This window comes from Sceloporus occidentalis, unplaced genomic scaffold, assembly GCF_023333645.1.
Source record: "Sceloporus occidentalis isolate IW3139 unplaced genomic scaffold, rSceOcc1.0.p SCAF_3, whole genome shotgun sequence".
Classification (NCBI taxonomy): Eukaryota; Metazoa; Chordata; class Lepidosauria; order Squamata; family Phrynosomatidae; genus Sceloporus; species Sceloporus occidentalis.
This window is the reverse complement of record NW_028316983.1, coordinates 160,304,668-160,448,846: the sequence shown is the minus strand read 5'-3', so window position 1 is coordinate 160,448,846 and position 144,179 is coordinate 160,304,668. Positions and strand designations below refer to the sequence as shown.

The 144,179-nt window shown below is 41.3% G+C and overlaps 1 protein-coding gene across 1 annotated transcript; it reads left to right on the top strand.

The window, feature by feature from the left end:
• The first annotated feature begins 64,342 nt into the window (after positions 1-64,342).
• On the top strand, positions 64,343-110,063 carry PXDC1 (PX domain containing 1). Its single transcript, XM_089516652.1, has 5 exons — positions 64,343-64,686; positions 89,696-89,787; positions 93,576-93,693; positions 97,993-98,104; positions 106,780-110,063. The coding sequence occupies exons 1-5, from the start codon at positions 64,380-64,382 to the stop codon at positions 106,895-106,897; spliced, it is 747 nt and encodes a 248-aa protein (XP_089372778.1). The 5' UTR covers positions 64,343-64,379; the 3' UTR covers positions 106,898-110,063.
• The last annotated feature ends 34,116 nt before the right edge of the window (positions 110,064-144,179 follow it).

The window sequence follows — 144,179 nt, the reverse complement described above, 5'->3', positions numbered from 1 at the left end:
CAATATTATAAGTCAATAGAGAAGAAAAATAGCTGGGGATAGGACAGTTCCCTTTAATCTTGGGCTTATGGAAGCTATATAATCCCCATTTGTGTGCTCATTTTTAGGGTTATCAGGTGTCCCTTTAATGGCTGTATGAAAGAGAGAATTTCCTTCTCCTTTTCCTCCTCCTCTTCCTCTTCCTCCTCCACCTCTTTCCTCTGCCACCCCCGCAAGCTGGCTTGCTGTCCACGGATGCTGGGATCCGCAGGTGGCAAGTCCATGGATACCAAAGGCCTACTGTATGAGTGGAAACAATGATTAGGAAAATATTACATTAGGGGAAATGCTGGGGAAATCCTGTAGTTTGGGCAAAATTGCTTACTAAAATGCATATATTTTAGAAGATTTAAATGGCAGCTATGGAGAAATCTGATCAGTCTCAAACTGTGGGTCATAAGGAGGGGGAAATGTTAACTTCCATGCCAACAAATACTACCTCTCCAAAGCTGTTATTTTCATTTCAAAATAAATGTACACTGGGGCAGGTAGAGCTCTCTTGAGATGCAAATGGAACCTTCAAAGAAGCTGTAGGTCCCAGTGGAAAGCCATGGTCCCTCAAAAACTCATCCCATTTTTGTCATCCAGCCAGGCCTTCATATTCATGGATTCTTTATCCATGGATTCAAGTGTCCATGGCTTCAAAATATATTTTAAAAAGTATAAATTCCAAATAGCTTACCATGATTTTGCCATTTTACATAAGGGACACCATTTTACTATGCCATTGGATTTAATGGGACTTGAGCATCCATGGATTTGGGTATCCATGGGGAGTCCTGGAATCAAATATCAGTGGATAACAAGGGCTCACTGTACAGTAGGCATTCCACATTTGCTAGGGTTATGGGCACAGGACTCTTCTGAAAGTGAAAAAAATTGCAAATAAAAACCCACTATTTTTTAAAAATAGCCTCCAGTGCAACTCTATGAGTTGACCATAAAATTATGCTGGAGGCCCTCCAAATGCCTAGAGAAGTGTTTTCTCTAGTAATCTCTAGATCCTCCTGTGCAACTCTATGGTCAATTTCCAGCAGAATTTCTCTGGAGGACCTTGGGTTTCCTAGAGAGAACATACTAATCAAATCCACAAATAATCAAAACCACAAAAGTCAAAACCAGAAATGTGAAGGGCTGACTGTATAATTAAAAACCCCACATGATGCATCAAACTGGAAGTCAGTGACTATGGATCAACAGATGATGTCGCTATAGCATCACAGGGCAAATAGTAATTCTGCTTTAAGGCATGTGATGAGGTAAATGCAAGACCAGCCCTGAGTCTTTGCTCTGGTATGCATGCCTGAATGCATTCACAATGAAACAAAGATCTACTTTCAGTTCTGTCTGTATTCTCCATGGGTTGTTTACATAATATGAACACAGAAGCACATTTGTTTCCTTTCTTACTGTTTGCTCAGAAGTTGTGTATATGCATGTGTCTTTTCATGTATACAGCCAAGAAGCGTGGCAAGAAATACGTCTTGCATTGCTGACATTCCCATGGGACTGTAGCTGTGGAGGAAAGATATGAAAAAGCAAGATCTTAACAGCTAGATTATATTGTTAGCAACGTCAAGTGATAAAACCATCCACCCTGGGTTGCACCACTCCTGCAAAGGACAAAACTCCCTGCACATACAGAACTAGCAGGTCAAGGTCAAGTATTCTGCTTAGCCAGTTTTGGGTATGCAGATGGCCACATCATCATGCAGAGTGAAACATTCAGACGTGTGATCTCTCATCCCCAGCCTCAAATGCTATGCATTTCCTTGCAAATAACTGCTCAGATACTTTTAGGTACTCAGTCAACAATTAACAATCGACATAAATTCGTTGAACACTCTACAATTCTGTAAACTAAATTTTAGTTCCCTGTCTCATGATTTAATGAGAGATGTGTGTACATACTCAAGACTAGAGGTGTATTTATGACATATGCAGAACCTGATGAAGTATTTTCGGACTACAAATCCCATAATCCCCCAACTACATAGCCAAAAATGTAATTTCTTCAAGCATTGGAATTCAATTAGTTTGCTTTAGAAGGGGGCAGACAAAATCCACCTAATTTCTATTCAGTTTATAGATGGAAAAAAGATTATATTCTTTTTCAATAGTCACTTTTGATGTATGATGATCCTCTGAATGAGAGATCTCCAATACACCCTGTTATTAACAGCCCTGCTACAGTCTTGCAAACTCACAGCTGTGACTTCCATGGTGGTGTGAGAGGGGTCAGGGTCAGTGGGAGGAGAGAGAGGCCTCCATGGGTTTTTAAAAATTAAATTAATTTTAAATTTTAAAAATTCTTTTAAATTTTATTTAAAAGCATAATATCTTACCATATCTTCCACCTTAACCACATGAAACTATGTGCATGTAAACACATGTAGCCAGTGCACATGATACTGTAATTTAAAGGTATAATTTTAATTTTGTTAGTTGTTTATGTCACAACTATTGCAATTACATTCAGTGATATATGGTAATTATGATTTATGTGTAAGATTAATACAAAAACATTACAAAGGTTTCTGTATGGTGTGATATGGGAGGAGGTCAATGGGGTGCTGACGACATCATTACACTGGGTGACACCAACCTTAGTGATGCCACTGCTCTTGACAGCTTACTTCCAAGAGAACACAACCCTTAACAAGACGGGGAAATGGTTGCCTACTCCTGGTTTAGTCATTTAGCTCTCCCTCCCCTGCACTACTCCAAAGCAGTGCATTATCTTTGTGTCCTGCTCACAAGTTGACATGTGTACTTTGCTACTACTGTTTGTTGCAGCTAATCTCCCACTCTGCATATCTATGATTTTTTTTAACTAATAGGTTTTCCCTGTCATTGTTAGTGGAGATTCCATATCAGGGGGATGATGAATCCACTCCAGGTTTCATCCAATATGCTAAACCTTCTCACCAAAATTGGTTTTGTGCCTCTGATCACACCTTTAAAATTTAAACTTTAAAATTTAAACTAAAACTTTGGCCAGATTCACCATGTAGTAGATAGAGGAGCCACCAGCTGCCACTGGGCTTAATCCTTTTTTGCATCCCTTTCTCACTCAGCATAGATCCCTTATTATTCTCCTCCCACTACAGAGGGCTAGCACATCTTTGCAAAGATAAATAGGCACTGGAATACTGCAAGGAGGAAAGCAGCTCCATCATGGGGGCAGGAAGAGACCTGAGCAGAAAAACATCAAAGAAATTGTTAAGTAACCCCTTTCACCCATCAATGCTTTCTGAAAATCCCAAAGCTGCATTTCACATATGTGTGTGTGCTTGTATGTATTGGTTTGAGCATTGGAGATGCTCTGGAGACCAGGGCCCAAATCCCAGCTCAGATATGTAAACTCACTGGGTGACCTTGGGCAAGTCACACTCTCTCAGCCTCAGATACAATGCCCCCCCCAAGAAATTTGCCAAGAAAACCTCATGATAGGTTTGCCTTAGGATCACCATAAATTGGAAACGGCTTGAAGGCACATAACAAGAACACACACACACACACACACACACACATGTAAAGGTAGTCCCTTGACATGAATGTCTAACTGACTGTAGGGGGTGGTGTTCATCTCCATTACTAAGCCAAAGAGCCAGCATGACTGCACTGAACGCTGTTACCTTCCCACTGAAGTGGTACCTATTTATCTACTTGTATTTGCATGCTTTCCAACTGCTAGGTTAGCAGACGCTGGGACTAGTGACAGGAGCTCACCCCATTATGTAGCATTCGGGCTTCAAACTGCCAATCTTTCAGTCTTCCAATCATCAGAATTGGCATCTTGACCACTAAACCACCAGACCCCCCCCCCTATATATATATATATATATATATATATATATATATAGAGAGAGAGAGAGAGAGAGAGAGGGGGGGGAGGGAGGGGGGATATATTTGCAAGTGACATGCACCTTTATTCATTGATTTTAAATGATTTTATGGAGTGACGGTTATACAATGCTGTGCAATGTATTTTGTCTTCCATTTGAGCACCAGTTCATTGACATCCAGTGGATTATTCTTTAAAATAGGGAGACCAAAAAGCAAATAAGATTTTGGCAGAACTTGGTGTAGAAATCTTTTAAAAATTGACAATTTTTCTCATCCTTGACAAAAACGGGTGTGTCAGCTTCTTGAGAAATTCCATCTAGAAACTGTCATCTGCCAAAAGAACAGTAAGGGGTTTTCTTTCCACATAGGAACCTGCCAGGGTCTTAAGATCTACAGCAGAAGACTTTCTCTTGGTCCTGCCACCATCACAGGCTTGCTTGGTAAAGACATGAGAGAGAGCCTTCTTGGTGGCTGCTCCCACCCTCTGGAACTCCCTTCCATGGGAGGCTAGGCTGGCCCCCTTCCTGCTCTCCTTTCACTGACAGTGCAAAGGCATTTTTCTTTAGGGAGGCTTTTCATGTGTATAAGGGGGAGCTTCTGACTGTATATTAGTTATATTTTAAGTTTGTATGTTTTTAAAACAAAATTGCTTTCTTTGGAAGCCACCTTGGGTACCATGCTGGAAGAAAGGTGGCAGACAAAATAATAAATAAATAAATAAATAAATAAATAAATAAATAAATAAATAAGGTAGTTCCCCCCCCCCCAGCAAAGGGCCCCCAAATGTGAAAAATGCATGAAAATTCTCATAATCTTGTCAAGAGGAGGGACCCCCCCTTTCATGCAAGGATGAAAATAGGCAAAGATTTATTCTTTCAGCGTTGGTTCAGAGTACCCAAACCTCTTCAGCCAGCCTGTCACCATCCTGCTTGGGAGATGTCCAAATATTAAATTATTAAAAATAGGTGGAGCTTCAGGTAGCCCAAGATAAGTTAACAGAGATGTAGCTGAGATATCTGGGTCACCTGGGCCACAGTAATGTTTGTGTTTTGTGCCTCTCTGCAAAACTGCAATATAGGTTCAATAGCTAAGCTATTTTTATTTTGCATTTGTCTGAAATAAAAGATTGATTATATACAATCAAAAAGGCACAATTCACTACAAAAGCCACATAGGTGACCACTCTGTGCAGTTCAATAGCAGTGTGGTTTTCTCTTCTTGACTTGAAACCCATTTAAATTTTTAGTGACACCTCCTTTGCATCTACAGCAGATGTCAGAACTTTGCTTGTCAGAGACAGGATGCTATCACAGTTCTGCCATGCAGGCTGTAAAAGAATGGGGACAAAGGAAGGATGCATCTGTCACACAACAATGAACATCTGTCTTCAGCCCAAATGGCTTTTGCCATGACTTTGTAAAACACAAGACCAACAGGAGCTAGTCACTCCATAAAACAAGGTGCTGCTTTTAGACTGCCAGCTGAAGTAAAGTTTGCATTCTTCAGCATAACAACAGGAGGATATGGAAGGGATAGGGAACAACATGGTATACAAGCTTCAGCCGTGCATCTGTTGCTTGTGTTTTTATGGCCTCCCTTTGTGCACACAATGGAAGAAACTAAATCACGGACTTATTGTGTATACTGATGCCATTACCAAGTGGCAGACAGTGACCAGAGACATAAGGAGTCTGAACCACATGGCTTCAAGGGTTGACATTCCCTAACATAACTTCCACCAATGAGTTTATTCAGTGATTACTGGCATTTGATTTTTTAAAAAAATCCCATATGACCCAAATTAACTGACTGGACCATTAAAAGACATAGGAGTTTATCACACAGGTGAAATCCCATGAAAAACCGGGGGTTTAAATTGGAAAAAATCTGTAAAAGCGGGTTAATTTTCACATGACGTCATTGTTAAACTAATGTTAACCCAAAAGGAAAGTGGAGGGAAAGTAGACAAAAGTCGCTCCTTTTTACTTTCGGAAAATCCTGAAAGTAAAAAGGTGTGGCTTTTGTTTATTTCCTGTTCGGGTTAACACAAGTTGAACAATGACATGTGTGAAAATCAATCTGCTTTTACAGGTTTTTTCTGACTTTTAAATCCCATTTTTGCACGGGATTTCCTCCATGTGATAAACTCCATACACCTCTCGGCCATGCTCTTCCCATCCCTTTTTAACATAGTTTTCTCTTAATTCTCAATATTTGGTTGAAAATCAAACAAGGTATTGCCAAGTACTAGACAGACTGAAGCAACTGTCTCATGTAGCAGGTCCTGCTAGAGCAACACTGGCAGACCCATCCAGAGATATCTCATTATGTATATGCAAATATTCCAAAATCTGAAAACCCCCAAAATTCAAAACAATTCTAGTCCCAATAGCATTTCAAATAAGGGAGACTGAACCTGTAATGTTGATGTGGCTTTAGTTCAGCTTCACTTTCTTTTCTGTTTGGTAATGATTGCTAGTTATGCCTATGGAGGGACAAATAAGATGCCCTTTGGTCTTGGCTCTACTATGGTTCTCAATTTTTGGATGTTTGGGAAATTATCACACAAGAACTGGCCCTACCATTAGGCAAGCTATACATCATACAATGCAGAACATTGGGTAGCTATTAATTAGTTGCATTAATAATGAAAAAATAAACAGTAAGTAAGTAATTATTTAATTATTATATACAACCAGAGAGCTGTGCATTGTACAGACCTTGGACACATATCTTTTTGGACCACAGACGATGCTGTCTGAGAGCTTCAGGAAACTGTAGTAACTTTGTCAACCACTGGAGGTGTGTACATTGCATTTTCTGCCTCAGAACAACTTGGAGCTTTGAGTTCTATACCCCATGGCTTTGTTGGGGGGTGGGGATCATTTGTTACTGTGCCTAAGACACAGATCACTGTCAGACAATGAAATAAATCTGCTATGCATGTGTCTTCCATTCATTCATCTTTGTGATGCCACAAAGAACAAATTTTACTTTGTACTACAGTGGAACCTCGGGATACGAAATACCCGGGTTACGAATTTTTCGGGACCCGAAAAAATCCAATTGGAAATTATTGATCCGGGTTACGAAATTTTTTTCGGGTCCCGAAAAAACTTTTGGTGCTTTTTGCCGCGATTTTACACCAAATCGCGGCTTTTCCCCATTAGCGGCTATGGGGATTCGGCTTGCGAAAGCCGTTCGGGTTACGAAAGCGGCCGCGGAACGGATTACTTTCGTAACCCGAGGCTCCACTGTATGTTTTATGTAGCTAGTGGACTCCTGGACCAAACCTATCCCTTACAAGGTATTGTCATCCTGTTCCTAAGTAGGGTTGCCAGATCTTGTAGTCTGGTGCTTAATCTCCAGTTCTCATCTCCACGTGAGAGATGAAGGTACAAATTCCGCAGTTTTGGAGGAATCATCTCCAGGCAAAAGGAAAGGGCTCAACTATTACAAGAGTGGCTTGATACAGTTTTTAAGGCTTAATTGAATTGTTGCTACAACACATATTGAGTCTCCAGGAGGTCTATTAGTTCTCTTCCTCTTTCCTTTCCAGTATTTGTGGTGCCATGGCTATTCTATTCTGTTGTGCATCCACCTCATGGCTAAAAGAAAGCAAACTAGATTAAATGCTCCTTATCCTTTGCTTCCTAAGTAGATGAGAAAAAATCCATTCATCTCACTGTGATCTGAGAACAGTCTCTTTAATTAAGATTTCTGTCTTAATTTCCAAAGAGACATCTCTCTGTTTCTGCATCTGTCTGTCTCTCTCTCTCTGGGTGTATGACTGAATGACAGGGTTGGTTAGTAATTAATGCACAGGTCTTAATGACATAATCAGGAGTCATCCCTAGGTCACAGATTTTGGCCCAGAAACCACAGGGCCTAGAGCAATCATGAACTGACAGCCCTATTCCCAGTCTTATAACTCAGTCTTATAACTCAGAATGGGGAAGACACAATCATTAGATGTTGTTGGACTGCATCTCCATTGCAGCCCTAGTCAGTGTGGCTGATGATGAAGCATGGTGAGAGTTGCAGTCCAACAACGTCTGCAGGGCTGTCTGATTCTGACTCCTGCTGTAGCTAAACATTTTGGATGAAGAATTAAATATTCCACATGATGAACTGCATGTTGGCTAATATGTGTGAATTTCCAGCATTATCCTTGATGTTGGTATACTTACCTTAAAAACTGAATCTGGAAAGAGACAGAAACTTTGGGCCTTTTCTCAGCACATTCTTCTTAAAAAGTAGAAAAATCAAATTGTAAAAGAACAGTTTGGCTGTTAAAGGGATTGCCTTTGGTTGCCAAGAAACTATAATTAAATATAGAAGTATTTCTATATAGAATCTATTATTGTTGTTTTAGAATTTGATGTTTCTGTTTTAGCCTTATAGTTATTTTAGATCATAAATAAATTTAAAATAAAATAGAAGATAGCGGGAAAGGAGGAACCATTGTGTAGACAGCAAACTGCTATGGAAAGCAGTGATCTTGACTGGGCCTGTCATCCATGCCTATTTCCTCAAACGTCCTTGGCTGTAAATCAAATTGGAACAAGGTATCTTCAAAGGTACAGCTATCTGCTTCTTCATGTGTGACTTTAACCTTATTGCATTTGATTATAAAGATATGTATGCAATTCCTGGAATGACTGGTCCAAGACATCTTGCTTCCTAAGCTAAAGCAGCAAATGGTGCTAACTTCATCAAAGAATATAGTACTAGACATCAGTCAAGATATTTGGGAACATGAAGCAGAAAATCTTAAAATCAGTCCATCTCACCCCTGGCAGAAAAAACCAAACCAATAATAACAAACAAATCAACCCACAATTTGCTGTCCTTTTATGACATTCAGAGTTTGCTGCCTGAGGTGTTCATCACATTCTGCAATAGAAGAATTGGTCTTGATTCTGGGTATCATCACACATGGTTTATTGTCCTTTAGCTCATTAGCCAAATGCCAGTACCTGTAAACAATGCCTGATCTTGTGAAATTGTCTGACTACATTTAAAGGCAGAGCATGATGTTACATGGGCCTGTGGTATGATCTACAAGAGCAGTTGTTATATCCTCAAATGGAAGATGTGAGTTACACCACAATTTGGCGAAATTTTCAGACTTCCCAGTTTTGACATGTCCTGTGGTATCAAGGGAAATCTGATGCATACCACTTTAGAAGAGCTGCCCTGTGGAACCCCTTATTATAGCCTTCCTGTGGCAGAAGCAACATGTACACTGGCCCCTAAACCTTATCTCAGCTTTGGAAGCTTACCAACCAAAATACAAGGGGCAGTTGTTTATTTCAGAAGAACTAGTCTATGATTTCATGCACACCCTCCAGGTAAAAACCGTCTCACCGAAGCATGTTGCTGATTTTCCAAAATATTTTTTTACAAGGCACAGATTAGCACTTTGCGCTAACCTGAAGCAATGTTTAATCATACACACATAAACACACACACATCCCCCAAAATCTTTGAAGTGATTTTTAGTCATTCTTTCCAAGCATTTATCTCCTGCCAAGTTCCCTGCACACTGTCAGGGCAAGATTAGCATGCTGCAAACTTTATAGAAAAATTGTAATAGAGTCTCACCAGTAAAATGAATGTATGTCTGAACATTTTGGTTTTCTCGTCAAGACACCTGAATTTCATATCATGAACATAAAATAGGATTAAAAAAGAAATGCATGTGTTTGCAGCAGTGTTAGTCATGTTGCTTCTGAAATTCTTCCAAATTAAAACAGTAGGGATCTAATTTAATTTGAGCTTTCACGTTTGACAGTGGAAAAACAACATATGCTGAGGGGCAAATGTATAGCTTAGTGATTCTTCTTCTCATATTCCTGTAGTTGGGTTTTTGTTTTGTTTTTTACCACCACCTCCCCATTCCCATCATTGTAGACATTTTGGAGCACTCTATATCTTAAATCAGTGGAAACAGTGGTTACATTATATGTAATCTTGTGGGAGCACTTCAGGAGAATGATTTATCAAAAATCAGACTCAAGTGCTTGTGGATGGTTGAGTGAGCTGGAATGGGCACATGGGTGAGCCTACAAGGGGTGGGAATGAGAGCATTGACTCCCAAATAAGAATTCATCTCTTCAATACAATTTTCATTCAGTCCTCAAATTTTAGCATTGCAGTTGCTTAAAATTTCAGGGGAGCATTTAGAAATATAGTTTAGGCATTCAGCAAAAAGGCTCCGGCTCAGCAAAGGTATCAAGAGAATGCACACATTCACCCTCTACTGTCAGAGATTGTGATGGATTTGCATCGGACACAGCCTGCATGCCCATCATATACATATGATATAAAAGTTCTAGGTGTGAACAATTTCCAGTGCCTCATTCTCTGCAATACTAGAAATCTGGGAATGAAGGGAAATTTAATTTGAAAGGAAAGAACTCTTTTTACTGGGTGATGATGGTTAATGCCCTTAACCCTCTCCCTTAGCAATACTCTTGGTCCACAGTTGGATAGGCAGGTAGCCTTTTCATGAAATGAGGAAAGGCAAGTCATTGGGAAAATATGCTTAGGTGATTTGCAATCTCAATCCCATAGCTTGACAAGTGTTCTCATTCAAAGGATCAGTCTATAGGTTTTGTGGGTTTTGTGGGTTATGAGGCCATGTTCTAGAAGAATTTATTCCTGATGTTTTGCCAGCATCTGTGGCTGGCATTTTCAGAGAATGTCTATTTTTTTTAAAATGTTATTCAAATAAAACACAAAAATGGCTTTTTACCACTTTTCCATGTTTGTAGTATGTTATCTATGTAGTGAGAAAATGCGAAAAAATATTCTGGGTACAGTCCCAGTCCCTGTTGTGGAAATCTGGTGTTCAAGTTAGTTCTGTTCATTTGATGGGATGGGATGGATGAGATGAGGGATGTAGGTTCACGCTTCTTACACTGGCTTGCTTCAAAGCACTTCTTTGTTTCAAGGCAGTCTTCATTTCTTGTCGACCCTGCATCCTTTCTGTTCCTAGAGTATTCAGCCGTGTTGTTCTGCACTGTCCACAAGTCAGTTCTGCAGCCCCTTGAACTTGGTTTGCCTTCCCTCCTTAATATTACACACCTCCTTTCTCCCTTCCCAGATGCCTTCCAGTTTTACATTGATGGCTCTGTCTCTTCTCCCCAATTCACAAATGGTTTTATTTTATGCCTTTGAAATTCATGAGAGGCTTTCTCTTAAAAATAAAAAATGTATCTGAATTTCTTTGCCCTCTCCCTCATATTTTTTTTATTGCAGGCAAAGCTTAGTATAGTTTTACTTTTTCTTTTTAAAAGTATTTTTAAGATACTGCAATAAGCATTAGTGAATCTCTCTCTCTCTGGAAAAAGAAATAGGAGTTAACAATGCAGAGGTGAATAAAAAGAAGCCTTATTTGGCTTTAGACAGCATAGGAAACAGAGTCCTTTATGAGTGTGAATGCTGTTTATATGACATGCTGGGGTATCATCTTGAAATTACCTAGGGGACAAGTGGGAAATTTGCATCACCGTATCCAGATCTGCAGCAGCATAGATCTCTTGCCTATTATTTGAACTGTGACATAAGGCATAAATAAAACAGAAATGTACATTTAGTAGTGGGCTATTTGAAGGACTGTATCTTCCCATATCAGCCAGTCCAAGCTCTAAGAACCTTAGGAGAGGCACTTCTCTCAATCCCACCATCTTCACAGGCACATTTGGTGGGCATGTGGGAAAGGGCCTTGTCTGTGGCTGCTAGGAAAGTTAGGATGACTCCTTTCTTTTCAATAGCATGTTAAGACCTTTCTAATCCAGCAAGCCAGGAGCTTCACTGCAGGGGTGTGAGGGGTGCATGGGGTGTGGTCCGCATTGGGTGAAAGTCCAGAGGAACTGCGACCATCAGGTGTGCAGTTGCTTTTGTCTGTCTCAACCCCCCCAGCACTGGCCACCAAGGCTCCTCTGCTAAAGTGGGGAGGATGCTCCCACTGCATTAACCTTCCCTCCCAGGAAGGGAAGGTGGGGCAGTCCAATGGCTCACCTTCCCACCAACCTGTCCAGCGTCCTGGGTCCTTCTGGGTTTGGCTGGGTGGACAGGCAAGGCAGTGGAAAGGAAGAGAGGTAGAGTTGTCTATGGACTCACCCACATGTTCATCTATCTGTCCAGCCTTCCAGGTCTGGATGGACAGGTTGGTGAAGGTGTGCCTTCAGGTCATTTCTGACTTATGATGACTCTAAGGTGAGCATATCATGGTTTTTCCTTGGCAAGATTTGTTCAGAGGAGGTTTGCCATTGTCTTCCCCAGAGGCAGAGAGAGTGAAATTTGTCCAAGGTCAAAATCTGATATTTTATTGAAGGTGAGGGGGGAAAATAAATCAACCATTCTACATTACCCAACCCACACAAGAAGTTCACCACCTTGACTAGTGGTGGATTCATCACTCCACTGACACAAGAAGCACAATTTACCACTGTTTTTGTGTGCACATCTTATCCGTGTGAAGGAAGAATCCATGTCAGCCAGTATTCCTCTCCTCAGTATAGAGGAGCACTGTGAAAGTATCCTTCTCACATATATGAAATTTGAAATATGTGCTTTTATTTCACAAGGAGGTTCATCTGACATACACCCTACATAGACTGGTGTGTGAGAGGCATCAGTACAATACTCCTGAGTGTACAACACTCCTGAATGTGCCACACTCCTCTCTTGTTTCATACATCATATCTCTCTTGTCTCATAAATGAGTTTATGCTTGAGCTGAATTAATGTTTTCCCAGTATTTCTAGGTATCTGGAAAAAAATACAAGTCAGTTGAAACTTCCCCCTTGTGAATGGGAAAGCTGTGGATTATGCAGAGTGCATACACAATCTCCATATGTACACATGTCCATATATGGACAACAATATAGCTATTTTAAAACTTTGCAATACATGTCAAAGAAAACTTAGGGAGAGTGCAAAATAAGTTCCAGTGTATGTAAATCTAAGTTCTTGGGCATACTTTTCCGAGCCCAATGCTAAGTCTGTCTGTCTTTTTATAAAGACATTTTTTCTGGCTTCAGTGTGGTTGCTTTCACTAGAAGCAAAATGATTGACCTTTGTCACACTGATGTCACAAGACCATGAGATGACAGCCAGGGAATTAGGCATATTTAGCATTCCTGTGAGTCATGCCTTCATTTCAAAATGTGCTGTTGTGCTGCACATTGAACCCTCTGGTCATAATGTAGGACTTATTTGTGAGATGTTGTAATGCACAGAGCTGAAGTAACAGCATCTTCATTAAATCTTTAAAAGAAGAGATTCCCCCCCCCCCCCCGACATACTTTGGGGTCCATTTTGCAGTTTACAGTAGGGATCGGGGGAAACACCATTTTCTGCACAGCTGGCATTTTCTTTCCAGGCTCCAGCACAATTTTGTGGACTCTGTGCAACAACCAGAAAGGCAATCAAACAGAACGGGTGTGATTGTTTGGTGGCAGGCCTTCCCAGGCAGACTTGTAGGTTTCACTCAAGTCTGCCTAGGAAGCTTAAAACCACTATCCTGGTCACCACATATTCAGTCTGGCTTTGACCTTTGTACCACCTTCCTTCTCTTGCTTCATTTGATTCTTTCAACAGTTATTTCCTTCCCTCTACTGTCACACCTTTTGGTGGTTTTGCATCAGACACAGCCTGCATGCCCATCTTACCCATGCCCATCTTACATCTTTCTGGAACTTTAGAGGAGAAGACAACATGGGCTATGCCCACCTAGGAGGCAGCCTCACCCCAAGGAGGCAAGGAATCCACATAGCAGCTTTTGTCCAAATGGCATCCCACTTTCATCACTCCAGAGGGTTCCTAAAATGTGGCTGTAGTTTCTGATTGTAGGCTGGTTGTCCAGTGCTTGGATTCAGTCATATGCAGGTTAAACCTTCTATAGCTAAAACCAATAAAAGATGTGACCTTTAAAAAAAAATCTCAAATCATTGCTGTGTGCGTGTTTGCCAACCCCTCACTTACATGCCACTGGGCACCACAAAACAGTCTGTCTTTAGAGAATATTTATTTATTGAAGGTAGTGGACAATAGACCAATATCTCTGCATTTATGTACCCAAAAGCATTTTCAGCTTCATCTGCCTCGTTTTAGCAGTAATCTTAATTGTGCTGTGATCAGTTCTATATCACTCAACAATTGGCTCTTCCTCAAAGGGTTATTTGGATTGACTCTTGCTACACTAGTTGAATAGACATCATTTTTTAAAAGTTACTTTTCTTGAGAAACAAAACAATCAGAAAATGAGGTGAATAAGCCCTCAAAAGTTCACAGTTATTGTTACATTTTCATCTTGGGAAGACAAGTGCTAACAATCACTCACAAAGAGTCACCAACACAGCTACACAAACTATTATGTCCAATAGATCCTCTGTCTTGCTAACATTGCTGAAAAGAGCATATTTTAAAACTAGAAAGAATGGAGTCATCATGACTGTACTTCACAAACCAGCTAAGCAGGTGTGCTCAGAAATAAAATCATTGAGTTTCTTGACTTTATTAATACCTAGCATTATTTTAAATCCAGGCACTCTATTTTGTTGGTTTGGATGTTAATGATGAACTAGGCACAATGCATGCTAGGCATCTGCAAAACAAACACTGTTATCAAAGATAAACACAACTGGTTCCCCCTCCCCACAAGAGAATGTTTCTTAATAGAGATCTAATACAGATGAGGTCAGGGATCATTGCAACAAGTGAAAAGCAAAACCTAAGAGAAGTGCAGAGTCCAGTTGTAGGCTTCTTCTAATAGTTAATCCTGAATAGTATTGAATCCTGTCATATTTCAGTGTCCCACATTTCACCCTGAATGCTAGTTTGAGGTAAAACTACCCTATCTTTCCTGCTGATGTTGTCCAGTGGCTATGCTAATATGTGGTGACGGTGGCATTTGGTCCTGCTTGTAGACAGCTGTATGCATAGTAAAGGTTTCCTTTGCCATCAAAAAGTTGGGCAAATCCAGATTCCCCCCCCCCTCTCTCATTCTCTATATATAGCTGTCCCTTCCTCCGCTGAAATGAACATCAAAATTCTTGTGGGAGTAATCCATTATCAGCTAGGACTGAGGTGTCCATTTGTACAGTCTCTTTGAAATAGGTTCTATAGAAAGTAATGATTCAAACAGAAAATCCCAGGTAGTCTAAGTCTATTGAAAACAGGAGGTGCTTTACAGATTTGCAGAATCTCTTGTAGTAGTTTGTAACAATAAGAGGCATCCATTATGTTCAGCAATAGACTGTCCTGGAACAAGAAGTGCATGTTTGAACAAAGGAATCCAAAGTCCAGGGCAGAGGTAACCTTAACTACAAAACACTACAGGGGCCCATTTTCTTCCTTGCTTTGGGATGTATCCCAAACAATTTTAAACCTCACAAAATGTTCAGTAATGGACATGCATAAAAGGAAAAGAAAGATACAGGCTTGGCACCAAGATCAGTTTGTTCACTCTGATGCCAAGGACCAGACCCTCATCTGGTAGATGTTGCTATACACAGATTGCTTGATTTCCCCCCCTTACCATGCCAATAGTACAGCAGCTTCTGCCTTGGAGAGCTGAGGTGGGGATGGAGAGAGACAGGCTTACATTCATTTTAAGATTTTTGTTTTGCTTTGTCGGGAGAGTGGTTTCATCAAGTATTTATGGAAAATGCCAAAAGTCATGTGAGGAAGCTGGAATGATTTCAGAAAAGATGCAGGGGCAGAAAGACCTAACTGTTTAAGGCAAGGGTGACCTCATCCCATGAGTATCTAATCTCAGGCTGGGAAAGATGTAGGATTCTCTGTTGGAAAGGAATGAAGAGCTAAAACTAAAGCATGGCAGAAAATATTGGGGGGTGGGATATACCACACACTGATATGTGAAGGAAAACAAAGATGACTATTTTTAACTGCAAGTTTGAGGGGAGGCCATGCATATTCCATTCCATGTAACATTCCAAAATGCTGTCATGTGTTAAGTGATTTCTGATGTGTTTTGTAGACCTAGCCCTAGATACAGGTGTCTTTCATTTACCTACAACTTTCAAAGAACTTGTTATATGCTGGGGTTTGTTTCCAAGATTATCACTTTTTGATTATTATTTTTCTGCTTCTTCCATGAGCCACTGGCAGTGATGACTTCCATGTCAGGGGGGTGGTGAATCTGGAACGGGTTTTAATCTGAACTTTCAAAGAACTATCAAAGAGGCCAAGCCTATTTGGGAGAGAGGGTTCAGCATCTTGGACAGCTCCTTTAAACTTCAGATTATAACCAAGAGCAGATTCACTACACTACTGACACAGCAGCCACTGCTGTGGATGTCGTGTTTCAATGGCTACAAGGCAGAGAGCAGTAAACATTCTTGTCCTTGCCAGGTTGAAGAAGCTTTGCATTGTGTGGGTTCTCTTTCACTGGGAGTAGCAAAAGTGTGAAGGCTGCAAAGTTGTCTTTAGCTGTTTTAGCTACTGTGGCCTTCCATCATCACAAGAAACCAAAAGAAACCAAGAGAGAGGACCTATCAGTCTTGGTGACACACCAGTAAACGTGGATAGGAGAAAGAGGAAGACAAGGCAGGCAGTTTAATGGGGAAGGAGGCAAGAACAGGAAGAAACAAGCACTATTTGTTTGCTAGCCTTTGGGAATTATGAGACCTGAAGGCCCAAACATCTGTAAAATCAAAGTTTGGGAACCACTGCTGTTGATGATTCTGAGTTTTAAAAATGGCATCTGTAGTTGCTGTCACTCTGGAACAGCAGGTATTTTTGAACTACAAAAAAGAAGTAGCAAGCTGCCTCAGCAAACACCATTTCTTAAAAATTAGTGTGTTTTGTTTTTTAAAAAGGTCCATAACTACTACCATTTTGAGATGCTGTTCCTCATTCTGAATTCCTGAAACATTCCACAGGTATTCACACCAAAATTACATAAAACATTTCAGGGAGGGCCAAACTGCCCCACCTCAGTTTGAGAGAAACCACAAATTTGTGGGAGTTCATTTCAGTCCAGCCTCCAGATGGATCGTTCTCTTGTTTGTACATAGGTGGTAGAACATAAGGTGAATTCTGGCCTTGATCGTGGTTCAGACTCCTTCTGTTTTGATACTGCTTAAAAATCAATTGTAGCCATCAGATGAATATATTCCCAGATAGAAGAACAGAGCTGGGACAGTTACTTTTTAAAAATAAGGCATTCCCATTACTTGTTACAGGATCAAGATAGTCATTGTAGATGCTTCCTACAGTATTTTAAAAATAATGTGCTGCATTATATTTTGGATTGCTTGTTACATTTACTTTACTTTTTGTTATGTTCTTTGGGAGGAAAGCCTTATGACTTATGCAAGAATAGTACCAAATGTGAAAAATTCCAGTCAAATGCTCTTTCAAAGCAACTTTTAAAATCAGAAAAGGTTACTCATTACACCAAAAAAGTAACTTTGGGCCCAAACAGATAGGCCAAAATAAAGCTGCTTTAGGTCATTTTGGAGGAATGCTGTTTAAATAATGCACATACCCTAAGAGGATGGAAGCCACGCCAAAGCCACACTCCAGTCCTAAGGCCTGGAACACAGCTTTGGCACAGCTCTTAAGATACATGTGTCATTTAAACAGCATACCTCCAAAGTGACCCAAAGCAACTTTATTTTGGCCTGTGTGTTTGGGCCCTTTGTTTACATTTTTATGATCCTTTTGAAATGTATCTTCATTACAAAAATATAATTAATTATAGCTAGAGATATTACTTATAACTCATTATGTCCCATCTTTCTTTAGGAAATAGGAGACTGTCTTTTATAATATTAGCCTATTTGTTCATGTCTTTAACTCCAGCATTAATTGGGGAATCAAGAAATATAGGTGAAATCCCTTGGGGGGGGGGGAAGTAAATAGCTTAATGAGTTAATTGACAAATGAATTCCAAGCACTGTGTATTTCATTTATTTATCACAACTTGAGCAGTGTGGCATGGGATCAGAGCCGGGTGTGTGTGTGTGTTAGAGATTTCATTAAGGGATCTGGGGATATGAGCCACCAGGTTCATGGCCAACTTGGGGTGTGTTGGACCTGCCTCATTCCAAGGTAATGAGGAAACCATGTAGCTGTTTTGTGCCCATGTGAATTCTACAGCTGTTACTCCTTGGATGCCCCATGGCAGATTGGCTAAGAGAAGGCTGGTAGCCACTGAGCTATCCAATTCCTGGATCTGTGCTTCAACCCAGGCCAACATTGTTACTACACCTGTGCATAATAAAGTTGTGGCCTTTTGTTTCCAGCTGTATCAAGCATGTTCATACTTAGGTTTCCTTTTATTGCCAGACCCACACATTCATGAAAGCAGGGGTGCTGACTGAAAGACAGCCCATCAGAGTATAGGAGGTGCAATATTTGATTGGATCAGACAAGAGATAGGAAATCTGTCAGTTTTGTTTTCCTCCATATTCTTTTTTTTTTTAAATCAAAATACTTCTATCCTATTAGGGAGAAATTTGTAAATTTTGGTGAGTTCTTACCAAAAGAAGGCCAAACTAACCCTAACACACTGCATTTGAATTCACAATGGACTGCTAGACTGAAAATTGAACAGGGCTCTTGTATGTTTAATGGTTATGTAGAATAGGGGATTTCAGCAGTTGTTGCTTGTTACCTGGTTACCTGAGGAGCCTTTTTCAGTTTTCAGCCTGGCAACCCTGCCATAGATACAGTTATATCCAGCATGCGGAGGACCATGTCATTGTAGCTGCTAGCAAAGCATCTGCGAAAGAAGAGGAACCTATCAGAGAAAAAGAAACCTAATTCAGCACTATAAACATGGATAGACATATAGGGATTCAACCCAAGATTTTTAAGATCCAGGCACTGAAAGTTCTCTGAATGGATGGACAAATCTGTCAGTTTTGGTTCCCTTATCAGTCCCCCCCCCTCTGTGTTCGTCAAAGTTATAAATAAATGTGTGAGACTGAGAAAATATTTATCAAAAAGAACCGAGAATTTATTTGAGAACTCAGAATTTGATTTGGTTCATTTTTTCTAATAATTTAGTGACATTCTGAATATTGTTCAGAAATTTGGTGAAAAGAACTTGAACTGTAAAAGAATTCAAAAGTAGGATAAAGGAAAGATGAAGATTGCAATGCCCCTAAAGACACTAGTTCCAGAATAAAATATGGCAGACCATGGATAATTTTGATTGGAGCATCAGGCCCAGCAAAACAGAGGAGTCTAAACCAGTACAGTGTGCTACTTTGACGGTTTATTTTATGAAGGATGACTTCTACGTTTTATACTTCAGAAACCAGGCTAGTACTAAACAGGGATGCATTTTTAGCCACTACAAAGGAAGTGAAACCAGGGAAGGGGCAGGGGAGAGGGAAGAAAGAGCAAAAAATTGCAAATCAGGACCACAAGTGCAAACAGTGGTATATATTTATTATCGTGCCAATTTATATGGACAGGAACAGAAGCAAAAGTTTCACACGTCCCCATTTGTGCATGGAGGAGACAGAGTGGTGTAGTGGTTTGACCATTAGACTATGACTCTGGAGACCAGGGTTTGAATCCCTGCTTGGCCATGGAAGCCCACTGAGTGATCTTGGGCAAGTCACAGCCTCAGAAACCCCCATGACAGGTTTGTCCTAAGGTCACCATAAATCAGAAATAACTTCAGCCACAACAACAACAATGTTCTGTAAACAGGTGTTCCTTTTCACTTTCACCCTTGTCTCTTCTTCTAGGGAGGCATGATCTCTGCTTCATCTCCTAAGTATCTATACTGACTATATTCCTATGGGAAAGGATGCCCTTTACCAAGTGTATTTGCATCCAGTTATATGCACTGCAATGGTGGCAAAATAATGATGATAATAATAATTGCCTGTGCTAAAAGCTTTTGTCCAGTATAGTTATTAGAAGCAGAGCAGCCCTGTGTCCTATGCAATTGTGAAACAGAGCAGCAATGGCTCTATTGTTAGGCAGAATGCAAAAAGGATATGACTAGAGGCTCCATGCTACTTTCCCCTTTATTTGTCTCTCACAGATGTAGCAGACCTAGGGAAATAACATTTTTGAGAATCTCTGTTCCCAGCATGCTAACGGAGTACCCCATCAGTGATTGTCATTATCTGTTTGTTGTTGTTGTTGTTGTTAACAGCCTTTGAGCCAACTTTGATTCATGGTGACCCTGTGAGTGAGACATCTCCAAGACCCCCTGTCTTCAACTGCTCTGCTCAGGTCTTGCAGGTTCAGGGCTGTGGTCTCCTTTGTTGAATCTATCTAGTATGAGGCCTTCCTCTCTTTCTACTGCCCTCTACCTTTGCTAGCATTACTGTCTTTTCTAGTGAGTCTTGGTTCAGTTCCAGTTTTGGAGTAAATGCTAAATGTTGCCTAAGGCTACATCTATACTGCAGAATTAATGCAGTTTGACACCACTTTATCTGCCATGGCTCAGTCTTAGTTCGTCAAATTCAGGCCGTGGCAAAGTTGTGTCATTTCTTTCTTTATAACCTAGCAAGAATCAGGCCTTTTCTTTCAATTTTTACTGCTAAGACTTTGGTTCATGTACTGGTCATTTCTCACCTGGATTACTGTAATTCTTTGCTAATTGGGCTTCCTCTTTCCTGTCTTGCCCCCTTGATTTCTGTGCAACACTCTGCCGCTAGGATAACTTTTTCTACCCATCGTTATGATCATGTCACTCCATTGTTGTCATCCCCTCGCTGGCTCCCAATCCCATTTAGAATCCACTATAAGCTCTTATTACTAACTTTCAAAGCCCTTCATGGTTTGGCTCCCAACTACTTGACTGCACTTGTTTTCCCCTATCTTCCTGTTCATGCTCTGATCTCTAGTGATTCAGGGCTGCTGATTCAGCCAAGGATATTCTCTGCCCCTACTTGGAGATGCCCCTTCTCCCATGCTGCCCCCTAATTTTGGAATCTCCTTCCCATGAAGTTGCCACCTATTTAGACTACTTTAAGTCCAAATTAAAGACTATTCTATTCAGGGAAGCCTTCCAGCTTTCATCGTGATTGTATGACCGCATATTTCATGACATATTATTTGTATTAATTTACACTTTTATAGTATTGTTTTAACTTTGTTATTGTAACATTTTATTAATTTTATAATCTTGTTTGTGATTTTAGATTGAGTGTCATAGGCAGGCTTTTGTTCTTATTTTGGATTGTTGTTTTCTCTCCTTTGTAAAGCACTATGTAAAGCCTATGGCACTATACAAATAATAATAATAACAATAATAATGATAATAATAATAATGCTAGGGAATTTTGGGATTTTTAGTTTCCCAAGATATTTAGCCTTCTCTGTGTGCCTCAATGAAGTTCAAATCCAGGGATTCCATGGGATGGAGCCATGACAGTTAAAGTGATGTCAAACTGCATTAATTCTGCAGTGTGGTACCAGCCTAAGAGGAGTAAAGAAATAAAAGGAAAAAAGGAAGTACATAGTGGAATCAAAGTGTGGATTGACACAAGCTTCCCTTCAGTCTAAATCAACTTCACTTCACTTTAGTGTTCAGGAAAATTTGATTTCATGTGAGTGGGTACAAATGTTAAGACATATTAATACTACATAAAGTTAAGACATTAAATACTGCAAAGTGAATGTTTGGGATGCGTAGTGAATGGGACTTATGTATGCAGCCTTTTGAGAGCTGAGCAAATAAATTTCTTAGTTAGTGAGGCTGAAAAGGTTACAGCGAGAGATCGGTTTTAATAGCAAGTGGAATACAAAGCTGCCACAGAGAGCCAGTTACCAATGCCCCTGCAACCTCATTGCTATTTTTAATTAGCAATGTCAGGGAGGAAAAATTCCTCCCAGTTCAACATATTAATTAATGTTACTGTGCAACTGTGCGATGGATGGAACTGGAATCCAGGAGTTTACAGATTAGGCAAATCTTGTATAGTAATTAATTTGTGGCATGAATGCATTCATGATTATATTTGCCTCCCCCCCCCCCCATCCTTTATGGCTATAACTTCAATTATAGCTTCAATTTGTTCTGTTAGTGCAATGGGGCACTCATAATTGCCCTGGAAAACTGTCAGTGGTGTAATTCTCTTTCTATGGCAGACCACAGATGTTCCAAGGCCATAAAATTATGACATGTGCTGTTCTACACTAAGGCAGTGTTAGCCAACCGACATATTTTCCTAAGGCTTGTGTAAACCAATTGGCTCTTAGTTTGGTTTTATTGTGCTAGTATTTTATACCAAGGTTGGGAGTATTCCAGATGTTTTGGATTTCAACTCCCAACAGTCGGATCCTGCATAACCAATGATAAGGGATAATGGGTGTTGAAGTCCAAAGCCAAAGGTTCTCCCTGGTTTAACATTTTTAATGTATTTATACTATTTTAAAATGTGTTCTTTTTTGTGAACTACCCAAAGAACTTTGAGTATTTGGACAGATGTGTAATTAGTAAAGTCAGTTAGAGAGTTTGTTCTCCAAGCATTGTATGAAGGCATGATTAGCTACTAAATATTATAGCTTGATTTTTTAAAAATGTTGCTCTTTAAAAATGTTGCACAGCAGCAGCCCTTAGATCCAATCTTAGAGACAAAGTAGATGACCCTACTTTTAAGATGGGGATGTTTTCTGGAATAGTGGTATTGGGAAGAGAATGTTGAATCCCTTATGCTGTTCCACTTTCCCAACCTAAACTACTTATACCAAACTGCTATTAGCAGATTCACTGGTGAAAATATACAGGCACTACATAGACAGCTGATTCCCACCCCCATAGGTCTAATAGACAGGCATCACCAGATTATGATGACAATTTATATTTTTACCTAAAAGCAATTAAATAGCAAAGTCCTTATAATCTACATGATGATGATGATGATGATGGTAATAATAATAAAGTTTAAAAGGCCAGATTGAAAAGATATATCTTCATACACTTCTATAAAAGCGCAAAGAGTGAAAACCACAAGGGGAGTTCATTCCACAGTGTGGAAAGAGCGCATGCAGAAGTCCTCTTCCAACTGGGGCTCCACATGATGGCATTCTGAAGGTATCTGCATCTGGGCAGGTTCATAATGAGATAGGTGGTCTTTTAAAGAGCCAGGCTCTAAGTCATTCAAACAGTTTGAATGTGAGCCCAGAACACAACTGACAACCACTCTTGGAGTACTGGGGGTGCCTATATTAGGCACCAATTAGCAGCCTGGCTGCCTCATTTTGCACTGGCTAAAATGTCTGGATGATCTTCAATGCCACTCCTGAAAGATATTGTTGAATGGTTGCAAAAGCCTATCGCTACCTAGCTTCTCCTGTACTGTACAGTCACTGTCGACAATTGTGTATGTTCTAGACCACCCTCTCTTTTCACAAGAGTGATCCTTCAGAGCTGGCCAAACATTTTATCGATTAAAAAAATGCATTTCAATGGTAGATCATTAGTTTTGTGTGTAGAAAGTCCCAGGTTGCCTGCCTCTAGGGTAGAGTAGACAATACTGGGACAGATGAACAAACTGTCCCTGACAAGGTAGGAAGCAGCCACTGTGCTCTCACAAAATGGCTAAGAAAAGCCTTTCCTCAACATGACCTCTTCCAGATGTGTACAGCCACATCACTCACTAGCCTCAGCATCCATATTGAGTATGGCTCATTAGACTGGCTGAGACTGATGGGAGTTTAGGGAGTTTAAGGCTAACACAACTAAAGACAAGAAGCCTGGAGACACTGATTTAGAAAATGCCCCAGAACTTCTGCAGTATGTGTGGGTAGAAAAATCACTGGTGTGAAAACTGGGGAAACATTGTGTGTGTGTATGTATATGATTCCAAGTCGTCTGAAAAACTTATGGTGACACCATGAATTTCCTAGGGATTTCTTAGGCAAATAATACTCAGAGGTGGCTTTGCTAGCTCTTTCCTCTGAAATATGGCATACAGCACCTGGTATGCATTGGCAGTCTCTCATCTAAATCCTAATCAGGACTGACCCTGCATGGCTTCCATGATCAGACATGGTCTGGTGCTTTTAGGATATTTAGGCCCTTTCATACCACACAATTACAGCACCATAGTTACACTTTAGCTGCCATGGCAGTATCCTATGAAATCCTGGGGTTTGCAGTTTGGGAGGCACTGGAGATGTATCAGGCTGAGAATTTTAAATGCATCTTCCCAAACCACCAATTCCAGGATTCCATAGGACGTTGCAGAACAGTTAAAGTGGAATCATGGTGCTATAACAGTGTAGTTGAAAGGGCTATGAACAAAGGTGGGAAATCCTATGTGTTTCTAACCTTCCTTCATCCAGGGTTTATTTATAGAACATCTAATTTCTGCCAACTAGAAAAAGGAACTGGAGCATTCCTGGGCATGGTAGGTAATTCAGCTCAAGCCAGGGTTGCTTGCCAGATAAACTTGGCTTACTTTTCTTCCCAGGACCAGACGTGCATTGCTGTTGGCGCAACATTCCACATCAAATTGTTTTTAGTGGTTCAAAGGTGATCTTGACTGGAATATTATGTAATGCTTGGAGGGAAGTACTGGACAAAAGTGACAATTAGCTGAAGAAGCAAACACTCAATGATAATAGTGGTTTTCCTCTATATATTTGGCCAAGATCACTGTTTGTGTTGCATTGACAGAAACATGCAAGGAACAAATTCATGGGTATGCATCTAGATAGAGTCTGACAGAGGACTTTATCACAAGGGAGGCAAGTATTCTCCTCCCATCATTAAATAATCATTAAATCATGTTAATCATGCGATCGGGGGGAAGATTATCACACCCCACACGCTTATCTTGTTCTTGTCCCGTTTGTATAAACAGTAATGGACACATCATTTGGTATTAACAGAAACTTTATACTAAATGACAGGTCTATTACTGTTTACAGATGGGACAAGAACAGGATAAGCATGTGGGGTGTGATAACCTTCCCCCCCCCCCAATCACATGATTAACACAATTTAATGACAATTTAATGATGGGAGGAGGACGTTTGCCTCCTCCGTGTGATAATCTCCAGTCTCTTCTCTTCATACTGAAATCTTTATTTTATTCATATTTATGTTCTAAACTGTCAAAGATATAATAAGAAGAAATAGGTGTTATTCCCAGTTTATTAATCTGGTAGATAATATCAAGTAAGGGAGCAAGTCCTACATTATTTATTTTATGCATACATTAGTGGGGATGAATCAGTGTGACATAGTGGTTTGAGCACTGGGGACTAGGGTTTGAATCCCTGCTCAGCCATGGAAATCTACTGAGTGACCTTGGGTGAGTCACATGCTCTCAGCCTCAGAAAATCCTGTGACAGGTTCACCTCAGGCATCATAAATCAGAAATGACTTGAAGGAACACAGCACCAAATGTATTAGTCACATTGCAATCCCCTGAACCCTCCTCTGTCAGGCAGGGGACTGGAAAGATGACCTAATTTCTTATTCTAGATTTACATTCTGTGTTAACTTCTGACCTTACCCGGTTCACTTAATTTGGATTGTAAAGAAAAAGAGGTCGAATGTCTCAATCATGCTTCCATTAAAAGTATTTGGCTGAACTCCCACTGACATCATTTAAAGAGGGACTACAGCCAGAACACATTCAAATATCTTGTTTGTTCATTGTCTCAAGAGCCTTTCCACATTTAGGAAATTAATGCATCATCTGCTTCCACAGGCTTTTTATTTTGAACATGCTTGTGAGGACAATCTATAGCCTAAATGCCTTACAGTTAAATATCTTTCAGTGTTTGGTACATTAAAATTTATTTGTTATCAATTTGTTGTCCCATTATAATGTTGAGATTGGACATCACCCCTCCATCACTGGAAAGCTGCATTTTCACAGGAATGGATTTGCTATATTTTATACCCAGAGTACTGTAACTAGTACTGCAGCAGTGGGGGATTTTTTGGCCTGGGATTCAAGTTCCAATTTGCAAAGGCCACGTTCTAGCAGTGAAAGGGAGGAACAAGGCCAAAGGGAAGTGTATGAGGCCAGAAATAATTCCTACCCATTTGGACATTTTCCCTCCAAGCACACCTCATTTCTCTGCACATCTGCTCAGGACTAAGCCCAAAGTAACAACTTTCAAAAATAGAAAGCATAGCTTAACAATATGCATGTCTGCTCAGAAGTAAGCCCCTCTGCTACAGCCTCCCAGGTTGCAAAGCACAACTAATTTCTGTGCAGCAGTCTCTCAAGCTCCAAAGCACAACTTCCCAGAATTCAAAGTATAACTTGGGATGCATCTGCAGGGGCCAAATAAAACAGTCTCATTTAGTTTTTACACTGAGCTGATCAAAAGGCGTATGGAAGGATTGTATGTGTTGGATTATGACTCCATTCCTCCAGCAGAATCACCATGTTGATTTGGGATGATGAGGATTGTAGTTTAACACAAATGGAGGGTGTGTGCTTTGGAAAGGCAAGACTATTAAGTATGTGAATATATGAGACCAAATATATGAGACACTGTAATTAATTCTTTTGTGATGTCTCTAAAGAAGAAAGTGGGCCAGTAAATTTAATAATTTCAAGGTCATCATTTAATTATTTAAAGGCCATCATTAACATTCACCACAATTTAAGATGATTTCCAGTTGCATGCAGGACTGATAGCCAAAGGAGGCCTTACCATGCGTCACATCAAGAGAAGAGGCATTAAATCAGCTTTCTATGATAACTCCTGCTATCCCTGAACACTGGCAATAGTGTTTGGGACTGATGGGTGTTGCAGCCCAAAACATTTGGTGAAACCCAGTTTGGGGAAAGTTGCAGCAAATGAACACCAGACACTGAGGAAAAAGAATAGAATGAAGATGTTGCCTTCATACTATGCTTGCAAGTTACCTTAAAACACGTGGTTAGTCACTCTTGGAAGCCAATCAATGGACTAGATGGGATTTTGATGTGATCCAGATGACATTTCTTCATGACAGTCAATCTGTTTTTGGCACACCTACTGCAGCACATAGTTCTGTTTGTATATGGCTACTGATATAGGTTCACATTTCCTTTGCCTGATTCAATCAATAACACAATTAGTAATAGTGAGAACTTCACAGAGCACCCCTAAGGAATGATTAAGATGCACCAAATTAAATGGAAGAGCTAAATTGGTAAAAGGAAGAAACTAATGAAAAAATTGACTTCTGTTTAAGATTAGCTGGCTTCAGCACTCAAATGGTACAAGAGTGGGGAAGCAGATGTATGAAAAAACTTAACTGACAATGCACATCAGGACATCAGCAAGAGTGACCAGTGCTACTAGTTTGAATGAAATTTGTGGCCAGGATTGGCTCAAGAAATTGTGGTGCTTGAGGCAGCTCAGAAAATATTGTCCCTTGCATTAAAGTCAAGGTATGTGGCAATCAAATCCAGGCATAGTTTTTGACACCTGAATCAGGAAGGCCCATATCTTTATTTGTCAGTAAAACCAAATAAGAAATTAAACAACTAATAATTTGCTGCCTTTTTGTGGCACCCAAAATCTGATTGCTGAGGAGACTGCCTCACTCAGCCTAACTGTAGGATTGATCCTGTCTCTGGTCCAAGGCCTTTTCATTCCAAGTACAAACAGTTGTTCTTCGCTTGCTCCTTCTCATTTCCTGTACAGTCTAGACCACTATCCCCATCAACATCTCTGCACCATGCCTAGAATAATGTGCTTTCGATAAGCAGGTACCATCCTGGTAAAGTAGAAGCGACAATAACAATACAATCACAGAAACCCTATCAAAAGTTGCCTTGTAGTAAAATGCTGAGTAGCCAAGCAAAACAGCTATTTGTGTACTATTTTCTTCTGTAACAAGATTTTGGTCTGTTTTGCTAGTGATAATCACTCTCTATCTACTGCCCAGATGAATTGTTTGGATAGCTTGTAGCTTTCCTCCTACTGAAACACAGGAGTCTTATTATGTGTCTTGTGTACAGATCTGTGAATCATACCAAGTAATTTCTCAATCTGTCTCCTCATGGGATAGCTGTAAACACAGCAGAAGAGGTTTTTGTTCTGTTTTTACCAAAAGTCACTTCCCCACTGCTCTTCCAAGAATCTATGTTGTATTAGTGATGAAGACAAATTGTTACCAAAAATGGACCATTTTAGTTTCATTGCTTCCTAGTAATGAGAAATTATATGGCTATATTATCTGACAATTATTGGTGGAACCCATGCATAACTCACTTGGCACTGGCTGGGTGGGGGAGGGAAGTGATATGCCCCTCCAGATGGTATCAGACTATAACTTTCATAAGTCATAACCAATATAGCCAGTGGTGAGGGATGATTGGATTTGCAATCTAATGATTTCTGGAAGGCCATCTATTTCCCATCTTTGGTGTTTCATATCTCATAGCCAGAAGACAAGCAGGCAGAGGAACTATTTTTATGTAACACCAGCTTTCCCCTCTCTTCTACAGTGGCTATTCAATTCAGAAAGTTCCTATGGTCTGTGAGATTGTAAAGGACCACTTTTTGAACCTCTGAGATCATATAAAACATGGGATCTATGCAGAGCTTTGAACAATTCTATTTTGGATGTCAGCCCCAGGTAAGTGACTAAGTTCAACAAGAACACAAGCTGTTCGTGAAATGCAGCCTCTGTGTGAGTACCTCCTGGCTCCATGCAAATTGTAAAAAGTTGCAAAGACTCTCTGAGGCGGGATACAGACGGGCAAAAAGGGGTGTATTCATGACGTCATGAAGGTAGAGCCTTCAGACGGCCCTTACCTGAATGCCGTCATGAACGCGTCCCCCGCACGCCCCAAGCGGGAAGAGGCGGCATTAAAAAGGTGCTGCTTTTTTCCGCTTCTTTTTGATTTGCGGCGTACGTGCGCAGCTCCGTCTGTAAGCTGCTGCACCGGTACGCCCGAATTGCTACGCCGCAAATATAAGTTGCCCGTTTAAAAGCTCCGTGTCAGCTGCGTCGCATAATGGGTCGGGGTCCGGGACATGCATGGTTTGCAGTCAGGCTTTAATTGCAACGTCCGCTGCCATGCAGCTGTGGAAGCTGCGGCACAGCTGCGGCGCATTTTAAGTCTCGTAACCCTAACCCTAGGGCTCCATGTGCGCATGCGTTGCTGGAATCGCGGGAAGTTGTAAGTTTTGCCGGCGGATGTTTTGGTTGTAGAAAGTGATAAGGGAAAGTTTGGAATTTAAAGTGACCCCCTACACACATTCCTGCGCCATTTTCACCTGGGAACGGGCACAGTTCTGCTGCTCCTGGCACAGCTGTGTGGCGGCTCCCCTTTGGCACCAGGCAGGATGGCTCAGCCATCCACCAGCACCCCGAAAAAAGGCAGGGGGACGTCTTGGTCTCATGCAGAGACAGCTGACCTCATAGCTATATGGTCCCAGCCAAACATTTTGCAGAAACTGGAGCAGTCCTACCTGAATGCTGACACATATCGAGAAGTGGAAGAAGCCATGAGAGCTGCTGCACCGGTACACCAGAATTGCTACGCCGCTAATTTAAGTTGCCCATTTAAAAGCTCCGTGTCTGCTGCGTCGCATAATGAGTTGGGGTCTTGGAACATGCGCAGTTTGCAGTCAGGCTTTAATTGCAGCGTCCGCTGCCATGCAGGTGTGGAAGCTGCAGCACAGCTGCAGCGCATTTTAAGACTCCTAACCCTAACCCTAACCCTAACCCTAACCCTAGAGCAACATGTACGCATGCGCTGCTTGGAAAGTTTGGACTTTAAAGTGCACCCCTACACACATTCCTGTGCCATTTTCACCTAACAATAAAAAAACCCCTAAAACTGTAAATATTTACATATATACAAGGGAGGTAATGGGGGATGGCAGGGGGACAGCGGTGGCAGTGGAGACAGCTGTGGCTGTGCATTGCAGATTCAGCAGGAGCGCGGGGACCAAAGGAGAGGAGGCATCTGTGATGCTGGTGACACTGGCAAAGTGCAAGCGGACAAGGATGCCAACACCAGCTGATCACCAGCTGGCAGGAGACCACCTTTGTTGTTGGGCAGAGCGGGGGGGAAAGTTTTAAAGGGGCTTGGGCACTTTAAATGTGCCCATAGGCTTTCTGCCGCCGCTGCTTAGCGCTGCAGCTGCGTAGCTGCGCACCCGCCAGCCGGCAAAGGAAAAAAAAAAGCTCCGTTTTTGGCCGCCCGTGAGGAGGGGCAGACAGTCCCGCAGGGAGCTCATGGAAAGGGCACTGGGATTTCAAGAGACGGCACTAGGATTTCAAGAGAGGACACTGGGAGTTCAAGAGAGGAACCTAGAAGTTAATGTGAGGGCACTGGGATTTCAAGAGAGGAACCTAGAAGTGCAAGTGAGGGCAGTGGAAGTTCAAGAGAGGGCCGTTCAGAACCAGGAGAGATCAATAGACAGGTCAGACCAGGAGCAGAGGCGACTCAACACCACCTTGGAAGCCCAGACTGTTCTGATGGGGCAAATGCTGGAGATCATGAGGGGAGGGCAGGCTGGCCCGAGACGCAGAAGGGTACGTAGGGAGCAGGGTGGAAGAGGCAGGGCTGTCCTCAGGGTCATGGAGGAAGGAGTAGGGCAGCAGGAGCCCCCAGCAAGAGCAATCCTTCCAGCTGAGGAGCAGGGAGTTGCCATGGAGGTGGAGTTGTCTCAGCAGCCTCTTGCTGGGCCATCCTCCAGCCTCTTCAGTGACTCTGTGGCAGTCCCACTGCCCACAACTCGCCCCCAAAGGCAAAGGGCAACTAGAGGGGGCCTGGGATCAAGGGGCAGGGAGCACTGACAAGGCACTAGGTCCCATGACGTCCCATAAAGACATCATTTCGCCTCCCAGGGCATGTGTTCCCTCCCAGCCCTATCTACTCTAGTCTACCCTTCCTGTTCTGTCCTCCCACCATGCCTGGCTCACTGGTCCCCAAACCAGCAATGTCCAAACTCTGTCCTTCCAGGCGTTTGGACTTCATCTCCCAGAATCCCAGACCACAGGGCAAGGTGGCTGGGGATTCTGGGAGATGAAGTCCAAACGCCTGGAAGGACAGAGTTTGGACATTGCTACCTCCCAGCACTCCTGCCTAGCTTTAGACTGCACAGTTGCGCCTAAGCTGTCACATTCACACTCACAGCCACACTGCCGCAGTTGCGCATAATGGACCACACAATTTTTTTTAAAAAATAAACTTTTTTATTAATACATCAATAAAAAAATTTGACTATATACAATATTTACAAAGGGAAGGGGGAGGGTGAAGGGTGGTGGTGAAGGGGGGATGGCAGAGGGGGCAGGGGAGGGAAGCTGCTTCAGGGAGGGGGAGGCGGCGGTGGGGCGGGAAGCCGGCGGAGGATCTCTTGGAGTGTCTGCTCCATGGAGGACACTCTCTCCGCCAGCTTGTCCACTTTCTCCTCCAAGGCAGCGAACCTCCTCTCCGTCCGGTTTTCTGTGGGGGGAAAAGAAAGAGGATGGTTAGGGTCAGCCTGTGGAGCCCATCACCCACTCCCACAGGCAGGGTTTCTGGGTGCCCCCTCTCCCTTCCCTGGGTTCACCTCCACACTTACTTTGCTGCCGGGCTTGGAGGACTCGATCCAGGGTCCTGGCATCGAGGGCCAAGTCTCCTGGCTCCCCTGGCAGGCGGCGGCTCGGGCCAGGCTCCTCAGCGGCGGCGGCGGCAGCAAGGACATGAAGCCCTGCAAAGGGGAAGGAAAGGCCCAAGTTACCATGCTGGCATGGCAGACGAGGGCACAAGTGTCGTGGGGGCTGCAGTCAGGCAACCCCCACCCCTCACCCTAGGGACCTACCTGCCGCCAGAGGAGCCTGCTCTGGCTGCGGAGGGGCCACAGCAGCTGGTCCTGGCTGTGGCCCACCCTCGGGGACATCCTCGTCCCCCGAGGATGGTGGAGAGGGCGACCTGGCACGGTGCCCTCCCTCCCTCCGCCTCGGCCGCACGCCTGCAGAAGGGAAGAGGAGGGATGGCATTGGCACCATGCAGGAAGGAGAGGAGGGCAAGGGAAGGGTCAAGGAGGGGAGGACAGGGCATGGCAAGAGCTCTGACTTACCTGGAGGACGGCGATCTTCCGGTCTGGGCCTATCTCCCCTGACCCACAGGTCCTTCAGCCGCGAGAAGAATGGTGGCTGCCTGTCAACCGGGGGCTCCTCTCCGAAATCCTCAAGGGTTTCAAAGAACGCTGCCTTGAGAGTTTTAAACTTCACTCTACATTGGTGCAGCGTTCTTTGAAACCCTTGGTTTCGGAGGGCACGAGAGGACTCGAGAAAATGCCCCCGGTTGGGCTTGTTGGTGCTGGCCATCACCCTCCTCGCAGCTGCCTGTGGCATCAGGGAGTCCAGGAGGATCCCGACCTCCTCATCGGTCCAATAGGCGAATCGGACCGGGACCCTCCTGCGTGGCTCTGCCATGTTGATCGCCGTCCTGGGGTCTTGCACAGTTGCGCACGGGTATATATGGGCACCTGTGGCTCAGGGCCGTTAGGCCAAGGTGGTCCTAGGCCAATGAAAGCTTTCAGAGGAGCAGTTTGAATCTCTCCCCCAATAGATGCCCTCTGGGTGCCCTATTGATACATTCAAATGGGCCATTAGGAAAGCTTGAATTTGAGGGGGATTGATACATTGTCAAAGGGGCAATTGGCAGTTGGAGCTGATGTATCTTTTTCACCCAGGAAAACAGGCGCCAGGAGACCTTTTGTGTGTGTGTGGTTGTGTGTGTCCCCCTCAGGCACGTGGCAAAACATGCCCACAGCACAGATCAGGAATGATAGGCAGACTCAAACTGTGGATAATGGGATACATTTATTCATGTGCTTATGCTATTACAGAACATTGCACTCTGACATCACAGATGATGGCACAGGAGCCATCCTTCAGATTCTCCTTGTCAGAAAAAAATCTGCCAGGGCATTCCTCACATCCTCCCCTGCTGCCTTCTTGGCATCCTCTTCATCCGCCGTGATTGCTCCCAGGGTGGGCAGCACAAAACGGCGCCTATATCGCATGCCCTCATCCAGGACCCTGCCCTTGGTCTCACAGATGTTGTGCAGAATGACACATGATGCCAGGATGGGCACCACGTTCTCCTCTGCCACCAGCAGTGGGGCAGTGAGACAGCACCATCTCGCCTTCAGTCTGCCAAACGATCTCTCCACGGCCCCCCTCACGCGATTCAACTTCTTGTTGAAGAGCTTCTGTTTGGGAGTGTGGGGGGTCTTAAACGCTGTCATGAGCCACTTCCGAATGGGGTAGGCACAGTCAGCCAGTATCAGGGGCCCGATCTGCTGGCCTCTGATGTTGATGCTGGGGTTCCCTTGCACATAGATGCCAGCCTCCATGGCCTCGTAGATGAGAGAATTCCGTGCCACCCTGGCATCGTGGGCTGACCCATGCCATCCGAGCTCCACGTCCACGAACCTTCCTGTGTGGTCACATGTCCCTTGCAGGATGACAGAATAGGAGCCCCTTCTGTTGACATAGGCATTCCTCAGCCCCAAGGGTGGTATGATCAGGCAGTGGCACCCGTCCATGAGGCCAACCACTTGTGGGAAGCCGCGGCGACCAAAGGCATCCATAATCTATGGGGGAAAGAAAGGGAGAGAAACAGAGGAATTGAGATGACAACTCTTTTACACATGCGCAACTGCACCATAGCAAGAACAGCAAATGTACAGTGAGGGGGTGACACTTGACACAGAATATCACAGAGCTGCCAAAGATGAAAGGGAAGGTCGTCTGGCTGTCCCTACCTCACGTGCGTTCCCCAGGTACACAGTCCGTGACAGCAGCAGCTTCTCCATGGCCAGGGCAAACTCCACCACGATCTCCCCCACGGTGGCAACGCCAGTCCCAAACAGCGCCCCCGTCACAATGTAGCTGGACTTGTGTGCCAGTGAAAAGACACCAATGGCCACTCTCTTCTCCACCGGGATGGCTTTCCTCATCACTGTGTCTGCCTTCTCCAGTTCTGGGCGCAGGATGCCCACTAGCCTGTGGAAGAGGGCACGGGGCATTCGGAAGAAATGCCTCCATTGCTCATCAGACCATATGGTTGACACAAAGTTGTCCCACAAGTCTTGGGATGCAGGGACCTTCCAGCATCGGCGGAGGCGTGCCACTCTGGCCAGGGCCATGGCACCGCCAACAGTAGCCTGATGAAGTGCTATGGCAGCCACTGCCGTGCGCTGTTCTGTGTCATCATCATCATCACTACTGCTGTCATCCAAGTCTACAGCTGTTATGGTGGTGGATGATGGGACCTCCATTGCAGCGGCAATGGAGGCGGAGGGGCCGGAGGGGGCAGAGGGGGCGGAGGAGGCGGAGGAGGCGGAGAAGACGGCGGTGGCACCGGCGACAGCTGTGGCTGTGGATTGCAGCTTCAGGAAGACCACAGGGAACAAAGGAGAGGAGGCATCCATGATGCCAGTGGTGGCACTCGCAATGCGCAAGCGGGCAAGGATGCCAACACCAGCTGATCACCAGCTGGCAGGAGGCCACCTTTGTTCTTGGGCAGGGCGGGGAAAAAAGTTTAAAGGGGCCTGGGTGCTTTAAATGTGCACATGCGCACTTCACAGCCGGCAAAAGGGAAATTTGCCGGCTGCTGGCAGACTGCCGCAGCTGCGCACTTCTCATGCGGCAAAAGGGGAAAAAAAGCCGCGGTTTGGGCCGCCCGTGCGGAAGCTGCCCCTTTCTTTGCGGCGTCCTCCGAGGCGGCGGTATAGAAGCTACGGGTCCGAAACGGACCCAGGTGAGGCGTCTTCACTGCCCCCCGTGTGGAAGCCCCGACACCTGAAGCACGTCCCCGGGGTGGGCGGTCTGGAGGCTCCGTATTCAGCAGAATACACCTCCAAGACGTCTTCCCCTGCCTGTCTGTATCCCGCCAAAGACTTTTTAAAACAGTGATAGTTATGTCACTTTAACTCTCCAGGTAAGGGAAAATTGGTGCAAGGAAATTATTTTTGTACTTTGTCTCTTTGTTAAATTTCAAATGTTACATTGATATATGTGTAATATATTCTTTGGACTTTATCACACCAGGCTGCTGTCAATTGTGGTAGTTTAAGAATGGAAGCATACTGGTTTGGCATCATATCTTATCAGAAATTTCCCCATAATAGTGGTTTGATGATCAATGGTCCCATGATCTGTTTTCTTCAATGCCAAATGTCACCTTCTGGGTGGAAGAGTGGGAATTGCGGCTGCCAACTGCCTCCTGAAGCCAGCTGATGTGTGATTGTGATGTGTGAATGTGCAGAGATCAGCCAGCTTCAGGAAGGTGTTGGTAGCCACAATAGTTCCTTCTTCCCCCCCCCCCCCCCAATCCCATGTTTCAGGATTGTGGGGGGACAAGCAATTGCAACTGCCAACCACCTCCGGAAGTCATAATAATAATAATAATAATAATAATAATAATAATAATAATAATAATATAATAATAATAAAACTTGGCAGCTGTGATTGATGAGAGGGGGAGAGAAGCAGAGTCACACCCACTCATACCACATGAATGCCTGAGAAGCAGAACCAGAGTAGCAGGGATTTGTTGCACAAAGACAGTACTGAAACAACAGTGAGATTGAGAGCCTATTGATGGGTTTTACCCATCAGTGAAAATGGAATGCAGGGCAGAAGCAAGACGGACACAACATCATGTAATACGTACTGGCCAAAGACACTTTTATCCAGTTAAAATTCTACTTTTTTAACCTGTGGGATAAAGTTTTTGTTGTTAAGTGCTGTCAAGTTGACTTCAATTTATGGTGATCCTATGAATGAGAGACCTGCAAGTCAACCTATCCTCAACAGCCCTGCTCAGGACTTGCAGACTCAGAGTTGCAAGACTGAGAAGATTATTGCACCGGGGTTAAAACGTTCCGCTGTGCAGTAAACTAGCGTTCTGGGCCCCATCAAGTTCCCGTCACGCTCTGTGCCCACCCCCGTTAGAATGCACCGGGGAACGTTTTAACCCTGGTGCGATAATCTTCTGAGTCTATTCATCTGCATCTCAATGTGGTCTTCTTCTTTTCCTACTGCCTTCTACCTAACCAAGCATAATTATCTTTTGTATTAGTTCTGTCTTATCACAATGTGTCCAAAGTACAACAGTCTTAGTACAACATCTTGGCATCTAGGGACAATTCAGGCTTTATTTGCTCTAAGACTCATGTATTTATCTTTAGAAGTCCAGGTTATCTGTAGAACTCTCCTGCAACACCACATTTCAAGAGTTGATTTTCTTCCTGTCAGCTTTCTTCTCTGTCTAGATTTCACAGCCATACATAGTAATGGAGAATACTATAGCATGGAGCATCATGACTTTAGTATTTAGTGATATATTTTTGCACTTAAGGATCTTGTCTAGTTCCTTTATAGCCAGCCTTCCAAGTCCTAGTCTTCATCTGATTTCTTGACTGCAGTCTCTGCTTTGAATCAATATTCAGCCAAGGTATGGGAAATTTTGAACTATTTCAATGTTGTCATCGTCTAGTTTAAGTTATGTATATCTATTCTGGTCATTATTTTTATTTTCAACTGTAAACCTGCCTTTGCACTTTTGTCCTTGGCTGTCTTCAGTAATTGTTCCAAGTCTTTGTTAACTTCTGCTGGTAATATGATGTCATCTACATACCTTACATTGTTGATATTCCTTCCTCCAATTTTCATGCCTCCCTCTTCTGTATCTAATTTGGCTTTACGCAAGATATGTTCAGCATACAAGTTAAGTTAAACATATACAGTGATATAATGCCTGACCTGACCCAACCCCCCCTTGCCAATTTGAAACCATTTGGTTTCTCTGTATTCTGTCCTAACCGTAGCTTCTTGTCATGAGTACAGGTTATGCATGAGGATAATCAAATGTTGTGGTGTACCCATTTCTTTAATAGAGATCCATAATCTTCCATCTTCTATACTGTCAAATGATGTGGTATAATCTATAATGCATTGGTTGATTTTCTTTTGAAATTCTTTGGTATGTTTTGTTATCCAGTGTATTTTGCTATATGGTCCTCTGTGCCTCTTTCTTTCTTGAACCCATCTTGGATGCTTGGTAACGGTCCTTCTTGTATAATTTTTAGCATCACTTTGCTGGCATGGGAAATTAATGCAATGGTCTGTACTTGCTGCAGTTCCTGGTGTTACCCTTATTGGGGATTGGGATATATACTGAGTGTTCCCAATCTGTGGGCCATTGTTTTAATTTCCATATTTCTTGACAGATTTTAGTTAAAACTACTAAAGTGGTTTCTTCCTCTGATGCTTGGAGGAGATCTGTCGGTATGCCATCTGTTCCAGGTGACTTTTTCTGAATTGTTCTGAGTGCAGCTTCCACTTCCACTTTAAAATTGGAGGTTAGTCTTCATTTCATTCTTCTTCATAGGAATTCACCATCCTTTTTTTTTTTATATAGTTCTTCATTGTATTGTTTCTGTCATCTTTTTATTGCTTCCTAGTCACGTAGGGTTACATTTAGGGTTCTAGTTCTATTTTGGCCCTTTCACTTTTGCTTCTCTTCTGCCCTTATCTGCTTGTAGATTTTCATCTGTCCTCCATAGGAGCTTCTTTTTCACCTACTCATTGTGTCTTCTTGTTTTCCTCCCTAACAATGTCCCTGGCTTCAGTCCAGAGTTCTTCTGGTTCCCGATCAAGTAAATATATTTTTCATTCTGTGTTTAAATTCTTCGGGGATGTTCTTCAGGTATACCCACATATAATTATACACATTTATAGAACAATTTTACAGATCATAACAAACAAGACTTAGCACATAAGCTTACTATAAGGCCTTAAATTATAATTATTTATTTTGTAGTTCATGTCTAGTATGATGGAAAGGGAAGAAATCTTCTTTGTTGGCTCAACAATACAGTAGTATCCTGTCAAAAGGAGATGGTCCAGAATTCTTTCATGCTGTCTAGAGGACTGTATTCAGAAGACCTTTGGTTGACAAATATAATGAATGAATACCATGTTTTAATACAATCGTTGCCTCCATCTTTCCTTGTCTGTTGTCTCATTCTATATGTCAGTTTTTTGCACAGGAGCATATTCCAGGCTCTTGATAGCTGTTGCTGAAAAGACAGTCCAGATAATTGCCTCCTATGTTGTGCATTCTCCAGTTATGCAGCTGCTATAAGCATTTATATATACTTGTTATTCCCATTTGTGCAAAGAAATTTCTTTTCCACGCTACTGTTGCATTCAGCAAGTGACAGAGAGCCTGACTTCCTGCCTAACATCCCACTGATTATCAAGACTTACAGTAGGTTTCAAATTTGTGGGGATGTTTCATATGGTAAGATTGATATATCCCTGCAAAACAAAAGCAGATTAACAGTGAATACACAGTGTATATGTTCAGCAGTCCCTACAAGGGTAATAATTCCATTGATCCTAACTTTTGTCCATTGGTACCATGTGAATCAAAAGTCTGAATACACTTTTAACTTCCCCATCAGATCCAAGACACTGACTAACAACACACAACAACAACAACAATAATAGAATAAAACCCATCTTTGGTACTGTAAATAACTCTGGATCTAGAAATGTGGCATTTACAATATTTTTAATCGATACAAGTGTGAAACAGGGACGTAGCCAAGGGGAGGGGGGTTCTTGGGGTCCGGACCCCCCATCTGTTAGAAAAATGAATGGTGCATGCTGCTGTGCCGCTGCACCCAAGCCCCAATATAATGGTGGCACTTAGTCTGGACCCCCCCTTCCTAAAATCCTGGCTACGTCCCTGTGTGAAACACTAGCTTTTCCTACAGTATTACACAGGCTAGAGTTCAGTGCACCCACTTAGGATGGGACAGTCCCCCTCTATTGTCACACCCATGAAAACCATGCTACAACATCATGGGCAGGTCCAAATAACAATACCTGGGAGGCAGTTGACCTGATCCAACTAGAATAACTGGTGAAATGGTCAATCAAAACAGAACAATGTATGCAAAGAATCTCACCAACTGACTTAGCAGACAAAGAATTCCCTTCTTTTAGTTCCTGGGTAATGTTGGGTGTTCACTGAATGCTAAATGCCTGATCTAGATTAACATGTTGCATTAAACTGACATAAACAACACACCCCTAGACTTGATACTGGAGTAACACATTGTCCTTTGTAAACTAAATTTATCTTGAACTCTTTGTCTTTATTGAACACCTCAGACAGCATCCAGTTTCTAAGGCCTGAAAAGCATTCTCACACCTCTCCCCGTGCTGCCCTGGTGCCATATTTGCATGCGCCTGTTCAAATGGGGTGCACGTTAATGACGTCCCTTTGATGCGGCGCCCAAATGGAACCGCACCAAAGGCGTGTGATCAAGCCACCCGGCAGCAGCTATGGCACCTCTTCAGAGGCACAAAAAGGAGCCAGGAAAACCTGGCTCCTTTTTGTGCTTTGCAGAGGCTGGATCGGTGCTGGGGCTTGTGTTTGTCGCGGCATCAATCCGGGGCAGAAAGAGCCCTTCCTGTCCATTTGTACCGGGCCTAAGTCTCTCAAAATAATGGTGGTTTAATTTTGTTCTCCATCTAATATTTTCACATTATCATATCCTTACCTCAGGCAGCAAAACATATTTTGCCACCCGGTTCCCTCCATAAGAGTTTAAACAGATGGCTATTTAGGATGGGAGGTGGACAGTTTCCATACTTGTGAACCTTTCTTCCCAGGGTTTTCTTGATTTCTCTACATGCTTCCTTTGACTAACGTTAAATGCCAAATTAAATTATATTTGCTCATGTCTTTCAATGTGCAATTACGTTGCTGTTTTATTGCTCCTGGTTTAATTGGTTCTGCTATTTTTTCTTCCCTGGGTATGTTTGCTTTAATTGTTTTAATCCAGGGGTTGGCAACCTACGGCCCGCGGGCCGAATTCAGCCCAGCAAGGCCTCGAGACCGGCCCCAACCCGGTCCTGCTGCCGATTGCCGCCCCGCTGCAGCTTGGGTGCCACTCCAGGCGCCTGCGGGGGCCTCGCTGCCATCCTCCTCCTCCACCGTGCATGGCCATGCGGAGGAGGCGAGGAAGAAGAGGGCAGTGAGGTCTGGGGCAGAGGAGGCGAAGGTGGAGGCGGTGCCTCCTGCGTGTGGCCGCGCCACCTTCCCTGCCTCCCTGCGGCCTCCAGCTTCCCTCTCGGCCTCCGTGGAGGGCAGCCTCCGCGGAGGGCAAGGAAGAGCGCATGGGGCCGCTGGCTTCCCTCTCGGCCTCCGTGGAGGGCAGCCTCCGCGGAGGCCGAGGAGGAGCATGCGGGGCCACCGGCTTCCCTCTCGGCATCCATGGAGGGCAGCCTCCGCGGAGGCCGAGAAGGAGCGTGCAGGGCCGGGAAAGGGGGAGGCCTCCAGCGCTGGCACCTCTGCCGGCTCTTTCCCGGCCTCTGACGGGGCCTGGGCCCCTCAGGGGCCGGGAAAGAGGGGAGGCCTCCAACGCTGGCGCCCCCCGCCGGCTCTTTCCCGGCCTCTGACAGGGCCTGGGCCCCTCAGGGACTGGGAAAGAGGGGAGGACGCCAGCGCTGGTGCCCCCGCCGGCTTTTTGCCGGCCTCTGACGGGTCCTGGGGCACCGTCAGGGGCTGGGAAAGAGGGGGAGGCCTCCAGCGCTGGCGGCCCCCGCCGGCTTTTTTGCCGGCCTCTGATGGGGCCTGGGGCCTTGTCAGTGGCCGGCAAAGATGGGGAGGCCTCCAGCGCAGGCCCGCCCCTGGAGGGTGGAAGCTCCACCCCCGGCCCGCAGCCCCGCCCCCGGAAGGTGGAAGCTCCACCCCCGCTTTGGCCCCCCCAGTTATCTGAGGGACAGCACCCCAGCCCCCAGCTCAAAAAGGTTGCCTACCCCTGTTTTATTCTATTATTGTTGTTGTTGTGTGCCTTCAAGTTGTTTCCAACTTATGACAACCCTGAGGCAAATTTATCACAGAATTTTCTTGGTGAGGTTTTAATCTATGCTACAATCTGAAGTGTTATGCTATATAAATCCACAGGCTTGATCACAGAATCAACAACAGCATAAATTCAATTCAGTGGTTAAACACAACAATGAATAATCTGGTTATTAGCATCCAATTAAAAGAAGGGTGTTACCACAAGGAAACTGTTTTACATGAATACATCCTAAGTCATTCAGTATTCCCCAGTAACATTCTAAGCACCTAACCTTCTTATGCCATAGCAAAGAATGATGCCTTCTATCACTATGCATTTAACTTCTGAATAAATAATTGTGCAAACCAATCATTGCCCTTCTTACAGTGCTCTTCAGTTTTCATTGGTAAGATTAGTAGGGATTATAGTCATGATGTAAATATGGATTCGCAACCCAAAATGACCTAGCTCTGTCAAAGTGGTTAAAGTGAAAATGTGGTAAGTTTTGGAATTTTTAAAGAAATTTTTAAAGTAATAAAAAATAAGGTAGATGCTTGGGGGGGCAGTGGTGTCACCCCTTATCCCTTGCATCCTCCTACTGAGGCCCATGCTCTAATTTTCACCATTGTAACTAACTAACCACATGCCAGTCACAGTTTTCCCTTTGCTCTGAGTTGGAGCAGGGTTGCAGAATGTATAGACCTCCATGTGTAGTTGGACTGCAGCTACCATCATCCTTCACCATTGGCTATGCTGGCAAATGCTGACACAATTCAACCACATGGAAGGGCAATATCCTCTTGTTGTGTGCCTTAACGTTGTTTCAGCAACCCTAAGGCAAATTTATTGCGGGGTGTTCTGGGGCTGAGAGTGTGAGACTTGCCGAAGAACAACCAATTGGCTCCAATGGCTGAGTGGTAAATCAAACCCTGGTTTCTAACATTCAAATCACCATACCACACTGGCTCACACACATTTCTGCTATCCTTGAGTTGAAAACAGAAAAAGAGTTTTCTTTCAAGAAGTTTCTTTCATGAGTGTTGTTTATGCACTATTCGTATTTATTCATATCTTTCATTTTTTCACAAATAACAATATTTGTTGCTAATCTCAATTTTAAGATATTTAAAATCAAGTTATTAAAATCTCAGGACTTTTCTTTAAGGGAATGTATGGATAGAATGGCTTGGGAACATAGCATTTTCAGGATTTCATGATCTTCTAGACAAATGTTAGCCCTGAAAAGCCTGTGTGTCACTCTATGTTCTGTATAAACCAGAAAGCTGACTAAATGTCAAAGTACATGGGCCACCCAAGTGCAAAAAGGGTTGCATTAAAAAAAAAACAAACCACCATTAATGAGTAGGATGTTGTGCACAAACAGGACAAAAGGTATGATGGGCTCAGAGTTACGTTGTGTAATTACAGTAATGATGTATATTACAACTAGACTGAAATAATTCCTGTAATTACTTAGTGCATTGCTCCAATTTCTGCAATGGAAGTCTGTTTACATCTCTAATTATGCTATGCAGACACATCCAATCATTTACGCTTGTTTTGACATGAAACATCTCAAGTGGTAAACACAGAAGGGCCATATATTACTCATGGCCATTCTGGGAACAGACACTTTTCAATCTGGCTATTACTCTTCATTAAAAACAAAACCGGAACAAAGATTTTCAGTATGCCCACTTAATACAAAGCTTTGCAACATGCACAGTCAATGTGATGCAATGCTTGGAGCTGGCATTGGTCCGAAAAGACCTGAGTTCCAATCCCAGCTCCATAGTTTGGAATTATGACAGAAATTGCTGTTCAACTGTGAAACTTGTTGGGGGACCTTGGGCCAGTCATTATTGTTCAGCTTAACCTACTTCATAGATTACCTGCAAGAATTAAATAGAATAACTCCATATGTTCTTTCCAGATCTCCATGGAAAAAAGTTTATATTGTACCATATTATAATCAATATGGTAAAACAGAAGTATGTGGGAAATCTTCCAACTTGCAGCTAGTGTAACAGCAAACACATTGGACCAGCATTTACAACATTTGTTTCTTCCCGATGCACAGCTTTTTGTATCATGTTCGTGACAAAATGGTAAAATGTATAAAAGATAGGAAGTTCTGGAGAATTCTGATATTTATGCCAGTTACATGCACCACTTCTGTATTTTAGTGATCCTTCAAAAAATGCGTTATTTATCTCTGCCTCCGATTTATTTTCTTAGGATCAACATTTCAGGAATCCTGAAAGACATCTTAAATTAAATTAGTTATAATTTGCACATAGAACTTAATTGCACATAGTCCTGATTTTGTTACATGATGAACTGATACAAATTAAAGCAAATGGAGAAATTATTTTTAGACTATCAGCCTCCCAATTGTCCTGCCATCATAGCCAGTTGCCAAAGTCAGCCAAAGACATGCAAAAATGATTGGGATCTTTTTCTGAGGGAATCTAGGCCAAAGTAATGTGGTGTTTCATGGGATGCATCTTACATGGTTGTTTACACTTTTTTAGTTTGAGTTCACAATTACTTCTGATGAGTTCAACCTTTACAAAGTCACTACTGGCACTATTTTTGTTCTGAAACAAATCAGTAAATTCAGACTACCTCCAGTTGCTGCGATTCTTCTCTTTTTTGGGGGGTAATGTCTGAGTTTAATTACAAATACAGGTCTTGGCAGCAATATTCTCTGTACCCCACCAGATCCCAAGAGATAGCCTCCAAAATGTTTGTTGTTGTTGTTGTTGTTGTTGTTCTCTGTCTTCAAGCCATTTCGGACTCATGGTGACCCTAAAGTGACCTTATTACAGGGTTTTCTTGGCAAGATTTGCCAGAGGATTTTTGCCTTTGCCTTCCTCTAAATTTGAGAGAGTGTGACTTGTCTAAGATTATGCCTATGATTTCTACGGCTGTTTCTGTGAGTTTCTATGGCTGAGCATGAATTCGAACCTTGGTATCGAGTCATAGTCCAGCACTCAAACCATTATACCACATCTGTTTACCAAGCACAAAACATATCTCTGTGTCTCTTGAAGTCTCTTAAGCTATAGTTTCTAGTCTTTCTTTCCCCACATGCTGCATCATCCTTCACTAGGAATAAGCTTTCCTTTATTACTTCTTCCCCATCCAAAACATCTAGATTGATCCTGCTTCAAGAAACATCCTTCAACAATTAGTTGTCAAATGGACACATCACCTAGACATCCTAGGCTATGTACACCCATTTGTCAAACCCAAGACTTGGGCAGAGTGCCAGATTGCAACTCCCAGAATTCCTTACCATTGGCTATACTGGCCAGGGCTGATGGGTGGCTGGCAGATCCATTGCCATGTTTTGTTTTGTTTTAAAACATAGTTTTAAATATGTTCCTTTCACAGATATGGGTTGTACAAAATCCATCCAGGTTGTGAACTTTGCTTCTGACAGAGGTTCAGCACTAGGACTGCTGCCATGGAGCAATTAAAGGAAGAATGGTTGTAAAATGGAGAGTAGGTTCACTGACCCTACAGTGACAGACCCACTGGCTGCTTCTTTTCAAATAACAGCTTCAGAGGCATGCTTTGCTCATTCCTACATTAAGGCAACCCCTAGTAATAGTCTGTTCAACAAACTCTAAATGATAAATGCATTGCAATATTTTTAAACATTCTCTTTTTCTCCAAGGTTTAAAGAAGGGTAAGATAATTTCCATGAGGAAAGGCTCTTTGAGGAAAACAAATTACCCTTTAGCATCCATATACCTAGCTTTGTTATTTACACATCCTTGAGCATTTATGATAAATGTCTTAATGGGATGAATCCCAGTGTTTTCTATTATGGGAAATTCAATGTTCGCATTGAAAGGAAGGAGTGATGGTCTTTCAGATTCCTTCCCCCCCCCCCCCCCCAAAAAAAAAGGTTAAAAAAGAGAGTCTGTATGTTGTGTCCATTATTAACACAAAGATGACAGTGTATAAACTGTCTGGCCATGTACAGCATCTTCTCTCTTGATTTCATAATAGGAGTTAAAGACAGTGGGAAAGCAAGGCCTCAGGCTCTTCATCTTACATGAATGGATGGATGGAGAACAACACAGCAAAAATAGCTCTTCCTGGGTATTCTGCTTCCATTCAGCTAAACCACTCTTCAGCTGCCTGCAGGGACTTTTCACAGTTACTAGCCACTGAATTTGTTGCTTCTTTTCTGAAATTTCAAGGAAGATATCATCCCAGGATGACATGAATTCAGTGGAAAATAGACAGAGGACTTGCTTCTCCCGCAGCATAGTTCTCTGTTGGAAATGTGTGAGCAGTTATGTAATTAAATAGAGTCTTGTGGCACCTTAAAGATTAACAAGTTTCATTTGTCAACAGCTTTTGGTAACAGCATTCACCTTAGTTCACACATAACTCACACAGCACAGTGGCTCACACTCAGCTCAACAATGGTTCACACTTGACTTGCACAACACAATGGTAGCATTATGATTCCACTATAACTGTCATGGGAACATCATATGGAATCCTGGGATTTACAGTGCAGGGAGGAGTATTCTTCAGCTAGAGAGCTCTTGTTTCTCAGACCACACTACAACCCCAGGGTTCCATAGGATTCAGGCATGGCAGTTAAAGTGGAATCATAGTGCTATTATCTGTGTAGACTCATGGTCTTGATGGATTGACTTGATTGTGCAATTGTGTTAAAAATAAATAAAAATAAATACAGACCAAAAAGCATGCAGGGAAGGCAGGGAAATGGGGCTATGGAGCCTGGTGTGTGGAAGATAGAGGCCGAGACAGAAGCAGCACCATCACACTTTTGAAGAGCTGTACAAAAGTGAATGTCCCCAACTTGGTAGACTAACATGGTTGTGGTGCCCTATGAGTCTGCTATGATAAAGTCCTCAGGGGTGATGAAATGTATACCTTCCCAGATGCTGCTGGATTTCAATTCCCATCAGCCCCAGTCAGCATAGTGGGTGTTGAAGTCCAGCAAATTCTGGGATGAGATTAGATGGGCACAGTTTCTGCACAGCAGCCTTAAATCAGAGGCCGTTGTTCTTCAGTATCCCATTGTACAGATATATTTCTTATCAGAACTCAAAGTCAGAAAACCTATGGAAACCTGAATTGAGTTTCTGTACGGATGTTTTTTGTTTGTTTGTTTTGTTTTGTTTGAAAAGGCAGATAGCTTTCAGAAATCGCCATGGCTGATAGACACATTTAAAAGGCCAAATTCTCTCAGGCACAAATATTACCACTAATAATTTGTCTAGAATCCACATGGGTTCTAACAGTTCTGTTCTCTGTATACAAAAAAGGCATTAGCTTGGAAATAGACAGAAAAATAAAAAATCTATTTAACAAGAGACCTGTTGTTAGAACATGGATAAATATTCTCAGCTACCTGTGGAGAGGCAGATGCATTTCTTTTCCCTTTCCCAATGTTACCCACAGAGGTACGCTGAATATAAATAGCCATCCTCTACCAGATGAACTGCAAAATGCATAGCAGAAATAATCATAGACAAGCACTGGGGTGGCAAGATAAATAAATGGAGTTGAAGATTTTATCTTCCAAGATGCACACTCTGGTGGTAATTCACAATCTTATTGCCCAGTGGGACTGATCATTTTTAAAATATGCCTTTCCTCTAGGCAAGGTATCATATTGCTGCAAATTATTCCATATATTTCAGACATTTCAGCCAAAATAACATCATGAATGAAAGTATTTGACAGAAGAAATCAAAATGAGACAGATTAGAACATGCTTTGTTATTGTTGTTAACTGTCTTCAAATTGATTTCGACCTATGAATGTATGAATGAGGGACCTTCAAATCACCCTGTCCTCAATTGCCATGCTCAGCTCTTGCAGAATCGGACTGAATCTATCCATCTGGAATGTGGTCTTCCTATTTTCCTATTGCCTTCAACTTTACCAAGAATTATAGTCTTTTCTAGTGAGTCCTTCTTCTCATGATATGGCCAAAATAAGACACCCTCAGTTTAGTCACTTGCTTCTAGGAAGAGTTCAGACCTAATTTGCTTTAGGACCCAGCCATTGAACTTTTTACATTCTTAATGGGGTTTGGGGGGAGCGGGGGGATGATCACTGCAATGCATTCTCAACGGGCACAGGAAAATCAATGGAAGAACAACAGGGAATAATGAAATGTTGGGAAGTGAAACTGATGAAGAAAGGGGATGTAGATAGGCTAAGAAGCAACTGACTATATATTCCATATACTATGAACAAATGCTGAAGACATAATCCTAGTGTTACCTACAGCTGCCATAGCCAGTGGAAAACAAGACCTTGACTATCATCACCTGAAGTTATGTGGACCTTGTTAATGTATCAGTCATCAAGTAAAAGAGAGCCAAGGATATGGTGCCATGTGGTCCCATACAATGACTTATATGTGTGTCTCCCAGAGAAGCTGGACTGGAGGCTGCTGTTAGAGCAGTTGTTACCTCAGCTAGCTAGTGCAGAAGCAGCTTGGCTTCTCACTGGTGTATGGATATGTGATAACCTTATGGAAGCACTAGTTTCTGGCACACAAGAACTAAACAATCTGCGAGCAGTTTATTTGAAAGAGACTCTTCTGCCATATTGTCTTAGCCACCCATGGGGATCAGCAGTTGAAGTGCTTTAAGCAGTGCTACAGAGTTCAGTTGTGTATCTCACAACCACCTGGAAAAGAGCCTTTGCCGTGACAGCACCTATCCTTTGGAACAGGTTGACCTAGGACGAGAGGCATGTTTCATCACATGCAACAACTTACTTGGTTCAACAGGCATTTCCTGACTGCTGATACTGTCACCCTATATGTTACTGCCAGATTGGATAGTGTCATTATTATGAATTGTTTCACATTTTTATCTACCTTTATTTCTGCATTATTTTACCTTGTACTTCAATTTGGACATTTCATTATATACATCAGTACAGAAATGTTGTTTACTACCTACCTACCTACCTATCTAAATATTGCTTACTAGTCATGATAATCTAATATGAAAAGAGCTGTAAGACCCTTTAGTCCAGAGCCTGAAGTTAACAGCTCCACTTCTGTTCCCTATCCCCACACACTGTACACTCAAACTGTCCCAGTGTATCCCTCATCCCACTATTCAACTGCTTTTAAAATGTCCCAGTTTTTCTCTCCTCTTCCCACTTTCCACCTTTGTCTCCAGCTCCTCTCAGTTGCTTCAAACTGTGTTCCGAGTGCAATGTTAATTTACAAGCAATTAACTAAGTGAGTAGAACTGGGGAGATGAGAGAATAAAGTAGAACATTGCCCTTCCCAGTAGGCTTAGACAAAAGCCTCTCCTAACTTGTGTTCATCCTTATTATTAACTTTTGCCATGTTGATCACATTTTGTTGCCAGGCCACATGTGTCTTGGTGTTCATCTGTGAGATGTATGACATGCCTGATTTGTGACTGAAGGAGTTTCAGATAATTTTCAGTTAAACTTTGTTTACTGCCATAATTTTGAAAGTGAGAGAGAAATTAAATACTGTATTACAACAGAAGCATAAGGTCCCTTATTTTATCTTCCTTGTAATGGTTATAAAGTGGTGGGAATGGGGACAGGGTTTGCAAAGCCAAAGGGGATGCTTAACTATTCACTGCATCTGTGGTCCTGTGCAAATTCTCCTCATCTTGAAATTTATTTATCTATAACATGAACAACCTAATTTGCAATCAAAGTAACAGACATTAAAAAAAATAAAAAGACAGAAAAAAGATGGAGCCCTGGTGGCGCAGTGGTTAAATGCCTGTACTGCAGCCATTCACTCGAAACCACAAGGTTGCGAGTTCAAGACCAGCAAAAGGGCCCAAGCTCGACTCAGGCTTGCATCCTTCCGAGGTCGCTAAAATGAGTACCCAGACTGTTGGGGGCAAATTAGCTTACTTGCTAATTAGCTTACTTGCTGTTCACCGCTATGATCTTTGGAATAGCGGTATATAAATAAAACAAATTATTATTATTATTATTATTATAAAGAGAGAAAAGAAAAAGACATATAACAAATACACAATAGGACTGACCCCCCCATACTGACTGTAATAAAAAGAAAAAGAAAAGAAAGAATAAAAAATATTATTATTCCACCATTATAGATCCAGATAAATAGTCCTATTAAAATGACTAAAAACTATAACCACCGATTATTACATCATTAGAGTTCTTATTGCTGATATATTTCCACAAATGGTTTGCAGACTTTTAGAAATGCTTCAACTGAGGAAAAAAGCAGAGGCAAAAATCTGCAGAGTTGGGATCATATGAAAGGGAAAAACAATGTATGTAGGATAACTTAAAACAGAACCCTCCCTGGTTTTCTCCTTCTGAAACTCACTTCTAAAAATGGTTTTTAAAAAAGTTAACTTGGGATCAGGGCCATGTTTTTGATAACCCACAAAGAGTTGGATCTAGATCATGCTTAAAAGGGACCCACAGATTTCAATTACTCTGCGCATGATGAAATCAGGATCCCATTCTGTGTCCAGTTTCAATGAATTATCAAGTTCACATACCTTTTTTTTTTAGTAGAAGTAGTAGTTAACATACTTCTAGATTTATCAGCATTCTGAATTGTATTTGAGGAAAAATATTATTGGCCTGACTTTAATTCTATGCAGCAATGTAATGACACAAAGGTGGATTCTGTATTCATGTTTGTAGAAATTATGGCATCTATCAAACATGTTAGGTTATTTTGCCCTCCATTCATATGTTTTTTTTAAAAGTCCAGGAAGTAAAAATTTTAGACGCTACTAAATTACAGAGTTCCTAGGAGAAATCGAGATGCTTTAAAATCAGTGGGAAGTGTGCATATTATTTTGGTGGGCGAGCAATTGTGGCTCATTGATTTTAAACAGGAATGTGTAAAGGCAATTCCTTTGCACCACCAGATTGCTCCATCTGGTTGCAATTATATCATTTTGGACCATAAACATATTATATATTGCACTGTGGTTTGGCTTTAAAGCACTGTAAAGTTACCAAATTATCAATATTTTTATGCAAAATTGCATAAAGCTGGGTAACAAAATAATTACTCAGCAGTTTTCAAACTAGAGAATGGATTTCTGAAAACTGACTATTGTGAAGGAGATGAGTCAGGAGGAGAAAAATTATACCCCTTTTCATATACATTTTTAAAAAACAAATTATGGCAGCTGTCTTGATTTCATTTGAAAGTGCAGTACAATGTTCCAAAAGTAAGTGAAGCCCTCTTGATTTGTGTTTCTGTAAGCAAATATTCTTACTACTGCACACTGGAGGCATTTTCGATGATGAGTAGCTTCTGTATTATTTCTGTGAACATAATATAGGAACTGTAGACTCATGTGGCTTCCACATCACATGACTCTCATAAGTGGAACATCTGCACAAGCAGTTTATTAAAGTGAGATATTAGCATGCTCACCTAAACCCAATGTCATGCTAGCATCCAGCTGCTAGCATGACTGAGCTTTCCTTCCCTCTTTTGCCCACTCTCTCCTCCTTTCCTCCCTCCGGGCTTCTACACCAAATAAAAATATTTTCTGAAATAAAGCTCAGAAAGTTACTTTTAAAAGTAGTTAGTTATAATTTTAGTCCCAAGCCTTCAAAATCCTTAATTACCCTTATACATAGTTAGATTTTTTTTGTTTGCATTTTAAAATATTTTTATTAACATATACCAACAAAAAACCCACAACAACCACTAGAACAAATATCTATTAATATGATAAAACAACAAACAAGATTGACAAACTTAAACTATGGTAAAAAAACCCCTAATCTAATTGACTACACTAACTACTAAAAACTAACATAATAAATAATAATAATAAAGTTTTTATTTGTATACCGCCCTTCCTTCAGATCAGGGCGGTTTACAGCAATTTAAAATACAATACAATATAATAATAACGATAAAAGCATAACACAATTACAAAAACATAAAAACAAAAGGCCCCAGGGTTAGCCAGTCCTATTGCCAGTGCGGCAGAGGAGGCTTATAGGACCTTATTCAGGGAATGCGGTCCGGAACAAAAAGGTCTTTAAGTCCCGTCTGAATTGGGCCAGGGAGGTAGCTGAGCGGAGCTCTATGGGCAGCATGTTCCAAAGGGCCGGGGCAGTGATGGAAAATGTCCTCCTGGTGGTGGAGGCCAGTCTCGCCCCGGGAACCCTAAGTAATTGCTGCCCAGATGTTCTGAGGGTGCGGGGCGGAATGTATGGGGAGAGGCGGTCCTTCAGGTATCCTGGGCCCAAGCCATTTAGGGCTTTATAGGTCATCACCAACACCTTATATTGCGCCCGGAAGCGAATGGGCAGCCAATGGAGATCTTTTAATACCGGTGTTATATGGCTGGCCCTGGACGTACCAGTGACCAGCCTGGCTGCCATGTTCTGCACCATTTGAAGCTTCCGGGTTTGGTATAAGGGTTGCCCCATGTAGAGTACATTGCATGATTAAAGATGTGGAACTGTGGCTTCCAACTTGCCGGGCAATGGTTCTGTTACTCAAATGTATCTACTCCCCCATCGCTGTTCAGAAATTAATCACATATCTTAAAGGTTAATAACATCTCATTGAAACTTCTACAAATAAAACAATTCTATATTTCTCAAAAACCTAAAATTGTCACATATGCTGGCTATTTGCTGCAATAAATGAAATGTGAATTTGAAATCATCACTGAGCCCTGCTTATTTTCTATATAATCTATTTATAATATGTGTTAGTCCCAACTCACTTCAAGGGCTGTGTACACAGCCCTGAAAGTGTGGCCTTCAGGTGCCCCTGTTACAGCCAGATCGGGGCTGCGGCACACGGTAGCCCAGATCTGGCCTTTGCAGGGTGCAAAATGGAGCCACAAAAAGCGGCTCCTTTTTCTGCCCTGCAAAGGACACAATAGCCGCGTTACTGCAGATTGGCTGCATTCCTTCAGCACTACAGCATATGTACGCAGCGCTAGAGGAGTGCCATGACACCGCATGCCATGTGGTGTGGTGTGTGGTGACATGCTGCCCTGGGGGAGGATCTGGGTTGTGCGCCGTGGCCCAAATTGGTCCAAACTGCCAGTCTGCACAGCCCCTCAGTTAGTCTCAAAGGTGCTACAAGATCTCTCTACATACTGATTCTACAGACTAATACGGCTATATCAGTGTGGTTGATGCAGTCCCGATCCAGTGATCAAAGGGGCGGCATCAAGCCACCTCTTTAGGGCTATCTGTACTGGCCCTATGTCAGTACACTAGTGAATCTGGTCTGTGTTTTAATATGAACTTGAAAGGAGCTGCCCCCAATTTGGGAGATGAGGTTCAACATCATGGATAGTATTGTCAAAGTCTGAACTAAAGCCCAGAACACTACTCCACTAACATGGAAGTCACCAGCCACTATTGGCCTATAGTAGAAATTTACATTCTCTTACCTAATAGTTATCTCACAACAGATCATGAAATGCAGCACAAGCCAGCACTTGAACCATGACATATTCCTCCTCTACTAGTTAGGAAGTCCATATTTATATAATGGAAAAAACACCTAAGAAATTATAGTTGTACTCCAAAGTAATTAATATACCCTTCATAAGTTACAATAGTAACATAATGTAGTTGTATACTGCAATAGCTTCTCTGGCTTTTCAAGCTAGATTGCCTAAATGGGATGTCACACATAAACAAAGAAGGTATGTGACTTATTAAGCTGTCCTTACTTGCAGTAGGAGTTTCTGGCCAGCGTATACATACTTGCAGCATTCTGGCTTGCTGTTGCATGCAAATACACACAGTGACTTACTCAGATGTAATGCAAAATCATGGTTATGGAAGTTTAATCATAGTTTGGTGTTATGTCTAAATAGCCAAATCTTGATTTGAAGTGGGTTTATAAATCATGATATATGCAAATTATTGCAGTAAACCAAAGTATATAGTACTTCTTTGTTGGTTAGTGACGAAGGGGTTCTCATGTCACTGACAGACTAGATGTCCCTTCTGTATGAGTTATTAGCTGCTCAAAATAATCACTGTGTTTGAAGAAACAAGAATTGATGTTTTCTTTTGTAGAATAAGAAGCATTTAAAGAAAGGTTTGTAATCTCCTCTCTTGTTCCAGCACATGGTGGTCTGACCCTAGGGCATTTTAGATAGAAAGCAAAACAAAAAATAAAGAAGTGCTTGACTTAACAACAAGTTGCTGTGGTAACCCAAAAAGAACACAAGTCTTAAAGGAAGTGAATGCAGTCATGGGACTCAGCTAATCATATTATGTCAGCCCTGCTTCTAAATAGGCAGACAGCAAAGTTTGAAACAAGGAAGTAGAACTGTTGGGGAGAAATAATTTTAATAGATGAATGCACCTGGGTCAAAACTAAAACATAAAGTGGCATATCATTTCTAAACATCTATAGTGATGTAAAACAGGATACACAGAGGTTACTGCTGGTACCTAACCTAAGTATTCATGTGATAAGGCAGCAAGTCTTACAAGCAGGTTGAAACTAATTTGAATGTGTGTGTGTGCGTGTGTGTGTGCGTGCACGTGCGCACGCACACACTGATTCTCCACAGAATGAAATAAAAGTCCAGCAGATCAAACATTAATTAGTTTACATATATGTATTACTTTCCCTACAGTGAGCTCAATGTGCATACATGGCCTTCTTCCCAGTTTGCTCACATAACAAACCAGGCTGATATTAATAGAATCACAAAATTTGAACTGGAAAGGGTCAAAAAGCCCAGACAGACCTACCCTGTTATATAGGAATACACAATTAAAACACTCCTGAAAGATGCCTATCCAACCTTTGCTTAAAGACGTCCAAAGATGGAGAGTGTACCACCTTACAAGGCTATCTATTCCACTGTTGAACAGTTCTTAAGTAAAGAAGTTCCTCCTAATGTTTATGAGTTTCTTCTCATATGACTTGAATCCAATGATTCAAGTTCTAGTCCTGGAGAAGCAAAACAACAACAACCAAGTTTGCTCCAACGTCTCCATGACATCCCTTCAGATATTTAAAGATGTCTAACATCTCTCACTTTTCTCTTCTCCAAACTAAACATACCAACTACCCAAGACATTTCTCATAAAGCTTGTTTTCCAGATCAGTTATCATTTTTTTCCATCGTCCTCTGGACACATTGATTGGCTCCAAGCCATCTAGTGAATGTCATGGCTCAGTGGGAACTAAAACTTGGATCTCCCAATCTAATCATTATACCAGCCCACCTCTCACTTAATTATTCTAATTATTTAATTGTAACATTATACAGCTTCAGTAATCACCAGGATGTATATTGTGGAATGAATTTTAGGAATGGGAACACTTGAACCCTCATACTGTTGGGTTAACCACAAAAATTGGCATTTTTGCTTTGAGTTACATTTTGTGGTAGACATCATACAGAACTAGACCTGTGATAGCCATTTTACAACACTTCACATAAAGAATTGTAAGCACTGTCCCCATGTTTCTCCTATCTGCCATGTACAACTTTGACCAAAAAATTTACTACAACAAAAACTGCATTGCTGAACTTTTTTGTCCCAACCCCTGTAATGTATAGAGCCCAAATACCCCAGACTTTTTATGGTCAAAATCTGATGCAGAGAAACTCATATGGGTGATGCGAAACCATTCCTCCTGCTGCCTATACAGAGAGAAAATGGAAGACGCTTGTAACCTAAAAAGCTGCTACCTAAATAAACAAAGAATTGTTCATTTTTTAATGTTTTCATTAATAGTGAATCATGTATAGTAAAAGTATTTATTTAGTAACAACAAAGTACTGTATAAAGATGAAAATATGCAATCAGTTGCTTTGTAGCTAGAGGAATGTCAGCATTCAGGATTCCCTGGGAACGACAGATGTCAGTGAAGACTGTCCATCAACAATAAGTGTTTGTACAGTTTTCCAAATTATGTTGTTGTGTTCTGGGTGGGGTGGGAAGTGATGGCAAATATGACTCCTCCTTAATGTTGCTTCATAGCGGTGTGGGTGGATGGGAGAAGACATTCCACTAAGAAAACAAGGATGGGGGGAAAAGCAACTCATTACAACCGGCCATAGCTGTTTTTCATGTTCATCAATCTGGAAGTACAATGGAATGAGAATGTGGCACTTTGGAGGAAGCTCTCTGCCTCTGACATCCTTCTGCTGTGGTTGCTTGTGGGGCTGGCGTGCTCCTGCTGCCTGACAGCTCCTTAATGGTCTGGAAGGGCTGCTGGCTAAGCAGCATAAAGGCTGCCAGGTGGCAGAAGCACCCCACACTCACAAGCAGTTGCTGGTGGGAAGGGGCTGCCTTCCAGGTCTGGTGGGTCCACTGGTTGGGTGGAAAGAGAGGAGCCTCCTTCTCCTGCTTCCCCAGAAGCCCTGCCAGACCCAGAAAAGGCTGTGGTGCACCAGAAACAGCCAACTAGTATGGCTAGTGCAAGGGGGGAGAATGGGGTGCATGCCAGGTAGTCGGTGGGTGACAGCATGCATTACCACACTGGGGTGACACCAGCCCTACTGATGTTCAGAAAATGTTCAGAACTTGAAGACAATGTTCTTGCAGAGTACTTGTCAAGAACAATCATAGGAGCCTCTGAAAATATTTTCACTAACAGAGAAGCAATAGAGCCCATAGCTTCTGCAGTCTTCCATGTGGCAAAAGAATGAGAAATGGAAAAGCAGCAAGTTTACATTCACCCAATTGCATCCACGAAGGACAAAGCAGAAATCCTGATGTCATAAAATGCAGGGACAGAAGGATCCACCACAGACATCCACACATAGATCTGACTGCTACCAGAGATATCAGTCAGCCATGTCCATTAATGCCCTTACAGAAATAGTACTGGAAATCTTTCAGCTTTCTTGACAAGGCACATTCTTTACTATACAATCTGTGAAATAAACAAGTCTATTTTATTGGTGTTCAGAATTGGGAACATGATTGAGACAGATAGTCAGGGACCTTCGTATGGTGTTGCAAGAGATGGAATTCTTGGAGTAGCTCAAGGTGAACTAGAGTGAATGCATTTGCCAAGAACACTTGCATTAAACAAGACTGAAACCTGTAGTTCCAAACTTACCAAACACCATTGTAGTTCTAGCTTTTAAGCATGCCAGTCAGTGGTAGTATTCTCATGAACTGTTAACTGGCTTCTGAGAAAGCAGCATCTTTGAATCATGAGTTAGGAGATATGGTTGTAAATGTATAGCACCTTCCTCTCCAAAACAAATAAGGGCCATACCTTACAGATTCCATAAATGACCACAGTTTAATGCATCTGGAGCGTCTTTCTTTCTTTTTAAATAACAGTACTGGGATATAGTGGTGGAGGATCAGAACAGGAAGGAGGTTCTTTCTCTTATGAAGTATAATGCTAGTGAAAACTAGTTCAGGTTTCCCTTGCTGTGAACAGAAGCAGTACAAGCATCAATATAATTCTACCTCCCACTAGAGAGCAATGGGTGGAGGTAGGGAGGCACAACCTATTACAGTGGACCCTTGTTATACGCTGGGGTTTGGTTCCAAGATCCCCCGTGTATAACAAAATCAGTGTATGCTCAAGTCCCATTAAATATAATGACATAGCAAAATAGTGTCCCTTATAAAAAACGGAACATCAAGGTAAATGTATACTTTTTTGGAACATTTTCAAACCGTGTATGCTTGAATCCGTGTATAAAAAATCCGTGTATAAGAAGGGCCGACTGTATTTTAATTCTGATCCCCCTGTAACTATTTTAAAAGCCCAGGCACACTAAATGCAAGGCAAATTACACATTTAATGTACAATTTAACTCTATTCTGTCATTTTTGTCTCCAAACAGTACACAAGTGAAGAAAAGGCCGGGCTCCACATCTGACATTGTATTCGCCATCACTCCTGCTCCATAGCATCCACGAACTGCAAAGGAATTTGCAAAGGAAAGCTTGACAAATATGCATTGTCTGCCCTTTCTAACCTACTGTATATACTCATGTATAAGTATAGAAATTTTAGTCTAATAATTGACTCCCCAAACCTAAGTCTGCTTGTCTGTGGGTCAATGTAAGCACTGTCCTTTAACTCTTATTAAAAAGGGAAATATGCTTTGGTGAAAGGCAAGAGTGTAATCTTTCCTAAAAGCATTGACCCTCCTCTATTCTCTCATCCATCCAACTTTTTAGGGTGAGCACAACAGTTGTGCCTGTTGGAATTTTGTAAGTTTTTTGGCATTGTTCTCCTTTGCTTCATCCTTTGTTACATCCTCAACTTACCCACAGGTCTTATAAAAGTCTGTAATTTTGGCCTGCAAACCTGCCCTCTATTTATACATGAAGTCAACTTAGAGTCAAATATATACGGTAAGTGTTGTGTAGAATGTCACTGTGCAAAGAGCAAGGTTGACTGTTGGACAACAACTGTGATCTTTATACTGTCAGGGAGCAACCATGTTTCAATGTACTTTTACATTTTGATTGTTTACTTTACTTCATACCTTGCCTTCCTCTTTCTTTCTTTTAAAAATAAAGTTCATGAACTCACTGGCCATGTATTCTCCCTCACTTGCCACTTGCAGCACTGGAGTGATGATCCTGCTCCAGCAATTTTGTAAACATTTAAAAAGAAGCAAACACCCTCTCTTTCTCTCACTCACATGCACATATACTTCACCACTACTTAAAGAATCTTTGTGGGTTTTTCATTTTTCTCTCAATGTTTCTTGCACAAATGAGAAAAAGAACTAGTCAAGAAAATATACTACATTTGTACTCAAATTAACATAATGTTCCATTTCTTTGCAAATGCTTGGTACTTTTTTCTGCAGGGCCAAACTCCCTTCACACCTACCAACTCCAACTGCTTCATCACACTAGCGGGCAAACAGGATTTAAACGAGAGTTAAACTAGAGAAAACCAGGAAATGCCTGAAGTTTATCAAATGACGTTTCCTGGTTTTCCCTAGTTTAACTCTCAGTTAAATCCTGTTTGCCTGCTAGTGTGATAAATGTGGCCATTTATTCAAGGCTGCCTGTATGCCTGGAACATAAAGATTTGTATGGCATCCTGAATAATCCTGAAACTGTGTTGCACTTTTGTAAGAGAGCTGCTAAAAATCCTTGTGTGATTAAAATGTATAGATAGAGAGGGAGTGCTAGAATTTGGGGGGAAGGGGGTGTTGTATTTCCAGCACAGTTTTAGAGGTGCTTAATTTTAATGTTTTAATCAGTTTAAGTATGTTGGATTGTAGTCTTGCTGCCACATTTTGATATATTTGGCAGGTCTCTAGCATTTAGAAATTAAAAGTTAAGGGAGTAGTCACATTAGCAAACTGTACTCCATAGAACAGTTCCTTTTACTGCTGCTCCCCCCCATATGATTTTTTGTCTTCATAAAAAAAAAAAAGAAATATACAGCTAAGTTCTCTCCGGGGAAAAAGGAGTGCAACAGGAAATTACTATTAATTATTTTACCAATCATGCCAGTTATCAAAATGACATTATGAGGTCAAAATGCTACTACCCATGAACAAAAAGGAAGTATTTAGCAGCAGCCTGCACACAGGAGCATGCGGAGACAATACTCCACAGCTAGCAGTATTACATATAACTCAAAATAAAGATAGTGCAATTGTGTACTACTTGCTGTGAACACCAGCACTCCTCAGGGGGGTGAGAGGGGTGCAGACCGCACTGGGTGACATCTCACAAGGGGATGAACACCCAGTCGGGGGGGTTGCTTCTGTCCGTTCTGGACAAGAGCCAAGGACCAGCTGTCACCACCTCCTCTGTCTCATCCTGCAGCCACTCCACTGGGGCTGCCATTGCTCCTGCTCCAGTGTGTGTAGCGGAACTGAGCATGCTACCCAGAGCCACCACTGCCTTGCATGACTAAGCCGGTCTTTCTTCGCACTTCCTTGGTGGCTATTCCCCTCCAGGGCTCTTTCATGGGCAAATCAGAGACATGTGCAGTATGTGGAAGGAGGAGGAGACATGCATTACCTTAGCTGCTCTGTCAGCCCCTGGGCCTGCCTAGTGGTGTCCATCTCAAGCATGCCTGTCCAGCCTGTCTGAGTTTCCCTTATGCCTTTGTCTGCCTGAGTTTCCTTCCCTTTGTGACTGACTCAATAATAATAATAATAATAATAATAATAATAATAATAATAGGATTTATTTATATGCCGCCCAATCACTGGGAATCCGTGCGGCTTACAACTGAGGGGATAATAATAATAATAATAATAATAATAATAATAATAATAATAATAGGTTTTATTTATATACCGCCCAATCACTGGGAATCCGAGCGGTTTACAATAGAGGGGATAACAGACAGTTCCCTGCCCACAGGCTTACAATCTAAAAGACACGACACAAAAGGAGAAGGGAATGGTGAGGGAGGGAGGGAATCAGGTCCAGCATTCTTCTCTCCCTCTGAGGCCTGGACCAAGGCAGATGGACCGGAGGGAGGGCTCTACTTCTTCAGGCTAGCCCCTGATGGTACTAGATAATAATAGACGGTTATACCTGAGGCTCTTCTCACACGGTGGTGGTGAGAACCAAACATGCTCCCCAGAGCCACCACCTTGTACTCAGAGGGAAACTCAGGCAGGCAGGCCAGGCCAAGTGAGAGTCAGCATTGGCTTCAGGGATCATACCCAGTCCCCTACCATGACAAAGAAATGCCTACTTTGTTGTTGTGAGCCATCAACTTGATTTTGACTTGTGGCAACCCTAAGGTGAACCCATCACATTTTCACGGAAATATTTGTTCATAGGGGGTTTGCCTTTGCCTTCCTCTGGGGGTTAGAAATTGTAACTTGCCTAAGGTTACCTAGTGGGTTTCCATGGCTGTGTGGGGATTTGAACCCTGATCTCCAGTGCTCAAAGAGCCACCATGCTGGCTCTTTAGCAGCTGTTAAATGGGTTAAACTGCTGTGAGATTAATGCTAAGAGTTCTAGTCTTCATTCATTTCCTTTGAATAAATATGTGGAAAAGGAAATGTTAACCAGTATGTAAACAAATAAGTGATCTTAAGCAAATATGAGATATATGATTTCTATGTGCATGTGGACTCTGGCAGATCTTTCTTATAGATTCTCAACACCATCACAAGGAGGGCAAAGTCAGATGGTACTTTGGTCATATAAAAGTATTCAAATACTGTATTGTTATAAGCCATATTCAAAAGCCCTTTTACATTGCACAGTTATAGTACTATGATCCCACTTTTACTGCTGCAGCAACATTGTCTGGAATCCCAGGATTCATACTTTGGTGAGGCACTAGAGATCTCTGGCAGAGAATTCTAATTTTTGTTATTCAAGTCATTTTGTTGTTATTCAAGTCAGTTATGACTTATGGCAGCTCTAAAGTGAACCTATTGTGGAGTATTCTTGGCAGAATTTGTTCAGAGAAGGTTTACCTTTACCTTCCTCTGAGGTTGAGAGAGTGTGACTTGCCCAAGGTCTCCCTCCTTACTATCTTTCCACAAGCAAGTATTTGAGAATTAAGGACTTTTATTGGGTGTCAATTTTAATGGTTTATGTTTTTAAGTCATTTTAATTTTATGATGGTGAATTGCTTTTTAGTTTTTGTATTTTGTGATTTTTTAATTAAAAAAAACCAATGTTAATTTAATTATTGTAAGCTGGCTTGGACCACAAATGGGAAAATATAAATAATGAAAAATAATAATTTAATCTAATAATAATAACGGGATCAGGAAGGATTTGCAATGGCATCCCCCTTATTTTCAAACAGACCTTGAACTGTTTCACTTCTTTTCAACAGATCTGAGTCCAGTCATCCCTTCCGCAATACAACCTCACTTCCTTTTTCTTCTCTATTTCTAGCCCTGGTTTTAACTATTATCAAAAAGAGGCCTTTGGGTCTGACTTTTCTGTCACTCCCAGTATTGCATCATCTCAGGCTTTTGTCCAGGACCCCTTTCTTGGAGGAAAGGCCTGAGCTCACCATGCGCTCATCCACTACCCAGTCTTCCCTTGAGAGGGTGACTCTTTTCCCAGCCATTGCCTCCCACATCAGTTTTTCCAGAACACAAACTCTTCTTTACATCTATATCAAACTATGTGCACACAGACAGGGCCAAGACATCCAGGACCGGCAGCTGTGTCTAATGAGACAGCGCCTCCAGTTCATACCAGCCCCCTTTGCCCCAGGCAGAGGCTGGGGAAATCTCACTTCCTGGATTAATCATGTCTTTCATGGGTCAAAGGGAGTTGAGGAGGAGAAAGCTCGTCTTCGTTGCTCAGCCTTCCTGTGAAATCATAAGGATGCGCTCTCCCAGAAAGAGAGGCATTTCTTCCACAGAGCTTGGAAAAATTACTTTGGGGACTACATAACCCAGAATCCTTTAGCCAGCATGGATGGGAGATTCTAGACATCTTATTCCAAAAAGTAACTACCATATATACTCGACTATAAGTCAATCGCATGTATAAGTCGAGGGCAGGTTTTGGGGTCAAAATTATGGATTTTGATATAACCCGTGGATAAGCCTAGAGTAAAATTTATGGGCATGTAAGGATACCACAAAGGAAAATGATGCCAAAGAACATACAAAATTCTACCAGGCATAACTGTTTGTGCTCCTACTAATGGCTGGATGGATGAGAGAATAAAGGGGGGTTCAGTGCTACCAGGACAGATTGTGCTCTTGCCTTTCACCAGGTGATGGTTCCTTTTTTAATATAAGAGTTAAAGTACAGTATTTACATTGACCCTTGGATAAGTTGACCCAGGTTTTTAAAATCAATTTTTTTACTAAAATTTCTAGACTTATATATGAGTATATACAGTATTCTAGGCACTACTATGGTGATTATTAGGGGTGTATCTGCACTGTTTACACATTTTAATAACAGATTCTGCTTCAGGACAAGCATCAAGGTTCTGTGAAGTCCTGCAAAACTCTCCTGGAATTAACTATGCGAAAGAGCTTGTAGCATAAGCTTTCACAGACTTGATCTAATTCCTCAAAAGCATGGAAATAGACCCAGGGCTTGTCCACATAGACTTTTGGCTGAAGAGCAGGGTATAAATATATTATTATTATTATTATTCCATTTGAATAGAACGTGATCCTTCTGCATACAACTCAGAGGAATTCAGGGGTTTTGCAGAAAAAGGAATTGTAGTTTTTTACCAAAGTATCTGAGAATATCCACAGGGGTGTGCATTATTGAACATGTGTCCATCTGTTTGCTTTTCATGGTTTTGCATGGTTTTGCATTTTCATCAGAGGGAGGAAAAATAGATGTGAATCTGGGTAGGAAAATGAAGACAAACATTGATGCGAATGTGTGAAAGTCTGAGCAATTCACATAGTACACCTATGTGTAGACTAGCCCTATCTATGAAAGTTTATTCTATAACTTCTTTTGCAGTTGGTCTCAAAGATACTACAAGATCCTTTTGCCTACTGATATTCCAAACTAACACAGCTTTGTCTCTGAATTCTCCTAAAATGTTTCTTGTTTGCTGCCTGTTCTGCAAGAAGATGTACCTTATTAAGGAATACTGGAAGTTAAGAATGGCCCCAGTATTCTATTATTTGGCCTCCCTTGAGACAGTTAGGGGCTGAAGAGTAAAATCCAGATGACATTTCTCTCCCCAGGCATCAATGTACAGTTGTTTCTCTACAGTTGCAGTTTTGACTTTTGAGGATTTGATTATTTGCAGATTTGATTAATATAGCAATAGCATTTACATTTATATACTGCTTCATAGTGAAGTAAGCACTCCCTAAGCTTACAATCTGTAAGACAATTGCCCCAACAAGCTGGGTACTAATCTTACTAACTCATGGAAGGATGGAAGGCTGAGTCAACCTGGAGCCCTCTGGGATCAAACTCACAAAGTCGTGGCTGCAGTACTGGCATTTAATCACTGCACCACCAGAGCAATTCCTATGTTCTCTCTAGGGCCCTTATCACACAAGCAAAATTTGAAGTTATCCCAGGGTCAATGTGAAGGCAATGCAGGGGCAATCATGGGGTTTCAATCAGGAGCCATCTTAAACACAATCGGGGGTCATGCCAGGTTTAGGTAAATCCTCTTTCCCCCCAAATTTACCTAACCCTGGAATGACCCTGGAATGATCCCTGATTGTGTTTAGGATGGCTCCTGATTGCGTTTGGTGTTGTGTGATAAACAAACTTGAAACTTTTCCTAACCCTGGAATGACCCTTGATTGTGTTTAAGATGGCTCCTGATTGCGTTTAGCGTCATGTGATAAACAAACTTGAAACCCCATGATTGCCCCTGCATTGCCTTCACATTGACCCTGGGCTAACTTCAAATTTTGCTTGTGCGATAAGGGCCAAGGACTCACTAGGTCAGATGTTGCCCATAGAATTGTGCTGGAGAATCTAGAGGTTCCTAGAGAAAACACTTCTCTAAGCATTTGTAGGTCCTCCAGCATGACTCTACAACCAACCTCTGGCAGATGCTGACCATAAAGTTGGACTGGAGGACCTGGAGATTCCTAGAGAGGTGTTCTCTTGGGTAAATTGAATAGTGCTTTTTTTATTTATAGTCCTTCAACCATACCTCCAGCGAATGTATGGGCCACAGCAATGCAGTATGGGGTAGCCCATGCTGTAGTGGAAAGAATGGAAGCTCCTCAAGAACTATGCCTTTATGCATCTCCTATCCATTCCAGTCAGGCTCATCCTGACTGAAATGGTGGGTTGTGACCCACATAATACAATATATTCATCTCTCTCTGTTTAGTTTTCTTTGGGGGCATTCACACTTAGGTTTTTGACCCATGGAGATCTGGATCTCTGCGGTGATGCCATCTCAGAGTGACGCTGTCACTACAGTTTACATCTCTGAATCTCTAAGAGGCAAAGGAAACCTTGTCCCTGATCACACTGAACCCAGTGGAGAGAAAATGGTGCCACTGCCATTTCCAGTAGTGCTGCTGCGCAACCCGGATCAATTCAGTAGTGTACTCACACTAGCGAAGATCCGGATCGCTCCGGCACTTAAAAAAAGGTGCAGTAAGGGACCTGGTGTCAAATGCACCGGGTTAAGTGGGATCTTTTGTCACACACACACACACAGTTAAAGTGGAGTCAAACCAGATTATTTCTGCAATGTGGATGCAGCTGCTCTCTGGACAAGGCCACAACCCCATTTCTCTCTGGACTGGGAAAGGAATAATCAGACTTTCCTTTAGGAATGTTTCCAATTCATGGTGACCTTAAAGGTGAACCTATCATGGAGTTCCCTTGGCAAGTTTCTTCAGAGGGGCGTTTGCCATTGCCATCCTCTGAGGCTGAGAGAGTGTGACTTATTGCCCAAGCTCTGCCAGTGCAGAAGGTTGAAAGATAGGATATGTCCTGGAAAGGGAGGATGGGTTGTTCACCCTGAAGCCCTGGGATTTGCAACTGTCCCAGAACCCCATAGCCTTGAGCCAGAAAACGAGTTAAAGCGGTGTCAGACCGGGTTATTTCTCCAGTGTGGATGCAGCCCCAAAGAGAAAGCTCGAAGAAACAGCCCCGCCGCGAAGCCTGTCCAGTGGAAGGAGGGAAGGAGGGGAGAGGAAGGAGGAGGAGGAGGAGAGCCGCCTCCCCGCTCCTTCCCTGCCTCCTCCTGCTCCGGGGCTCCCTCCCTGGGTGGCTGGGGGCTGGGATGGTGTCGGGGCTGAGTCCTGCTGGGGCGGATGGCGTCCTCGGTCTTCGAGGGGACCTCTCTGGTGAACATGTTCGTCAGGGGCTGCTGGGTCAACGGGGTCCGGCGCCTGGTGGTCAGCCGCCGCGGGGACGAGGAGGACTTCTTCGAGATCCGCACCGAGTGGTCCGACAGGAACGTCCTCTACCTCCACCGGAGCTACGCCGACCTCCGGCGCCTCCTCGCCCGCCTCCGAGACGCCTTCCCCGGGGAACAGCAGCAGCAGCAGCAGCAGCAGCAGGAGCAGGAGCAGCAGGGAACCGGGCAGCTCCGGGCCCAGCAGGGAGCCCTCCTCCAAGGTCCGGACGGCAGACCCCCCTCCCTCCCTCCCTCCTTCCTTCTCTCTTTCCATCTCTCCCTCTTCCCTTCCCTCCCTCCCTCCCTCCCTCCTTCCTTCCTTCTCTCTTTCCTTCACTCCTTCTCCCTTTCCATCTCTCCCTCTTCCCTTCCCTCCCTCCCCCCTCCCTCCCTCCCTCCCTCCGTCCCTCCCTCCCTCCTTCCTTCCTTCCTTCCTTCTCTCTTTCCTTCTCTCTTTCCTTCCTTCCTTCTCTCTTTCCTTCACTCTTTCCTTTCCTCCTTCTCCCTTTCCATCTCTCCCTCTTCCCTTCCCTCCCTCCCCCCTCCCTCCCTCCCTCCCTCCCTCCCTCCTTCCTTCCTTCCTTCCTTCCTTCCTTCCTTCTCTCTTTCCTTCTCTCTTTCCTTCCTTCCTTCTCTCTTTCCTTCACTCTTTCCTTTCCTCCTTCTCCCTTTCCATCTCTCCCTCTTCCCTTCCCTCCCTCCCTCCCTCCTTCCTTCCTTCTCTCTTTCCTTTCCTCCTTCTCCCTTTCCATCTCTCCCTCTTCCCTTCCCTCCCTCCCTCCCTCCTTCCTTCCTTCTCCCTTTCCATCTCTCCCTCTTCCCTTCCCTCCCTCCCTCCCTCCTTCCTTCCTTCCTTCCTTCCTTCCTTCCTTCCTTCCTCCCTCCCCCCTCCCTCCCTCCCTCCTTCCTTCCTTCCTTCTCTCTTTCCTTCTCTCTTTCCCTCCTTCCTTCTCTCTTTCTTTCACTCTTTCCTTTCCTCCTTCTCTCTTTCCCTCCTTCCTTCTCTCTTTCCTTCACTCCTTCTCCCTTTCCATCTCTCCCTCCCTCCTTCCTTCCTTCCTTCCCTGGGCAGCCTCGGCCTCCTCTCCCCGCAGACCCTCTTTCTCTGGGGCTGGAGGCCAAGGCCCCTCTCTCTCTCTGCCTTCTCTGGCCCATCTCCTCCATTCCGGCCTCTTCTCCATTTTCAACTTAAGGAAGTGTTTCGAGCTCTTCTTTGCTCAGGTCCTCCATTTTTCTCGAACGTCCTCCGCTTTGAGCCTGACTGAGGAGCAAGACTGTTAAAAAAAAAAGTTTTAAGAAAACTTTTTTTAGCTTTCCTTTGGTCAGGTCCTCCATTTTTCTTGAATGCCCTACATTTTGCCTTGCCTTGTCCTCCTTTGCAGTTAGTTCCAGTGCCCAGAAAGATGCCCAGAGGCAGGGCGAGATGGGCAGAGGGCTCTTCCTGCTGGAAGTGTGTCTTTCAACCCAGGAGAAGTGAAAATACAGAGCCATGTGAAAGAATGGCATTAGGGCTCACTTGGGGCTGTGTTTTCTTTGGCCCTTTGATGCCAGCGCTCTCGTTTCTGGAGTGTGGAATTATAAAAGCAGTGCCTCGGAGCATGTGCAGAATGCCAGTTCCAGCCACTTCTAAGCAGCCACTTGGGAAGAAGAAAGCTCTCAAGGTTGAGGGTTTGTGTTTAGTCATGCTTTGATGGAAGTGATAGGTTGTTGTTGCTGTGTGCCTTCATAGCATTTTTCCAACCCTAAGGTGAAGCTATCGATGGGTTTTCTTGGCCAGATTTGTTCAGAGAGGGTTTGCCTTCGCTTTAGGCTGAGAGAATGTGACTTGCCCAACATCAAACCTTATCACACTAGCTCAGAAATGGGGTTTAAAACAGATTTAAAGTAGGAAAAACCCCACAAATGCAGGAGGTTTATCACACAACGTTTCTGCAAGCCTAAAATAAAGCGAACGTAAAGGGAAGAAAAACGACACCTTTTTACTTTTGGGAAGTTCCAAAAGGAAAAAGATGTCGTTTTTCTCCCCTTTACATTTGTTTTATTTTTGCATTATTTCAAGTTTGCAGAAACATTGTGTGATTAAACCTCCCGCATTTGTGGGTTTTATCTACTTTAAATCCTGTTTCATAGCAGGATTCCTTTAGTATGATAAGGTCCCCAGTGGGTTTCCATAGCTGAGGAAGCATTCAGAGTTGTGGTTCCATCTCCTTTAAAAGGTTTAACTACTGATTGTGACACTGAATGGAGTTTTAATATTTTGGGGCTGAGAGAACAGATGGTAGCTACCTTGGTCCTTCTGGTCTGCAGTATGGATGAAGGGGGTCCATAAAGTGAAAGGAAAACTGGGCCTATACAGCTTCCTGGCTCTTTCCTGCTGGATTTCTGAAAAGAGGAAGCCCAGAGATGCAGATCGGCTCCATTGGGGAACTGAAAACCTGATTATGTTTCTCCTGCCCAGTTGTGGAATAAATGCATCCTCCTAAAAGAGTTGCAGCAGCTGCTGTATGAGAGGAACTGTGATTTATGAACCCCGCTTATGCCCTTCAGGCATTTTGTTGTGGCGTACCTTGTTTTTCTTTGGGGCACTTCTGGATGGCACTCCATGCATCCCTTCCAGCCTCTAGAACAGCTGGATCAGAAGTGCGGGAGGTAATAGGAGGAGGTCATTATTAATGCTGGAATTGCTCATATGGCTCACCCCACCCTCCTTTGGACTCTCGGTCAGGCTCACAATCTCTGTGTAGTTTGTCAGCGCTGGATGTGCTGATTCAGCAGTTATCACTCCTTATCTTGGCATTGTAAATGGGTAAACAATCTTTGTGGCAGGATAAGCGAAGCGAGTCCCGTGGCTGTCACCCCTGATCTCTGGAAAGAAGTGGGAAGCTTATTTCCTAGGGCCTCCCCCTTGGCTCTTCCTTGCTCTGTCGTTTTAGGCCCTTTCACAGTACACAGCTATAACAGCATCATTCTACATTTAACTACCATGGTCCCATCCTATGGATTTGCTGCTTAAGGAGAGTATTCCTTGCCTAAGAAAACCCTACAAATTCATGGGGCTGCATCAGTTTACAGGTGATACGCAGGCAGATACACATTGAGAGGAAAGCAATGGCAAACCACTTCTGAGTATTCTGTGTCTAAAAAAATCTTATGACATTTATGAGGTTGCCATAATTCAACAGGTGACTTGAAAGGACATATACGTTTGTTTGTATCAGTTATGAAATCTAGTGCCTCACTAAACTACAAACCCCTGAATCCCATATGATACAGCAACATAGTTAAAGTGGGATCCAGTGCTATCACTGTGTAGTGTGAAAGGAACCATTTTTCTTCTGACTTCTAACCAGTCCAGTTTTAAAAGCCCAGGGGAGGTGGCAATATGTATAACACACACACATATACACCAGATGTCTTAAAAAATAGGCAAACTCATAAGGAATACATCAGCGTCAACCACATGGAGTCACTGGTGTATACAGAGTAATTCTCAGGAACTGCTATACAGCTGTCTTTAATGGTTTGGTGCCGTCTTCCTTTGCCCTTTTCCTCCAGATGACTAGGCTACAGTCCCCATCCTTTGCCCATTGCTGGCTGGGGATGATGAGGATTTTTGTCCTACCCATGACAGATACTGTTGGGCACTCCTCACATCCCTTCCAGCCTGGAAAAGGCTGGCGTAATGTCTTACAGTGGGTATGAATGATGCTCTGGCTTAAACTTTCCAAAATCTTCAGTGGAAAGGAGTCTTACAGATGTGGAGCAATTCCTGGGAATTACTCTGTATGCACCAGTGATTCAAATTTGATAGCCAGATGCCTTGGACTGGCAGTCCATCGAGGCAGATGTTTGAGTCCATAGCTCTACAGAGCCCAGCTGTCTCTTTCAGGAATCGGTTCTCCATCTTTTAGGTTGTGCCAAATAATCAAGAAGTGAGAACCTCACATGGAGCCTGGTGACTGCATTTTGTATTCCTGACTCTTTAATTAAGATTGTAATAAGTATGTTGGCCGGGTTTACATTTAGTCTTCCAATGGTTTCCTCTTGTTTTCTGCTCCACCCTTACAAGCACATTACAAATAGGATGAGAGTCTTGCAAGTACTTTTTGTTTGATTCATAGAAAAACTTTCCACTGTAGGCTTTCAGCTCCCAGCAACTTGCAGTGTTTACAGAGAGGAAAATGTGTTTTTAAAAACAAAAGATTAACATTTTGTTTATGTTGGCATTCTTTATTCTTCATATTTGTCTTCCAAACAATCACAGGAGACACAATACTGTAATAATATAGTGCACTGGCCCTATATTGATAGTTGGGACCTATAACTGAGTTATATCCAAATTTAACATGGATCTTTTCTTTTGATTTTTTTAAAAAATGAAAGTGAGATGAAAGAGAGTGAAGGAAAAAGAAAAATCAAAGTTAAAGCCATTCCACTCTTATGAGGACCTTGGTCCAGTCACTCTCTCACAGCTTGATCTACCTCACTAAGCTGTTGTGTAGATAAGATGCAAAGGAGAAACATGCATGCCACCTTGAGCTCATTGGAAAAACAGCGGGATAGACTTGTGATTTAAAATATAAACAGTAAATAAACATATAATCAAATGTGAATTTCAGTTCATTCCTTGGAGGTGATCCTATAATGCTATATAGAATTATTTGTCCAAGAATCGCCCTGAATTGAGGGGAAAGGTGAGATTTGTTCATTAGTTCTCCCAAATTAAAACATAGCACATATAGAATCCTCTCACTTTCTAAGTGAGAGGATTCTATAGTATATCTAAGAATAAAACAAAATGGCAATTAGCAGTTTTTCATCATGTACCTGGTGACAGATCTTACTGGCAGAATATATCATTGCTGTTTATCCAAAAAGATAATTATTTTTCTCTTTCATTCCAGGAGAAAAAGTGGACTCAGCAATTATTTTAGCGCCTGCCATACATATATGAAAAGCCATATAGAGTAAGATCTATTCCAGGTCAATGAGATGGGGAATCTGGTGTGGATTTTAGTTGGGTTTTAAAAGTTGGGCTAAAACCCAGCATGGATTCACTACCCCACTGACTTGGGAGCCACCAACTGTTACTGTTTGGACTTTACTCATACATCAACTAGACTCCTTTAAATGAATGATACTTAGGTTTTGTCTTGACTCATCTAAGAGTCATAGCTTTCAGTGGGGTCTAATTTCACTTGCACTATATCTTGATTCAACCCACAGTGAAGCCCTCTTACGATTGTACCATTTTGAGTACAAGTGGGACAGGATATACCAGTGATGGCGAACCTATGGCACACGTGCCAGAGGTGGCACTCTGAGCCCTCTCTGTGGGCACATGTGCCGTCGCCCCAGCACAGAGTTTGCCAGAGTTTGTTACTAGAAAGCCAGAGGGACATGGCACTTTGCAATAAATAAGTGGGTTTTGGGTTGCAGGTTGGGCACTCAGCCTCTAAAAGGTTCACCATCACTGGGATATACCATGTTCACGCTCCTTGTGTTAAAAGAAATATCCCTGTTTGTAGAAAATCACCACATCAAAAACAAGACTTGGCTAGAATTTTTCCTGACATGCTTCGTTTCCATGTGCCAATAGTTTCAAATGTGGACAACAATTTGATACAGAGGATCTACCACTTGATCTTTGGAATGGTACAGTTCCATTCTTTATATGTGTCTTATTTTCAGCAAGGTAAAAGCAGTTTTCTATAGGAAAATGCCTTAAGAGAAAATGGTTAAGAAGCTCCTTTTCTTCAGCCACTTAGATTATGGTCTCAGATGCATTAACAGAACAATGTTTCTATGCAATGGAAATACATGTATCATATTGTTCTGTTCCCAAAGTGAGGAGGGCTTGAAGGTTGTGATGGATTTGAGGAGAGGCTGAAAGACTTTTAAAATAGAGTATAAAGTGACAGAGAGAAACCAAGTGAATGAGTCAGTTGTCCCCTGTGTGATACTGTGTGGCGTTGTATATATATGTGCCAACTGGATGTCAGGAAGAAAAAGAAATGCTACCAAGTCACACTGAAACACTGGGCAGGCAATAGGGGATCTGTTGTTATAGCTTGGCTCCAATTGCTGGGAAACCAAACTGGGTAACCAAGCTTTGTGTACACAGACTGTACATAGAGGCTGCTGAAGCCTGTGAACTGAATATAATTAAAGATGGACAAGGGAAACAGATGTAAGTGAGAGGAGCCTAGGTAGTTGTATCTACCTCAGAATTAATCTGAGCAGAACTCAGAAATTGAGTTGAAGAAAATAAAGGAGGAGAAAAGGAGGGCAGCTAGTGAAGATGAGAATCTTTGCCAGTGACTTGGATGAAAGAATACAGGGCATGCTTATCAAATTTGCAGATGGCACCAAATTAGGAGGAATAGCTAATACCCCAGCGGACAGGATCAAAATTCAAAATGACCTGAATAGATTAGAAACCTGGGCCAAAGCTAACAAAATGAATTTCAGTACAGAGAAATGTAAGGTACTGCACTTAAGGCCAAAAAAATAAAAATAAATAAATGAAATGAAATGAAATGAAATGAAATGCATAGATATAGGATGGGGACACCTGGCTTAAGGAAACTTATACATGTGAAAGGGATCCAGGAGTCCTCTTAGTTGAACATAAATTGAACATGAGTCAACAGTGTGATACGGCAGCTAAAAAGGCCAATGCGATCCTAGGTTGCATCAACAGAACTATAGTGTCTAGATCAAGGGAAGTAAAGGTGCCACTCTATTCTGCTTTGGTCAGGCCCCACCTGGAATACTGTGTCCAGTTCTGGGCTCAAAAAGGAGGTTGACAAGTTGGAGCATGTCCAAAGGAGTGCAACTAAAATGGTGACAGCTCTGGAAACCATGCCATATGAGAAGAGGCTTAGGGAGCTGGGTATGTTTAGCATGGAGAAGAGAGGGTTAAGAGGAGATATGATAGCCCTATTTAACTATTTGAAGGGATGTCATATTGAGGATGGAGCAAGCTTGTTTTCTGCCACTTCAGAGAATAGGACACAGAACAACGGATACAGGCTACAAGAAAAGAGATTCCACCTAAACATTAGGAACTTTATCACATGGGTGGAAATCGGTAGTTTAAATGGTGATTATCCCATAAAAATCATGCAATCATTAAAACACGATTAACATTTTCACACACAGTGCGATAAAAGAGCCATTATCCTGGGAATAACCATGCAATAAACAACAACAAATCATTTACAGGATTTTCCCATGAATGATTTGTTGCTGTTTATTGCCTGGTTATTCCCAGGTTAATGGCACTTTAATCACTTTTCATTGTGACGTCGTGTGAAAACCTTTCTCATGATTGCACTATTTTCACAGGATATTCCTAGGATAATGGTGCTTTAACTGAGACGTTGTGTGAAAATTTTAATCGTAAATGCACGATTTTCACAGGATAATCACTGTTTAAACTTCCAGTTGTCCCCATGTGATGAAGTCCTAGGAGGAACGTCCTGACAGTAAGAGCTGTTCGACACTCCCTTAGACAGTGGTAAAGTCTCCTTGGGAGGTTTTTAAACACTTCTTTGGAGGTGCTTTGATTGTGAGTTCTTGCATGGCAGGGGGTTGGACTGGATGATCCTGTGGTCTCTTCCAACTCTCTGATTCTATAATTCTAATTTTCTAATTCTATAAATGTGTCAAACTGACAGCCTGGTATTATAGGATATGGCTAGAGAATCTTTGACCTTCCAGATGTTGTTATTATAACTCCCACTGTCCCTTGGTGTTGGCCATGATGTCTGCAGCTTCTGGGGCTTGGAGTCCAAAACACCTGGAGAACCGCATGTTCTAACATTTTTAGCAAGGATTTTTAATATCTCATAAGCTTCTAGCAGACCACTGTTGTTATGTGCCTTCAAATTGACTCCACCTTACAGCAACCCCATCTTGGGGTTTTCTTGGCAAGATGTATTGCAGATTATACTGCATTCTAAAAGTGTCTGCATACTAAAAGCACTTTCTAGAAACCTATGTGTGAAGTGTTCTACAAGGTGGTTGAATTCCCATGCACAGCTGCCCTGCACATTATCTTAGCTATCTGAGGAGATGAGATAGAATCATAGAGTTGGAAGAGTTGGAAGAGACTGCAAAGGTCATCCAGATCAGCCCTTGCCATGCAGGAATCCACAGCTGAGGTAGTCCCTCCAGAGAACATGTGGCAGAAAGCAGCAGAATGCATTCATAAAATCCTCAAATCACAGAGATGGAAGTGACCACAAGGGCTATCCAGTCCAACCCCCTGCTATGCAAGAAGACACAACTAATATACTCCCAACAGATGGCCATCAAACCTCTATTTAAAAACCTCCAAAGAAGGAGACCACAGTCTGAGGCAACATATCCCACTGTTGAACAGCTTTTACTGTCAGGAAGTTCTTCTAATGTTGAGGTGGAACCTCGTTTCCTGTGGTTTGAATCCATTGCTCTGTGCCATAGCCTCTGGATCAGCAGAAAATAAAGTTTTTTCTTCCTTCCTTCAATATGACATCCTTTCAAATATTTAAACATGTCTATCATGTGACCTCTTAACCTTTTCTTTTCCAGGCTAAACATATGCAGCTCCCTAAGCCGCCCCTCATAGTTAAGTATCATTAGCTAAAGGGTATAGTTCACAAACATAAATTGAGTATAGTAGCATCATTTTATGTCTGTCTGGCTGCCTCACATGTTCCTGAAAGCCATGTCATATTGTGGCTACAGAATCTGTGAACCAGTCTTATGTGCTGAATCACTGACTGATGAGAAATGAAGTGGTATCCTGGATTTTAGCCAGTCTTATGACCAGCTCAAGATATTTTGCTGTCTGTGGTAAAGAATTAGATCCTCTTCTGCTGCATGTAGGAAATCCAGCTGAACTGGCAGTTGTGTTATTCTTCAACTGGTTGCAGGGAATCATCCACTGCTTTTAAACCCCCAGGCTATCTTAAATGTTTCATGGCAGGCTGTGTGGCACATGGACACAGTTTTCTCTTCTAATACTCTATTCTTGCCACCCTCCAGCTTCTGATATTCAAGGCTGTTGTCTCACTTTGCCTAATGGCAGGGCCAGCCACTAAATTCCTGTGAAATTCTTCAGGAGGGGGATCAACTCATTTGTGTCTTTTGTATCTGTCAAATATTGAAGCTGTGCCATGCTTTAGGAGTTCCAGGCCGTACTGCTTTTTAAGCTGAATTTCAGTTATTTTCTTGGGTCTTGCAATCAGTCAAGTTTCTTCAGTCTGCTTTTAATGGAATTTTGTTCTCAAGTCTTTGTACTGTTTCATTTTTCTCTGCTTCTGCCACGTAATCTTTATTGCATTGTCCTGGGCTGTTGTTTCCTTTTCTGATCTTGGAAATGTGAAGTTATTTCCACATTTGTTTTTGCTCAGCTGGAAGCAAGAAGCAGAAAGGAATTTGGCAGTGACTTGCTGTGCAGAAGTGCCCCCTGTAGACAGCTGTGTAGTGCTGCGGCTGATGACTGCAGTAGTTTAAAAGCCTCACAAATATTCTTGCTGTTTTCTAGTTTTATGGTACTGAGACGTTGAGTCTGTATTTGGTTTCCCTTGAAATCTTTTTACAGTCTGCTTCACTAGTCCTTCCAGTGAATTGTATGGTATCTCATACAATTGTATATTATATATCACTTGTTTCATTATCATTCCCTAAATTAAATATTACTGGCAGTTTGTAATTTCAGATTTTCTTAAAAATCAGAAGAACCTATACGGCCAACACAGGGTGTATCTATACTGTAGAAATAATGCAGTTTGACACCACTTTAATTCCATGGCTCCATCCTACAGAATCCTGGGATGTGTCGTTTTGTCAGGCACCAGCACGCTTTGGCAGATCTTTTAAAACTACAAATGTCTGGCTCCCATAGGATGGAGCTACAGCATTTAAACTGGTGTCAAACTGCATTATTTCTAAAGTGTAGATGCACCCCCAGACAAAGGCTCTTCTCTTCACAGAATGGCCAATTTGAATCCTGCCTATTATATATAGGGATGTAATTCTTTGTGAATTACATTCTTGAAGGAAGCAATGAGTAATTTTAGTAATTTTCTTCCCATTGTGAGAATGCCCTCAATATTTGGTACAAAATGCTATTTCCTGTGCATAGAAAATAGCATTTTCTGCACAGAAAATAAAATTTCTTCACAGACATTATTTTCTACATACATTTTTGATGTCCTATGCAAAAAATATTGTTTTCTCATCACGGTTTCTTGACAAACACATTTTTCAACCACTTTTTGAATATTTTGAACACCCTCACTGGAATTTCAACCATGGCTTTTTTGCCATGGCAATTAAAGTGCAAGTGTTACAATGTAACCAGAGGGTTTTCCTAAAGTATATCAAGATTATCATGGATACAGACTCCGCATGCAGATACATGTAAAGGCTATTTCCTTGTGCGGAGTCATCAGTGGTAATTATAAGTAGTTAAGTGTTAATATATTTGTGGTTAACTTTGAGAAGTTAACCTCTCTTGGTTGCGTTCTCTCAACAGATATGACTGCTTGTAGCAGTAACTCCCCATCCCTTTTATTTCTGGCACAGAGAGAACCACAAACTACTCAAGAGATGGTTAAGATTACAGCCAGGTCCTTTGCCTTGTGATACTCTGGGAGCATATCAGAGGGTGGGAATTGTGTGGCCCTCATGTGGTTGAACCCCAGCTCTCAGCATTCCTTATCACTGGCTATGCTAGCTAGGGCTTCTGGGAGTTGTAGTCCAACAACATCTGGAGGACTGCACCACAGCGTTTTAGCTGAGGTCAAATGTCATGCCATGCAATGGTTTGATGAGCCTTGCTTTGTTGATTCCTATGGTTTCCCCTTCACTTACCTAGGTGGTTCAATTAACTGAGCTCTGGTCCTGTTATTAGGCTGCTGTCCTAAGTGGCACATCCTGAGAAGTGCAGAATGAATAGTTTTATGATCTGCTCTTTCCCTCAAAGTTAGACTGCCACTCTCAGGTGCAGTCCCATCAGCAGCATCAAACAAGGTTTGAACTGCTAGTCTGGTCAGCCTTTTAATGTGACATGTGGGAAAGGTTGTGTCTTGTCCTTTACCTCAGGTAGCAAAATGTCTAGGGCTAATTGCAAACCATGATATGAAGCTAGCTTGCAAAATTTACTTTGGAGGACAAACCACTGGTTAACGGTTTGGTTTTTGAGTGTGCTAATGTGGAAGGAACTAATAGAATCTGATCATGCAAGTGGAAGAGGGAGATCATGAACACAAGGTTCATTCATGTAACATCGCAGTGTGTTATGGCAGCACATGCGAAATTGCACAATGTAGGAACATAACATGAAGCTGAAGGATATTTATGGAAGCCCCATCCCATTTCACAGCTTTTGAGTTGAGTCTTTTAGCTAAGCTCTTTTACACTGGCCTTTTTAAACAAACAAACAAACAAACCAAAATTGGCATAATTAGAGAACAGTATGTGCCAGTATTTACTTACATGCTATGAAACACTTTCTGCATATCACCCTTACTATTACCAGGCATAAGAGTGGGCCATATTTTTCCCTTCCTGCTTAGCCATTTGGCAACCCAACTCCCACTTTCCATCTAATGTATTAATTGATGGTTAATTCTTATGGAAAGGCAAGTGTGTCCACTTAATTTGTCCAACAATCCATTCATTCTGGGTGTGTGGGGCAATTCAGGCTTAGAAAGCAGAATAGAAGAAAGTGTTAAACCCTTTTCCCTATTGTTGAAAACGATCCCTCTTTTGCGAGATTTGTCCACTTTCTGTATGGGTTAATTTCAGATTAATGTTCAGTGCATCTGAAAATGATCCTACTTTTGTGGATTTAAATCCTGTTTCTGAATGAATTTATCAGATGGGAGAGTGAATGCTCTCCCATCTGATAAACTTCCTTAACCCAGCAGGGGAGAGCAAACAAGGAGACAGAATTTTGTCCTTCCCAGTAGGCTCAGGTACAACCAAACCACTGCAGCCTCTCCTAGCTTTTCCGTTCTTCCTCATTAATAACTTTTGCTACCATGACCACACTGATGTTGCTTGGCTGCACATGTCCCAGTTTTCATCGGTAAAATATTGTAGGGTATGGTGGAGACATCCTTAATTGAGCTTCAATAACCTGAGAACTGAGTGTATCCTGCCAGTTAAACACAGATTGTCAAATAAGAGGCTGTGCAGACTGGCATGAAAAGCTTGGGGGCAGAGTCAGGGCATAGTGTTTATATGACATATGCCCTGGCTCCACCCCCAGGCCGGTATGACACTGCATGTTGCGCCACATGGCGCATGGCATCACGGCGCTCCTCTGGCTCTGCGCCAAAGGAGTGCCATAAAGCCGTGGCTATTGCGCCCTGCAAAGGTCAGCTTGGGACCACAGTATGCAGTTGCCACAGCCCCGATCTGGCTGTAAAAGGGGCAGCTGGAGGCCGGCCCTTAGGGGCTGTGTAGCCCCTAAGTTCAGATATGCTAAAAGCTAAAATGCTATTCATCAAAAATAGCACTAGCAAAATGTTCTTTCCCTCCCTAATGTCAGAAAAATGATCACCAACCTGTTTTGTGGGATTGTAATTATTATGCTGGGGTTGAACATTCAAAATTGTGCTTTCTTTTCATCTGACTTTGAAAATGGCTGAAGAAAAGGAGACTCACAGTTTATAAAGTTCTGTAGCATTAGAAATTCTGATGTAATAATTTAAACATACACACAATGCAAAGCCAGCCACAGGGAGGTATTATGCCACTTTGTCTTACTGTGACTTACTGTAACCTCTGCCTGACAGATGATGTAGACTGTGCTTTTTGAAAATGTATCAGTACTGAAATAGAGATCAAACTAGCAAGATTTGTTTCAACACAGACACCGTACAAATGTGCTTTCTTTCCTTTACTCAAGGCTGCAACCAAAGCATAATTTAAAAATAGTTAAGCAAGCATCAGAAATTTGTTTAGTTAGTTTATATCCGACCTCTTACAACAGATTAAAATGAAATACAGCTAAAAAAAGAAGTCAATTAAAAAAACCAAATTAAGTAAGCAATCCTATTAAGCAATATTAACCTAATACAGTTTAAATAATTTGAAGATTAAAATATAGTATGCCCATTGAAAGACGTTTTGCAACATCCAACTAACAGCTGAAAGCCTAACTATATAAAAAGGTGTTTGCCTGGTGGCATAAGGTGAGTAGAGAGAAGGCCAACCTTGTCTTCTTTGGCAGGGAATTCCAAAGTCTGGGAGCAACTAGTGAGAAGGCCCTCTTCCATGTCATTACTAGTTAGTTATGGCTGTGACAGTGACAGGACCAAAAGAAAGCTCTCCCCCAGGCTTGTATACAGTGGGAATTCAAACCCTGGTTTCCGGAGTTGTAGTCCAATGCTTAAACCACTATCCCATGCTGGCTCTCTCTTGAAATGGACCTGTGTCAGAAGAATTGCAGAGATCTAGCCTTAAGAATGTAAGAAGAGTCCAGTTGAATTGAATGGTGCAACAGTCTCTCTAGTAGTCCAATATGCTGTTTTGAATAATAATCTGCTTGTATGTGGAAAGTACTTCAGTAGTGGTCCATGGACTGATGCCAGTCTGTGAACCATTGGCTGCCCGCCCACTTAGAGTTTCCAGAAAAGAATGAAAAAATGGTAGGCAACAACAAGAAACATGATACTGTTCCCAAGCATATTACTGGACCCCCACATAACACAGCTTAAGAAGCACTGCTTTATATTAGCCTTTCTGAACTTAGCACCTTGCAGATCAATGGCCATGTTGCTTTGGGATTTTAAATGCCATCTGGACGGCATCAGATTGGGGCAGGATTATCTAGACAGCTCTCAAGATAGAGTCTTACCTAGACAATTCATTTCAGACACTTTTTTTATCTGGGTACAATAGCATTCCTTCCCCTATTTTGTAGTGCTTTTTTTGGATATTCATCCAGAGCATTTAAAATTCTACTGTGCAAGTTCCAGGCTTGGGGGAAAAAGCAGTACAGTATATTCTTTCTCTCAAGTAGAAATGCACACAATAAATATGTACATAAGAAAAGTCTGGTTTGCCTACAGGGGGTTGGATCCAGACTTAGTCCTACTTAAAGTTGACCCACTGTGTCCCTAGGTATGATTGAGACAGAATTCAGCCCCTTATCTATATATGCATAGTAAATGATAAACAGTGTCTGTATTGATATATTTCTATGTTGGTTTGCAGGTTTCTTCCTGTTTTCTGGCTATCTGTGGCCATGCAGGAGCAAACTATCCATTTCCCAAGACAGCAGCTATAGTCACAATGCTGCAGCAATAAAGATAATTTCCCAATTGTTACACTGCATCCGTCATGGCGGATTTTATGGTTGGCACTATCAACAGTTCATTAATAACAAAAAATCTGACTCAGGTCTCTATCACTCTGGCAGACAAAGGGCCAGTCTCTTTAATGATCTAACTCTCAACACGTTTTTGGCAAGGTTGGCTTTTAAAAAATTTTTAAGCAATTCAATTCTGAAAAGGAATGGGCCCAGCAAGCCCACACACTGGCAAATGCCATGTTTGATACCATTCTTTCATTTCCCCTGTATATTTTGGACTTTGTTTAAAGTATTGTTATCTAAACTAAGTATTTAAGCTCTGTAGTTATTTCAGTTTCATACCAATGTAGCCATCATGGCTCTGTCCTGTAGAGATTTGTTCTTTGGTGAGGTACTTAGAATAGAGGAGTCATAGAGGAAGTTATGTGGCCCTCCTGATGTTGTTGGACAGCAATGTCTGCCGCCTTAGCCAGCATAATTGGCGATGACTGCTGGGAGTTGCAGTTCAGCATTATTTAGAAAGCCATATAATTACCACTCCACATGAGGTAGAGAGCTCTAGTGTCTATCTGTAGTGTTTCATCAAACTACAGATGCCATTATTCCATAGGATGGAGCCTTGATAGTTAAAGCAATATGAAAATGATAGAAGTCTATTGTATTCATATAGCTTTATTTCCTTTTACTGAATGATTTTGTGACACAAATTTTAATCCTGAGCATGTTTGTATGGAAGTAAGATTATTGAACCTGGTGGCCTTTACCGTCTAGGAAACATCTAGAAGATTGTGCTTGCTTTCATTTTTCTAATCTTTTCTCTCTCTCCTAAGATTAAGATAAAGAAGTAATAAAGAGAAGGTTAATTCCATTGTAGCAGTCTTGGAACAGGTGAAGGAGAACTAAGGCAGGGATGGATAATGTATGACCTTCCAAATGTTACTGGACTACACCTCCCATCAGCTTCAGATAGTGGTGCCACTGGAGAAAGATGATAGAAGTTGCAGTCCAAAAACAGCTGGAAGTCCACATGTTGTCCACCTTGAAACCTTGTTTTCTTCACTCCTTGATGATCTGATGCTTATCTAGGATCCTCTGAGCTCATGAGAGTTTTCTTGCAAGAGGAGAAGGAGTTTTCATGAGGATGGTGGAGACAAAGATTTAAACTCTTCTTCCCTTCTTGCTACAGTCCTATTTTTGATTCCACACCTGTTGGAACAGATGCTACTGAAGTGAAAATTATGAGATGAATGTTGAATGTTTTGTTTTGCTTCATTTGTTGGATATTCGTGTGTTCAGCATTAATTCAGTAATCCAGCTTCTATGGGAACATCTATATTGGCCAAATAAAATGGTCCCACAGTTTTTATAGCAAGCTGCCCAAATGAAATACAGGGTGATTGGTGCCAAATCTAAGCCTTTTAATTTCCTCAAGTCTTTAATCTGAAGGGGGGAAAGTTGGGATTTATCCCAGTTTTGAGCAGAAAATCAGGATATTTGTGTGTGCGCACGCGTACACACAGACATCAACTGTGCTTCATAGCAATGTCAATGTGAGGCCAGGAGGAGTAATTCAGAAATACATACATTTGCACACATGCTTGTAGCTGCATATACAGCGCGCCCGTGTCATACACGGGCGTGCCTTACGTGGACTTTAGCTTACATGCTAATTAATGTTATCATCATATTATTCTAATTAGATACATGATAAAAAGGTTTTGTTTTTTTTAGCAGTGACCAGAGAGACAGAAGAGACTCAAGTAAAATTCTGGACTTATAAAAGTCTTTTTGAACTTCATAACTGATAATCATAATTAGTAGTTAAATTGGCAGATGAACATGGAAACGACTTAAGTTTCTGAATGAATGTTTCCTTCATCACAGGAGCCAATCTTGGACTGATGTATGCTATGCATAAACAAGAGGGAGGCCAACACATAGGGTGCTTCACACAAGTAAGACCATGTAGTGGTGTAGCCTAAGTCTTTAGCTGTCTGAAGGAAAAGACAAGATGTGTTGCTTCAGTGCTTTCAGTGAAACACACTGCCTAAGGGTGGCAGTCTAATTTACAAGGCCCCAGACAGATTGTATGGCATGCATTGTTCCATCCTTTGACTGAGGGGATGTAGAGAGGGTTCAGGAAGTACCACTGGAGGGCTGTCATTGCTGTCCCCAGCTTCCACCAACTGTGGTGGTGATCTCTTCTTGTTGTGCCTTCAAGTAATCTCCCACTTAAGGGAACCCTAAGGGGACCGTATCTTGGGGTCTTGACAAGTTTCTTTTTAATTTTTTTTTAATTTTTATTACAAACATATACAACAAATCATACATCATAAACCACATAAATAAATAACAAATTCATACAATCAAGTTTCATCAGAGGGGGTTGCCATTGCCATCCTCTGAGGCTGAGCCAGTGTGGCTTGCCCAAGGTTACCCAGTGGATTTCCATGGCTGAGTGGGTATTCGACCCCTGGCCTCCAGAGTCTTAGTCCATTGCTCAACTACACCATACTTGGTGGTGATCTTAATTGGCTCTGATGTCAGGGAATCTGCAGACCTCTCTCCTCCACCTTGCAGTCTGCAAGGGATTGTTACAATGACCTGTGCATAGAAAGATTGCATGTGAGTTTCTTTCATGTATGGAATACAAAAACAGTGGCTTTATATTTATTTTTTTGGTCAGTTGTCCAATTCATAGAATTCTGCATGATGCTGTATACCTAAAATAGTTGTTCTATATATCAGCAGTTGTGTAGCAGTTGTGCAGCTGTAAATTTCTGAAGTGCGGGAAAGCATCATGAAAGGTCCCATAGTTATGCCCCTGAACAGAGTCCAAAAATACAGGTACCTGTGTTTATCTATGTGTATACGGTATGTCTTTTGTAAGGCTCATGCAATCTAATTACCTAATTAAGTCTAAGTCAGCCCAACATATCTATATATCATATAAAAAGAGGAATAGCTCACAACCATATATTGTTGCTTGGGAAATCCCCTGCCTCAGCTACTATGAGGATTGCAGCTAAACTCAGAGGGAACAAGGAGACCTGCAGGGAATGGCAGATAACATCATGACCACTGCCATTTAAAAAAATCTCAATGCTTTGATCCTGCAAGCTCTGGCTCCACTTCATGACCCATTCCTGAATATATGCCAAAAATAAATTAAAAAAAAATCCATCACTGGATCTGAATGTGGTACATCATGTTCTTGTTATTTGCTACCAAGTTGGCTTTAACTTTTTGAGACCTTATGAATGAAGACTTCCAAGAGACCAGGTAATTGCCAGTCCTATTCCTGTCTTGGAAACTCAGGGCTGTGGCTTCTTTGATTGAGTCAACCCATCTGAAATGTTGTCTTCCCCCTTTCTCCTGCCTTCTGTTTTATTGAGCCTTATCGTCTTACTTAAAAAAAAAACTTACTTAAAAAATTTTATTCGGTCATTGACCAGCAATATAGTACAGAGTGCAATTGCAGCAATACAAAAACAGAATGTAATTGTATTATTTGTACATTGCTACTTGTATAATAAAACGTTAAAAACAGAATTAAGAATAAAAAATAAAAAATGAATGAGTATACATGCAGCTAAAGCAGCGAAGGTTAAGTAACACAATATGTTTCTAGCTCTGATAATTTCCAGATTTTGGCCTGTGTGAGTAACACTTTCTATTAGCCTTCGAGGTTTTATCTCGTCATGAGGGGGCGTATTTTATATACGATGTGGCAAAATTTAGCCACTGTATATACAACACTAGGCGACTGACTGTTCAAGAGATTACAAACAAGTACAGTGTCTGAGCTTCCTGGGAATTTTTCTAAAAGTGGGATGATCAGTTGAGACCGGATATCTTTAAAGAATATGCAATACAGGAAAGTATGTTCAAGGGTTTCAATATCACAGTTATTGCAAGGGCAAAGCCGTGCTTTGAAAGGAGTTTTCTTGTATCTTCCTTCTAGAACCGCTGAAGGGAGGGCGTTAAAGCGGGCTAAAGAGAAAGCTCTTCTAAATTTAGGTAATGTAATTTGGAACAAGTATGAAGCAGGTGTCAGCATAGAAATTGATCTGTTGATTAGAATGCGCCCCGGAAAGGCAGCAGTCTCTATCTGTCCTTCTATATCGAGTAATCTCTGCTTTATGGACAGTTTGGCCTGATCGAGATTTAATTCTAGAATAAACTCTTTTGATAGGCCTATAGATAATAGTTTCTTATTTATGGCCGATTCCCAGTAAGATTTATAGGTATCGGTCAAGATATATTTTGTTAGTCCATCTGAGGTTTTATTTAGTTTGAGCCAATAGAATAAAACATAAATCCACATACTTGTTTCAATTTTACTAACTCCAGCCTCTCTTCTCAATACCACGTTGGGAACACAGCTACCAACTTGAAAGATTTTCCTTAAAAAATTTTTTTGCACCCGTTCAAGGGGCATAAGATCGTTATAAGGGCCCAATTGAGCGCCATATAAGAGTTGTGGTCTGGCCTTAGCCTGGAAGAGTTTAATTGCTGCTGGAATAAATTGGGCTCCCTTAGAAAAAAAGTATTGTTGGATTGCATTAGCTGTTTTTTGTGCATTTTTTGAAACATATTCCAAGTGTGCAGTTCTATTACCCGTGGCCTGAAGCACAATTCCCAAATATCTGAATGTCTTAACTTGTTCAATAGTTTCTTTTCCCAGTTTCCAATTTCTTTTTCTGGGTTGCTTGGAGAAGGTAATGATTTTAGTTTTAGAACAATTTATTGTTAATCTTTCTTCACTACAATAAGTGGTTAGCGACCTCAGAGCTCTTCTTAATCCGATGGGAGTCAGAGATAATATGACAACATCATCGGCATAAAGAAGTAGATTTACATGTCTATTTGTTATTTTGGGAGGGTGGAAGGAGATCTTATTCAAGTGGGGAACTAAGGAATTTATATAATAATTGAACAGAATAGGGGCTAGAACACATCCTTGTCTAACTCCGATCTTAACTTGGATTTCTTTGGACATATGGCCTGCTGAACTACATCTCACTTTCAGCCGATTATCCTCATGCAATTTAATAAGCAGGAGAAGAAGCCGTTTGTCGATTGAACTATTCATAAGTTTTTCCCACAATCTAGATCTGGGAACAGTATCAAAGGCAGCTTTAAAGTCTACGAAAGCTGCATGAAGCGAGATGCCCATTTTGGAATATTTTTCTATCAGATGTTGTAACAATAATACATGATCAATCGTTGATCGTCCTGCTCTAAATCCTGCTTGTTCTTCGTTCAAGATGTTCTCTGACTCAAGCCAATCCATTAATTTAGTTTGTAGGTGTTTAGCATACATTTTGCTAATTTGGCTCAGCAAGCTGATTGGTCTAAAATTTGATGCCTTATCGTCTTTTTCAGTGAGTCATGTTTTCTCTTGATGTGTCCAAAGTCTTGGCTTGATTTGTGCTTGGACCCATTTATTTATTTATTTATTTGTTTGTTTGTTGTTGTTGTTGTTGTTTATTCAGTCCATGGTATCTATACAACTCTCTTCCAACATTACATCACAGATGAGTTGATTTTCCTGTCATATCTTTACACTTAAGGATTTTATATAGTGGACATCTTGCCTGAATTTTAAAAGAGCAAAGAAAGGACAGTTCTCTATTCACAGCAAAGTTTCCCTGTGTCTAACCCTTCTCCCCGACCCAGCAAGCAAATTTGCCCCACCCTTTTGCATTTGATTACAATTCCTCACCCACAAGAGATCATCTCTTACATTGAAGCCTGTCTCTTATATTTGGACAGAGACATGCATATGTTGCTCTACATGAGTTGATCTGTTTATCTGGGTTAGCATGTGACCTCCCAGTGACTCTTTCTTAAACAGCCATTCCTAAGATCCTTTCCCATGTTTCTACGTTTTGTGTCTCCACAAAAAGGCTTAGATGTTGCTTTATAAAGTGCAAAGGCTTTCTTTTTAGCAACAATGTGGGATAGGCCCTAATTTGTAATGCATAACTGCTGTTGTTTTCTTTGTGAGAGTCTGTAGTGGCATTTCCTGTTGACTGTATGAATTCTTGATTGCAGTTCAAGGAAATATACTTCATGGTTTCATCTTATTTTGTATAATTATAGAACAGGGAAGGGTGTCATGAGAAGAATTTAAAGAAATAATTCCTATATGTTCTGTATGCATGTGTGTAACCATATAAATTGTCACATCAAAAGCTGTCTGCAAATTCTAGCCTGTATTATTATAAACAAGGCTGTGTGTGTTAGATAGTTCTCACTTGTTACTGTCAGGGTTGGATTTTGTAATTTAACATATTCTAGAATAACATTAAGTGTCCAGCCCTTATGGCTAGGCAGTTTAATGTGGTAGTATTTAATGCAGTGCTTGGTGAAATCTCAGAGCCCAGAAAAATGAAATGGAGCCAGTGTTCTGTTTTCCATGGCTGGGAGATAATGAGGAGCCCCAGTAAGGTTGGGTAGGCCTGGTGATATTAAACACAGATCTTCATGCTTCTGAAATTATATATACGAGTGGAAGAGTCTGAGTTATGGAAAAAGTATCCGTTTCAAAGGTGGTTGCTATCATTTCAACTGATAATTATAAATGCTGTAGTTTAACCTTAGGCACAGCACCCACAGAAAACAGTTTCTTCAACAGAGCAAGGATATCAGAAAAAATATATAAACTTTTGTCAAGATCATGCATGTTTGACAATTTGAAGGTGGGTAGCTGTACCGGTTGCATATCTCTTATCTAGAAATCCAAAAATTGAAATGCTCCAAAAACCATTGTCTACATGAGCGGCTGAAATAGTGAGGCCGTTGCTTTCTGATGGTTCAATGTACACAAAATTTTGTTTCATGCACAAAATTATTTAAAATATTGTGTAAAATTACCATCTGTATGTGTAAAGCCTTATGAACATAATTGAATTTTGTGTTTGGGCTTGGATCCCATCTCCAAGCTATCTCATTATGTCTATGCAAGTGTTTGAAAATCCAAAATAATAATAAAAAAAATCTAAGCCCAAACATTTCTGGTCCCAAGTATTTTGGATAAAGGGATACTCAACCTGTATATGTCAAAACAGCATTATTTCTTCCAAGCTATCTGTCCATTTTATTATTACTCATTTAGATAGTTAACATAGGACAGGGATGAGAAACATAATTAACAGTGCTATGCCTCAGAGATGCTGTATAGTAATTGTAGTCATGTTTAGCTAGACTCAGTCACCAGGTGTAAGGAAAATATAACAAAAGTGGGGTGGCAACTTGGAAGGAACTTGTTACAACTGGAAAGTTACTTGCAGTTAATTCCTTTGTGCAAAAACTAAGGCATAATTCAATTACGTTATGAGTATAACTGTAATAAGAAGTAACCTCAATATTTTTTTGCCTTGTAAAAGTAATTAAATAGTTCCAGAATATTTGTGACCACATTACTAAAGTATATGTTGTACTGCATGCCCATAGTTTTTATAGCATTCTGATGCATCTTGTTATAAGTTACTATTTCAGTTGCTAACAAGAATGAAAAGAGTTAAAAAGTAACTCCAACAGTAAATATCTACTGGGGGTTTGGAATTGTAATTTTAAAGTAACTTTCCAAGTCTTGGCATAATATAATGCAAAAACTGAATATAATGTAGGGGTGGGGAACAGAGGCCTTTCCACATGATATACTGTTACTCCCATCAGCCCTAGACAGTGTGGCCTGTTCTGATGGATGGTGGGAGGTATATTCCAGGAACAAGTAGAGGACTAAGCATCTCCCATCACTAGTATATTTAAGTGGCCCCACAGATTTATGTGAAGCTATATGCCACAGGCAAGCAAGCAGAAAAGAAAGTGTGTGTGTGTGTGTTGGGGAGAATCCAGTAGTAAGCTTATAGAATCATCGAATCATCATAGATTCATCAGCCAGTCTGAGCTAAAGAAAGGTTCTTTCTTGAATCTGAATGTGTTGTCAAGTTTTGTTAGGACATGTCTGTGCTACCCTGAAACTAGTTTAATTGCCATGGCTTCCCTTCAAAGAACTCGAGGAGTTTGAAACTGACAGCACTGCTGGATCTCTCTCGCCCCTTTAGGGCTGGTTCTCAACAGACAAGAAGAAAGGTCTCTCAGCACCTAGACCTTTTCCGATTGCAGATAAACTCCCCATCTCCTTCGTGTAATAAACTACCTAGTTCTAGCTTAAATCCTCATCCCAACTGAAACATGGTTTTAACTCAGTGTTGCATCTTTTGCATATATCCATTCCCCTGTTATCTTTGGCTTGTGTTTGCATTTCCTTCCCCCACCCTAGAGTCTCTGTTGACTTTTCTTCTCAAGTGTTAGATTTTAGATTTTACTCTTGTAGGGACAGAGATATTTAATCTTTGCTCATTTACTCATTTATTTTTCTCCATAAAATTTCAGAATTGTTTATGTTATAAAAATGAAAAGAATAATGATGTTCTACAGTTGAGCAACAACCTAAATACCCTGAAGGCACAAGATCTCTTCTGTTCTTGGGAATTAAGCAGGGTTAGCCTTGGATAGTACTTGGATGGGAGACTGCCAAACAATACCAGGAACTGTAGGCCAGTGATGGCAAATGTTTTAGAGACTGAGTGCCCAAACTGCAACCCAAAACCTACTTATTTATCACAAAGTGCCATGTCCCTCTCAGACTTTCTAGTAACAAACTCTGGCGAACTCTCTGTTGAGGTGATGGTGTGTGCGCCCATAGAGAGGGCTCTGAGTACCACTTCTGGCACTCATGCCACAGGTTCACCACCACTGCTGTAGGCTATATTTCAGTGGTTGGAACTGGCAAAACCACCTCGGAGTATTCCTTGCCTAAGAAAAGTTGACAGGCAACCTGAAGCCATGCACACGCATACCCCAGCCAAGAACTGAATATTATGCTCAAACAAATTTGCTATTTAAGTCACTCATATCACATATTTTTGTTGTGGACTGTTATAAAAATAGTGCTTGCTTTGCAACATTACTTCACAACCAGATTTCTTGTGTGTTGTCTTTCTGCATGGTGCAGTGAGATGGATTATCCTCTTTCATTGCACAATTACAGCACTTTCATACCACTTTAATTGTTGTGGCTAGCATCCTTTGTAATCCTGGGATTTGTAGTTTGGCGAGGTAATTAGAATTTTCTGCCAGAAAACTTTAATGCCTTACCAAACTACAAATCCTAATATTCCATAGGATGAGATTATAGCAATTAAAGTAAGAACAAAGTATCAAAACTGTAAAGTGTGAAAGACAATTTAGGCTGCACCCAAGGTATAAATGTAATTAAAGGCCATCAGACTTAACCTCTGAGTAGACATGCAGAGCATTGCACTGTTAGGCTACAGTTCTAAACATGCTTTACTTGGCTTGACATTCCTGAATGCAATGGCATCCACTTCTAAATAGATAACATAGGATTGCTGTGTTGGAACATGTTCCAGAGAAATCATCACTCAATAATTTTTGAGGACCTCTTGGGTAATGTGGAGCTGTAGCATCCTCTGCTGGATGTGTTTCATATTGCCATGAAATGACTATCTCTCTTCTCTTATGCTTGGATTCAGGAACACTTTTTGTATGGTCTTCTTTTTACAAGTATTTACAGCTTGATCACCCCTAATCCAAAATTTTAAAATCTCCAAAATCCAAAACATTTTGCCATCAGCTGCCTGCTTCCACCTTTGAGGCTGTGGTGTTCCTGCTCCTTCGTCTCTCAGATCCTCAGTCTTTCTCCAGCCTCATGTCTCATACACAACACAAGTAGTGAATAAATGCAATGAGTGATTTGAAAGAGATAAATGAGCAAGAATGCTGCATCCACAGCTGCTACCTCAAAGGCAAAAGACACAAGACTGGACTTAGGAGCTCTGAAATGGTGAGAATCCAGGTGTAGCTCTTGGTGGGAATCCAAGCCTCCTGCCATTTCACAGATCCTTGCATCTCCCTCCAGCCTCGCATCTCTGTCCAGCGTCATAAATACAGTACAGGTACATATTATGCTAGTTGTGTATTCCAAAATCTGAAGAAAAAAAACCCCAACTCTGAAACGCTTCTGGTCCCAAACATTTTAGACAAGGGATATTCAACCTGTACTAAAATTGTAAACAATCTTCCATTAATATTAATATCAAAACACTCATATTTAGCATTCAAAAGCATGTATCAAATAATAACAAAAGACAGATACAGTGGGCCCTTCCCTTATGTGGGGATCCATTTCCAGATCCCCCCAGGTAAGGGGAAATCTGCATATGCTCATGCACCATTGCAAACAAATGGGGTGTGTGCTTGCAGTGTGGGGACGCCAAACCATGATAGGTTTGCCTTAGGGTCGCAATGAGCCAGGAACGACTTTAAAGCACACAAGAACAACAACAACAATCCATGGTTCTGACACTATTTGGAGAGTGAGATTCAGAACCTCCTTTAACAAAACCAGAGAACTGTTTTCACTGCCACACTGATATGACATCCACAGCTGCACACTAGTGATAGACTTTGCAGTCATATGACCAACAAGGTTCAAGGAAGAGCAACTTTACAATCTAAAATCTGCCCCCACCCACCTGTTTTGTGCTATCACTTGCAACAGGCCAGTTTTGATAAACTGGGAGGGGACTAAGGGATATGAACGTAACTTGTTCATTGCATCTGATGTAATGCCTGAAAAAGCTTATGCCTTAGTAATTCTACTTTAAGGTGCCGCAAGACATGTTGCTGTTGTTATTTTTAAATCTGTCAAATCAGTTTTTATCCACATTGTAGTTCTCAGGAGATCTTCAATATTAAATCTCAATGTAAACGGATATAATTTGGGGGGGGGGGGGAACTGGTGCCTATGTGTGATTTCCTCTCTGCCCATCTACCCTCAAGTTACCCTAAAAACTGTTATTCTTCTTCAATTCCAGGACTTATCACAATCAAAGAGTCTCATGACATAGAAACCAGGCTTAATGAAGTAGAGAAGCTCCTCAAGAATATTATAAATATGCCTTGGAAGGTAAGTAGAACAGATACCAGACATGTATAAAAGTGATGATCCTCTCCCAAGTTTGTTAGTTATTCCCTTTTCTGTTTGCAAGCAGGAAGACCAAGCCACTGGTGTAGGAAGAAAGAAGAAATCTTCTAAGTTTAATGTCAGTAATTGTATTGCCCAGGCCACCATATGGTCAGGGAATAGTTGTATGTCAGTATAGACCTGTGGCCATTTCACACTACAAAATTATAATGTTATGATTCCACTTTAATTGCTTTGGCTTCATCCTGTGGAATCCTGGGATTTGTAGCTGTATGAGACACTACAGCTCTCTGGTTGAGAATTCTAAATACTCCTTCCTAAATTCCAAATCCTATTTTTCAGTAGGACAGAACCATGGCAGTTAAGATGGAATCATAATACTATAACTGTGTCTTGCAAAAGGACCCCTGGAGGAGATATTATTCTGAATACTGGAGCTTCACTGGAAGCTTATGACAAAAATGCAACAAGTAGAAGGCATCACTGTGTTGACTGGCAGCAATTCAAGCTTCTGCACCTGTAACAACCTTCTGCATCTTGGTGACTTCCAGGGGTGTCTATTTATATTGTTTGTTGTTTTATAGCTCAAACTCGCTGTCTGTCTGGCAGCCTGTTGATGTGTGCTGTCTCTTGTAGTACAATTTCTGTGCCTACCTATCCAGAGGCAAGAGGCAACTGCATGTCAACAATTAATATCTAGTTTGTAGATTTATCTTCTGATTATCTTTAAGTAATTATACATGCATGTGAGTGATTGGTTGTAGGTGGAGTCACAGTAAATGGGAGAGGGAGATTTATACCTTTCGTTTTAAAACTCTTGAAAGCCAGCCCCAACAAAGCTAATTACATTAGTTATTTAAAAATTCCAGTGAAACTAGTGGTAATTTTTAGATAACATCCTGGGCCATGTTAATAAGGTGATTTTCAGGAGGGCCATAGCTGTGAGTGAAGGGATGGCCTTCTATGTATCATTCTTGTATCTGTAATTACTAAAAGAGAATCATAAGGTGAAGCTGCACACTAAGCCCAATGTATAGCTTGGCCCCAGAGCTTTGGAAGGGGATATTTCTTGGACTTCATCTCCCAGAATTTCCAAGATAGCATGGTTAGTGGCCTTGTTGGGTGGGAGATTCTGGAGGTTGCAGTCCAAACTTCACTTGCCCCTGAGTCTCGCTGAGTTTCATTAGGCTTATTCCCAAGTAAGCAAGCATAGGATTACAGCCATAATTCTCTCCACCCATATTTTTTATTTTTATTTTTTGAGAATATTTTTACTGTTTTTAAAAGCATCTCTTTGTGGAGAGGAGTTGAGTCACATAGCTTGGAAATGAGCTCTCCATTCTCTCTGGGGAAAGGGAGACTTGCATGTGCCTGTGGGAGGCACTGTAAGACAGAAAGATCTCAATCTTTGACAAAGCAACAAATACTTAGCTCTCTAAGGATATATGGTTCATTCATGCTTAGTGCTCCCCCCCCCCCCCCCGGGTGCAGAATTTGGAAATGTTGATTTTTGCGCTACATTCCCAAAGCTCCCCAGTCATCATGGCAAGTGGTGGATTCTAGGGGTTGTAGTCCAGAAAAGGAATTCTCCAAGCTCTGTCTCTCCCCAATCACCAGAGGTGCTCCTACAGGTTGAGTCTCCCTTATCCAAAATATCCAGAATTGTCTTGTATTTTGGAGTTTTTCAGATTTTGTAATATGTGCATATACATAATTAGATAGCTTGGAAATGGAACCCAAGCCTAAACATGAAATTAATGTATGTTATAAACATAAGCTAATTTTATATAGAATATTTTAAATAATTTTGAGCTTGAAACAAAGTTTGTTTACACTGAACCATAAAAAACAAAGGTGTCACTGTCTCAGCCACCCATCTGGACAATTTTTCATTTTGAATATTTCAGATTTCAGAATTCCATATAAGGGATATCCAGCCTGTAGTAGTATCCCTTATACAACTTTTTTGGTACTAGATTTGCAAATTTCTGGTTCAGTGCAAGAGAAAGTGTGATTCAGTGAGGATAAGGTAGTTTAGGTGTGGTCTGCGGCCAAGGTAGCCTGTATCTTCAATCGATATGAGCATGTGGTTCATTTCATTTTAATATTATCCAGTCAGATTGCAGGCAACAAGGAATAGCTTCAGAGGCCATGTATTCTTTCAAGCATAGGCATCTATATATTTTTAATACAGAAGCATTTAAAAAACATTGAGTAAAAAGGCACTGTATAGCTTTGTTTGCTTCTCTTGGTAATGTAAAAAAAGGTGGACAACAAGGACACCAAAGTAGAGTTTAATCCTCTGTAACTGTAGAGCCATCCTTAGCATTGGGCAGAGTGAAGGAGCTGTTTCAAGCACTCTGGTTTTTAGTTTTGTTTCCATGAAGCGGGAGATGTACTTGTAAGGTGATTGTGTGTATGTGTGCATATCAGGTCAGGTGCCAAATAATTTGACTGGTGTTGCATGGTGACTACCAGGTTTGTGGAATTAAAGCAGTTTCACACCACTTTAACTGCCATGACTCTATTATAAAGAATGTGGGATTTGTAGTTTGGTGAGATATTCATACTGGGCTGTCATAGAGTGCTGCTGCCTCACTAGACTGCAAAATCCAGGATTCTGTAGGATAGAGTCATGCTCATGATAGTCAAAATGGTGTCAAACTGCTTTAATTCTGCAATGTGGCTACACTCAAAAAGGAAGAACTGTATGTGTGTATTCAGTGTGACTTAAAGCCCATGCAAGTTGTGTCTGAAATCAAAACATTTGCACTATGTAGTTTCTCTCTAAAGCAGTAGACTAATTTGTCTGTAGCACAAGCCACATAATGTGATTTGTGATGCTGTGACTCTTGGTCTCTTCTATCCTAGGCATTTATTTACTAGAGCAGCAGCCAGGTTTACAAATTTGATCTGTAGTCTCAAGACCAGACACAAGGAAAGCAGTTCCAGCTATTAAGGGGGAAAAAAATTTCAGTTACTGTGGAGGAGGGCCACAGTTTGAACTACAGTTCCAATAGCTCCCTGGCCCAAGGGAGTCTGGGAGTTCTCATCCAAAAAGTAGTGTTTCCGAGTTCTGATTTATTGGAAAGTAGGGATATAGGTAAGGATGCTGTCATCAATATCCAGCACTCACAGTTAACCTCTCTATAACTTTGGAGATGGTGTTTCTCTCTACAGCTGCTCATCTGAAAGAGAAGTGTTCAGAAAGATGGGCAAGAAGGAGGTGATTTGATTGTGAGTTCCTGCATGACAGGGAGTTGGACTGGATGGCCCTTGTGGTCTCTTCCAACTATGATTCTGTGATTATATGGTTCTATGAAATAGTGGACACAGGTGATCTTCACCTGTCTGCTGCACTTTGCTAAAATCAGACCCCTCTCCTTCTGTTCCTTTCTTAGAGTCAGAATGTGTCTTTCCTCCAGACTTAGCTAGGGGTGGAAACTTGTCTGGTTTTGGAATGCAATTCCTATCATCCCTAACAAAGACAGCTAATGGTGAGGGATGTTGAGAGTTGCAGTTCAGCAACATGTAGAAGTCCACACATTCCCTATCTGTTTTGTGTGCTGGGGCAATTCCATCTCTGAATGCATGGAACTACTGATGTTGTGTTTTGTTGATCCTGAGACTTGTATGACCAGTCTTAGGACTTGCTGCACTATTCAGTAAATAAATGTTTAGAATAAGGTACATGCAGTTTGTCCATGAGAATTACCTCTTAGAAGGGATTCCTTTCCTCCATAAGCATTTCCTTGATTCTTTTTCTCCAGTATTCTCGATCTGAAGTTGTCCTCACCTTCTTCGAAAGATCTCCTCTAGACCAGGTGTTGAAAAATGACAATGTCCACAAAATTCAACCAAGTTTTCAAAGTCCAGTTAAAATATCAGGTAAGAATTATCACCTTATTGTAGTACAAGCCATGCTAGTTAATATTTCTTCTCACCAGCCCACTTGTATGGTTCAAAAGAGAGTTCCTTTCACTCTACTCTCTTCTTTTTCCTAAGGCTTATCCAAGGATTTCATGTCTTAAAGTGAAAATCACTTCACTATATCCCACTAACCTCTAATTGTCTTTGAAACTGGATACTGTGGGAGGTTTGGCACTTGGCACAAGGTGATTAGAGATTGCTAGCACATTTTTTGTGCTGGTGTTAGAGCAAAGAACAGAACAGTCCAGTCTATTAAACTGACAACTTGGGATAATGAGGCAGCCATTTCATCCACCTCTAGCAAATCTTCCTTAATTTAATTAGTTGCTACAAAATATCTCTAAGAGAGCCAGCATGGTGTTGCGGTTTGAGTGTTGGACTATGACTCTGGAGACCATGTTTCAGTTCCTAGCTCACCCACGAAACCCATTGGGTGATGTTCTGCAAGTCACACGCTCTCAGTATCAAGGGAAGGCAATCCTCCTCTGAACAATTCTTTCCAAGAAAACCCTTACAGTAGGTTTGCCTTAGGGTCACCATAAGCCAAAAACGACTTCAAAACACACAATAACAACCACCACCAAATATCTCTACCAGGGAAGTGTAGGGAAACTCCACATACACACTTGGACCACATTCCACACAGGAACCACATTCTAAATAAATGTGGTTGGGGCTGGAGCCAAAAGTGTGACCACTGTTTTCACATGACCACACACACCAGCCCCAATCTGTTTACAGCCAAATACACTGTAGAAACAATGCAGTTTGACACCACTTTAACTACCTCCATCCTAAAATTTGTAGTTTTGTGAGGCACCAGCACTCTTTGGCTGAGAAGGTTGAAGACCTTGTAGAACTATAATCCCAGCATTTCATAGGATGGCACTACAGTACTTAAAGTGGTGTCAGACTGCATTATTTCTACAGTGTAGATGCACCGCACATCCTATTCATTCACCCATTCCCTTTCACGCATAGGCACACTCACCCACACACATTCCCATTGGTGGAGGAAAACTTCCATTTGTTCTAGTGGAAGAGGACCTCCTCAGTGCAGGCTCACAGTTTGGAGGCAAATTTGTATCCATTTGCCTCTCCTTCCACTGTGGTTCCAGTGCACATCAGAACCACATTGTTTGCAATTTCCATTACCCAACGAAAAGGATTTTTCTCCCCGTTTGAATGGAAGTCTAGCCTGCCCTGGGACCACAGTGGGATGCAAAGAGTTAGGGCCTACCCCACTCTCATGATAAGGTCCAAATATTGATCAAGTATTAGTGGTTGCAATTTTATGCTTTTCCTTGCTGGTTTGGGAGGAAGACAGCCTCCCCTCACTCACTGGTATAGCCATCATAGAAATCAAGAGGAGGGCTTGGGGTGAGGAACAGAGGCCACTCAGCAGTCAGAAAGAAATCCTCTGAGAGCCACATCCAGTCTACAGGGCAGCTGTGGGTCTGCTCAGGGTGGCCTTTAGTATTTCAATACTGAATGCTAACCTTTTATATTTTGCTTCTTTTTAGATCCTTAGTTTTATATAATCCTACTACCTTTGCCTGACCATTTTGAGTCACAGCACTTTAAAATCCCTTTTTATCTGGTTACACTGAGAGAGTATCAAATGTTAAGCATATAGTTCTATTAGTTAATGGAATTTCCAGGAACATTCAGATGTGAGAATATCTAAAAACATGGTTTGCACACAGAGAGAGGAAGAATGGTTGTTCTCAGTATACATCCTGCTGAGCTGTAAAAATTTTTAAAAGAAATACCTACACAAAAGGTGCAGGTTTTATCCTGATAATTGATGAGCCTAAACACTAGAGCTTTACACCCTGTTTGAGGAAGAGATTCACCACTAAATATTTGCCTCATTAAAGTCAAAACATCACAAATAACACAGACCTACTCAGCTTTGATTAAATGCGAATGCTGAAGCTGTACTGCAGTTTCTTTTAGTGCTTTTGAACAGATTTTTGTGTTTCATGTCAGTGAATTAAAGTGTTTTGAACGCCTGCTAGAAGACTTTAACCCCTTTCTTACTCTTTGCAGGACCATTTCATTCAGTCATATGTTACAGTATAGAAATGTCAAAGCAACTTGTGAAAAAACTGTACGCGGTAGAGCAAATCTGAGGTCATTTTTGGATTTAGGATGCCAAATTCATATAAAACCAGCATACAATTTTAAAAAGGTTTTATGGCCTTCAATTGTTTCATAAAAATATTTGCATAATTACCCAGACGCAGTGACAATGTTGCAGTTTGTACCTCATCCCAAATGGTGTTCTTCATCAAGGATTCAATTACCCTGTAGCAGGTTAACTCCAAGATTAGTCATACCTCAAGTGGACCCACTGAAGTGAAGCAAAAGCTATTAGTCACATCAAATTTAAATCCTGTTTATTTCAGTGGATCTACTCTAGGTAGGTCTCATTTAGTCCAGATTTAGTCCAGTCTTAGATTGCAAGGAACATTTCCCTTGCAGTGACTGCTACTAGTCCCAGTGGACTAGGAATACTAGGGAAAACTAGTATTATACTCATATTTCATACTAGATCTGCTCCACTTTGTTGCTCACTTGTGTTGTCCAAAGAAGACTGGAAAGGGAAGGGAATTATTTTGTGTCCACTGAAGAAAAGCTTACTTCCCCAATGGTCTTTCTCCAGATTGCAAAGGATGAAATTAAAATCATGACTAGTCCAGGGAAACAATTTCTTGTCATGAGTTTAATTTTTTTCCCCAGTGCAGTTTTTATCTGCAGAAAATGAGTCATACCTTTCGTGCAGAAACTGATAGGGAAGAAGAAAAGGAAAGAGGCTAACAATGAATTCAGAATGAACAAAAGAGGATCTTTCTCCTGCTGCAGCTTTATGTCTGAATGAAAATCCTGAGAATATTTTGAAACCATCAATAAGAGAAGATTTCATTTAATCTTATGTAGGCAAGTGGGTTGTGAGCAAAATCTTTAGGGGTTCATAGATCAAAGTGCCTGAGTTTATAATACTCTACCAATTAGATAAAGTCTCACATTATTTTTTGCAAAAAAGAAACACAAACAAAAAACCCTAGAATGTAAAATCCAAGAGTTCCTTGTTTTCCTTCCTTCCTTCCTTCCTTCCTTCCTTCCTTCCTTCCTTCCTTCCAGTCCATTGTAAAAAAAATGTTACTGTTCAAAGAAGCAGAGCTTTAGCCTCCTACACCAATTGAATAATGAGAAGTCTACAGGCTCTTTTTTAACTCCCCCCACCCCCGGTAAGAAGGAACCACAAGTCAAAAGAATTTTAGTCTATTTCATCTAGTGCTTCCTGGTGGACATCAGAGAATAAGTCCTCATCTGAGAGACCTCCTGATACTTGACAATGTTATCATATCCCCATAGTCCTACCTACTTCAAGTTAAACATTTTCTGTTTCTTCAGTTTTCCTTCAGAAAACTTACTTGACACCACCCTTACTCTCTTCTCCTCTGAACTCATTCCAGTTTGTCTATATTTTTCTTAAAGGGAGGTGTCTAGGAGGATACAAAATAGAAAGATTGCTTAGACCTGCTCACACTCTGTAAGTAGCTCACAGCCATTTATCCAAAATGCCACTTCTTTTTGGGCTGGCAAAAAGATGGATTGAGGCCGCAGCATGCGGTTGCTGTGGCCCCAATCCGGCTTTTTCAGGGGCGGCTTCAAGCCATCCCTTCACTCTTCTACCAGCCAAAGAAATCACATATTCCTGGAGCTGCTGCTGCTGCTGCTGCTGCTTCTTGTTCTTCTTCTTCTTTTCCATTCTTCTTTTTCTTCTTCTTTCCCAAACTTTGCTCTTCCTTGGATTCACAAACCTATCTGACTAGGACTCCAGAAAGTTCTTGCTCTGCCTCTCCTTCCTCCTTGCTATCTTACCAAAGAAATCAGACAGATTAACCTGCCTAACAGACCCATGTGACACATTCCCTTCAATTCTAATAATTTTCCTGAGCCGGCAGGCCTTCCTGCTTTACTGAATGTGACAAAGAGAGAGCTACCTACCCTAGCAAACTCTTTTAGATTTTAATAGCCTGATTCACCAAGTCATATTTTTAACATCTGTGTTAATTAGGGAATCTAGAAGGTTAAGTAAAATACTAGAAAAATAGGAAGTTAATAACTCAATGGATCAATCAGTAAGTTAATTTTAAACTTTGGTTTGCATTGGTTTGATTGTTGGGTAGACACATGTGTCTGTCCAGTTAGTTCTTATTTTTGATGTCTTATTTTCCTCCCCCATAGAAATCATGAGATCAAATGGATTTTGTTTAGCCAACACTGAAACCATAGTTATTGACCACAGTATACCAAATGGTAAAGAAAAACACTTGGATGTCGACACAGCAGAACATCTGTGAGTAGCTATGATTTTTAAATTCATATAAAAATGTGTTCATAAAAGACAATTCCCAACTTCATGCCAAGTGTGAACAAGGAGTAAAATGCTGGAAATAGCAAGTACATTTCTATACCACTTATCAGTGCATTCCCGAAGCAGTTTACAATGTGTGTAAGCTACCTGCCCCTAACAAGCTGGGTACTCATTTTAGCGACCTCAGAAAGATGCCAGCCTGAGTTGGCCATGAGCCTCTGGCTGGTACTGAACTCACAGTCTTGTGGTTTGTGAGTGAGTGCTGCAGTATAGACATTTAACCACTTCACCACCAGGGCTCCTGGAAGCTGGCGTGAGAACAAGACAAGTTACAGCTTCTTTCCCATGCTCCTCATAAATCTAACTTGGGGGGGGGAGGGTGAATGAATATCGAAGGGAGGAAGAAATCTTATTTCCAACAAGATGGGTGTAATCTTTTTGTAGTGCTAAATTATAGTTGGTAGATGTTGTTTTGAATTGTCTGCGCTTTTTGTTGTTGTTTTACTCTAGACGCTTTCTTTACAGAATTTATAAAACTGCTCAGTCCCCTAGATTTCAAAACAGATTTTTGTGTTAGTTAAACACTAAATAAAATAATGCAGTCAAAACAAAACTCTGGCTGGAATTTATCAAACAGGAAGCATCTTATCTAAAAGAAACATCTTTAGTGAAGAGGAAAACCAAAATTAGGTAGATACTTACCTGTTCTCACTTGGCATGATGTTCCATAGGATGGGAGCTGATATACTGAAACACTCAGGCTCAGATGGAACTACCAGGAGTGGTTCTTCAGAAGATCTCAGGAATCAGGCAGGATGATAAACATAAGAGTGCATCTTTCTACTGTAAGAATAGGATCTTACATCAGAAACTGAGTTTACAAATAGCAACTAGATTAATCTGTTAAACACAGACTATGTTGACAGTCTGGTTTTCATTGTAGAAGATCTGTGGAAATTCTATTGTGGCAGATGATTGATGAGTTGCTCAAATAACTAATTGGCCCCACATAGCAGTATCTTCAAGAATTGAAATGTTTGCAGTGTAAAAAAATTTATCTATCAAGACAGAAGACAAGGAGAAGACTGTGGGGAGAAGGAAGAAATATACTAGAATGAAAAAAATGACACTAAAATTAATTGACAATTGATTAAGAGTATCTGGTAGTGAGGGTCAGTGGTTCCAGTCAACAGTGCTCAGTGCGCTGCAATGGGGTATGCAGGTGCAGATGTATACATGGACCTCCATATGTTTATCCCTTTAATTTGAGCAATCCGCCGTTCAGTAAGGAATCCTGTGATACACATACAACCACATTCCACACAACAAAATACAGCACCATTTAGCAGCTCTGCTTGTTAGAGCCTGAAAAACTTACTTTTTGGCACTACCACTACCATAATGCTCCTATCTGCGGTGTCTGTGGCTATGACACTAGGAGATTTCTGGGAGCTGTAGGACATTACCACACAATCTCCATTCTTACCACAATTGTGCCAGTTAATAAAAATGGAAACATACCAGTTTCAGAGCAGCCATTATCACATGTCTTGTTAATTGCATGAAGGTGGCTGCATCTGCCATCGCACTCTGTTTTGCACTCCCCCTTAACCAAGTGTCTCTGCCCTATGCCCTACCCAGTGTGTCTTTCAGGTTTTTCTTTTACACTTTATTTTCATTTTCACTTTTTCACACAGTTCCAGAGTTCTGCTAATGCAATCTAAGGTTTTTTAAAATAATAATAATAATAATAATAATAATAATAATAATATAAAATCAGCTTGCTTAGGAATAGCAAAGGAGAGGGAAGGACAGGGAGACAGAAGGAGACACTGATACCACATGACTGCAAATATCGCAACTGCCTCAGCAGTGATATTTCACATCCAAGCACTAATGCGATTGTGAGTTTATTTATGGGTTTCCCCCATCAATAAAAAGGGATGCCCTAACCACATTTAGCAGCAGCTATGGGGTGGAGGCATTGTCATGAGATAAGTAGTGCCACAGGTGCTTTTATCCAACTGTAATTGTGGCTTAAAAGCTGGATGTAGTAATTACTGTAGTTCAAAAAAACCCTAATTTTTCCAGCTGTTGTTTGTACAAATTAATTGTAGAGATAGGAGCAGAAGTCACACTCTGGCTGTCTTTCATCACTGGTGTGAAATGGGCAAACTTGCAGGTATACATAGAACTTACCTGCTTTCAAGTTGTATGTATGATCTAATTCTTCATTAAGTTGGTAGTAGACAATTGGGAAAGGAGCGCCTCTAGTTCAATATATCGAACTATTTCTTCTCTATATCTGTACATGTGTGGAACAGAAGAATACTGGATTATTTCAAGCATTCTAGCTTTCTGGAGCTTATCGTATATACTTATGTATAAGTTGAAAAATATAGACTACAAAATTGACCCAAAAACTTGGGTCAACTTATACATGAGTCAATACAGTAACAAGATGGCAGGGAGAGCAATCGTTCACTTCCCAAGCCTCTTCCCAGCCAGGAGAGGGCAGCCAGGCTAGGAAGATGCAAGATGAAGGATTAGGACATCCTTTATATCCATGGTTACATGCCCTTAAGTTTTACCCTTGACTTATCCATGAGTCATATAAAATTCCAGAATTTTGGCCCCAAAATATCTACCATTGACTTATACACGAGGTCGACCTATGCACAAGCATATACGGTAGGTTAGTGTTCAGAAGTAATCCATCTGTACTATAGGTATATTTCAAACCAGTGCCTTTTAAGAAAATTATTCAGATCATGTCTAACAAGGAGCTAAAAATAGGAGAGTGAACCATCACGCTAAAAAAAGCTTATCTCAGATTGCAAGTACCATGAAGCTGCTGCTGATACATGTCAAAACAAGACAGAGGCTGTGCAATCCCTTCCTTTTTAGCTAAATTGTAAGTCTCATTTGTACATGACAGAAATGTGGGCCAGTTTCTACAAAACACAAAGTCAGGTTCTCTGTGGTATTCATTCATTTATATACTGTTCAGACCACTTTTCTATAGACACCCAAAGTTGTGTCCACAAATCTTATAGTTGCATATGGAACAGGTCTTGGAGTGGCATCACCACAGGCCTAAAATAGATCTGAACATGCCATCATGTAAGTAGCTCATGTAATGTGTGGATTTGTGTGACAAACAGTAACCTGAGTATTGGTTAAATTCTCACATGATATATTCAATGCAATTATGAAACAGAGGCTGCATTTTCACTGAATTAATCCAGTTTGACACTGCTTTAACTCAGTGCTATGGAATTCTGGGATTTGTTATTTCACAAGTTATTTAGCATTCTCTGTAAGAGCTCTGGTGCCACAACAAATTACAAATCCCAGGTTTCCATAGGATGGGGCCATGACAGTTAAAATGGTGTCAAACTGCATTAATTCTGTAGTATAGCAGCAGCCATAAGCTAATTTATATAATATGTGGATGAATGAACATAACAATGTAAGACTGAAACAGTGGTTTCAGAGTAGGAAAGGGTTATGTTAGAAACTAATATCTGGTCAATCACATTCTTGAAATGTTAAGAGACTATAGCTCCATGACAGTGCTCATACTCGGCATGCAGGGTCACCAGATGTCCAGATTCCATGTCCATAGAATCAGGCCGTTGGTACATGGAGAAATGGATGGCAGATCCTAAGAAAAGAGGATGCCTGGGCACTCTGAACTCCTGGGATTTGCAGTTTCATATAATTCTCAGCTCTAGTGCCTCCCCCAAATTCCTGGGATATGCTGTTTCATGTATTTATGATTATCAGCTCTAATTCCTCCCCGAATCACAGGGTGACCAGATATGTCCTCTCTATAAAGAAGAACAAGGCACTGCAAAATGTAGGACATTCAAGAAGAATGCAGTTCATTACAAAATAAAAGCTAAAAACACCAATATAAATGTAAATTCATGCTTCTTAGTCATGCCCAAAATGTAGGGCATCTTGAAATTCGTCTTGGACAGAAGGCTGAAATGTAGGACATGTCCTGGGAAAGGAGAAGCTTGGTTACCCTGCACATGAGGCACTTCCTCTGTTCCTAAACTATACTCAGATCCTCTCAAGTCTTCTACTTATCATACCTCTTGTGGCCACAGAGTGACTTCACAGGAAATGTTAAAGATTTAAAATAGAACTAAATGGAAGATTTCTAAAGTAATTTGTGAAATTCTGCATCAGCTACAGAGGTGATTATTACATGCAGCTTTTAAATCATGACTGTAGCCACAAAATAGTACCTTTGCTGATACTTATCACACAACAATGTTTCCAACCTATAGCTGGAGTATATGCCTAGTGTGGTTAGGGCATCCTTTTTCACTGATGAGGGAAAGCAGTCAATTGCTCCCAATCATGTGGCAGTCTCAGGACTGCTCAAGTGCAAAACATCATTGCCAGGGCAGTTGCGAGATTGGCAGTCACGTGGCATCACAGACTTCTCCTCTCCCATTGTGCCCCCTCCTCCTTGCAGTCCTCCTCCCAAGCAGTCTGATTCATTGTTTTGGTGTTTCGTTTCATTTCTTTCTTTTTAAACTTATTGGAACTGCAGCTAAAAAAGTTAAAAAAAAATGATATGAAATGAAATGAAAGGCATGCTGGGTAGAGCATAGGGCAGGAAGGCAGGATTACTGGAGGAGTGTGAAAGAGAGTGTGATGGCAGCAGCTGCCCCAGTTGTGTGATTGTGAAAATGTACAATAATGGCTGCTCATGAAACTGGTATGTTTGCGTTTTCATTTATTTGTGTGATTGTGGTGAGAATGGGGCTTGTGTGATAAAGTCCTTAGTTACATAAATGTAATTAAGTAACATCTCCTGGCCTGACCTTGTCCAGCCCACCTTAAAAGCCAGCAGCCAGAACAGGTGAAGGAGGTCCATTCAGCTTCTGGGAGAGAGTGAAGATGACATTTGCCTCTACCTCTTATCAGCAGATGAGGCTTGTTGTAGTCTCAGAAGCTGAATGGGACCCCCTTTGCCTGATCTATTGAGGTGAGCTGAGGTGGGATTGAGGTAGTCTTACTGACTACAGAATAGTTATAGATCTGTAACTCTAGGTTAAAAATCTGTACCTGCTGTAATGAATGCCACTTGAAATTGTTAAATATTCTTTGCTTACATGCCGCAAAAATCATAGAGAGATTATGGCATCTGCATTTCAACAAACAAAAAGCTGTCTGATCTATGCTAAGCCCAGAAGCTCTTGAAGCAGCTACCAAAGACTTTTTTAGAGTGAAATGGGAAAATCTGAGCTTGAATTACATGACTCATTTGCTCAAGTGCTTTCCAGCTAACTCCCTTCTTTAATTCCTCACTCAAATTTATAGTAAAATGAAGCATCTTGACTAAGAAACATGACTCTGATGACCTGTTGAGAAAAATGTTTGCTTTCAGTCAGTATGCAAGAAACCTTTGTGATTTATTTGTTGTGTAGGTTTTAGAAACTTCTGGCAGTATGCAAAACTGTACTCTGTGCACATTTTGAAATCTACTGGGCTTGTCATAGCCAAGCCCAAGGCTTGGGTATAACACAGAGCAAGTGCTTCTCTAAGGTATCCATAATACCCCTGGTAGCACTTCAAGCTTTAAAAGTTGTGACCCAAATTATCATTTCAGATACACCAAAATATTATTTTCCATGAGCAAATGAAGATGGAATCTGTACTCTAAGGGAACACCACACACTCTTCTGTCCCATTTATATTTAGCCTTATGAAATGCTGATATATTCAGACATATGGCTTTAGACCACCATAGCTGAGAAAATAATACCATATCCTGCCCACTTTGATTATCTTAGAAATCACTTGCTACACTCATAAGTAACTACAGTTGAGTAGGCTGCATGTTGAAAAGATGTGCAGTTCAACATGAAACCAATTAATTTCCTTGAGGGAACCACTGATGAATCTTATGTTTTGAGTTGTCAGGCCTCTCCTTACTGCTTAGCTATCTTGAGGGAGAGGTTGTGTAGACAAGCCTTGCAAACTTTGGCTCTGAACAAGGAGAAGCTACATACTATGAATGCCATAACAATGCCAACAAGAATGTCAGCCACATGTCAATATAATCAATATAACTACCCAGCTATGATTTCAGTAATTGTATAATAGCCCTGGTAATTCACTCTTGATCATTTTTACAGCCAGTTGCTGGAATCCTATATGATCTGTTATGTTACCTAACATTTATGTATACCTAGCTGCATAGCTTCTGCCAATCTAGCAGTTCAAAAGCAGGTAAAAGTGCAAGTAGATAAATAAGTACCACTTTGTTGGGAAGGTAACAGCGTTCTATGCAGTCATGCTGACTACATGATCACAGAGTTGCTTTCAGACAATGCTGGCTCTTCAGCTTAGTAGCAGAGACAAGCACCACCTCCTACAGTCAGACACAATTAAACAACCTTGTGAAAGGGGAAACCTTTACCTTTTAGCTGCGTAGGGGAACCAGTGTGGTGTACTAGTTTGAATGCTGGACTATGCCTCTGGAAACCAGCTTTGATTCCCATCTTGGCCATGAAACCCACTGGGTCATCTTGGGCAAGTCACATACTCTCAGCCTCAGGAGAAGGCAATGGCAAACCTTCCCTGAACAAATCTTGCCAAGAAAACCCCGTGATAGTTGCCATTAGTCAGAAATGACTTGAAGGCATACAACAACAGTAAAGCTGTGCAGCAGAGGCACTAAAATACTCCCTCACTGCATTGCAAAGATGCACAATTCAGTAGACAAGAATGCCCAATGTGCATCAAGACCAATGCCCATTGCACATCACTATACAGTACAAAACACCACATTACTGTGTGATGCACACCAGTGTGCACCACACATTTTGCCATCTTTGCTACATAATAACATAACAGCAGCCCTCTACTTGATGCAATATGCAGCTGCACAATTTTAATTCCCACAAATGTAAGGCTCCAACAGGATTCTGGCACTTTTTTTTAAAGTACATGCCAGCACACTTTTACTCTTCATTAAAAAAATCAATTTTTCAAAAATGATCAAATTTCAAATGCTTGGCATGACTGCTGCCACTATCATGAATCCTACACCACATTAATTGATACAGCCCCAGAAGCCATAGAGTTTACAGGAAGGTTTCATGTTGGATCCATTTTAAATGCTTCTTTTAATCCAGCATTACCAATGAAACATGGGATACAAAAAGAGATATGGAGGGACTGTAGCCACACCTATGAGACAGTACAGAAGTTAGAAATGTTTTACTTCTTGAATACAAGTTTCATCATGTGTGAAACCATAGGTAAGGATATTTTGTGTGTAGTTAAAGTGGAATTGGGGAAAGGTTTGCTTATTGACAGTACTAGTCTCTACCCCCAGATCTCAAGGCCTGGGATATTCCTGACTTCATACTGTGAATTTCCTTTTCTCTACTCAGTATGACTTGGAGCATGAGCAGTGGATGGGAAAAATTCACAGCGTGGTGATGTGATAGTATGGGATAAAGTTTCTTACATGTTTTGTGAGAGAGGAGAACCGGACAGTAGGATGTCATTTTTGTCACAACTCTTATAGCACATATAGATTAAAAACATCATTCTGGCCTGAATAACATTTTTGGGACTGCACTGAAGGTTTTTATGCGAATAGGGTCAAATTATACCTCTTAGGCTCTGTCTCCCCCCCCCCCCCCCCCCCGCCCTTGAGAACCTAAAGTGGGAATGCCTGGAATTTACAGCCTAGTATTCCTTCCTGTTAGTTGCCTCCTGGTCAGGTTGACATGAGGATCCCTGGTACAGAAGGGATCAGTTCCTTGGGTGGGGTTGTTGGCATAAGCTCTGGTTGTATGGGACTTTGGATATCCCTGACTCAAGAACCCTGGGCTTATGAACCTGGGCTGCAACTCTAGTTCTAGGACCCTTTGAAACTACACATTTATAGCACTGTGATGCCACTTGGCTGCCTCCTGTTGAATCCTGGGATTTGTAGTTTAGGGAAGCCCTGGAGTTCTCTGACTAGAAATGCTAAGTGCTCCCTCTCTCAACTGCAGATATCAGTGCTATAACTGCACTGTATGAAAAGGCCCCGGATTTAATCCGTGAGTTGATTTCTAGCACCTATGATGTTGCTGGCCTAATGGATCCAGTCAGTTGCTCCTTTTTTGACTCAGAACTCAGGCTGATGTTTGAGTCTGCAAGAAGGGGAGAGTGATTTTGACAGATCCCTTGGAAGGCCAACACCATTAAAAAGTGAGGCCCAGGGCACTGAGAATAGAGACAATATACTAGGCCAGTCAGAACATCAAAATCAGCAATAGCTCTGTAGAGCTTCTCTTGTGATGCCTTCCTCAGGTTGAGAAATAAATTTTGCAGCAGCAGTGATTGGAGGCCAACCGGTCCCCTACTGGCTCCCAAATCACTTGGTCAGGCTTGGCTGAGGAGTTGTAGTACTTGTTTCTGACCATTCTCTGGGTGGCACTGCAACACAGAAAATCTCAGACATGTAACTGCTGTATGAGGTAGTAAAAGGCTGGGGGCTTTCTGCTACTAGAGCTCTTGATCTGAGGATCCTGGGGCCACTTCTGCTTCTATCTCAAATACTTCCCCCTTTTGCCTGACACACGCCTGCAGAATCATGAATGACACTATCACTTTGTTTTGTCTCCTTCTAGGTTTGACAGTGTTAGTGAATTCACCTCCGAGCTTGAGGACAGCGATGACCCAACAGCTTATGTTACCAACCTGTCATACTACCACCTGGTCCCATTTGAAACTGATATTTTGGACTGACACTGTCTAGCAACATGTATGGCTGACATCAGGTGGATGTCTTTATTTGTGACATTTACCACCCCAGAACTTTGCATTTGTCATGCCAGCTTCAAGGTGTGCGATGCAAAGCAGGAAAGGGCTAGCTACAAATATATGTCTTGAAGCTGGAATTGCTGTTTGTTCTTCACTGGGGCTCCCGAAGGCACTGGCAAGAATGCAGGTTACTTCTAATGGACAAAGGTGCTTCCATTATGCCAAAAGGAATGAGACAAGGATGTCCATTGCTAAATAGCCTCACGGGGATGTATGTTGAGAGACATAAGGAATTTCCACAACCTTAACAAAACATTTGATGATGCAAAAATTGGTGGCCCCGATTCGTGTACAGCAACATTTGCAAAGACCGTCCACATTTCCTCTTTCTCAAGTGCTTTAGGACCCATAATGATCTTTTGAAACTTTTTCTATGGAAAGGCCTTCTGTGTTCAGAAACCAGTTGTTCCCTACTTCATTCCTCAGAGTGACAACATATAACATGTCATGGTGGTGCTTTCATTGAGACAGACCCAGAATAACGGATGCCTTATGTCCTGTGTGCCTATAGGAAATAAGCACATAAATGGGATTGCTTGATTTAACTTATTCTAAGCCAGGGGTTTTATTTAATAAGTTAAGGACCTGTTGTTGTTTTCACTTGAAATAGTAATAATGATGATAATAAAAGGAAACAAAAATAAACAATGGGGAAACAAATAACTTGCATTCTACGATGGTGAGGTGGGAATAATGATTTTAAAATATTTTGTCTGAATTTCTGAAAGTTTTCCTGGAAATGTTATAACCCTCTCCCAACTTCTGAACTAGGAAATGTTGCAGTTTCAGTATTTAATTGTTTACATTAAAAGGGTACCTACCTTCATGTCGATTGGTTCTGGACTACTGCTTTCAGAATCCCTGACTCAGTGTGGCTGTTGGCTTTCTAATGGATGAAATGTAGGACCTGTGTCATAAGGAGACTGCCAGAAATGTCTTCCACATGCATCTCTTCCATTGTTGTCATGCAGAGATGGGGAAACCTTTGCCCAGAAGGTGGTGTGGGACTGCAAGTCCCATCAGCCCTAGCTAGTTTAACCAATGTTTAGGGATTATAGGAACTGTGGTCCAACGTCATCTAGAGAGCCACTCATTCTACAATCATTTTGCAATGTATAGATCCACTAGGCGGTTCATAGCACGTAGCTTTGTTGCATGGGTCAATCTATGTAAAAAGCAATTCTACATTTTACAAACCAGGGAGGATCTTTGTACTAGAAGCGATTCTTTTCAGTGGCAACTGTAGCATATGTTTTTATCTCAAAAATAAATAAAAAGGTGATTTCATAGCAATATAGCATCAAAATTAGGGGAATTGACCCAAAACATTTTGCTGCCTGAGGCATAGCAGTGAATTATCCCCCCCCCCCCACACACAAACACACATACACACAAATCAAGGTGGATAATACCCAAAGCCAGACAAATTATTCTGGCACAAGAGGCAGACAAGCCTGAAAGTATTTATTCCCATCCCTAGCAATAAAAGAAGAAACTAAATAATTGAGAATTTGTTCTTCTTTTGTGACACTAAAATTTCCTGCTTTGGGCCACAACTGCACTCTGCAGCCCTGAACATTAATGCAACAGTCCTAGGAAACATGGAGAATATACCCATCTGCTAAATTTGGAACATAGCAGAAATCCCTCCATGGCCCACGCTTCTCATTTGCACAGAAATAGATTAGCCTATATGGACAGCATAAGGCTATAATGTGCCATCATTCTGCTTAAGTTTCCACCTTGAAATTGTTTCATTAGATTGCTCTAGCACTAGTTCTCCTTTGCTTGCATTCTAGGATAGATTAAAAAAAAATGGGGCTGGCCCCAAACATTATGCTCCCTGAGGCAAATCAACAAATGCCCCCCACCCAATCAAGACGCATAGTAGTTAAAGCTAGCCAAATTATTATTTTTGGCAAACAAAACTGGAAATCTCATAGGCACCACTCCTACATCTCTAGCCATATATAAGATAGGAAAACAAATCATTAACAATTCACAACCTATGCTTAGAAAGTGGGATGACATGATTCACTTTTCTTTGGTGTTGAGTGGACTTTGCCAGTACTTTCAGTGGAGGGAAGAAATAAATCCATGCATTTCCTTTGGATAAGGCTTAACATGTAAAGTAGAAAAGTAGCCACTCTGCCTAAAAGTAAGGCTGGCCCTGATAGAAAAAGCACAACATTTTTGGTTTTTTAGAAATAAAAAGCTGAGAGGGGCTTTAATGTTATGGCTCCTTCTGCCCACTGACTGCATTGATAAGGAGATGTGATAGCTTCTGAATGATGGTCCATAGCTATGAAGGGCCCAGAGCACTTGCCTGGCCACTGTTCAGGAGAAAAGAGTGAGCAATCTTTGTGGGGAACAGGGTAGAAACCAGATTCCTAGGCAAAAGGCAGAGAGTGAAACATGGATGAAGAAAGAGTACTGGCTCTGCTGCTGGTACTAGCAGTAGTAGTGTGAGAAGATGAGAGTGTTCTGTTAATAGGAAGCAGTTGACATGACAGCGCAAGTAGGTCTTAACACTTTTGAGCTACTAAATGGTTGGCTTTTGGCTCCAGCTCATGGGACAACAAAGCACCTGTCTTCAGAGCTCACTCACCATAGTTTGTGGCTAAGCTGTTTACTAAAGCACATTGACACTATAGGCCTCAGCTTGCTCCCTGGGGACTCTTGGAGACTATGTTTCACTTCACAGGGTTAGGTGTCTCTTAACACAGAATTTTGAGTATTCAAATCAAGCTACTCTTCCCAGGCAAGAAAGAATAGGCAGGTAAACTCTTTAAAAATAAAGAGAGGTTTAGTAGTATGGCTGCCTTAAAATCAGTGTAATTGTCAGATTTGATGCATAGGAATTGATGGGGAGCAGGAGGAGATACATTCCAAGCTACTTGTTCTCCTCATCCTGCCCCTCAAGAATGGTACACCTCTTTCGCCTGTGAACCCTCAGTATTCCTTTGTATAATAACTGTAAAACAGAATTTGCTAATGTAAATAGTAATAAATTATTGAGATCCCTAATTGTTTTACAATATATGTTTCTGATATATTTTAATGAAATAAAAAATATTACTCATCGGTGTAATGCCTGCTTTTGAGCATGCTTTTTGGTGAGGGTGATTATTAGTTGTCCAATTATTATAGACTTGTTTTTACATGGAATGGGTGAGAATTATTTTGGGAGGAAGGGTTGACTATAAAAGTTCTAAAATTTGCAGATTTCATCATAAACTCAATGGGAAAAAACTGAGATTTTGAAAAACTGAATGTGGGGATTTACCTTTCCAGGCACAGAGTGTTTAGCTCTTAGAAATCTGACATTTAGTCCTTGAATATCCAATCATGTTTATGATGCTGACACTCCTTCTCGCTTACTTCTCTTTGACAGCTACATGGCAGGTAAATACACCATGATCCTCTCCATAGTAGGCATGACTGTTCCTATTGGCCAGTTCAAATAGGTGAGAATTTCATTTGCATGGTTTTTGAGAAGAACATACTATTCTGAGCTGAAACTGGCAGCATTTCTAGGTCTCCCCAAGATGTCATTTGATGTTGAAAACTGAGAAACATCACTACTGTAAGATAAGCTTTGTGAATAGTAAATGATGCAGCAAGTGGAAATGATGCAGCAGACAAAAGTCCAGCCCTTTAGCCACTGAGTTCCAGCAGCAAGTGGCAAAACACCCCTAAACAATGGCTTCTACCCAGGGCCAACACTCCGTATCTCTGTGGCTTGATAATGGATCACTTGGGCTAGGCTGCACTCCCTGCCATTAGGCAACTGAAAGGTAGATTCTTGGAGTTTTATAGGGTGGGAAAAAAGAAAGGAAAATAGCCTGAACAGGCATGATTCTTCTTCTATCCAAAGAGATATAAAAACTGTACAAGCATGTTGCCAGGAGAAAAGCTTGTCTCTTCCCATCTACCTCTATAGCCTTTCCAAACTAAAGCATAAGCTAACTAGCAGGACCTGCTAAACAAAAAATAACCCTTTTTATTCCCCAGATAACTATTAGCATTTGAGCATGATGCTGGCAAGGATTCTAGAATCCATCTGCCTACACTAGATTTACCAATATTCGTTAACTTTTTTATAGATCAGACCAAGAGGATCTAAAAGAAATTTAGCCTGGGATACTGTGGCAAATCAAAAATTTAAAACTCACAAACATGACATTTATTTGAGCTTAAGTGTCCTTAAGGGAAACCTATCAGGATGACAGAGTACATTAAGCAGGTAAAATGCCATGGAAAACCCCATGGGTCCTTTCAAACGAAGAAGTAGAAAAAAGTGGACTCACATACTAGCCCTAAAATATATTTTATTCCCAATTGGCAAGGGGGTCAGGCAAGGCTGCATTCTATCATCCTATTTGTTCAACATGTATGCAGAAAATGTCATATGAAGGATAGGTTTAGAATCAGAAGAACTTTCCTTAGTAATTCTTCTAAGTGTCTGATATATTCCACTAGTAGTATGGTGACATCTGCATATATTCCATTGTTGATGTTCCTTCTTCCTATCTTCACTCCTCCTTCTTCTGAAACTTGCTCTCCATGTGATGTTTTCTGTGTACAAGTTGAACAAAAAGGGTGATAGAATGCAGTCTTGTAAAAGTTAAAGAAGAAACTGCAAAGACAGGCTTACTGCTGAACATAAAGCAAACAAAAATAATGACAACAAAGGATTTATGAATTCAGCCTAGATAATGAAGAAATTGAAACAGTTAAATTGAATTTGAAATAGTTAAAAATTTCCCATACCTTGCATCAAACATTGATCAGAATGAAGACTGCAAGAAATCAGAAGATGACTAGGAATGGGAAAGGCAGCTATGAAAGGACTAGACACGATCCTAAAGTGTAAAGATATACAACTGCACACTAAAATCAGAATTATCCAAGCCATGGTATTCCCAATCACCATGTACGGGTGTGATTGCTGAACAGTGAAGAAAGTGAACATAAAGAAGATCAACCCATTTGAGATGTAATGTTGGAGAAAAGTGAAGAGGATACTGTGGATGGCCAAAAAAACATGTGGGTATTAGAACTGATCAAGCCTGAAATCTCCTTGGAAGCCAAGATGATGAAACTGAAGCTGTCATACTTTGGTCACCTCGTGAGATGGCAATACAATAATGTTAGGAATGGTAGAAGACAATAGAAAAAGAGGAAGATTGCATGCCAGGTGACTGGACTCAATCAGGAAGGTCACTGTCTGAACCCGCAGGCCCTGAGCAGAGCAATAAAGAATAGGGGGGTCTTGGAGATATCTCATTCACAGGGTCACCATGAGCTGAGGTCAACTCAAAGACAGTTAACAATAAGATTCCTCCCTTCCTCTCAGAAGCTCAAGACACTAAAATTCCCACTGCTAACAGTGTTATTTCTCTACAGTTAGGTATGTTACGCTGAAAAATAGCACAAGTTCACTCATCACCAAGCAGGGATTTCTACCTCCGAGGCCTACATCCATCACAACATGTATTTTTGTGAGTGGAACAGAAATCTAAAAGTTATCTCTGAGCACCCAGAGGGTATTCCTTACAGAGTTAGTTTGGGAAATGTGCTGTATTGCTGTCGTGTTTTTTGTCATTAAGTCAGTGGTGCTGCAGAAGTAATTAATACCTGAGAGAAAACTGTAAATCCTCTTCTTACGACCATATGAAAAAATGGATTAAAATGGATTAATAGTCTTGCCTATTGGAGATTGCCTCAGCTTCTGGGAGAGTAAACCCAGCCTGAAACAGTTTCTACAGTGAAGTAATTGATGGTGATTGGATTGTAGCTTTGAGATGAACATAAGGAAGGGCTTTTTTTCAAAACATACGGATAACCAATTTCATTTTGTACAACAATGACCAGGACTGATTCAAACCATTTTATTGCCTGAGGCAGCATATATATGAAGCAGAATATGCCATGAAGACCTCTCCCCATCTGTGGTGATAAAAACACAACAAAGTAAATAACAATTTGCTGATGACTCGATATCCAAAATTTGCTGCCTCACTCCCCTTAATGGTAGGGCTGGTCTTATGGGAGTGGTTGCTTTGTATGTTTGCTTACTTCATTGTTCAATAGTTTTCTTTTCACAAGATGGCCACTATAAGCATGGAAAACTGGGAGTGGGTTTGGTTTTTCATTAACATCTATACAGCTATTTGCTATTGTAGATGAATCCTACATCCAAATACGAACACAATATGCCTTGGAATACTGATACGCAAGAAAGAGAAGAGGGACGACCATCACTGGCTAGCTAATCACTATTTGAAACACAGTACTTGGACAAAATGTTCTTTTTTCTGGTCCTTATCTTCTTCCTACTTTTGTGCCAGAGATTGTCCAAGTACATCAGGTGCTAGGCTTGTTTTAAAAGGTTTTCTGTAAAGGTAGCCAGCAAAACAATTTTTAAACCATCCTGTAAAACAACTCCTTTGCTTGAGTGCTTAATGTTGCAGTCATGGCTTTTCTCATGGACATTTTAAGAATCTGTTTTTATAGATTTTTATATATTGTTTGAATCCATTAAGTCCTGACAGTTTCCATGGAGGTTTTCAGAACTCTAAAAGTGTTTCCCTTGCAACATACAAAAATTGACATTCTCATGCACTCACCATCTTGACACAATCTGTGCATAGGTGCATAACTGTGGCTGACGTCATTTAAAAAATATATATTGCTGCCTTAGCCTTCTGTTTCCAAAGAAACTTCTCAAGAAAAGAAATTAGCTGTGCTGGATAGCAATTGCTTTTCGTAGCTGATACCAGCATGAAGCAATATTCCCTGGATACAGACACCCTGTCATTGTCTCCCTGAAATAAGAAGAACTACTATAGAATAGGAAATATAGGAAGAACTACTATGGAAGCTGGGGCATTACATTAACATCACTGTGGCCTCACTGCATAGATTTACTTTTAAAACAAACCTGTAAAAGTAAAACTTCTTTTGGATGCATGATTTCTTGTCTCCATACAAGGTGAGAGTAAGCATGGCATATAGGTTTGAGGGTTTGGAGACCAGGATTCAATTCACAGCTTGGCCACGAAACCCACCAAGTGACCTTGAGCAAGTCACATGCTCTCAGCCTCAGAGGAAGGCAATGGCAAACCTCCTCTGAACAAACCTTGACAAGAAAACCCCATTGTAGGTCACTTTAGGGTCACCATAAATCAGAAATGACTTGAAGGCACACAACTACAATAAATATTTTCTATCACAACAACAACCAAAAGTTTTCTGTGGGTTTTTCAGGCTGTGTGGCCACATTCTGGAAGAATTTATTCCTGAAATTTTTCCTGCAACTGTGACTGGCATCTTCAAAGGGTGGTGGCATGAAGGCCTTCAAGTTCACATTCAACAAACAAATGCATTCTACTTTACAGACCTCTCTTTGAAAAGTCCTCTGTGTGAACTGCTGTCCAATCCAGTCCTATTGAAAAGTAGTAATAAGAAAGAAGGCTTTTTAATTTTGTATTAACAAGTAGTATCTGGTCAGCAGAATGGATATGGGTCACCTGGTTACAGTCTTCCCTAGAATTGTGAGCTGTTTTTCTTCTGAATTTACAGCTATCTGTTTAGTATATACAAACTGTTTGTAAATCTGTTTTCCCCCTTTGTCCTCTTTTCAGGGGATTTGTCCTCTTTGTGGATCTTATTGCTTCAGCAAATAAGCCGGATTACCTCTTCCAGCTTCAATTCTGGATCTGAGATGCCCCAGATATTATCATATCTAAATTGCCAGAGATCTAGCCAGGATGCCACCACTCGGATGCAGCCTGGGTCAAAGTCTTGCTCAGCTGACCAATTTTTGAAATCAGAAACTCCCCAACTTCAAAAAAGCACTGGATGTGTCTGGGTGGCGGCATCCCGGCTAGATCAGTGGCGATTTAGGTATGATAACATCCGGGGGCATCCCGGGTGCAGAATTCAAGCTGGAAGAGGTAAATGGGCTTATTTGCCCAAGTGAAAAGTTTCTGTGTTTCCATATTTTGATGATGTATAAAAGGCCTCCCTAAAAGGCCCACACTTTAGAGTTTATATAATGCTATAGAAAAATATGGCCAAAAAAAGATTTGTGTCTAAGTAAATACAGATATAGGACCATAAGAAGAGCTCTGCTGGAGCAAACCAAAGGCCTGTCTTAGGCTGCTGCCACACTACAGAATTAATGCAGTTTGACTCTGCTTTAACTGTCATGGCTCTATCCTATGGAATCCTGGGAGTTATAGTTTGTTGTGGCACCAGAGTTCACTGGCAGAAAGCTAAATATCTAACAAAATTATAAATCCACAACTGCACCACGGCAGTTAAAACAGTGTCAAACTGCATTAATTCTGCAGTGTAGATGAAGTCTTAAAGTGCATCTGCACTGTAGAAATAATGCAGTTTGATACCACTTCAAGTGCTGTAGCTCCATCTTATGGAACCCTGGGATTTATTATTTTACAAGGTCCTTAGCCTTTCCTGCCAAAGAATGCTGGTGGCTCACAAAACTACAATGTGAGGATTGTGCAGGATGGAGCCATGACAGATAAAGTGGTGTCAAACTGCATTATTTCTACAGTATAGATGCAAGCTTAGTGGATTGTTCTCTTCTCCCAGTGGCCAACTGGATGGCTATAAGAAGAACACAAGTAGGACAGGACTGTGATACTTATACCCCCCACCCCACTGCCCCATGGTTGCTGGGAAATGGCATACAAACTGCCCCTGATAATACAGATGCTATTTAGCCACTAATAGCTTTATGGGACAGATGGAAACCAAGCTGAAGAATTTGGTTTTGTGACTCTTCTCTCCACTATGAGGAAAAGTGGCTGTTAATCCTGAACCAAATTCTCCTCCTAGACCAGAGAACTGAGGTGATTATATTACACATGCTGTGATAGCTACGCAAGCTACAGTCCTGAAATAACTCCAGTCTTAGCAAGTGCCTGTGCCATATTCATCCCCGATTCAAATTGTCCTAGCAAATCAGCCAGTCCTTAAAACAGAAAGGAGGTTGAGGCAGAGTAAAGAACGACAGTATAATGCTCTATGTCAGATACAAGACAAAAAGGGAAGCAAGCCCAGGAGAGATGGTATGATGGGGAAGAGTTACAGTGGGACTTGGGGCAATAAGATAACTCAGTGCTTCAGGCCAGTTTGCTAAACTACAGGCTGCTCATAGGGATACATATGGGACAAGTCAGTGACATCCTCCTGCGTCAGGCAGATAAGCATATGGTGTCCCACTCATCCAAGTCAAAGGGCCTAAAGTACTCAAAGCTGTCCAAGTTAATTGGGGACATGTGGCAGAAAAATCACATGTGCCTCTTCCCCCACTCCCACTGGCATTAAATATAGAATTGTAGCAAAGTAACTAACAACCTGCTGCCCTTTGATGATGCTCCATATGTACTAAATAAATAAATAATATTTTTTTTATTTCTATCCCGCTTTTTGCCAGGCAATCAAAGCGGCTTACAACAGGTTAAAATACAGCCATATATACATAATGCCCCCTTAAAACAAGATTAAACAATGTAAGATTAAAAACTACATATTAAAACCGACTAAGCTAAATAAAAATCATCATGGGCAGAGTTCACTGGACGGGAAGTCTTATTTGTGGCAGAGCATTTATTCCAGGAAGGCTTGCCGGAAGAGATCCGTCTTAATGGCCTTTTTAAAGCTCTCTAGATTGGTAATTTGACGGATCTCATCCGGCAGGCCATTCCATAAGTTCGGAGCGGCTGCAGAGAATGTCCTCTGGGAGGTTGCTGTCAACCTGGTCTTTAAGGGCTATAATAAATTCCTCCCAGAGGACCTGAGGGTACGAGGAGGATTGTATGGAAGTAGGCGATCCCTTAGATAGGTTGGGCCCAAGCCATGTAGGGCTTTAAAGGTGATAACCAACACCTTGTACTGTGCCCGGAAACTGATAGGCAGCCAGTGGAGTGACTTCAACATTGGTGTTATATGGTCACTCCTTGCTGTTCCTGTGACCAACCTGGCTGCCATATTCTGTACCAACTGGAGTTTCTGGACTAGGCACAAGGGTAGCCCCATGTAGAGCGCATTGCAAAAATCAAGTCTTGAGGTTACCAATGCATGTACTACAGTTTCAAGGTCACCCTGTTCCAGGAAAGGGCGCAGCTGGCGTATCAGTCGAAGCTGATAGCAGGCACTCTTGACTGTTGCATTCACCTGATTCCTCATCTGAAGCGACGGGTCAAGAAGCACCCCCAGACTGTGAACACAGTCCTTTGAGGGGAGGGTGAGCCGCTCTAGGACTGGAGGTTGGGGGCCCCTACCGTAAGTATCTCCGTTTTGTCTGGATTCAACTTGAGCTTGTTTTCCCTCATCCAATCCATTACTGCCTGAAGACACTGGTTGAGGGGAGAGATGCCATCTGTCGTTGTCGGGATGACCGGGACATGGAGAAATATATTTGGGTGTCACCAGCATACTGATAACACCCAGCCCCATATCCACGGATGATTTCTCCCAGCGGCTTCATATAGATGTTAAATAGCATCGGGGACAGGATGGCGCCTTGAGGGACACCACAATTAAGCTCTGTTTTTGAAGAGCTACTGTCCCCGAGCATTACCCTCTGGAACCTGCCTGAGAGGAAGGAGCGGAACCACTGCAATGCAGTGCCTCCAATTCCTAACTCTCTCAGGCATTCCAGAAGGATATCGTGATCTACAGTATCAAATGCCGCTGAGTGGTCCAGCAACACCAACAGGGTCAAGCTCCCTCTGTCGATGGCTAGACGAAGGTCATCAGTTAAAGCGACCATGGCAGTCTCCACCCCATACCCGGTCCTGAAGCCTGTTTGAAATGGATCAAGAAAATCGGCTTCATCCAAGACCACTTGGAGCCCACTGCTTAATGTGCCTCTACCTTGTGGTAGGGTTGGTCATGGATGGATGGGGAAACAATGCATCCCTTATTCCCAGTTCCCATTCAGAATTTGCCATATGAATACCAGAGGAGTGAAAATCATGCAGTCCCCACAAGACTGTTTTTGATGTTGGCTAGCCGCCCCCCCCCCCCCTTAAAATATGACATGGTGGCATATAATAAATATTAGAAGCAAGACTCTTCCAGTATACCTGGGTGTGTAACATGTTATCTTAAGGATGCAGTTCCTCATGGAGCAGGCATGCTTCTTCCACTCCATCTCTTTGTTGAGGGATTTTTAGCTAGTTATTAACATGTTATCATAAGGATGCAGGATATGTTCTGTAACATACACAGCCCTGTCCTTCAATCCCATACCACCACCTTCAACTTCACATCATCTGCCACCTAGGCAGATGCCTCACTCTGTCTAATAGTAGGGCTGGCCTCTCAGCTTATTGTGCAAAGACTGCTGGTAAAGCAATCTGCTCCTGCTTGCATGTGTTTGAAGGCCACAGTCAAGCTTTTGTGTACCCAGACCCCTTCTTCTGTGTTGTCTCATCTTTCAGCACTCTCTTACACAGTTCAACAGCTTCATCCACAGCATCATTTCATTCAGGAAACAAACACACACCTTGATTGTTTGCCGTTTACTCTGTTGGAGTCAAATATTTATCATACAAACCTCTGGTTAAAATGTGACAGTTAAATTAACAGCTGTGTTACCCATCTTTCATTTTCATAGCCCTGGAAATAAACCTGTGAAATGTGAATGTGAAATCATGACATGTTAAAGAAAGGTTTTCAAAGTATTTAATGCCTCTCTTTCTCTCTCTAGGACACATGCATGCACGCTTAATAAGAAGAACTTATTCCTATGCCAGACATTGTCTTCTGAATGTTTAATATAAAACAAACGAAGAAAGAACTATGAAGAACTATGTGCACTCTCTTGGGCCTGATGTTAAATCTTCATAAATGTAAAAGGCTGTGGGCATGCTCCTAATAAAATGAAAGGTTCTTAAGTGCTCCTGTGGTGTGCTTCTCCAGCATTTTTGGAAGTCACTCAGTGCATGGTATATGGGTTGGGTGTGAGGTTGAACAGAAAGGATGAACAGAGTAGCTATAGGAATGTAATTCTTAGCTAATTTTTTTTCAAATGAAGCAATAAGTAAATCTTGCATTCTTTTTCTTGCTACAAGAAAAGTCTTTGAAAACAAGTTTGTAGTTTTCAAAGACTGTTTGCAGTTTTGAATTATTGCGTACACAATTTCCATATGGAATTTTTGTGCATAAAAGAAGATTTTCTCTAGTGTTTCTGCATAGGAACATTATTTTCTGCACAGAAAATGTTGTTTTCTGCATAAAACTATCTTGTACAAAATTTGCATCAAATAATTCCTGAACTGCAAAGATACTCATTGCTCCAGAGGTTTCTCCTTGTTAGGGTTTCCCAACAATTAAGAAACCCCTTTTCAACCCAAATATTCTGAATATTTTTCCCATCTCTAGCAGCCAAGCCAAATGTGGTGATCAATGCTGGCTTTTCCATGAAGCACAAAAGAAATCCAAACAAACAAACAAAAAACTGAATTAATCCAACATTACTGTCACACCAACTACAGCCTCCAACATTTGAACTACTTCCTGTAGCAGTACCTTTAACAGCAGTTGTACCAGTATCTGCAAACATTAATATGTTGTCCATACAAGGCACATTTCTGCAGTCTTCTAAATAACAACATGGTGACATTTAAATGTCCATCAGATTTTACAAGGAGAATGACATCAGGCTCAAGCAAAAAACATTTCATCATAAATGCCAGCTTCTTATGACTAAAACTGAGGTATATGAAATGTTTCATGCTTGATTTCATTTTATATGATCTTGTAAAAATATTTCTGATTCACATTAACAGTTCATTGTTTCACCATTGTTTAAGTGATCTGTAACAGAAATTTGCAGATCCTTCATGCCGTTAATACAGACTTATCTGTATGCTTTAAACTCTTCTAGAGGGACAGGAGCAGGCCATATTATTTCTCCCCTCATAGGTCCTGTCTTGCCACATGCAAGCTCAATGAGACTGGCATAAAGCACAGAAAATGTGTCCATGTGCATGCACATGTGGTAAACTCTGGTTTATTGATAAGGTTGGCCACACTGAGCCGCATCAACACAGGAACTTTATTCATCTATCTCCCTCTCACAGCTGGAAATGCTCTCAGAACAACTTAAATTACAATTTAAAAACAGAAACAAAGCAAGACAGTCTCTGCCTTCAGGCATGCGCTTTAAAAGGATATGATACTAAAGGGAAAGGAAATGAGGGGAGAAATGGGGAGGGGGTCACTGGCAATAGATCCTCATGGAGCAGGCATGCTTCTCCCACTCCATCTCTTTGTTGAGAGATTTTTAGCTAGTTATTAAAGGGAAAATAGTTTACATATTTATACACACCAAACTGAGGACTGTTACATAACATTACACAGCCACTCCAGTCTAGGCAGATTCTTGTATAGACTTCATAGTGTTGAAACATATTCTTATACAGATGCTCTATACTTTAGGTATTCTTATGTTGGCATTGGAAGCCGCTGTGACATGGTGGTTTGAGCATTGGACTATGACTCTGGAGACCAGGGTTAGAATCCCCACATAGCCATGAACACCCACTGGATGAACTTGGGCAAGTCACATTCTCTCAGCCTCAGAGAGAAGGCAAACGCAAGCCCCTACTAAACAATCTTGCCAACAAACCCCCATGATAGTTTCACCTTAGGGTCACCATAAGTTGAAAACCACTTAAATGCAGAACAGCAACAAATGTTGGCATCACATTCTTATCTAGGTGTTCTTATCATAAACATTGCCTGGATTTATGATCTCAAAACCACTGAGGTTTCAAGTTTACAGTTGTTAATGTCTGAATTTGACCTCCAAAATCTAGATTTGCAGCCTAGCAACACACTGACTGAAGTGTTTCCAAGGTGCTGGGAAATGATACCTGTTGTGCTTTCCTAGTTATATCGAGAGAAGCAGCTGTGGTGAGACCCAGAACGATCTCTCCAGCTGCTTGTTTTTGACCCACTTTGCAACTGGGAGGGTGCTGCTGTTACCCAAAGAACAAGTGGCAGGGAACTGGAATCCCCACTGATGTCAGCAATACTTAAAATGTTGGGGAAACTAGATTTGTGAGAGGCTTGGGAAACCTTTGGACTGTGTGTACCAATATATGCCAGTACTAACTGGGAGGATTCCAGGCTTTGGGTGTACAGTGGTCTCTTCCCTTATGCGGGGGATCCATTCCAGACTCCCCTGCATAAGGGAAATTCTGAGTATGCTCGAGCCCCATTAAAGTTAATGGAGCTCGTGCTCCGCACACCCCATTACTCTTTCTGGGACGTGGTGCCGCTTCTTCTGGCACGGCTTCCAGAATATGCTGGAATCCGCATAAGGCGCGCCCGCATATGATGCGGGCACACTGTATTAAGAAGGTTTAATTTGGATGTTTGTTATATAGGATGGATACCATGGTTTTAGTGTGGTTTTGATGCCTGTGATTTCATACTGTTTTTTGATGATATTTTAATTGTTTTATCATTTTATCTTTTTAGATTTTATTTGTGAGACACCTTAGGTCCCTTCAAGGAGAAAGGTGCGATAGAAATCAAATCAATTAATTAAATAAATAATTTATAAAAATATCCAGAGTGCAGCCTCACACACATGCCATGGCTCAATGGTATGGAATTCTGGGAATTGTAGTTTGTTGTGGCACAAGAGCTCTCTGACAGAGAAAGCTAAATATCTCACAAAACTACACATTCCAAAATTGCATGGCATTGAGCCACGGCAGCTAAAGCAGTGCTAAAGTGCGTTATTTCTGCAATGCAGATGTAGCCTAAGATCTCCATCAACTTAGTTATGTTGACAATACAAGATCTCAGTCAATTGATTGTCCAGCATTTCAGAGTACAGGCATAGCTCAGTTAACAAAGCCTATGACAAAGAAACTCCTTTTTACAAAGTATTTTTATATTGGCCCAGTATACACCTTTTCTTCCTTTTTTGTCCTCTGTCTAGCTGGAAGCTTTGTTTTAGCAGTACCAGTATCGGAAATATGGTGAAAGGGGGCTAGAGAATCACAGACTTCTGTGTTCAGTCACAGGCACAGCTGTGTGTTTGCAATAAAAAATGCAATAAATCTTGAAATTGAGGAGTGGGATGAAATTCTGCTATAGCCAATCCTAATGTAACTGTGTGTACCTGCCTACAACAGGCAGAGGAAACAGCAGCTCCCTCTGAAATCCCATACTGAGCATGCATGAACAGTAAAACAGAGGAAAGAGGGAAAGCAAATAAGTCAGCCTCATTAACTACCACCAATGTGTTAAGAAAAATATCAGTTTGGTCAACAAAATGGAAATCATAAGAAAAAAGAAGACTGCTGAAAGAAAAAAGTTATCCCCAGATGCATTTTAGAAGAAATGGTCTCTAGAAAGTTCGGAATGTTTTCATTTATTTCTTCAGGCTTACATGACCTATTTGTTTGATTTCACATGTTCATATTGTTAATTTTAGATAAAACATTTGCTGAAACATGTTGAACTGTTCTTTCTCTTTACGGTGTAGGAACATACCCATTTCTGCCTCTGGTACCAAATATTCTGTTTAAGAAATAATGGCCACAAACACATCTAGTGCATTAACTGAGGTATATCTGGGTGGTACTCAGGGTAGAAACAGCATAGGAAGCAGCCATACAGAGGAACCATTGGAAGCATCATTAGACAGCTTGCCTCTATCTGCTCTGATGTTGGTTCTATAGCTACAGCTGATATTTCCTTATCTGCTCATCAGCCAATAAAGAGATGAGGTTCACTGCATCTTATAAGGACATGGAATTAAAACCTGCTATCTCATGATATGCCTGCCTTCCATCAAGTATGATTAAGACTAATTATAATAATTATATAATGATTAAACCTCATTATGATGAACTCTGGGGTGGGTATGCTCTATCTAAAGTTTCCTTTGTTTATATTGCTATTATCAGTTTATAGTGAAAGAATGCTGTGCTCAAATAGTTGTAGTACATAGTTTTTCCCCCCTCCCAATTAGAATTTACTCTTAATTTTGAAATCTCTTAAATCTATACATTCATCGTCCATACAATTCTTTCTAACTTTAACACATTTTATTGTTAATAACTAACCTCAAGATCTGAAATTGACAAAATATACCAGCCAGTCTGTAACACTAATGTTATGGTTCTTCAGACTAATGGAATTACAGACAGGCCACTGAACCAGAGCTGAGATTTGGAAGTTTGGATGTGTATAAATCTCATTGACTATCATCAGCACTCCAAAAATAGCTGTTATTTTGTTAGAATTGGATTAAATCATAGAGGTCATAGAATGCCTGGTAAAAGATGCTTTAGATCTATATGATGAACCTGTTAGTCATTCAATCCACTTTCTTCTCCCAACCCCCACCCTGGGCATATAAAGTGTCATTTTATGCATGGACTTGAGAGGACTTGAGAGAGGAAATAGTATTGAATTGTGTATATACCCATGTATAAGTCTAGACATTTTAGTCAAAAATCAACCCAAAAACCTAGGTCAACTTATCCAGAGGTCAAGGTAAGTAATGTACATTAGCTCTTTTTTTTTTTAAGGAACCATTCTCTGATTAGAGTGGTGACATACGAGAGCTTAGTCCATTCCAGGAACACCTCAAAGAAGCATATACCTCTACTTTCTCTGTTGTAATGGTAATGGTGGCAGATTTTTGGCATTTCTCCTCACAGGAGCACTGAGATGAATCTGCCTTGGGAAGAACTAAATGAGAATAAGGTATTGTGTATGTTTGCCAGCTTTTCTGGGTTAAAATCAAACAAAGTTATCACATTAATGATAAAAGCTACAATCACAGCTAAAGTACTTGCTATTTCCTTTGTTTTTCCTTTACCTACTTTTTGACATGTGTGCATTTTCTTAGCCCCACCTGAATGGTAACATGAGTTACCGGTGCAGTAGCTCTTGGTGTCTTATATACACACATACACCATTGACCTCCTCCTATACTCGTGAAGGTGAACCTATGACGCCATTTTGCCAGGCACAGGGTGAGGGAGAAGGTGGAAGAGGCATGCTCGTGCCCATTTTGCCTCCTCCCTGACATTTTTGGGCCTCCCGAGACAGCAGGAAGCCAGAAAATGGTGCTCAGGAGAAGGAGCCAGAGGCGCACGCATCGGGCTCCTCCTCCCAGCCCTCTCCCAGCTTCTCCAAGACAGTTGGAGGCCGGAAAAAGGGCAAAGGCAGGAGGAGCGACCAGTGCGTGCCAGTAGCTCCTCCCCAGAGACTTTTTCCGGCCTCTAGCTATCTCCAGAGAGGTAGCTGGGGGTTGGGACAGGTCTATGGGAAAGAGGGACGAGCTGTGTGCCCAGTCCTCTTCCCCCAGCTTGCCTTTCCTCTGCCTGAAAGAGCCCCGTGGACCCCATTCAAACAGAGGAAAGGCAAGCCAGGGAGGAGAGGCCTGGGTTGCATGCCCATTCATTTCCGCCCCGGCTTGCCTTTCCTCTGCATGAACGGGCCCCTTGGAGGAACGGGCCCAGGTGGAGGAAAGACCTGGGGAGGAGAGGCCTGGATCGCATGCCCAGTCCTCCCCTCCCCCCGGGTTCCCTTTCCTCCATGCGAATGGAGAAGAGTGAGGATCCCAAATATTTGCACATTTTTCATAAACACAACAGAAAAAAACTTTTGAATGTAGATTAAAGCAAACCAATAGATTTATCCACCCTCTCCATGCTGGGAAAAGCCCCAAATCAAATTTGGCTGGAAGTGCAAATAGCCGAAAAGGTACCTTTACTTGAATGTCAAAAAGGAAAAAAAATAAAGAAAAAAGATGATTCTGAATTGCTCAGTATTTGTTTATTATAGTATGTGAATTGTGTTGTATCATCATATTTCAAACAGTGTTCTCCAGATGTGCTACAATAACTATCATTCCCCCAAGAATATAACTCATGGATGTGCTGACAGGAAAGCCCCTATAAACTGTGTAGATTTTATAATGGCAACGTATGTGGAAACGCTAAAGTAGAGTTTAGAATGGCAGCAGAAGTTGTTTGTATCACCATCTCAATTTCAGGATTTGGGTGTAGGCTGCTATGTGTGAATCCATATTTAGATTTTAGATAACAAGTCCCATAAGGTTTGGCTCTTGGTGCTTAATAACTTGTGGAGTATGGGGGAAACAAGAAATGGTGACAGCCAGGGTCAGGTCATTAGTTATGCAATTCAAAACACTGCAGGCAGCTTGAGCATTATTGTGAAAAGATGTCCATGGAAAAAGAACAAAACCTCCTGTACAGTTACAGATGTTCTAGGAGTACATAATGAACTTGCTGCATGTGCTCTGTTCACCTCAAGCTGTTTGAAATGTTGTCTTGGAGAACAAATCATGTATTCTTCCCTGTTGGGAGGCTAGGAAGGTTTTTCTTTTCTCTTTTGGGGTTTGTTTTTTGGTGAACTGAGCTGAGAAATATACAATTCAGCAACCCAAGAGGGAATTACAAAGTAACAAGGAGTCTGTAACAAACACTGGGAACAGATCCTTGACACTAGGCAATACTGAATTTATACTGTTCGATAATGATCAAAATATTCCTTAGATCTCAATGAGTTTGATTTCTTGCTGATGGAAGGAGGAGGAAACATTGGTATGCAAAGTCATTTTTAAATTATTAGGCCTCTAAACATAACTCTGCAAACCTCAAAGGGAGGGTATTGCCTTTTAAAATATGTACAACTGGATGAGGATACACTGCAGGAAGGCTGGGACAAAGAGTAAGATATAAGTATACATGAGAGTATAAAATATTCTCAATACCACAGTGGTTCTTTTTTCTTTTAAATGGCAAATGTTAGCTCCAGGTTTGCTGGTTGGATTTTTATTGTACACTGGGGAACAGTTAAGGAACAGCTACCTACTACAGTATAGTGATGTTTTTAGATGTTGCTTCTAATATATTCATAGATTTGTTGTTGTTGTTGTCTTCCATAAAAGCAATTAAGTCTAGCTGAGGGAATAGAAATAGAAATAATACCAGTCAAAGAAGAAGATGTGGAAATATGCAGTGGAAATTATTGTTGAAGAATTATGCATAATTGAAAAGCCCTTCCTTGATTATTGAAAAGTTCTTCCTTGATCCATTTTGATACAGCGTAATTGATGGATCAATAACAACAAACTGAAAGGCACAGAGACTCTAGGCTTCCTCACTCCCTGTTTCACCCCCTTCCCCATGTTATAGTTTCTTAAATGCCAATTGATGCCAAGGCTCAGTGTGAAAGGATTATCCGCGTATGGGAATATCAAGTTGCTTCAGCATTCACAACCCCAGAAATTGTTGACTATGGCACTATAGGATTGCTGAGTTATAAATTTCCCTATTTTACTGTTAACATTTCTAGTTCTGTCCCCAGTCCTCTTCACCCCGCGCTAAAATGCTGAAGCTGCAGTAAAATGTTCTTTCTCATTCTGAAGTACATGTAGATTGCACCACTATTAACAAAAATGTTTGGGACAAAGTTCCTTCTCCAATTTTACTTATGTGCTTCATTTCATTTTCTTTAAATTCTTGATTTCACTTCTTTCTCTTTCTTATCTTCTTTCCTCTCTAGTAATCTGCAGGTTATAAATCTTCACCTTTTGTTTTTCTCTCACCCTCTTTCTCTGTGTCACCTCCTGCAACTTTGCCCAACACTTATCTTTGCCTTTTCTCTCTCTCTCCCTCTCTTCCTTTCTTGCTCTTTCTCTACTCCTTCTAATCTACAACAACTTGTGGCTAATTTTTTTCCTTCTTGTTATTCTATTTTCTCTGCGGTTTTTTTCTTTCCCCACTCCACACATCTCCTAGTCAGGGTTGCCAGAATGAAAACTGGAGAGGGTTTTCTGTACTTTTCATGGTTGTGTAGAAGAGGAAGTTTCAGCAGGTGTTGTTTGTTATCTGGTTGGGTGATAAGAACCATTTGCTGAAATTTCTTCTTCTACACAACCCTTAAATGTAGAAGATCCCTCTCCAGTTTTCACTCTGGCAATCCTACCTAGCTGTACTTGGTTTCTTTCTCTTTCCTTAATGCCACAGACTCATCCTCTTTCCCCTTCTCCTCCTGTCATGGCCAGCCAAGAGCAGGACTCGGAGGAAGAGGGGTCTACTCCAGATCAAGGGGTAATTGAGGCTGCACCTGGTGTTAATTCTGCTCTGCCAGAGCCCAGCCCTGATCTCCCAGCCCCAGAGGAGGAGGTTCAGCCAGGTCCTAGTGCTGATGGGATTCTTCTGGTGGTACAGCAGCCTAGTGGTGTGACTCTGGGGAGGAACCAGGCCTGGAGGTTCCCTCCTTTAGGCAACGCAGGGCTGAGAGTGCTGGCAGGCGCAGATCCTGGAGAATTGCTGAGAGGCAATTAGCTAATCAGCCTCACTTGGTATGGGGAAGAGCGTCTCCTATTTAAGATGCAGGGAGACGCCAATTTAATGCCAGAGTTTATTTCATGATCATTTGGTGTGATTGTTGCTGGCACTGGCTTCGTGTATCCTGACTCTCTGTTGCCTTGACTCTTGACCTTGGAATGGACTGGACTCTTGTTACCTTCTGGCTGCCCTGACCCTGGACTGGACTGACTACTCTGACCTCTGTTTTCCCTGACTACGGCTTTGGCTTTCGGCTTGCTTTCTAACGCTCACTCCTTGCAAGGTTTGTGGACTGCTTCTAGTTGCTTTGCTAGTTGCCTTGCTAAGCCATTCTTATCGGCGTTGTTTGTGTGTGCTGGCTGCAGTCCAGGACACCTCCCTCCCAGTTCTTTTCTGTGTTGCCAACTCTTCCCTCTTGCCTAAAATTTAACAAAACTTTGAAATATAACTGGGATATGTTATAATCTCTGCATTGCAAATTGCAAGTTGTATTAAACTCAGTAGTATTTGCTTCTGAACAAACATTCATATGTAGGATTGTTATCTTGGCCTCTATTGTCATATCATCATTGTTGTCATTCCACAAAATAGATGGTGTTATTTTTATGATTTTGCTGGCTATTACTTTGAGAAGTAGAATGACAGAGTATTCTGCCACCTGACTATAAAAAAAGAAAATATGTACAATGAGGATGACTGATTAATGGGAAGAACCCCATTAAAACTGAGCATGGAAACATACCCCCCCCCCCCCATGGGAAGGTTTCTTTGGTTGGACTATTGACTGTCATGCACCTTTTTAACAACAGTTTTAATCCTGATACATACAATAATTCCTTCTTTCTATATAGATATCATAATTCATTTTTTAATCTTCTCCCTCTATCCCTCCTTTCTGCCCTTACCACCCCAAAGCATTAAGTCATGACCCCAATCCTTATCAAGCAACATAAATATAAATTGTCTTCCAAATAGTTGCAGTGTATGTATTAACCATAACCTTCAATGTTCATTTTTCCAAATTCTCTCTTGATCTAAAGGAGGTTTAATCCAGTGTTGCCTTGAGTAATATAAGCAATAAATGGCTTCCAAGTACTCTCGAACACATCTTCTTTTATGTCTCCTTTTGCTACTCTAACTTTGTATGTTAATTTTTATGTTAATATGCTATTTAACCACTTTTGTATCAAGAGATCTTGTAATGTTTTTCATGTTTTAGCTATTTCTAGCCTTGTAGCACTTAATGTTAAGTGCTGTTAGATCTTTATTAGGCATGTTTTTATTTTGACTTTTGAATATAGAAATTAATAACAGTGCCTATTTGGAATTGACATTTTGGCCCAACTTTTGATTTTCCATCCTAATGTCTGCCCAGAATCTATATATTTTGGACAGGTTAGCCACAGATGATTCCAGTTGCCTATTTTGCCACAACTCCCATGTATTGTTAAAAGCAGTGTTAAAAACAGCTGAGTTTGGGGCTTTTCTTCTGTTCAGGACAGTGGAGAAATGAGGTGGGGATGAAATTCCTGCCAGATAGATAGTTTTGCATTTTTTCAATATGTATTTTATCTGAGTGACATGTTCTGAGCAACTCTAGTTGATACTTAATGTATTGTACTTATGACACCACCAGGGTATGCCCCTTACACATCACCATGTTCCACCCCTGTAATATCAGCAAGGATTACCTCCTGTGATATGACCAGGATCATCCAGAGGTCTCAGATTTTGGTCATGAAATTTCAGGGTCCAAAACGTTTCTGACATTACAACCCAAGTTAAGGCTGTAAATCCACCTTGTATTAATGCACTTCTGTCTTTCAAAGTTGACTTTATTGAATATTTGTCTACAATTGATTATGTGCTTTCATACTTTTCTGTCAATCCCTATGTTAGTGTCTGAAATCACTTTTTAATATTAGATGTTCTAAACTGGTATATCCTGATCTACCTCAAACAGAGCCATCCCAACACATTATCCCACCAACGGGGAAGGACAAGATAACAACTGCTCTCCTACTTCAGGTATAGGAGCTGGAAACAGTAGTTGGGACCTCATCACCTCCTTTAAGGCCACTTCATTATGTTTCTTTTAGTCATTTGCAGTGGCATCACTAGGGTTGGCGCCACCTGGTGTGGTAACCCATGTTGTCATACACATACCCCATTAACCTCCTCTCATACCACAACATCCACCATCCTTAGTAATGTCTTTTGTACTAAAGTTATTCATAAATTGTAATTCCTGTATATCACTGAATGTAATGGCAATAGTTGTGACATAAACAACCATTAAAATTATACATTTAAATTACAATGTCATGTGCACAATATCATACTTACATTTATTTACATGTGCATAGTTTCATGTGGTTAAAGTGAAAATTTGGCAAGATGTGATGTGTTAAAAGCAAATATAATAATAATTAAAAAATTAAAAACTAAGTCTTAAAATTTAAAATTATAAATTTATTTTTTAAAAAAACCAGAGGCCTCTCTTTTTTCCTCTCACTGAGGTTTGCCCCCCTCACACCATCTCCAGCATTTTAAAGGGATGCAATGAATGCCACATCCCATTTCTGACAAAAAGCAAATGTTTGGGGAGCATTGGTGTCACCTCATCCCTTACAATGTTACCTGGTGTAGCCTGTACCTCCTGCTCCCTCCTAATGATGCCCCTGGTCATTTGTTCATCTCTGTTCCAGAAGCTGCTGAAAACATCTCTGTGTGGTGCTGTTTTCCCATTCAAAACATATAGATAAGGGAAGAGAATGGATAAGAGAATCTGTCCGGGAATGCTGCCAGTGCACACTCACACAGCTGATAAGAGCCTGCTGGGCAAAAGGAAACCACGCCGAGCTGCCAAGAAGCAGTTCCTCAAGCAACAATGCCAAACGATGTCCAATAGAATAGACTAGCCAGTCCAAAGTTCAGGATTACAGAGAGCAATACTATCAGTCCAGTCCAAGATCAAGAGTGCCAGAGGGTTGGTCAAAGTGTCCCGTCCAAGGTCAAGGATTCAAAGGCAGTCAAAAGTCTAGGAAGCCAGGAGTCAGATCAAGCAGCATTCAGTAATGAGAATAGTCTCTGGCAAGAGAGCTCAGCGTCTGCCAGGTGTCTTATATCTGGCTCCCTTATCACAGCTGCTGATTGCCTAATGAGCGTTTCTCAGCAAGCCTCTTGGAACACCGAATGCACGCCCTTTCTGATCTCCTCTGGCTAAAGGTAGGAACCTCAATGCTCTGCTGCTCTATGTCTCCCAAGTCTGGCACTTCTACTGGGGCAAGGCTGGGCTGCTGAGCCCCAGGCTCCACTGGAGGAGATCCCATAGAGCTAGGGTCTGGCTGAGCTAAATCCACTGGGGCTGGGAAAGCAGAGCTGGGACCTGGCACAGCATCAGATTCCTCTTGCACCTGAGGAGCCAAGTCCTCCTCGCCGTCCTCATTGTCCTCCTTGTGGCTGGCCATGACAGAATCCTATGATTTTGAGAGCCCAACCCAGAATCATAAAATGGCATTGGTGCACAGTATGCACACCTAATTTTCAAATGTGGTTCTCAGCGTGCCTGCCCTGAACAGGGGAGGGAGACCATTGCAGTTTACTCCAGGCCTCACCAAAGCTCAAGGGGCTGCATTGGCTCCACAATACATCACTGGCCCTACTCCAGCACACTGATCAGCATTAAGCATTGACCATGGTTGCTGAGAACATGGTATTCAAAGAAAGCAAACAAACAAATTAGAGAAAGGAGGGAGAGGATGAGGTTTCTAGAGACGCTATAGCAGCTTCACCAAAACAGGCTACAGCAGTGGGGTGCCAGCACAATACAGAGAGGAAGAAAACAATCAGTTCTTTTTAGGGAATTGCTCTTGCCCTGAAATTTGTCCCTTCATTCTGTGACTGGGAGAAGTGAAAGCATGTCCTGAGATCTGGGTGCCTTAGTGGTGATGGGGAGTGAACTTGCCCCAAGGAAGGAAACATACCGATAGCAGCATTGCAATTTTACACTAGTGAAATTTCTAAAAAAAAAAAAAACAACCAAGAAGGAGGCACTTAAGCAGAAAAAAAGAGGCCGTATTATGATTATAACATATCCAGAAACACATCTGGGGATGGGTGTGAGGGGGGCTGGACACACTCAGCTCTGTTGTCCCATGTCACAAGCAAATGAACTGAAATGAACAATCTTTCTGTTTTTACATTTACTCCGGTCAGCCAGGACTAGGTTAGCAAATGACAGAGGAATTTTTCTTTAGTAGTCCCTAGACTGTGGAATGACCTGCTGAAAGAGAGTCAACATCTGAATACACTGCCTGAATTTAAAACAGCATTGAAGACCAGTCTCTTCTGACCTTATCCAAATGATTTTTAAATATTAAATGATGAATTTTAAATGTAGATTGTTTTAGAATGTGTATGTCTTATTTCTCCTTTTAAGCTGTTGCATGTTTTAATTAATGTGTTTTAACTTATGTTGTGCCTTGTTTATTTGTTGTTTTCCCCATCTCGATCCATGAGGAGAGATGAGTAAGAAATAATAACAACAACAACAATAATAATAATAGAAGGTTTTTTTACAGTCAGGAGTAGCGGTGTCACTAGGGTTCGTGTTACCCAGTGCTGTAACCCATTGACCTCCTCCCATCGCACACCATACAGAATCCTTAGTAATATTAATTATACTAATGTTGCCCATAAATCATAATTCCCATATATCACCAAATTTAATAATAGTTGTGACATAAATAGTGAGCAAAATTAAAATGATACCATTAAATTACAATATCATATGTACAGAATACATGTATTTACATAAACAGAGTTTCACGTGGCTGAAATGAAAATATGGTAAAATGTGATGTTCTTACAGGTAATTTTTTTTAAAAAAAATTAAATTTTGAAATTTGACATTTTAATGAGCCTCATCACACTCACACCATCTTTTTAACATTTTAAAGAGACACAGGTGAATGCCACAGCCTGTTTCTGCCAAAAGACAAATGTTTGAGGAGCAGCTGTTAGGGTGTCACCTGGTGCGGTCTGAACCCCTTGGACCCCTTTAGTGAAGCCACCAGTCAGGAGGACATTTGCATGGGGACGTGACAAGATGTATCAAGGAACAACATTAAATGGTGCCGTACCAACTGGCACAAATCAGCAAATCTGGATGAGCCCTGAGTTAAACTTAGAATCTTATTTTCAAGGTTGGAATTGCTGTATATTTTCTCGCCTTGTCTCACTTTTCTGTCACAATTCTGAAGTCATCACATACATTTATAAAGCTGAGAGAACAGAAACGATAGGGCAGCCTCCCATTCTCTGCATTCAACCTCTTAAAAAAATTTTTGTTTCCTTTTCCTTAGTCTGCTTTTTGTGCTTTGATGGAATTTGCGACCGAGCGATAGTTACCATGGTAACCAGGACATGACTCTTCTATTAAAGAAGAGTCCCTAGAGAGCAAATAAATAAGCCACAGAGACAATCCTGCTTCTTATATGTAATTTCTTTGTGCATACGTGTATGTGTGTGCACACACTGGAGAAACACATTATCTAAGCCACTTATTGATATCGGTGAAAAGCCAGTTATCAAATGAACCTCTAAGCAACCCCAGTTTTGAATGCATGGATGGAACCAGCTCTACTTCTAAACTGTGGCTGTAATTTGAACTCCTCTTGATGTGGATGAAAATATTTCACAAAATGCTACACATAAAATGTAACTGGGTTGCAAAATGATTTTTTTTAATTGCAAAACTCTTTAAGTCCAATATTCTTCTTTGTTAGGTTTTCCAGATATCAGGTCCTAGAACCTCTTCTCCAGTCCATAAGGCAAGGGGGAGGAATCTCAGGGCAAAAGAACTGACTGGAAAAGCTGGTGTGTATCTATATTTTCCTCATTTATTACACTTGGATGAAATACTGCCTTGAAAAGTGTGTGCATATCTATAATTTATTAGACTTGAGCTGAATCTGCATTGCAGAAATAATGGTGTTTTGACACCACTTGCTCCATCATATAGAATCATGGGATTTGTAGTTTGTCGTGGCACCAGAGCTCTCTGACAGAGAAGATTAAATAGCTCACAAAATTAAAAATGCTAGAATTCCATAGCATTATGCCATGGAAGTTAAAGAGATGTCAAACTGCATTATTTTTCCACTGAAGCCTTGGTCTTTTTAAAATTTGAACTGCATAATACTTAATGTATTATACCTAATAAAATTACCCTTTTATCACCACTAGGACCCTCTCCAACATATCTTCACAACCGGTCATTCCTAGGACTCAAGTTTCGGTGTGGGAATCTCAAGCTATGGGATAGTCCTGACCTGGCAACACTATTCTTTGGAGATTTTTAGATGGGGAAAAAAGGTGTAATCTCAGCATAATCATGCGATCGTGCTGAAGATTTTCAGATGAAGTCACGCTCATCCAAGACTTCTCATATGAAGAACCTGGAACAAACTATTTACAGAGAAGTCCCATGAATGACTTCTCAATACTGTGAATGAAGTGTGATTGTGAGAATGTGAACGTTAATTGTGCTTCATTTGTGCTATTGGGTAAGCAGCTAGGGACATTTATCCAGACTGCATTTCAGTGGAGGCAATCCATTCTCATTGCCAGGATCACTTTTGCAGTGAATTTCAGTCATCTTTTGAGATATGGGGCATGATTTTGTTTACACTGGATTAAAATAACGTGGTGAAGTAATACATTTTATTTTATTGTGTTGTATTCTGTGCAGGATGGAAACATGATTTGCAGACATGTGCCATAGCACAAAAATGGCGTATGCATGAAACAATCAATTCCAATGTACTAATGATTCATTCATGGATGTGTGCAGAACATGTTATTGATATTCTTTGGTATTTATGTCACAATTATCACTTGATTGTGCAACTGTGTGAAGATATCAAATGCTATAGCACTACTGTTGCATTAGCTTTCACTACTGCAATTATTACTGAATTGCTGAAGCCTCAAATCTAATTGCTACCAACTATGGTGACCCTGGGCAAGTCACATTCTCTCAACCTCCAAGGAAATAAATGGAATAACCCCTCTGAACAAATCTTGCAAAGAAAACCCCATGATAAGGTAACCTTAAGGACTCCATTAAGTCAGAAATGACTTGAAAGCACAAAGAGTAGACCTACTGAATCAATAGGTTTTATGTAATTATTGACCTCTTTAGCAATTGTTTCCATCAGTTTGCTCTGGCTGGTTCTTGCAGCTGTATTTAAGCTCATCACAGCAAACCGAGACAACATTAAGCAATATTTATAGGGCACACTGCTTGAAAGAAAGAACGATCATTAACAAAAACAACAGCAGCAGCAACAACAGGTGAACAGATGACATATACTAATGAAAAACTCAATTGTTCGGAAAAGAAATTAGATACCACACAATCAAGTATGGGTTGTGCTGCAAAAATTAATTTCCATGGTTCGGAAAAAGAAGGCACGCTTAATTCTGCCCATTAAAAAAAGAAAACAGCATTTCCATTATTATTAATAAAGAAATTGCAGGTTCATTTGTTCAGCACTATAAGCCACTTCATAATTTCTGGGAGTGAACAGACCTTTCATTAATACATTTCTTAATGTATTAAATGACAAGGATTAAGAGTTTATGGAAACTAATATTCTTCAAGAGGAGGTGATTAATTCATTGAAAGCACTGAAATCCAAACAGGCCTCCAGCCTAGTTAACTTTATATGATAAAAGGATAAAACTGTTATATTCTACATCACAGAAGCCACTCATGGATGTAATTTAAAAAGGCTAGATTGAGGAAGGGGGTAAATCATGAAACAGTCTAGCAGGAGAAAGTCAAAAGATATTGTCTCATATTTCCTGATATTGTTAATATATTATTATTAGAGGATATTCACAGTAATCTTTCCCTCTAGATTAAAGCATATAGGAAAACAAGTGGAACCTTCAACAAAAAGGCACCTTTCAGGATCATTTCCTCCCAAACTGTCCTAAGTAACAGTAACATTATTTTATCAGTATGCAAGGGGATCTTGTAGCTCTTAGACTAATTGCATGAAAGATGTTGTAGGCTTCGTAAACTTGGTCTACTTCCTCAGATGCATGGAGCTGTGGCGTCACTACTGCTGATGTCCCCTGATGTGGTAACTCATGGTGTCACTGCCCCCAGTTGACCTTCTCCCATTTCACACCATACAGAATTTAGTAATGCTTTTTTGCACTAATGTTACTCATAAATCATAATTCCCATATACCATTTAATATAATGCTAACAGTTGTAATAATTGTTATTCCCATATACTAGCAAAATTAAAATTATACCTTCAAATTACAATATCATACACACAACCTAAATGTATTTACATATACATAGTGAAGATTTTGTTAATATGTGATGTTTTTAAAGAATTTTTTTAAAAAAAATAAAATCTGAAAAATTGAAAATTTTATTTAAAAATTTTAAAAAATGAAATTTGAAATGTGAATTTTAAAAAATGAAATTTGAAATGTGAATTTTAAAAAATGCTGGGGCCTCTCCTTTCCTCTCCCACTGAGCTTCACCCCACTCCCACCATTTCTTAAAGCATTTTAAGGGAAGCAGATGAATGCCATAGCCCATATCTGTCAAAAGATAGGTATTTGAGAAGTGGTGTCACTCCAACTTAGGGTGTCATCTGGTGTGGTCCACACACACACCATTATCCCCTAGTGACACCACTGGCATGGAGTGAACTTGTGCCCAGGAAGGATCTTGTCTGGGAAAGCAGACAAGAACACCGATAGCAGCACTAAACAAGAGAAACTGAGTTTGATGCAGCTTTAAGGCAAAGCAAAGTCCATTGCAAACAAAATAGAATTAAAGCAAAGTTCCGTAGTAAAAACCAAGAGTCCAGACAGAGAATAGTCAAGCAGTCCAAGGTCTAGGGTTCTGACGAAGCAGATTTAACAAGGCAGTCCAAAGGTCAAGGGTTCCAGATAGTCAAGATGAGAAAGCAGTCCAAGTGTCAAGGGTTCAAGTCAAGGAGAGTGTCAGAGACAAGTGTGCTTTTGCCTGCAAACACAGATAATCTCTGACAACTGACCTGGTGTCCTGCACCTGCTTATATTACCAGCTCACATGAACTCAGTTGTTGTTGATGGCTTGGCATTTTTCATAAAGCAGGGACATAGCCAAGGGGAGGGGTCCATGGGGTCCGGACCCCCGCTTCCATTAGATACAATAAATGGTGTGTGCTGCTGCTCCGCCATGCCCAAGCCCCATTATAATGGTGGCACTTGGTCTGGAAGCCCCCCCTTCCCAAAATCCTGGCTACGTCCCTGCATAAAGCCTCCTCATACACCAGAGCACACCCTTTCAGCTCTTTGCTGGTTGAAGGTAGGTATGCTCTCTTCATCCCCTTCCAGGCCTGAAAGCTCTGCTGCTAGAAGGCTTGGTTGCTGAGCCTCCTTGGAGGCCAGAGACTCTGCTTGAGCTGGCAGGGCAGAGCTAGGGCCTGGCTCAGCTTCAGGCTGAGTCTCAAACTGGGACTCGAGCCCAGCCCTCTCATCCTCTGAGTCCTCAGCCACACTGGACATGACAGATCTATATAGTCAGATTGCATGAATAGCCATTGAAATGAAAAACTTGTGAGTATGGTGATGAGATGACAAGTTCATTTTTAACTACACCAGTATAGCAAGCTGGTTTCTAGTTACTGTCAGAAGTTACTTTTAAAGTATATTTTAGAAGGATTTCCCTCCCCCCTCAAGTTTCATGTCATTTTTCAATTAATCCTTTTTACTTTAATCTAAAAACAAAGTAGTGGAAAGCAGTGGAAATGTAATGAGCGGCAAAAGTAATATAACAAATATTTTAAATATGATAAGTAATATAAAATGCATAAGACGGTAGATGGGAAATGCTTGATACAGAGATAACTGAGGTCATTCTGCATACAGCAGAGACCTGGAGGACTTAAAATATTTGAATGTAGGGGACAAATATTTTAAGACTATCATTACAATTCCTGTCTTGCAGTTTAACCAGCTATTGGTGCTGTTATATACCCAGTGTAAAATATTCTAAAATAATGGCTGCTATAGATATGAGAAATCACAAACATGGTTGCATTAACAATGGTTTGAATCAAGAATTTAGTCCTACTTGGATATTATGCCCAAATGAAGATGCAGTGTTCTAGCCCCATCTCCCTCCATCATCACTTTCCTCACACAGAAGCAATGTGTCTGTAGAAGAGTCTGTTATGTCCACGGAAGCTCTTCAAATAAGCCAGAACATGGAAAAACTGGTGATCTAGCTCACATGGAGAACCTCCATAAATCAACAGTTTCCTCTTTAGACATGTCCCGACACTTTTGCACAAGGAAAGTGACAATGGAGCAAGTGGAGTTGGAAACAACAATGCTGGTGATGGAACTACCTGTCTCATCACATGTGAAGTGCATGTGCTTACTGAATGCTTGAATAAAGCTTTTGCCTTCCACATATGATTTCCTTCATCAATGGGATCTTTTTGATCAAATTATAGAATCTAGCACAATGGCAAAGGAAGCAAATTTTGATGATTCCTCTCTATGGAGGAGAGGATATATGCAGAATTATAACCTTCCCACAAAACCCTTTCCCCAAATTGTTTTTACCACCACCACTATGAGAGCCCCAAAGCTGGTTTGTAAGATGTGCAGTATTCATAAGAACACAAGGAGCCATGTTGGATAAGAGCAAATGCCTCTCTGATCAAGCATATTACACAGTATAGGGATACTATGCATCTAGAGCAGCACTGATATTGGCTATCCCCGTTTTTCTTTACAAAAGAGCCTTAGGGAAGATGAACATTGACAGTGATAAAAGTCTCTGTGTCTGACTTTCAACATCTCTCTCTGTAGGCTGGATACAGTATTCTCTCGCAAGTTAAATAATATGTACTTTTCATTTTTTGAGAAATGCTGTGCAAAATTTTCATTATTTTTTCATGTGTGCCCACTCCATTTGCTATAACTCCAAATCCTTTGCCACTCAACATGGGTGAATTTGCAGCTTCTGTTCTTGAGAATCAGAGTGGTATATTAGTTTGAAGGTTGGACTCACACATTTGGGGATTAGGTTTTGAATCACTTCTCTGTCATGAAATCTTGCTGGTAGACCTTGGGTACATCAATCTGGCCAGCTCAGAATGGCTGGGAGACAGGTTGTAGTCACGCAGTGGCAGCGGTGGCATTTTAGAGTGCGATAATATCTGATCACATTCTGAAACGTGATGCTATCCCATAAGGATAGGTCACTTTGGGGCCATTCAGACTACCTTTCACCCCGGTTCAGAAACTGGATTAACCATGGGAAGTTCATATTGGTCACGATTCTTCCACAAGCGTGTTCAGGGGCAAATGCCGCTTGGTGCAGGTCTTTTGAAAGGGGAGTTTAACCTGTACCTTTTTTAAAATTTATTTTATTTTTTAACCTGTATCTTTTGAGAAAAACTGGGTCCGGTAAATATGAACATGTCCCCGGTCATGATCAGAGCAAGTTCAGGGGAGTGATTAGGTCAGAGGGAGGGCAGAAGGCGGAACATTCCTCCCCTTCGGGTGAAGGAGGAGGAGAAGGAGGAAGGAACAGGAGGAAAGAAGGGTGCTATGAAGGGCAGAATCGGGGTGAAGGAGGAGGAGGAGGAATAAGGAGCAGGATGAAGGGTCAAGTTCAGGGAAGGGAATTAGGTCAGAGGGAAGGCAGAGAATGGAACATGCCTTCGCTCTTGCAGGCAGCTTTTTCTCTCTCTCTTTTTTTTTGGGGGGGGGTAATTTTTATTTTGACAGACTATGCATTTAGTTCTACAGGTAGATACATATATTGATAGAATGTTTGCTTGTGCTACATTTCCCTTTCATTTGCTTACTCCTAGCACAGCACGGCCACAATGCTAATGTTACAAATGTTTCTCTTTCAATTTGGCAAATTAATATAGAATGTTTTTGCTACATATGTGTATGTGTCTGTAAGGAATTCTGGGGTGGCAATCTGAGGGAAAGCAAAAGATGCAGAGATGGCATTCTGAAGTGAGGAATTATTATTATTATTATTATTATTATTAGTGTATGTGAGGCATTCGGGTTGGCAAAGTAAGAGGATGCAGAGATGGCATTCTGGGGTGAGGATAGATTGCATTTTGGGGTTGAAAACGGAGGCAGAGCAAGAAGATCCAAAAAGGAGGGAAGGATAGAATGCATTTTGGGGTGGCAATCGGAGGGAAAGCAAAGCAAGAGGATGCAGAGATGGCATTCTGGGGTGAGGAATTATTATTATTATTATTATTATTATTATTATTATTATTATTATTGTGACAGGAAGAGGATGCATAAGGGGAAGTTAGACCCGAATCTGCCCAGTTCCATTCAAGGCAAATGAGTGAGTGGGAATGGGGCCTTTATTTTGCAGTGCAATAATCTCCTTGTACTCAGGACTAATCTAATACAGAACAGACTAAAGACAGGAAATGGCAGAACCCCACTTATGGTCACATACAACTTCCAACTGAGACCATTCAGAGGTATCATCAATGAACTACAACCTATTTTCTAAAACAATACTGCCCATTCGAGGACTCTTGGTGGCAGGCCTTTACTTGCCTTCATACAGTCGCCCAATCTGAAACAGTTACTTACCTACAGGAGGTTACACAATACAGATAGGAAGATGAGTACAAGATCTTGTCACAAACTCAGTCCACACATTTACTTGAGAAATGCCATCACAGTACATCAAGCAAAATATTAGAGGTGCTTTCAGTTGCATATCCTCTGATGTGATATATTCCATCTTCTTTCCAAAATGTCTTTCAGGACTCTGCATTGGGCAAACAGGCCAGTCTCTGCACCAGAGGACAAATGGACATAACTCAGACATTAGGAATGGGAATACACACACATAAACACAAACCTGTTGCAGAACACTTCAGTCTTGCTTGGCATTCCATTGCAGAACTCAGAACAGCAGTCTTTGAACAAAAAAAATGGCAAAGGAAGATTAGAAAGAGAAAGAGTAGAACTGGAATATATCCATTGATAGTGTGTTGAACATAGATAATGATTTCCTCGCACACTACACATATTATTGCACTAGTTAACACCCCAGCCTCATGAGGGCTCTCTTGCCCAGTTTATCACATCTCCTTTCTGGTTCCCAGCCAGCATCACACTACACTCCAATAGCTTCCTCCACCATTCATAGGGTTATCTACTCACTTTGATTTTAGGCAACAACATTCCTTATGCCTTTGTCACCAACTACCATCTTTAAAACTGAACTTATCTTCTCACCATACCCACAAGCTTTGAATTTCTATTGCTATTTACACATACAACCTGCTGATTCTTAGCTATAAAGGTTTGTTCTTAGGCACTCCACACATCTGATGAAGTAGATTTAGGCATCTGCCACACTTTAGAATTAAAGCATTTTGACACCACTTTAACTAGCATGGCTCCATCCTATGGAATCTTGGAATTTGTAGTTTGTTGAGGCACCAGAGATCTCTGACAGAGAAGTCTAACTATCTCACAAAGCTAAAAATCCCAGAATTCCATAGCATTGAGCTGTGGCACCTAAACAGTGTCAAATTGCATTAATTCTGCAGTCTAGATGCAGTCTGAGTCCATGAAAGCTTTTGCTAAGAACTTCTTTCTTTCAGTAGTCTCAAAGGTGCTACAAATCCCTTTTCATACTGATCCAGACTAACATGGCTATGTCATTGAATTCTACCACATTACAGTTTAACATTCATTTATCATAATAAGGATAGTGTTAACATTGTAGTAGGATCCAAATGTGAAATATCTAGCAGTCAGGCAGCTTGGGTTAGGTGGCTGACAAATGGCCCCTTCAGACTGTTTTAATAAATGAACAGATTAAACAGTGGTAACTGTGCCAAATGCTTTTTTCTTTTTGTTGAGATTGATCAGTAGCTGCTGCAGTTGCTAAATGTATGACAGAGCAAAATCATGAATGATCACTCAGTAAGAGAAACGTTACTTGATAAAGAGACTGCTCTAGAGACATTTAGTACTGGTCTGAGACTGTGAAATGTTCATTTCTAATGTCTATACAGCTTGGATTCAGGCTGTTTGAATAAGCATATCTCCCAGCATGAGCCTGTAAGACCTTCAGGAGAGGCCCTTCTCTCAGTCCCACTACCTTCCCAGCCACCTTTGGTGGGACCAAGGGAAAGGGCCTTCTTGATGGCTGCTCCTAGATTCAGGAATTCCCTCCCAAAGGAGGCTAGGATGCCTCTCTTCTTGCTCTCCTTCTGCTAGTCAGTAAAAACATTATTTTATCAAGCTTTTAGAAATTGACTAGAATGGGCTTTTAATGCTGTTTTGTTGATTTTTATATCTGCTTCTTAAATGAATGTTAATGGCTTTATCTTTACATGTTGTTTAAGTTTTTAATTGTTTCAATGCTGAATAAGTTGCAAGCTCCCTTGAGTCCTGTTATTGGGGGGAAAGGTGGGGCATAAATTAATTGAATAAATAAATAAAACTGGATAGTATTACTAGGATGCAAGCATTAGGCTGATGTTAGCACAGCTGCTCAGCATTGTTTTTTTCCAAAGCACCCAAAACCAGCCACTCCACGGTGCCTTCACAGCATCCCCGATATGCTCAGGTACACATTTTAAAATCTCCAACAATGCACATTTTGAAATGAAGATCTTGGTTCATTAAAAATGGAACCTCTACATGAGCTGTACCTAGCAATGAACCTGCCAGCAGCCAGCCCCACAAATGTATGGGACACTGTATGTATTTATTTATATCCTGCCCTGTATTTTAGGATTGCAGGGCACTGTACAAGTAAAATCAATTTAAGCAGCTTAAAATTTAAATTTAAAGCAATGGAAGTAATTTTAACAGGCTAGAAAGCATATTAAACAATATAACAGGTTAAAAGTGATTTGTAAAATTAAAACAGATTAAAGTCATGGACACTTTGTAATAAATCAATTAGGCCACAAAGACTTGAATTAAAAGCTATGTTTTTATCTGGCACAGGAATGAAAGCTATGTCGGCACTACTTGGGACTTCATGGGAAGGGCATTTAATAATTAGGGTGCCACAATCAAGAAGGCCCTCTACCATGTTCTCATCACAGTGTTTTATCCCCACTAGTGACACACAGAGGAGGAACAACTAACAAACATGAAGAAGCATGAATATGAGCTGGAGAATCAAGTTGCCAGGCTGCATCTTCCAGCATTCCTCACTATTGATTATGCTGGCTGGGGTTACCAACATCTGGAGGGCTGCATAAATCCCACCAACACCTGCCATAGATTATGACTGTTCCCACACTGCAGAATTAACACAATCTAACACTGCTTTGGTTCCATCCTATAGAATCCAGGGATTTGTAGTTTGTTGTGGCACCACAGTTCTCTGACACAAAACTATAAATCCTAGAATTCCATAGAGTCATAGAATCATAGAGTTGGAAGAGACCACAAGGGCCATCCAGTCCAACCCCCTGCCATGCAGGAAATCTCAATCAAAGCATCCCCGACAGATGGCCATCAAGCCTCTGTTTAAAGACCTCCAAGGAAGGAGACTCCACTACACTCTGAGGGAGTGTGTTCCACTGTTGAACAGCCTTTACTGTCAGAAATTTCCTCCTAATGTTGAGGTGGAATCTCTTTTCCTGTAGCTTGCATCCATTGCTCCAGGTTCTAGTCTCTGGAGCAGCAGAAAACAAGTTAGCTCCCTCCTCAATATGACATCCCTTTAAATATTTGAGTATAGCATTGAGTCATGGCAGCTAGTGGTGTCAAACTTCATCAATTCTATAGTGTAGATGCTGCTTTCTCCTCTTGTGCTCTATTTATCTGTGTAGCAGAAGCCTCACTGAATAAATTCAGAACAAATTGCCCAGTAACTGCTTATCAGAGGTGCCAATAGTTATGACAGTAAAGTAGCCTTCACTAATATGTAGTGCAAGACATGTAGGTGGCACCATGTTAAAGAAAGCTGCTTTTCCATTTGTATGCCAACACATCTAGGGAACATCAACTCCTTTCCTCCTTCCTACCACTGTCATTGTTCATGTGGATCTAAATCCTATCCCAAAAAGCATACTTATATGTTCCCCATCTCAAGATGAAGACTTGTATATTTCACTTGTGTATTTACCATCACAAAGTGAATACAGTCGGTCCTTCTTATACACGGATTTTTTATACACGGATTTAAGCATACACGGTTTGAAAATTTCCAAAAACGTATAAATTTACCTTGATGTTCCATTTTTTATTAGGGACACCATTTTGCTATGTCATTATACTTAATGGGACTTGAGCATACACGGATTTTGTTATACACAGGGGATCTTGGAACCAAACCCCAGTGTATAACAAGGATCCACTGTACTTGTAAATTGCACCTCTACAGATCCCATCATGAAGTGAATACTTGATTATTTCACTTGTATATTTCCCAACATGAAGTAAATACCTCTAGAAAGTCAAGAGTGCTGGGGTGGGGAGGAATTCTGACAAACAGGGTGATGAGTAAAGGTCTTTTTATTTGTTTGTTTAAAGACACACATCTAGATCAAGGGAAGTAAATAGTGCCACTCTACTCTGCTTTGGCCAGGCCAAAGAAGAGTAGAATACTGGTAGAATACTGGAATACTGTGTTCAGCTCTGGGCACAATTAAAAAGGATTTGACAAGCTGGAGCATGCCCAGAGGAGGGTGACCAAAATGGTAAAGGGTCTGGAAACCATGTCCTATGAGGAAAGACTTGTGGAGCTG

Coding starts and splice junctions, on each gene's coding strand:
- PXDC1 (XM_089516652.1), top strand. CDS start 64,380: ATGGCGTCCTCGGTCTTCGAGGGGACCTCTCTGGTGAACATGTTCGTC. Junction 64,687..89,695: donor GCAGGGAGCCCTCCTCCAAG/GTCCGGACGGCA, acceptor CTTCAATTCCAG/GACTTATCACAATCAAAGAG. Junction 98,105..106,779: donor GTCGACACAGCAGAACATCT/GTGAGTAGCTAT, acceptor GTCTCCTTCTAG/GTTTGACAGTGTTAGTGAAT.